This window comes from Bufo gargarizans, chromosome 5 (assembly GCF_014858855.1).
Source record: "Bufo gargarizans isolate SCDJY-AF-19 chromosome 5, ASM1485885v1, whole genome shotgun sequence".
Classification (NCBI taxonomy): Eukaryota; Metazoa; Chordata; class Amphibia; order Anura; family Bufonidae; genus Bufo; species Bufo gargarizans.
The window spans coordinates 388,245,414-388,389,592 of NC_058084.1; the positions used below are offsets into that span (position 1 = coordinate 388,245,414).

The following is a 144,179-nucleotide window of genomic DNA, read 5'->3' on the forward strand; positions in this document are numbered from 1 at the left end:
GATGCGGTCCCTGCGCATCCCACACTTTTTACAAGCCCCATTTAAAAAAAAAAAAAAGCCTATTCTTGTCTGCAAAATGCACGTGTATAATTTTTTGCAGCCCCATAGCAATGAATGGGTCTGTGCCTGATCTACATTTTTTTGACCAAAAATACGTTCATGTGAATGTAACCTAAGGAGACCAATGCACCACAAAAACTGCACAATCAGTTGTGTCTAAGTAGAACTACTAGTGCACATGAAAATACTAAGTTAGGTTAAGACGCATGAAAAAAGAACTGGCATGCATATATACTTCACGACTGGGCATGTTGTGTGTAATTAATGATAACTCAATAACATTAAAAAGCACATGACAGGGAGGGCGGCCAGCCCATCATATGACTGAACCCACAGACATAGTTTACTTTTAAGATGAAACAGCCTACTTGATAAACTGTATCTTAGAGAACTGTTGTGCTATCTGTATTATGCTAGGTCTACACGACGACATTTGTCGCACGACATTTTGTTGTACCAATGCCGCGCGCCAATTTTTATGGCAGTCTATGGTGTCGCACTGCAACATGCTGCGACAGTCACAGAAAATCCATTAGAGATGGATTTTTCTGCGACTGTCGCGTCGCAGTATGTCGCATGTTGCAGTGCGACACCATAGACTGCCATTATAAAAATTGGCCACAGTTTGAGGATGCCTGATCTAAGAGCTCATACTACTGTGCTGTTCTCCCTAGAGGAGGGGGTCAGCAACCTCTGGCACTCTAGCTGTTGTAAAACTACAACTTCCAGCATGCTCCATTCACATCTATTGTAGTTCTGAGAACAGCCAAACAACTGTGCATGCCAATGATAACTGGCCCGTATAATCGCGCTGCTGATATACAAGCAAACGCTCGCTTTTTCGGCTGATTAGCCTATTTTCATCAGGATGAATGACACATTATCGGGCAGCACATATCCTCGTGTAATCAGGGACGTGCTGCTGATCATTACAACTACAGCAGTAATCATTCCTCGCATGTTTCACTTTACCATCAGTGAAAAATGCATTGCATCCGGGGGCCTTCGGTTTTTCACGCAAGCCCCATTCACGTCTATGGAGCCAGGACTGTGTGAAAAACGCACAATATAGAAGAAGCTGCGATTTTTCCTGAATGCAAAGATTATCTGTGTAAAATAAATGGGTCAGGATTCAGTCCGGATGCAATGCGTTCACTACACACTGTGTCTGGACGGAAAACTCGCTCGTATGAAAAAGAGACCTTACATGCTGCCTTCAGCTCGGACATCATGTTCAACTAAGGCTACTTTCACACTAGCGTTTTAGTTTTATGGTATTAAGATCCGTCATGGAGGCTCAATACAGGAAAAAAAAAAAAAAAAAAAAACGCTTCAGTGTTGTCTCCATTCATTGTCAATGGGGACAAATCTGAACAGAATGGAATGCTCCAAAATGCATTCCGTTCCGTTTAGTTGCTTTCCCATACCGGAGAGCAAACTGCAACATGTATTTTGCTTTCAGGCCTGGGATGCGGAATCAAGAAGGATCCGGCGTGACCCCCAAAATAAGTCAACTGGGACGGATCCGTTTTCTCTGCCACAATGACTGATCCGTCTTGGCTATGTTAAAGATAATACAACCGGATCCGTTTATGACGGATGCAGATGGTTGTACCATCAGTAACAAAGCGTTTTTGCTGAACCCTGCCAGATCCAGTAAAAACGCTAGTGTGAAAGTAGCCTTAACAGGTTCCCTTTAGTGACTGTGACTAAGGTGAATGGAAACTTCACTTCATCTGTAGTTCTGTTATAAGCAAGAAACCATTACTGATTTTTGTCAGGATACTGATAAGGACAGCCTCAAAGGCATCTCGGGGCTGGAACCTGCACCCATCTCAAGCGTGCTCGGCTATTTTCATGCTATAGCACATACAGCCTCCTCTCCATGTCCAGTGATGCACAACCTGTTCTTGAAATAGAAGCAGGTCCCAAAAGGTGTTTGAGGACTTAGGCTACTTTCACACTCGCGTTTGGTGCGGATCCGTCATGGATCTGTTCAGATAATACAACCATCTGCATCCGTTCAGAACGAATCAGTTTGTATTATCTGTAACATAGCCAAAACTAATCCGTCTTGAACACCATTGAAAGTCAATGGGGGACGGATCAGTTTTCTTTTTTGCCAGATTGTGTCATAGAAAACGGATCCGTCCCCATTGACTTACATTGTGTGTCGGAACAGATCCGTTTGGCTCAGTTTTGTCAGACACCAAAACGCTGCAAGCAGCGTTTTGGTGTCCGCCTCCAAAGCGGAATGGAGACGGAACGGACTCAAACTGATGCATTCCGAGCGGATCCTTTTCCATTCAGAAAGCATTAGGGCAAAACTGATCCGTTTTGGACCGCTTGTGAGAGCCCTGAACGGATCCCACAAACGGAAAGCCAAAACGCCAGTGTGGAAGTAGCCTGACACTGGGTTCACACCTGAGCGTTCCGAAAGGAGCGCTCTGTATGCGCGATTGTACCGGCGTTTACAATCGCGCATACAGAGACAAGCGAACGCCCATTGTCGCGCGTTCCCGAATGTCTATGTACGGGAACGCGCGACAAAATGCCCCAAAGAAGCTCATGTACTTTTTTGAGCGTAGGGCGTTTTACAGCGCGATCGTACGCGCTGTAAAACGCCCAGGTGTGAACCATTCCCATAGGGAATCATTGGTCTCTCCTTGTTGAGCGTTTTACAGCGCGTAGGAACGCGCTGTAAAACGCTCAGGTGTGAACCCAGCCTTAATGGTTACCCGTCCTGAGGATAGGTCAACATTTATCAGATCAATGGGGGTCCAACTTATCCGATAACCATGGTTAATCCTGGTTTATCCTTCTCAATATACCATTTATTTATTAGTAACGGTATTACTCAACATACAGATTAGTTGCATCTTTGTAAAAAGGGAAGAATTTTATAAAAATACCTTTAATAGAAAATTCCATAAATGACAGTAGGATCCCTATACATCTATTTATAGTTATATACAATTTATGACAAGGAAATTGTCAGTAGTGTTATATAAGATTTATTTTAAAGTTAGGAGATCTACTGGTGGGGGCACCAAAGGGACTTTTCCTAGAGTAAAAATCTTAGCTTCAAACTGCAGGAGGTCTTCTTGTGAGAGTTCATTTCGAGGAGTAAACAAGGCACTGGACAACATGACATCAGCTGCAGAGGAACCACCAGCATTTGATGCACTGCTTACTGGGACTCCTTGGCCAAATGTCGATGTCCTTGGTGTAGAAAGACTGCTGGTTCCTGTAGTCCCTGCCCCAAAGCCAGATGTCCCTGTAGAACTTGCAAGTCCTCCAAAGCCGGAAGCACTAGAGATCCCTCCACCAAACGTTGATACTGCACTTCCACTTCCAAAGCTGCTAGTCACTGCTGTTCCTCCAAAACTAGAGGGCACTGCTGACCCAAAACCAGATGAACCCATGCCAGGAGCAGCTGAAGCAAAACCTGAGAAGGTTGAGGCTGTTCCAACTGCAGTAGTTGTTGGTGCAAAAGAAAATGAGGATGCGGATGCAGTTCCTACATTGCCAAATCCAGATGAAGGCTTACTACCGAATCCAGGAGCACTGGAAAAAGTGGAGCTGGCCCCAGCAGTGGGAGCAGCAGTATGGGAGTCTAGCTTAAAACTGAAGGTTGCCGCTGTAGCCGTTTTCGTAGCTGGAGTGCCTGGAAAAAGGGAAATCTCAATGTTAGAATACGATAGAAAAACACGATAGAAACCAAATATTGTGAAATGTACAGTAATTAGCAAGGTGGGGGTTAGAAACCAGCACTTCTTACATGTTTTTATTTTATTACTTTCAAACCCCCCTATGAGAAATCGGTTTGACACCATTATAGGGGATTGGCAGGGTCCAACGTCTGGGCCCCACACAGATCACTAGAATAGGAGTCTGTCCACAGCTCCATTCAACTCAGCCCTATATAGAGAAGTACACGCGCTCAGCTATCTTCTACAGTCCCATAAAGTTGAATGGACTAGTAGACAAGTGTGTCTGCTGCACCATTACAAAAGGGAACATGGGCCTCTGTTCTAGCGACAAGTGGAGGCCTCAGCTGTTGGACCATCAGTTACTTATCCCATATATTTGTAGGTGGGTGTGTGTAGGTGTAGGTGGGTGTGTGTGTAGGGGTGTAGGTAGGTGTGTGAGTGTAGGGGTGTGTGTGTAGGTGTATTTGGCAGGCCACTGCTACAGCCAGTGTCTTCAGCTGTAAACCACGAGGAGTGTAAATGGCAGTATCCAGGCGTGCTAAAGCTGTAAACAGTAGAGTATATCATGCTTTTTCTTTATTTTAAGACATTGCTGGCGTTGTTTATGATTTTCTCAGACAACCACTTTAACCCCTTCAGGACCCTGTCATTTTTCACCTTAAGGACCAGGCCATTTTTTCAAATCTGACATGTGTCACTTTATGTGGTGATAACTTTAAAACACCTACTCATCCAGGCCATTCTGAGATGGTTTTCTCATCACATATTTTACTTCATGACAGTGGTAAATTTGAGTCAAAATAATTAATTTTTGTTTATAAAAAGTGGACAAATTAGCAATTTTCAAAATATCAATTTCTCTGCTTTTAAAAACAGACTTCTACTTCATGCCTGGATAATTTTGTAAAAGGACTCTTTTTTTGGGGGACGTTAGAAAGCTTAGAAAATTTCCAAACCCCACTTTTTAAGCACCAGTTCAAGTCTGAAGTCACTTTGTGATGCTTACATAATAGAAACCACCCATAAATGGCCCCATTTTTGAAACTACACCCCTCAAGGTATTAAAAACCTATTTTACAAACCCTTTAGGTGTTCCATAAGAATTAAAGGAAAATGTAGATGAAATTTCAGAATTTCACTTTTTTGGCAGATTTTCCTTTTTAATCCATTTTTTCCAGTAACAAAGCAAGGGTTAACAGCCAAACAAAACTCAATATTTATTGCCCCGATTCTGTAGTGTGCAGAAACAACCCACATGTGGTCATAAACTGCTGTATGGGCACACAGCAGGGCACAGAAGGAAAGGAACGCCATATGGTTTTTGGAAGGCAGATTTCACTGGGATAATTTTAAGTTGCCATGTCACATTTGAAGACCCACTGATGCACCCCTAGAGTCAAATCTCCAAAAAAGACTCCATTTTGGAAACTACAGGATAGGGTGGCAGTTTTGTTGGTACTATTATAGGGTACATATGATTTTTGGTTGCTCTATATTACACTTTTTGTGAGGCAAGGTAACAAAAAAATAGCTGTTTTGGCACACAGTTTTTATTTTTTGTTATTTAAGGTTCATCTGACAGGTTAGATCAGGTGGTATTTTTATAGAGCAGGTCGTTACGGATGCGACGATACCAAATATACTTTTTTTTTGTTGTTGTTTGTTTCAGTTTTACATAATAAAGCATTTTTGAAATTATTTTTTTTATGTCTCCAGATTCTGAAAGCCATAGTTTATTTTATTTTTTGGGCGACTGTCGTATGTAGGGGCTCTTTTTTTTCAGTATGAGATGACGGTTTGGCACTATTTTAGGTTGCATATGACTTTTTGATCGCTTGGTATTACACATTTTGTGATGTTAGGCGACAAAAAAAAAAAATCAGACTTTTTATTTTATTTTTTGTTCATCTGAGGGGTTAGGTCATGTGATATTTTTATACAGCAGGTTCTTACTGACACAGTGATACCTAATATGTATACTTTTTAAAAAAAATTTTACTTTACACAATAACAGGATTTTTTAAACAAAAAAAATATAATGTTTCAGTTTCTCCATATTCTGAGAGCCATAGTTTATTTTTATTTTTTGTCCGATTGTCTTAGGTAGGGTATCATTTTTGCGGGATGAGATGACGGTTTGATTGACACTATTTTGGGGGGGGGGGGGTCATATGATTTTTTTGTGATGCAAGAACGACTTTAGGGGGAAAAAAAGACGACTGAGGGGAGATCTAATTACTATGTATAAATATATGAGGGGTCAAGTACAGAGATCTAGCCCCAGGACTGTGACTGACGAGGAGAAGGTTTGTACACAAACATAGAAGAGGATTCTTTACAGTAAGAGCAGTGAGACTATGGAACTCTCTGCCTGAGGAGGTGGTGATGGCGAGTACAATAAAGGAATTCAAAAGGGGCCTGGATGTATTCCTGGAGTGTAATATTACAGGCTATAGCTACTAGAGAGGGGTCGTTGATCCAGGGAGTTATTCCGATTGCCAGATTAGGGGAATAAAAAATTGAACTGTACTATGTTACTAAGGTGACCAAAAAAAAACAACAAAAACAAAAAAAGGCTTGACTTTTTTTTTTTTTTTTTTACGGTGTTCACCTGAAGGGTTAGGTGATGTGATTTTTTTTTTTTAGAGCCGGTCATTACAGACGCGGCGATACCAAATATGTCTGTTTTTCTACAAGGGGCTTTTTATTATGGAAAACTATTTTTTTAACTTTACTTTATTTTTGTCCCACTCTGGGACTCTGATCCTCTTAACAATGCATTACAATACTTCTGTATTGTGATGCATTGGCTGTAAGTGTATTATACACTGTAATAAACTTCAACCTGCTTGCCTTTGAGATCCAGGGGGCTGGATCTCACAGGCTGTCATGGAAGGCAGCCCCGATGCCTAAAGAAAGCATCAGGCTGCCTTCCCTGCCATTGGGTCCCCGTCACAGCAGCGCAGGGACCCAATGGCCACCCTGGACGCGGCAATGCAAGGGTTAATGCGCCAGCATCTGTGTTTTCACCTATGCCGGTGCATACAGCAGGGGTCCGGCTATCAGTGACTGCCGGACCCCTGCCGCTGATCGGGCGGGAGCAGCACCTGCCCGATCAGCCCGCTGTACATGTACGGCGCTGGTCCTTAAGGGGTTAAAGATAATACTGGCATAAAGCTACGATATGCCAACAATAACCAACAGGTGTATGGACTGATAGCAGTGACCCTGATCGACTGCACAGCGTTGTGTTCCTGCAAATAAATCAATGGGGGACATTTACTAAGCATGTTGCACCAGAATTATTGCGTAAAATGAGTAAAAACGAATGGAGTTTTGATTTGCGTCAAATATATCAACTGTCTTCTCCAGAATTTTCACCATAAAGACTGCATCACGCCAGAAGGGAGTTATAAATGTCAAAGTAAGCAGAGCTATCAAATTGGCGCATATTACACCTCATTTATCATCCTCTCATTGGCAGAAATGGCTCCAATTGTTGCAGACAATTAAGCAGAAAGGTGCGACTTTGTCAAAAAGTCGTATTTATGAAAAGGAAACCAACTCGTTGTGGATTAAGTTAAATTATGGGTCGTTCGCTGAATACCCTCAAGGGTACGGTCATACATCACATACGTAAAGCAGATTTTCGACAGCAGTGCTGCAAATCCAGTGTTTTCAACAGTAGCAAAGAGAATGATATTTTTAAACATTTCATTTACAAGCTGCAGAAAGTTTCCACAATGAAATCCATGCGCAACCTGAGAAAGTCCCAGCCAAATTATGCTTAAGATGTCCTGCTGGTTTAAAGGGGTTCTCCAAGAGTACAAAATGCCCCCTCATGTGCCGGGCACCCCACATGGAATATACTTACCCCGCAACGCTCCTGGTGCTCGCATCGCTGCTTGTTCCTGCACACGGAGGAAAACATACGGTGTCGGGGAGGGGACCGGGATGAGCCTCTGTAGTATCAATGGCGTCTGCCATTGGCTGCTCATCACCCCCCGGATGTTTTCATCTGTGTGCAGGGAGAAGCAGCAGCGGTGGTGCGGGGACCTGGAGCGGCGCCGGGAGCTAAATGACAAACTTAGCCCTGCTTCCCTGAGTGTAATAGATTAAGGAAACAATGCTGTGCACCTCCAAGTAAGAGACATTACTGGCTTGTTTGCCTGCCTACTACAAATACATACTTGATGTCCCAAAACCAGACTGTTGTGGACCTCCAAATGATCCAGACTGCTGTGGACCTCCAAACGATCCAGACTGCTGCGGACCCCCAAATGATGATGGTGCCGCAGCACTAGGGGGTTTTGTGAGTTGATTAAGCTGAAAAATACAAGAACAAGGATATATGAAATTTCAAGCATAAAAAAAAAACAAAAAAAACAGTATGCATTATTAATAGTACTACTACAACTCAGGCAGCCCCCTTATATGAGCATCGAAGCATGAAATGGTCCGATGCTCTCCCTTGCCCTGCGCTGGATCCTGCAGGGCTAGGGCTTGTTCGTTTACTCTGGCTCACTGCTAGGCAGAGGCTCTGATGGGCGGGCTTTAGTGCTGCCCTGGCCATTTTACAGGCTAGGGCAACGCAAAAGTCTGCCCATTAGTGGCGGTGACATCAAGGGGCTCGCTACTGGATGGAAGCCTCTGACTAGCAGTCCCTATGGAGGGCCCGCTACGTCACCAGAACTCCATAAGATGCCTTTGCCCTGCACGATTCAGCGAAGGACAAAGGAGAGCATCGGAGCATGAGATGCTCATATTAGGGGAGAGTGAGTGAAAATGTGGGTATGTCCGGGTTTAGCTCTGAACGTGGACAACCCCTTTAGGGTGTATTACCCCCGATATCACTGGTCTCTGCACCATACAGTACTTTCCTCCTGACCTACATTGCACTTTTGACGACTTCCACTTTTTACCAACGTATCTATAAAAGTTATACTTTCCATCTTTAAACCAGCAAACGGATCAGTGACAGCGCAGTATAACTATGAGATATTTAACCTTTACCGCACCATTCTATATTCTTTACAGTAATTCTGTAATAAAAGAAGGTAATGTCATTTTACCAGTGCCGAGTGAGAGGAGTTCCAGTTCTTAATTTCATGTACCCTATGTTTCCACTGGTTGATTAGCTGTTGTGCCGAATTCACCTGACAAGCAAAAACAAAATCAGTCAGTAGAAGGGCATTTATCTGATCAGAGGCTGTGCCATGAAGAATACGCCACATTTTTCCAAATCAGCAACTGGATCTGAATACTTTTGTATTTGCATGCAATCAGCCTCTGAGCTAATCAATAAAACGTGTCTGTATAGCGCCACCTGCTGTTTGTCGTTTTCGTTATTTCTCTTACTGCGGTGGATACACATGCTCCGAACCATCCTTCAACTGCCACCAGCCCCGCCATATGTAATGTTAGACGCTGTGACGGTTACGGGGATAGAACCGTAACAACCACCCCCCCCCCCAACCCCTGAGAGAGAACGCCCCCCTGAGCTAGCAGTTTGAAATAAATCTAGCAGAGCAACACATGGGAAGATCTCTGGATCCATGTAAGTTACAGGGCTGTTTGACTTGTACTATAAGATGTCAGATTTTCATTTTTTTGTATATTAATCAGGGGATAACCCCTTTAAGTTTAAAGAAGGTGCCCCATGAAAAATATCCTACTTTTTTTTAAAATAGCACCTGGTTCTGAACAGTGGTGTAATTGCATATTATTAAAGATTTTCCAAAGCCACTGAGATATTCAATGAAACCTATCTAAGGAAAAAAATAGAACATGTAAAAACGAGATTTTTGTATAACTTACCAGTAAAATCTCTTTCTCGCTCTTTCCTTGGGGGACACAGAAGACCTTGGGTATAGCTCATCTCCCTAGGAGGCGTGACACTAAGTAAGAACTGTTAAGCCCCTCCTCCACAGCTATACCCTCAGCCTGGAGAGAGAGACTGCCAGTTGCGTGTCCAAGTAGTGAGAAAAGGCAAAGTCCAAAAGTGGAGCCAACAAGCCAACTACCCAACGGGTAAAACAAACTCGGAAACAAAGAATGGGTGGGTGCTGTGTCCCCCAAGGAAAGAGCGAGAAAGAGATTTTACTGGTAAGTTATACAAAAATCTCGTTTTCTCGCCCAATTTCCTTGGGGGACACAGAAGACCTTGGGACGTTCAATAGCAGTCCAAGAGGGGAGGGACCACAGCACCAGGGCAAAGCACCCGAAGGCATCAAGAAACCGCCGCCTGCAGACCAGGCGGCCCAAGGCAGCAGACGCCGAAGCCCCAGTGCGCACCCTGTAGAACCCAGTAAGGTGTGCAAGGAAGACCAGCGACCGCCTTGCACAAAAGCATGGCCGAAGCCTTATGCCTCCGGCCCAGGAGGCACCGACCGCTCCGGCTGAAATGAACGGTGACACCAAAAGCAGAACCCTGCCCTTGGTGCGGTAACCACAGCAATAGACACAGAGAGCGAAGGAAAGCCACCCTGGAGGCCGTCAACTCTTTGCGCGGACATCCTGGAAACACAAGAGACCGAACGCAGACAAGAGCCGGAGATCTCCAAGTAACAACTGCAAAACCAAACAATCTCCAAGCGGTGAAGCGCCCGTTCCCGGAGACGGGAAGGGGATGACCAAAGCCTCGTAGATAAGAAGGCAGATACCACCCTCAGAAGGAAGGGACGGGATGGAGAAACAGCCCCGTCCTGGAAAAGGACAGAGGGCTCGGGACACGAAGGGCCACCCATCAGACATGATGGCAACAGAAAACACAACTGTACAGGACAGCAGGAGTAGGGAGAACTTCTACAACGGCACCAAGGGAAAGAGTGGAGCGCCAAGAGCTCAGTGTGTAGTTCCCAGGGCGGTACCAGGGAACGGTACAGAGGAACCAAGAGCCACTCTGTGGAAGAAGGTCATGACAGGCCCAGGAGGGCCAGAAAACGCTGCAAGGGAAAGGACAGCGCCGACACTTGACACTTCAGTAACAGAGTCCCAGTCCCAGGGTCAGGCTGGACTAGAGAAAGACAGAACCAAGGGAGAGAAAGCAGAGTGGGGGAATGCCCCACTTACCACAAAACCTAGTCAAGAACCCTAAGTCCGACAACCGAACCCGGACGAAGCACAGTCGGGAGCGAACACCAGCGCGCTCGCAGGAATCGCCTGGCAAGCGGGAAAAAAACCCAATGTGATCAGGCGCAGACCAGTAACACGGCCCAAGGGTCGGAAGAAAACTCCCGTCGGCCCCCGAACAACATAGTCCCGTATCCAACCGGAGTGGGTGAGCAGAAGGACAGACGGAAGAAACCGGAAGGGTCCGCCCAGCAGCCGACAGATGCCAGGACAAGACAGGCCAAAGTCCAAGTCGACGTAGCCACCACAGGAAGGAGTTCTACAGTCCTGGTGAGGGAAAGTCAAGGACAACCGTGACCGAAGGGTAGTCCTCCCAAGTTACCGAAAAGGTAAGTCCAGCAGGACCATATGCCCAGAATGGAAAGGCAATCTGCACCCAGCGGGAGGACAGAACGCAATAGGCCTGGCAAACAGGCACACAGCTAGTACTGCCAGCGAAAACGAGGGAGACGGTACGAGACCACAAGTAACCCCCGGAACCATCCAAATGAACAACCATGCTCACCCCCGAAGGGGAGGGGGCAATGACGAAAACAGCCTCTGAGGCCTGGCCGGTGCAGAAGCCACCTCGGAGTGACAAACTCAGAGAGGAAGCCAAAACAACCGAGCCAGCGAGGAAAAGCAGTCGAGACAGAGGCCGGCATAACACCCTCCAAACCGAAAGGAGGAATGGCAAACAGGGAAGCCACAGGACAGTTCAAAAGCCGAATACCTGCTACTCTGTGAGACGACCTGCAGATCGCCTCGCAGAAGGCGAAAACCCTGAAGAACCCAAAAGTGGAGGTCCCTCAGACCTGGATAGACGAGCACCCAAGAGAAGTTGGGTGACCCTACCCGAGAGGAGCGGTCTGTTCCTGGTAGCAGATCAGACTGAAGTGCAGAAGGCGCCAAGACAACGCTCTTGACCCGACGGCTTGCGCGGGGAAGCAATGTCACGGGAGGACGAACGGGTACGCATCAAGGTACCCCGAACACCCCCCAGGTGGAAGGGCCAATGAACATGGCTGGTGCAGTCACAACGGGACCACACCAGAGAATGAGTGCCACCCAGCTCGGTGCAGTAGCGAGCCAGCAGAGCCCGTCTACATATATACAAGTTATACAGCGGTGAATACATTGGGCATTCATTTGTTGTGTGTTGGACAACACCTTAGGCTCATACAGGTGGACAGAATGACCTCTTCAGAAAAGAGTGCAAAGCTAGCGACAAGCAGCCTCACCCCAAGAGAAAAAAGTATGTCGCAGGAGGAAGGGAGGCATACGTACTAGCAAACCGCAGGCAGCGAGAAGGCCAACCCACCCACGGGAGGAGAAGGCAAACACGGCCCAAACAACGCACAGAGCGCACAGCCAAGCATCCCACAGTATCCATGGAAGTACAAGTGCAACCCGAAAGGGAGTTATGCACAAGGCTAGTACAGGGGGCATGCTATGGAACGCAAGCAGTCCGCCCAGAAAAGGGGGGAGAAAAGCACCTGGCAAACTCTGCAGACGGCAAGAGTGCAAAGGCCCGCACCAAAGGACCTAGTGAAGGGGGAAGGGCATGCACAGGATTATCCGGGCATTAAATTACTGTGCAATAATCCACCCAACACCGAATTTTGTGAGAGTGCAACGAGTAGTTCGCCAATGAAAGGGGAACGTCCAGTACAGCATATAGAAGGACAGCCGTGAATCTCATGAGCGCGCAAATTACCGCCCACGGAACGAGAAGTGGTCATGCACAAGGCCAGCACCGTTTCTAAAGGGAGTGCAAGCAGCGCACCCATGTTTAGAGGGCCATGCTCCTGGCCAGCAACGTATTCGGTGAGGGTGCAATGAACCGCACACGGCAGCATCGCATCCCAGGAGAGCGCGAGCACCCCGCCACGGACGGGGCCATGCACATGGCCAGCAACGTACTGGCGCAAGAACAAACACCGTCAGTGAAGGTGCATGTATGTCGCCTGAGGAGAGGAGGCATGCCCATGCCGGCAGCAAAGCCAGCGAGAGTGCGGTACACCGCCCAAGGAAGGGGGGGGGGGGGGCCATGCCTATGACTGGCAGCGGATCCGGTGAGAGTGCAAGCACCCCGCCATGGAAGGGGGTCAAGCACGTGGCCAGCAACCTACCGCGAGAGAACAACCCCAGCCAGGAAGAGTATGTATGCCGCCCGAGAGAAGGAGGCATGCTCAAGGCTGGCAGCGAAACCAATGAGAGTGCAGCCTACCGCTTATGGAAGGGAGTCATGCACAAGGCCGGCAGCGAATCCATTGAGAGTGCAGCGTTCCGCTTATGGAAGGGGGACGTGCACATGGCCGGCAGTGAACCCAATGAGTGCAGTGTTCCGCATATGGAAGGGGGACGTGCACATGTTTTATACCCATGGCCGACAGCGAACCCAGTGAGAATGCAGCGTACCGCCATAGAAGGGGGATACACACATGGCCGGCAGGAATCCAGTGAGAGTGCCGTGCTCCTTGAGGGGTCATGTACATGGCCAGCACCGTATCTGGTGAGAGTGCAATTCTTCTGCCCCAGAAGGGGGTCATGCACCTGTCCGGCATTAAATCCAGTGAGAGTGATGCACATGGCCAACCTGTAACTGGAGAGGCGACGTTCTGCCTATAGACGGGGCGCCTGCCTTTGGTCAGCGCCGCATCCCGGGAGATGGCAAGGGTCCGCCTAGAAGGGGAACATGTAGCTGGCCAGAACCGCAGCAGAGGAGCGCAACATGCCGCCTACGGAAGGGGGGCATAGCGTGCGGCCAGCACTACTGCATCAGGCTGCAGCGTCCTGCGCAACCATTCCGTTATTTATTAACTTTTTTTTTTTTTTTTTTTTTTTTAAAAACACAGCCACTCTGAGGCAAAAAAGGGGCCACCATACAGGGGCACAATCTCACACAGGCCCACCAGGAAGCCCAGAACATAGAGGGTGTCCTCTAGATGGGAGCCGGCCCCTGGTGGCCGGTACCCAACAGGTTAACAAAACATCCGGCCTAGGGGGCGGCGCTGCGATCCCCTGGGGGCGGGGGACCTCCAGGCGGGAAGAATTCGCGCCGCGAGAAGTTCCCGCCCCCTCCAACTGAGGCTGGAAGTTTGTGGCCTAGTAGGCCGAGAAGCCGGGGCCTAGATTTTCGCGGCGCCCGGCCGACCGGGAGTACCGGCGGTCGGCCGGGACCGGGAGGGAGCCGGCTGACGCATGCACTAACGGCCCGCGGGTGCCCACCCCGCGGGCCGGCAGAGACAAAGGGCCGGATTGCGGCCGTGCAGGCCGAAGCCTGGGTCAAAGGTTTGCGGCACCCGGCCGGGAGCCGGCAGACGCATGCACTAACGGCCGCGGGTGCCCACCCCGCGGGCCGGCCGAGACAAAGGGCCGGATTGCGGCCGAGCAGGCCGAAGCCTGGGTCAAAAGTTTGCGGCTCCTGGCCGACCAAAAGCCTCAACAGTCAGCCGGGGCCTGCTGGAGCATCGCGCTCAGTACATGCAGGCAGTGAGGGCCTTGCGTCCGGCAGCTTCTGGAGCCGGCAGCTTCTGGAGCGGGCCCTTGGCCCTAGACACCGGTAAGGAGGGCGGGGGGGGGGACCCTGAAGTCCAGCACTGCACCCCCTGCCCTAACGGCGCCCGTGGAGGAGGGACAGGGCAGTCAGCGAGGGCCCCCTGTACTGAATCTGCGACCGGTAAGGGGGAGGGCCGGCATAACCCCTGTGTCAGAGGCAGCTAGGAGCGGGTCTCCGGTCCTAAAGCAGAATTCCTCCACAGCCATCCATTGCTCACCCCTGTGCAATGCCCTATGAAGGGGCAGTGTATAGTCGCCCCGCGGTCACCAGTATGGTGGTGGTGTGGGGCTATATGATTATTGGGCAACAGCTGGATATGAGAGACAGCCCTGGAGCCAGAAAATGGCTGTTCCCAACGACACCTCAGGGTCCAGCAGGGACCAGTATGGGGGTCCAGCACGCAGGAGACCGGGGAGGGAATGAGGGGAACGTAGGGCTGGAGAAGCCTCTCTCTTACCACAGCCGTCTTCACCCTCGGTCCGTTCCAGCAGGGTCGCCCCTTCAGCTACTGGCACCGTAGTGGCAGGACGCTGGAAGAGGGACTTGGCGTGCGGGCGACCCTTGCGCTGGCGGGATGCAGGGGAGCTGGGCTGCCCTGGTCCACCTTGCCTTCTGTGGGGGAGGCAGCAGTGCGGATGACCGGCACTGGCGCAGCTCGACCCCGGGAGAAACAGAGAGGTCTAGTGCGACTCTGTTGTCCCTGATGATCTGAAGAAAAAGACAAAAGCAAAAAGCAAAAATCAAAACTAAAAACCAAACAGGAGAAAAACAGCCCTGCAGTAGCAGGGAGTGTCTTGCCTCCTTGGACACTAAGCAAAAACTGGCAGTCTCTCTCTCCAGGCTGAGGGTATAGCTGTGGAGGAGGGGCTTAACAGTTCTTACTTAGTGTCACGCCTCCTAGGGAGATGAGCTATACCCAAGGTCTTCTGTGTCCCCCAAGGAAATTGGGCGAGAAAAACAAATAAAAGCGGCCAAACTAGAGACTGAGAGATTAATGAGGGGGAAGTCGCAGAGAGCGACGAGGAGAAAGCAAAGCTGTTAAATATTTTTTTCTCCAATGTATTCACTGAGGAAAATAAACTGTCAGATGACATGCCGAATGTTGAAATAAATTCCCCATTAAAAGTGTCCTGTCTGACCCAGGAAAGAAGTGCAACAGCGACTTAAAAAGATTAAAATAGACAAATCGCCAGGACCGGATGGCATACACCCCCGTATCCTAAGGGAATTAAAGGGGTTGTCCAGGTTCAGAGCTGAACCTGGACAGCCCTCCATTTTCACCCCGGCAGCCCCCCTGACATGAGCATCGGAGCAGTTCATGCTCCGATGCTCTCCTTTGCCCTGCGCTAAATCGCGCAGGGCAAAGGCATTTTTCAGAGTTCCGGTGACGTACCGGGGCTCTCTATGGGGCTGACAGGAACCCCGGTGACATCACCGGCACTGATGGGCGGGATTTAGCACTGCCCTAGCCAGTAAAACGGCTAGGGCAGAGCTAAAGCCCGCCCCTCAGAGCCGGTGACGTCACCGAACACACTGCTGGGCGGAAGTTACCGCCCGGCAGTGTGTTATTGAAAACACAAGAGCCCGTGCCCTGCGCGATCTAGCGCAGGGCACTGGAGCGCATCGGAGCATGAGATGCTCCGATGCTAGGCTCAGGGGGGCTGCCGGGGTGAAAATAACGGTATGTCCGGGTTCAGCTCTGAACCCGGACAACCCCTTTAAGTAATGTCATAGCCAGACCCTTATTTCTGATATTTGCAGATTCTATATTGACAGGGAATGTCCCACAGGATTGGCGCATAGCAAATGTGGTGCCAATATTCAAAAAGGGTCCAAAAACAGAGCCTGGAAACTATAGGACGGTAAGTTTAACATCTGTTGTGGGTAAACTGTTTGAAGGTTTTCTGAGAGATGCTATGTTAGAGCATCTTAACGGAAAAAAGCAAATAACGCCATATCAGCATGGCTTCGTGAGGGATCGATCATGTCAAACAAATTTAATCAGTTTCTATGAGGAGGTAAGTTCTAGACTTGACAGCGGCGAATCAATGGATGTCGTGTATCTGGACTTCTCCAAAGCATTTGACACTGTACCACATAAAAGGTTAGTATATAAAATGACAATGCTCGGACTGGGAGAAAACGTCTGTAAGTGGGTAAGTAACTGGCTCAATGATAGAAAACAGAGGGTGGTTATTAACGGTACACACTCAGATTGGGTCACTGTCACTAGTGGAGTACCTTAGGGTTCAGTATTGGGCCCTATTCTCTTCAATATATTTATTAATGATCTTGTAGAAGGCTTGCATAGTAAAATATCAATTTTTGCAGATGACACTAAACTGTGTAAAGTAATTAACACTGATGAGGACAGTATACTATTACAGAGGGATCTGGATAGATTGGAGGCTTGGGCAGATAAGTGGCAGATGAGGTTTAACACTGACAAATGTAAAGTTATGCACATGGGAAGGAATAATGCAAGTCACCCGTACTTATTAAATGGTAAAACACTCGGTAACACTGACATGGAAAAGGATCTAGAAATTTTAATAAACAGCAAACTAAGCTGCAAAAACCAGTGTCAGGCAGCTGCTGCCAAGGCAAATAAGATAATGGGTTGCATCAAAAGGGGCATAGATGCCCGTGATGAGAACATAGTCCTACCACTTTACAAATCATTAGTCAGACCACACATGGAGTACTGTGTTAAGTTCTGGGCTCCAGTGAACAAAGCAGAGCTGGAGAGGGTCCAGAGGAGGGCAACTAAAGTAATAACTGGAATGGGGCAACTACAGTAGGGCTGCAACGATTAATCGATGTAATCGATTATATTCGATAACTGGATTCGTTGTCGACGAATCCAGTTATCGAATAATCGCCGATTCGTTGCTATGCGGGCGGGCGGTCGCTGCATCTTTATTTTACCTTTTTACAATGACGCTCCTGTAACAGCCAGGCAGAGCGGACGGCGGCGTAACGTCACTCACTCACGTGACGCGCCTGCTCCGCCTCCTTCATTCATGAGGTGGGCGGAGCAGGTGCGTCACGTGAGTGAGTGACGTTGCGCCGCCGTCCGCTCTGCCTGGCTGTTACAGGAGCGTCATTGTAAAAAGGTAAAATAAAGATGCAGTGATTAGTCCGACTTATAAGCATCGGGGCCGGGGCTGTTATGGGGAGGGGGGAGGATCTGTCTATGGCACTGCTATGGGGAGGGGGGTCTGTGTATATCACTGCTATGGGGAGGGGGGAGGATCTGTCTATGGCACTGCTATGGGGAGGGGGGTCTGTGTATAGCACTGCTATGGGGAGGGGGATCTGTGCACTGTTATGGGGAAAGGGATCTGTGCACTGTTATGCCCATAACAGTGCACATATCCCCCTCTCCATAACAGCGCCACCCACAGATCCCCCTCTCCATAACTGCGCCGTCCACAGATCCCCCATAAGTGTCGCCCACAGATCCCCCATAATAGTGTCGCCCACAGATCCCCCATAATAGTGTCGCCCACAGATCCCCCATAATAGTGTCGCCCACAGGTCCCCCATAATAGTGTCGCCCACAGATCCCCCATAATAGTGTCGCCCACAGATCCCCCATAATAGTGTCGCCCACAGATCCCCCATAATAGTGTCGCCCACAGATCCCCCATAAGTGTCGCCCACAGATCCCCCATAAGTGTCGCCCACAGATCCCCCATAAGTGTCGCCCACAGATCCCCATAAGTGTCGCCCACAGATCCCCCATAATAGTGTCGCCCACAGATCCCCCATAATAGTGTCGCCCACAGATCCCCCATAATAGTGTCGCCAATCCCACATAGGATCCCCCATAATAGTGTCGCCCACAGATCCCCCATAATAGTGTCGCCCACAGATCCCCCATAATAGTGTCGCCCACAGATCCCCCATAATAGTGTCGCCCACAGATCCCCCATAATAGTGTCGCCCACAGATCCCCCATAATAGTGTCGCCCACAGATCCCCCATAATAGTGTCGCCCACAATTTGTTTTAATATGGCCTTTGAACATAATTTTTCAAGTAAGATCATATAAACCTCTGTTTTGTAATTTTGTCGTTTTTCCCGATTAATCGAAGAAATTAATCGGCAACTAATCGATTATTCAAATAATCGTTAGCTGCAGCCCTAAACTACAGTACCCTGAAAGATTATCAAAATTAGGGTTATTCACTTTAGAAAAAAGACGACTGAGGGGAGATCTAATTAATATGTATAAATATATCAGGGGTCAGTACAGAGATCTATCCCGTCATCTATTCATTCCCAGGACGGTGACTGTGACGAGGGGACATCCTCTGCAGTCTGGAGGAAAGAAGGTTTGTACACAAACATAGAAGAGGATTCTTTACGGTAAGAGCAGTGAGACTATGGAACTCTCTGCCTGAGGAGGTGGTGATGGTGAGTACAATAAAGGAACTCAAGAGGGGCCTGGATGTATTTCTGGAGCATAATAATATTACAGGCTATAGCTACTAGAGAGATATCGTTGATCCATGGATTTATTCTGATTGCCTGATTGGAGTCGGGAAGGAATTTTTATTCCCCTAAAGTGAGGAAAATTGGCTTCTACCTCACAGGGTTTTTTTTGCCTTCCTCTGGATCAACTTGCAGGATAACAGGCCGAACTGGATGGACAAATGTATTTTTTCGGCCTTATGTACTATGTATATAGTGCCATCTGCGGTTTGTTCTTTTTCCAATTTCTCTGCCACCTCAGTGAGGTGGACGCACATGCTCAGTTCCATCCCTCAAATGCAGCAAAAGGACAACCCCCTCCCGAGCTGTCAGCTTGAAGTAAATCTAGTAGAGCAATAAATGATGAGATCTCTGGATCCATGTGAGGCACAGGGCTGGTTCTAGGTTTGTTATGTACTATATGATGATGTCGGATTTTCATTTTTTACGTTAATCATGGAATAAACCCCCTTTGAAGGGGTTGTCTCAGCAAATAGCATTTATCATGTAGAGAAAGTTAATACAAGTCACTTACTAATGTATTGTTACTATCCATATTGCTTCCTCTGCTGGCTGGATTAATTTTTCCATCACATTATACACTGCTCGTTTCCATGGTTACAACCACCTTGCAATCCATCAGTGGTGGTCATGCTTGCAGACTATAGGAAAACGCACTAGCCAATCAGCAGCCCCACGGTCCCAGCCCCCAGAGACATTGGTGCTTTTTCCTGTATTGTGCAAGCACCACCGAGATTGCAGGGTGGTCGTAACCATGGAAACGAGCAGTGTATAATGTGATGGAAAAATGTATCCAGCCAGCAAAGGAAGCAATATGGGTAATAACAATACATTAGTAAGTGCTTGTACTAACATTCTCTACATAATAAATGCTATTTGCAGAAGTAAGACAACCCCTTTAAGATATACAAGTAGGAACATTTTATTAATAATGTGCCTATAAAAGTGAATTAGAAGATGACATTTTTCTTCAGTAATTCTCCACAGTTTGTTATTATGGGAATTGTTTTAAGCATTTTACACCACAAAACTGGCATTAAATTAGGTGCATCTCACTCCAGAGCAAAGGAGATCAAGACTGACATAAGAAATGCCCTGATGAATCTCCCCCTATGTCTCTTTCTTTAGGGTACAAGACTTTGGGAGATTGATTGCAACAAAATTTCCGACTTCTAAACTTTTACCAACACCCTTCTCACTTTCTCAAAAAGCAGGTGGGTGGAGGCCGGCCATGGACAAGACCCCTGCAGCCCGACTCATTTAACAGATGCGCCACAAAAACTTTTGCTCATTACATCAGAAATTCACTCCAGCTTCTGGCTGAAATATATTTCAGAACGGCCATTATCCAGAAGGCACCACAATTACTAAGAAACATGCTTTTAATAATTGTGATGCACCTCATGCCAGCGCAGGACAAATTAAGATCAGTGTATCAGGGGGCAATTATTATATTTTTTTTTTTTATATTGCACTGTACTCATTTTGAGCTAAAAATTTTTTTAATTGTTCTTAAAAATATGGCGTCCTTTCTTCTATAAAATAGCTGAGATGCTCTAGTAGCAGCCTTTGGATATTCTGTCTTTTCTGTCAGACGAGGAGCATTCGGACTCCTTATCTCTGCTCTCTGACCTTATAAACGCTCAGTATAGCGCAGTTCTTATCTCACTGATAAGAATGTGGCTTAAATAAGTGTTTATGACCTCTCTGTAGTTCAGAGATAAGGTCTATTACATGACTGACACAAAGTACCAGTCATACAGCTAGAAAAACTGTTAGCCCTTTGTGACAGAATGGCTCAATATTTTTTAATAAAGGCCAATCGAAAAAATAATTTTTAGCCAAAAATGATTGCATGTTAATCATAAAAAAATAAAAATAATAATAATTACATAGTTTTGTAAATGGCCTTCTTTGTGAGATGTATAAAATTCCAGGCGCAGCTCTTCGGGTGAGATGTCAGTAAAACCTGTGTGGAAAATAAGCATAATGCGGTCATTTGTCCCCAAGGACAATCAGGAAATTGCTATACATACAGACACTTCTTGTGGACAACAAAACAATGCAACACTGCATAACGGTCCATTTACACTGGAAAATAAGTTAAAGAGTAACTGCCCTTTTTTTTTATATATCAAATGGACATATTAGAAGTGTCGATGGGCGGGGGTCCCAGCTCTGAGACCACAACCGATCGATAAAACAAGGGTTTAGAAGTGCTCAGCTGAGCGCCGCTTCCCCGTTACTGCTGACGAGCTCATAGACTTTCTATTGAAACCATCTACAGTCTTGCACTCAGCAGTGAGAAGCAGCGCTCGGCTGAGCGCTTCCGAGCCCAAGTTCTATCGATCGGTGGTGGTGGTCTCAGAGCTGGGACCCCCGCCGAGCAACACTTCTAATATGTCCCAATGACATATCAAAAATTGAAGAAAAAAAAAAAAAAAAAAAAAAAGTGTAGTTATTTACTCTTTAACCGTAATGAGCATTGATTGCAGATACAGCAAGTCAATTGGCACTCATTTAGTTGTATTTCTATATAACTACGATCATTCATCCCCCTTCATGTTTCCATTTGCAAGCAACAGGCCATTTACACAAAAGCACGTGCTGCTAAGCACAACGATTTCTTGGTCAGCATAAAAGATGTGATCGACAAACGAGCGAATTATCATTAACTGTTTGACTGCTTGACAAGCGTTCATATAAATGATTATCGGCCATTACTATAGCACAATGATTACCTGATAAGTGGCTCTGCTCCTTTAAGACACAATAAACGGAGTAAGCCCATTGCCCCGAAGACTCCCACGCCTCCAAATCATGTATGATATCAGCTCTAGACAAAAGATACAAAAACACACCAGTGATTATACATAGAAAGGTTAGCGTGCATTCCTCATCCATTAATTAATATGGTGCCGCTGCCTACCAAGGACAATGATTCGGATCGCTGCCAAACCATAAACAGCTACTCGTTTTTCTGCTCTTATGTCATCATAGGTTCCCATTTACCCGAATGAAGCCAAAAGTGTGCCCTACTGGCCTCAGACGAGTCAGTGTACTATTTTTTTATTTTTATTTTTTTACTACTTTTCTATGCATGGGCAATCAGTAAGAAAAGGAGATTTTTGTATAACTTACCAGTTAAATCTCTTTCTCGCTCTTCCTTGGGGGACACAGACCTTGGGTATAGCTCAGCTCCCTAGGAGGCGTGACACTAAGTAAAACTGTTAAGCCCCTCCTCCATCAGCTATACCCTCAGCCTGGAGATAGAGGCTACCAGTTGCGTGTCCAAGTAGTGAAAGGAAACAACCAACAATGCAAACAACAGCCAACAACCCAACGGGGCGCCAGCCAAAACCCTAGAACCAAACACAGAAGGGTGGGTGCTGTGTCCCCCAAGGAAGAGCGAGAAAGAGATTTAACTGGTAAGTTATACAAAAATCTCCTTTTCTCGCCCATTTTCCTTGAAGGACACAGACCTTGGGACGTTCAAGAGCAGTCCAAGAAGGGAGGGACCATAACCCAAGGCGGACCACCGGAGCATAAGGAAACCGCAGCCTGCAAGACCAGGCGGCCCAAAGCAGCATCCGCCGACGCGTGCGTATGCACCCTATAGAACCTGGTGAAAGTGTGCAAAGAGGACCAAGTGGCCGCTTTGCACAACTGCTCAGCCGAGGCTCGATGCCTCTGCGCCCAGGAAGCCCCGACTGCTCTGGTGGAATGAGCAGTGACGCCGAAAGGCGGAGCCCTACCCTTGGCTCGAGAAGCCTCAGACACCGCCAGTTTAATGAACCGGGCAATGGCCACCTTGGAGACCGCCAAACCCTTGCGCGAACCCTCCGGGACCACAAACAGGGAATCCGTGCGCCGGAAGGATCCGGTGACCTCCAAGTAAATCCTCAATGCCCTGACCACATCCAGACGGTGCAGTTCCCGTTCTCTGGAGTGGGAAGGAGAGGGACAGAGCGACGGAAGGACGATGTCCTCATTGATGTGAAAGGCGGAGACCACCTTTGGTAGGAAAGCCGGGACTGGTCGGAGCACAACCTTATCCTGGTGGAAGATCAGGAAAGGTTCGGAACAAGAAAGAGCCGCCAACTCAGACACCCGCCGGAGAGACGTGATGGCCACAAGAAAGATGACCTTGCAGGACAGAAGGCGAAGGGAGACCTCCCGCAAGGGCTCGAAGGGGGCTGATTGAAGCGCCGAGAGCACCACATTCAGGTCCCAGGAAGGAACCGGAGGGCGATACGGTGGAACAGAGTGAGCCACCCCTTGCAAAAAGGTCTTAATCGGCCCCAGAGGGGCCAGGGGACGCTGGAGAAGAATAGACAGCGCCGAAATCTGTCCCTTCAGAGAACTGAGGCCCAGCCCCAGGTCCAGGCCCGACTGGAGGAAGGACAGGATCGTGGGAAGAGAAAACCGGAGAGGTGGGACGCTCCGGGACTCACAGAACCCCAGATAGGACCTCCAAACCCGATAGTAGATCCTCGAAGATACGGGTTTACGAGCACGGATCATGGTGCGGACAACGTCCGCGGAGAAACCCCGTCGCGTTAAGACGGCGGTCTCAACAGCCACGCCGTCAAACGTAGCGAGCCTAAATGCTCGTGGAAGATCGGACCTTGAGAGAGAAGGTCCTCCCTGGAGGGCAGTGGCCACGGAACGTCTGCCAACAGCAACATTAGGTCGGCGTACCAGGACCGACGGGGCCAATCCGGGGCGATCAGAATCGCGGGAACGCCCTCTGCCGCGATCCTCCGAAGAACCCGTGGCAGGAGGGGAAGAGGAGGAAAGATGTACAGAAGGGAGAATTGGCACCACGGAAGGACAAGCGCGTCGGCGCCGTAAGCCTCCGGGTCCCGTGCCCTGGATACGTACAGGGGAACCTTGCGGTTGAATTTGGAGGCCATGAGGTCCACGTCGGGGCGACCCCAGCGAAGACAAAGGGCCTCGAACACCTCTGGGTGCAGGGACCATTCTCCCGGATCGATGGTGGACCGGCTGAGGAAATCTGCCGCCCAGTTGTCTACCCCCGGGATGTAAATCGCAGACAAGGCTGGCACGTGCGTCTCCGCCCAGAGGAGAATGAGGGACACCTCTTGCATCGCCGCGGGTGCCTCCCTGATGGTTTATGTACGCCACCGCCGTGGCATTGTCCGATTGGATCCGAACAGGGCGGCCCCTCAGTAGATGGGTCCAGTGTCTGAGGGACAAAAGAACTGCCCTCAGCTCCAGAATGTTGATCGGAAGTCTGGACTCCGATAGAGACCAAACGCCCTGGACGGATCGGGGAGGGAAAACCCCCCCCCACCCCCGTAAGCTGGCGTCGGTGGTAATCACCAGCCAGTTCAGTGGAAGGAAGGACCTCCCCCTCAGAGGGAGATGCAACCACCAGTTGAGGGAAGCCCGAGCCAGGGGAGGCAGAAGGAAGGTCCTGTCCAGACTCCTCGGTGATTTGTCCCAGGCCGACAGAATCGCCCTCTGAAAGGTGCGGGAATGGAATTGTGCGAACGGCACTGCCTCGAAACAGGCAACCATCTTCCCCAGCAACCGCATGCCGGATCTGAGGGAAGGCCGGTGATGACGGAGAAGGCTGCGAACCGACCCGCGAAGGGCCAGACGCTTGTCCGACGGAAGACGGACCTCTGCCAGTTCCGTATCCAGGAGCATCCTCAGGAAGATCAGCCGTCTGGAGGGGGTAAGGGAAGACTTGGGGTGGTTGATAATCCAACCAAACCGCGTCAGGGTCTCCAGAGTGAGATCCACACTGCCGGATGCCTGTGAAAGGGAGGGTGCCTTGACCAAGATGTCGTCCAAGTACGGAAGAAGAAAAACACTTCTTGAACGTAGAAGGGCCAAGACAGGGGCCAGGACCTTGGTGAACACCCGAGGAGCCGTTGCTAGACCAAAGGGAAGGGCAACGAACTGGAAGTGATCGTCCCCCACCGCGAAGCGTAGGAAGCGGTGATGACATGGAGCAACCGGAACGTGGAGGTATGCATCCTGAACGTCGATGGAGGCCATGAAATCCCCCTTTTCCAGGGAGGCCACTGCGGACCGGAGAGACTCCATCCGGAATCTCTGCAGGCGGAGGAAGCGGTTCAGGCGCTTCAGGTCCAAGATCGGTCTCACCGAGCCTTCCTTTTTGGGGATCACGAAGAGGTTCGAGTAGAACCCCCTGAACCTTTCCGTCGGAGGCACCGGGGCGATGACACCCTTGTCCATGAGTGAGCGAACGGCCGCGAAGAAAGATGCCGCTCGTACGGGGTCCCGCGGAGGACGGGACCGGAAGAAACGGTCTGGCGGAATGGCCGCAAATTCGATCTTGTACCCGCAAGATACAATCTCGAGCGCCCATGCATCTGAGATGTGGTTCCGCCAAACGTTCCTGAAAAGGAGAAGGCGGCCCCCCACCCGGGTGGGTGGGGGCGCACCTTCAGGCAGAGGGCTGCTGGCCTGTGGTAGCCCGTGCAGGCTGGGTCTTGCGCCAGGTAGGTTGCGCCCGAAAAAACGGCTTCTTGCGTCTATCCTGGGTTGGGCCAGAGGAAGAAGAACCGGCCCCGGGTCTAGATCCGGAGGGCTTACGAAAGGACCGAAAACGGGACGAACCCGCGCGACCCCGTGGGGCGCCCTTTGGCCTGGACTGGGGAAGGAGAGTACTTTTCCCACCCGTGGCCTCTGATATAAGCTCGTCCAGGCGGGTCCCGAACAAGCGGGAACCCGTGAACGGTAGACCGGCCAAGGAGCGTTTGGAAGCGGCGTCCGCCGCCCAAACCTTCAGCCAGAGTTCTCTCCTGACAGAAACCGCCAGGGCAGAGGAACGGGCAATGAGGGCCCCCGCATCCAGGGAGGCCTCACAAATAAATTTTACAGCCTGGATAATTAGCTGGGCTAAGGAACGGAGGTCCTGAACAGGAACGTCCGACCCCAACTCCTGCTCCAGCTGCAAACCCCATTCAGAGACCGCTTTGCCAACCCAGGCGGAGGCAAAAACCGGTCTAAGGGCTGAACCAGAGGCAGAAAATATTGCCTTGGAAAGGGATTCCGTCCGACGGTCCTCAGCGGACTGGAGGGAAGATCCGTCCTGTACAGGAATAGCAGTGCTTTTGGACAGGCGAGCCACAGGAGGATCCACCTTGGGCGGAGATGTCCAGGTGGTCACAGACTCCGCCGGAAAGGGATAACAAATGTCCAGCTTTTTTGGTGTAACAAAGCGGACGTTTGGTCGAGTCCAAGCCTTGGATACCACAGAAGAAAAATCTGCATGTATGGGAAAGACCTTGGAGGCCTGTCTGGGTCGGAGAAAGGACACGCCGGCCTGTTCAGAGCTGGGGGGGTCATCGTGTATCTGAAAGGTATCGCGGATACTAGTGATAAGATGCCCCACCGCGGATGACAATTTTGACGGAAGCTCTGAGTCCATGTCCACATCCGAATCCGCCAGTTCTCCCTCAGAAGGCGTATCCCTTTGAGAGGATAGGCTTGACTGAGCTCGCACGCATGGCGGAGAGAGCGAAACATCAGGAGAAGATGTGCGCTCAACCCTTGAACGTTTCTGAGTACGCCGGGCCCTGGAAGATTCACTGGGAGGCAGGGAATCAGTGGGGGCGGCAGAAACGGCATTCCCAGCAGGTGCGACAGGGATTTCGGCAGTCTGCGGGAGAGGCGGTCTATCCACGAGACGGCCCACCACGTGTGTAAGGCTCTCCACCGCCAGAGACAGAGACCTAGCCCAGTCAGGGGGTTCAGAAACAACAGGGGGCACAGCAGAAAGCGGGCCCTGCACCGGGGCCTGACATGCAAGGCAATGCGGCTCAGATTGCCCACTTGGAAAAAGTGCCTTGCAGGCGGTACAGGCGTGGTACCAGGGTTTGGGGGCACCCGTGGGATCAGACATGCTGACAAGTGGTCGTACCTTGATACAGGGACAAGGGATTGCAGCGGCTATGACCAGTGGGGTTAGGAGAGGGTTAACAGCCCTACCAGTGCCTCAGAAGAACGTCAGGTCAGATCCCTAGGAGCGAAGGTCCAGATCAGCAGCCGCGAGGCAGCCAGAAAATCAGCGTGCGTCCCCAGCGATGCACCGGTGTCTCCCACGTGTCTCCACTTCAGTCCGGAGTGAGGAAGCGCGGCAAGCTTGAGCAGAGACGCGGGAACAAGCTCCGCCCCCTCCACGCTTGAATGTTTCATAACGAAACTCCGCCCCCATGACGCGCGCGCGCGAAAAAAACACCCGCACCCCGTGCTGCCCGAGATTCCCAGGCATATGTTGTCAAAGAAGGGCCCGCAGGCCCCAAAAGCGCGGCGGTATAACCGGACGTCGGAAGGTAAGGTGGTCACCTGACCCCCGTCCCGCCGAACCGAACCGCCGATGCCGGGCCTAAGCCCCGCCCCCTCGATCACGGTACAGAGCGGGCGGCGGCGGGGAGGTAGTAAGAAGCAGGGGCTATCTTTTAAGCAGCGGGCGGCGGCGGGATGTGTAAGATCGGGAGGTACATGAAAAGCAGGCAGATGGGGAGATCCCACAGAGCGCTCTGAGAAGCGCAGGAAACGGCCGACCACGGGTGCCCCCCCCCCGAACCCAGTGCAACAGGGACAGGGAATGGGCTGGAAAAGCCATCTTACCTGTCTTCACCCTCATTTCCTTCCAGCAGGGTCGCCCCTTCAGCCCCTGGCACCGCAGTGGCAGGAAGCTGGAAGAGGGGCTTGGCGTGCGGGCGACCCCCTAGCTGGCGGGATGTAGGGGAGCCGGTACTGCCCAGATCCTCCTATTGCTTCAGTGGGGGAGGCAGCAGCGCAAATACGTTGGCACTGGTGCAGCTCAACCCCGGGAGAACAGAGAGGTCCAATGCGTCTCTGGTATCCCTAGGAAAAAACAAAAATAAAATAACAAAATTAGAGAAAAAATTAAAACAAGGAGAAAACAGCCCTGCAGTAGCAGGGGGTGTCTTGCCTCCTTGGACACTAAGCTAAAACTGGTAGCCTCTATCTCCAGGCTGAGGGTATAGCTGATGGAGGAGGGGCTTAACAGTTTTACTTAGTGTCACGCCTCCTAGGGAGCTGAGCTATACCCAAGGTCTGTGTCCCCCAAGGAAAATGGGCGAGAAATTTTTATTTTTGCGGTGCCTATGGGAACGTATGCCACTGTTTGGCTATACGGCGGCATAAATCAAAGCCTACCATCAGAGGCGTACGTTCAGAACTCCTTCTGATATCCACCTCTAACAGAATGCTCAAACATAGTCTAACCACAGCCTTAGAAGCCCTGTAGACCACGAATCAGCAACCTCCGACACTCCAGCTGTTCTGAAACTACAACTCCCAGAATCCTCCTGTCACTTTTATGGCAGTTATGTGCATGCTGGGAGTTGCAGTTTCGAAGCAGCTGGAGTGCCAAAGATTGCTGATCCCTGCTGTAGGCAAAAGCCAATAAGAAAAGTCAGATTCGCCTCCTACATGAAGGGCTTAGATACTTACAGGAGGCTTCCTTCCTTGTCCTGGCCGGTGTCTCTGGCATGATCCTGGTTAGCCAATGCATTAAATCTGTTCTGGGATGAGAAGAATCCTGAAGGTGCATTTGATTTCGAGCTTCTGTCTCTATTATCACCAGATCCAGACCAAGAAGAACTTCTGTCGTTGTCCCTATTGGTCCATGTGAGGTTTTTGGAGAAGTTAGAAGGCTGCACGTATCGCGGACCTGATGAATTCCAACTTGATGATGCAGCTTAGAGGCAAATTGATAGTCATACCGTTACATCTCCAGGTCAGAAACCAGCAATACAAGAAATTGAATTTTGATTTTAAAGGGGTTTTCCGCATCTTAGATATTGGGGTAATATCGCTAGGTTATGCCCCTATTGTCTGATAGGTGCAGGTTCAGACCTTTGGGACCCGCACCTGCATCGAGAACAGAGTGAGGAAGGTGGTGGCCGAAGGACCCCAAGTTTTCTGGGGTTGGACAACCGCCAAGCGCTCTCCCTAAAGGATTTAATGGCCGTGCACTGCGCTTGTGCAGCCACCGCTTCTATTCATTTCTATGGACTAGGGATCGACCGATATAGATTTTTTAGGGCAGATACCGATAATTTGTGAACTTTCAGGCCGATAGCCGATAATTTATACCGATATTCTGGGAATTTTCATTTTTGAAAAAAAAAAAATAATTCCCACAAATCTGCTGAAAATTAATGTTTATTGTCAATGTGTATTTTTTTTTGTAAATCTTTCTTTTTCATTTATATTTAATATTTTGGTGTTTTTATTATTTTTTTTGTAACTTTTTTTTTTTACACTAACTTTTAGCCCCCTTAGGGACTAGAACCCTTGTCCTATTCACCCTGATAGAGATCTATCAGGGTGAATAGGAGCTCACACTGTCCCTGCTGTGTGCTTTGTGCACACAGCAGCATGGAGCTTACCATGGCAGCCAGAGCTTCAATAGCGTCCTGGCTGCCATGGTAACCGATCGGAGCCCCAGCATTACACTGCTGGGGCTCCGATCGGAGGAGCAAGGGAGAGGGGATCCTGTGGAGGGGCGCAATGCGACTGGGGTGGGGGGGCCCCTATGCGCCACCACTGGGGGGGGGGGGGGGCGCACTGCGCCACCAATGTCTGATACTGGGGGGCTTGGGGGGGGCGCACTGCGCCACCAATATCTGATACTGGGGGGCTTGGGGGGGCGCACTGCGCCACCAATGAAGCTTAATCCCACATTTATTCATATACAGGAGGCGGGAGCTGGCTGCAGGATCACATAGCCGGCTCCCGACCTCTATGAGCAGTAGCTGCGATCCGCGGCACCTGAGGAGTTAACTACCGCAGATCGCAGCTACAGCTCATAGAGGCCGGGAGCCGGCTATGTGATCCTGCAGCTCCCGCCTCCTGTATATGAATGAATGATAGATTAATCTTCATTGGTGGAGCAGTGGCCATAGCTCCTCCCCTCCTCCTGTCCCCTGTCCTTACATTGGCGGCAGCAGCACAGGGGGAGGAGACACTGCTCCTTCTCCCCTGTGCTGCTAAGGGGAACACGGAGAGCGCTGTCAGCAGCGCGATCTGTGTTCCCCATACACTATCGGAATATCGGCAAAATAGATGCCGATACCGATAGTGTTCAAAATCCTGAATATCGGCCGATAATATCGGTAAATCCGATAATCGGTCGATCCCTACTATGGACCGATAGAAATAGCCGAGCCATCGTTCGGCTACCCCATAGAAATAAATAAATAGAGGGCGGCTCTGCATGCGCAGTGCTCCCTCTGCAATCTTTAGGGCTCCGTTCTCGATGTAGGTGGGGGTCCCAGATCCGGCACCAGGTACTTTCACACTTGCGGCAGGACGGATCCGACAGGCTGTTCACCATGTCGGATCCGTCCTGCGGCTATTTCCGCCGCCGGACTAAAAAGCCTGACATGCAGTAATTTTAGTCCGGTGGCCTTTCGCCGTGCACCGCCGGAGCTCCGCCCCTGTCCCCATTATAGTCAATGGGGATGGAGCGGCAGCACGGCGAAATAGCCGCAGGGCGGATCCGACATGGTGAACAGCCTGTCTAATCCGTCCTGCCGCAAGTGTGAAAGTACCTTACATTGATCCGGTTTGCAGACCGGACACAACTCCAGCATGCAGCAATTTTGTGTCCTGTCCAAAAAAAAAAAAAAAGCTACAAAACAGAAGGGAATTCATTCTGATCAGTTTTGGCCCTACTGACAATGAATGGGGACAAAACGGATCCGTTTTTTTCCTGGTTTTCAGATGTGCCACAACGCAAGTGTGAAACAGTGTAAATACTGAGCAGACGACCTGTCCTCCGCAAGTCTGCATACAGCATGACCAAAAAAGCCTGGAGAACCCCTATTTTACCCTATACCAAGGAAACCCTGTTACAGGGGCACGTCCATACCATGGACAGGTACATACACACACTGCTTGCTGTAGTACAGAACACAGATGGCATGAGGTGGTGGTAGGCAGCACATCTACGTGTGTATGTACTGGTTAGTATAGAAGAACTCCTCCCCCGGCTCTGCGGGCACAGAACCCATACCTGAGGCCTGCCCTTGGTGCCGGTTCTGTCCATGGTGCCTTCCGTCTCTCGGATGTTCGTTCCAACATTTGTCTCCAAACTTACAGCGACCCTGCAGGAAGAAGCTGCAGATAGCCATGATGACCGGTGTTGCACGGAAGAAACGTCTCCGATCACGTGGTAAAACAACGCACGGCGTCACGTCGGCCAACGCCGCCAACCACGCGCCACTTGTGGTTGGCAATTAACCGCCATGATGATCGTGTCCTGAAGGGGGCGTGCAACAGCCACGAGAATGGAAGTGGACGGAGCGTCAGAGCAGCAGTGACAACAACTTTCCCGCTTTTAGATTCTGGGTGTTTTTATTTTTTCATTAAAGATTTTTTAAAAGGTGCCACATGCCTCCACACCATTTTGTTCTTAAAATTGTTCCCCGATGGTGTGTTTTTAAACCTCCCTTTATAGAGCAAAGTCCCTCTTTTTGATCTTGGTTCCTCTCTGTATATTAGAGCCCACCTTGTATATTATTTCATTATTTGATGCACCACGGCTTCTGTCCAGAGACTGCGGCAAGAAAGGGCATATTCTTTCTTGGTGCGGCCATGGCTTTAAACCACCAGCCACGCAAACAGCAGCCCGACTTCCCATTGAAAACAACAAAAGGTGGACTGGACACCACGCGGCTGCCGCTGGGGTTTTGGTGCAGACAAAATCTGTTGTGTGAATATACCCTGGATGTGTCACCGGGACGCCATGTCGTTAGCTGCAGTCCCAGCACACCAATATGCATAGAGGGGGGGGGGGGGGGGGGTGTGAAGATTGTTAAAAGAGCAATGGGAAAAAAAATTCAGATGCTGCGCTTGGTGCACTATAACCCCCTCTCTCCTGGGAGGCCACGATAAAGAACTCGTAAACTCAAGCTTGGCTCAATTTTCTGCATTATTTTGAGAGCACCCCACATTTCTTCCAACGTTGCATTGAAAAGATGGCCATTGATGCAGAATACGTGTAACTCTGTCCAGTCTACAACGTACTGGTATTTGTTGGTCCTCAAGTTCTGGTCAAACTCATACCCCACACACAACAGATTCATAGTGCCAGTCAGAAGGTGACCCTATAGACAGTGCCCCCTGTCACCTGGTTTGAGCATATTAAGCTGACACCATTGCCATGTACAATAAACCACCTTCGTTCCTGCAGTGGTCTTCTTTCTTCTCTTCATGGTTTCATTTTGATAAAATGAGTGATATGCAAATGAACCTCAAAGGTGCCCAGAGGGGCGTTATTCTTCTTCTCTGGAGCCCCTGCAGTGCCCAGCCCGCCTTAATTTCGAGCCCAAGCACGCCTACTCAGTATGAAATATCGTCTCACAGCCGAGGTGAACGGCGCCGCCCCCTCCGCTATGTCAACTAATACATTCAAGCTACACCCCTGGCTTCTTTCGGCCGCCAGAAATCTCACGCAGGCGCAGTACCACCGACTGCCTGCGCGATCAAATAGCTCCTGAGGGCAACAGCTTCAAAAGTGTCACTGGGCTCGGCGCATGCTCAGTGACACTTTTGAAGCTGTTGCCCTCAGGAGCTATTTGATCACACAGGTGCAGGTAGTCTGCGGTACTGCGCCTGCGCGAGATCTCCGGCGGCCGAAAGAAAGAAATCGGGTGTAGTTTGAATGTATTAGTTGACGTAGCGTCGGGGGCGGTGCAGTTCACCTTGGCTGTGGGATGATATTTCATAATGAGTAGGCATGCTTGGGCCCGAAATTAAGGCGGGCTGGGCACTGCAGGGGCTCCAGAGAAGAAGAATAATGCCCCTCTGGGCACCTTCAAGATTCATTTGCAGATCACAAAATGAAACCATGAAGAGAAGAAGACCACTGCAGGAAAGAAGGTCGTTTATTCTAAATGGCAATGGTTAATATGCTCAAACCAGGTGACAGATTCCCTTTAAAGGGATTGTCTGAGCTAATTACAAAATGTATAAGTGCCCCAGAATGCTCTTTCTCCACCGCTGGTCTCTGTGCCGCCGGTCCGTTCTTTCTCCCTCAGTTTACAGACTGCAGCAGTGACATACAGGTATATGGCACGTGACTGCTGCAGCCAATCACTGTCCTCAGAGAAACATAGAAAAGAAAGAATATTTAAAAGAAGAAAAACTGCTACAAGAGGACATAGTTTTAAAAGGTGCCACATGGTACTGAAGAAAGAAGTGAGTATGTAATCATTTTTATTTAATTTTTTACAACTTTCAGGGGCATTGTTAAACTTTCTGTTTATCTCTGCCAACCCCTTCAAAATGCCAGATACCCCCTTATCAATATCAGGCAGAGCGGATCCTCAAAGAATGCCAGCCTACAGGTCCTTCTAAAAAAATTAGCATATTGTGATAAAGTTCATTATTTTCTGTAATGTACTGATAAACATTAGACTTTCATATATTTTAGATTCATTACACACAACTGAAGTAGTTCAAGCCTTTTATTGTTTTAATATTGATGATTTTGGCATACAGCTCATGAAAACCCAAATTTCCTATCTCAAAAAATTAGCATATTTCATCCGACCAATAAAAGAAAAGTGTTTTAATACAAAAAAAGTCAACCTTCAAATAATTATGTTCAGTTATGCACTCAATACTTGGTCGGGAATCCTTTTGCAGAAATGACTGCTTCTATGCGGCGTGGCATGGAGGCAATCAGCCTGTGGCACTGCTGAGGTGTTATGGAGGCCCAGGATGCTTCGATAGCGGCCTTAAGCTCATCCAGAGTGTTGGTTCTTGCGTCTCTCAACTTTCTCTTCCCAATATCCCACAGATTCTCTATGGGGTTCAGGTCAGGAGAGTTGGCAGGCCAATTGAGCCCAGTAATACCATGGTCAGTAAACCATTTACCAGTGGTTTTGGCACTGTGAGCAGGTGCCAGGTCGTGCTGAAAAATGAAATCTTCATCTCCATAAAGCTTTTCAGCAGATGGAAGCATGAAGTGCTCCAAAATCTCCTGATAGCTAGCTGCATTGACCCTGCCCTTGATAAAACACAGTGGACCAACACCAGCAGCTGACATGGCAGCCCAGACCATCACTGACTGTGGGTACTTGACACTGGACTTCAGGCATTTTGGCATTTCCCTCTCCCCAGTCTTCCTCCAGACTCTGGCACCTTGATTTCCGAATGACATGCAAAATTTGCTTTCATCCAAAAAAAGTACTTTGGACCACTGAGCAACAGTCCAGTGCTGCTTCTCTGTAGCCCAGGTCAGGCGCTTCTGCCACTGTTTCTGGGGAATGCGGCACCTGTAGCCCATTTCCTGCACACGCCTGTACACGGTGGCTCTGGATGTTTCTACTCCAGACTCGGTCCACTGCTTCCGCAGGTCCACCAAGGTCTGGAATCGGTCCTTCTCCACAATCTTCCTCAGGGTCCGGTCACCTCTTCTCGTTGTGCAGCGTTTTCTGCCACACTTTTTCCTTCCCACAGACGTCCCACTGAGGTGCCTTGATACAGCACTCTGGGAACAGCCTATTCGTTCAGAAATTTCTTTCTGTGTCTTACCCTCTTGCTTGAGGGTGTCAATGATGGCCTTCTGGACAGCAGTCAGGTCGGCAGTCTTACCCATGATTGCGGTTTTGAGTAATGAACCAGGCTGGGAGTTTTTAAAAGCCTCAGGAATCTTTTGCAGGTGTTTAGAGTTAATTAGTTGATTCAGATGATTAGGTTAATAGCTCGTTTAGAGAACCTTTTCATGATATGCTAATTTCTTGAGATAGGAATTTGGGGTTTTCATGAGCTGTATGCCAAAATCATCAATATTAAAACAATAAAAGGCTTGAACTACTTCAGTTGGTGTGTAATGAATCTAAAATATATAAAAGTCTAATGTTTATCAGTACATTACAGAAAATAATGAACTTTATCACAATATGCTAATTTTTTTTAGAAGGACCTGTATATATATATATCCTTCATTTTTGTGCAGCGTAATACGGTATAGGCAAAGTTAATGAGATTAGACAAATGTCATATCCACTTTGCCTTTTTTGTTCAGTTTTGAAATCTGCATCATGTCAATTACATTTGTGATTTTTGGTGTGGATTTCACCCTTTTTAATGTTAGACCTCATGCACACGACCGTGTCGGCCATGCCCATGCTGCAGGACCGCAAATTATGGTCCGCAATGCACAGGCAACGACTGTGTGCCCACTGCCTGTGGACCGCATCCAACAGTCCGCACCACAAAACAGTAGTGCATCCACTACTGGCAGGGACAGAAAACCCATGGAAGCACTCCCTAGTACTTCCGATCCACGCCTCCGTTTTGCACCACACCATATCGTCCAGATTGTGGATCCATTCAAGTGAATGGGTCCGCATCCGTGATATGGTGTGTATATGGCCAGTGCGCGTATATTGCGGACGTACTGTCTTCAGGCAGGAATACGGGCATAAACCTGCTAAGGTCGTGTGCATAAGGCCTAAGGGTGAGATCTGTGGTAAAACTGCATCAATTCTGCACCAAAAACCACAATTTTGGCACAGAAATGGTAGCCTAATCACCAAATAACCAAATCTCTGACCAGTGCCGCTACGGCCTAATTTGTCTGAATGGGGATTGTGGATATCTGTGTGCGTGCTGCAGAAATAACCACATTCACCTGATTGAGTTACCGTCAAGTTTTACATATCATGTGATATTTTGACTTCCCAGAAAAAAATGGCCGGTTGGAAGGGATCACTGCTGAGAGCCCTAATGAAGAGATCATTGGAGTGGGAGTAGCAATCTAAAGTAAGGTTGTGACCACTGGAGTATCAGGGGGGTCCAATATGGAACCTGTCTGCTCTTCAGGGGTCTGCAGATATTTCTGCAACTGAGCATCAGCTCCATTCATTTAAATGGGGCAGCAAGCATATGGATTTCTGCAAGCCCCAGTCAGGTCAATGGAACAGATTTTTCTTGTCCTCTGGATATGGATACAGAAAGAACAGAAAGGTGAGGCACGGAGCCATCAACCGTTCCCCCTGCAACCGACGGTTTGGCACGTACATGCATGACTCCATAACGTGATCATGCCTGCCGTGCCGAGCCACCATTTCATTTTTGGGGCACAATACTGCATGGAGGGCACAGAATAGGGCATTCTACTGTGTTGGTGGCACATAATTAGGGTGTTATAATGTGCATAGGGGAGCACACAAGGGGGGCATTACACTGCATTAGGGACACATGTTCAGACAACCCCTTTAAGAGTCTGCTAATAGCTTGGTGGCAGATATCACAGGAAACATTCAAAGATCTTGAGGAGTTCATGCCTAGACATTGTTTTGGCAGCACAAGGGGGGATACAATATTAGTTTTAATGTTATGGCAGGTGTGTGTGTATACATTATATGTTAAAGAGGTTATCCAGCCCATAATATTGATGACCTATCCTCAGGATAGGTCATCAATATCAGATTGGCGGGGGTCCGACGCCCGGCACCCCCGCTGATCAGCTTTTAGAAGAGGAGACGGCGCTTCCTTTTTATTACACCGCATTTTGTCTCGGAAGTGCAGCGGTAATACAAGCACCCACTCTATTGAAGTGAATAGGGCGGGTGCCTGAAATTACACTATGCCACAGCTACACTGAGACAAGACGGAAGTGGCGCTCACATGGAGCGCCGCCTTATCGTCTCACAGCTGATCACCCAGGACGTCTGCCTATGAGATAGTGATGACCTATCCTGAGGATAGGTCTTCAATATTATGGGCTGAATAACCCCTTTAAGGTGCTTGGATTCCATGCTATCCTTTTAAACTGGCAATAAACTACAGTCCCTGACAAAAGTCGTTGCGTCTCTATTTTGTAGAAACTCCTTCTATTAACCTGACTTAATTAATCAATTGGTGTTAGAAATAGCTCATATGAAAAGTTAAAGCCCTCCCAAATGATGTTTAATGCACTGAAATAAATTAATGTCACTGAAAAAAGATTTATAATTTAATCAAGACAGAAAGGTCAAATTTTGGCAAGACAAAAGTTTTTTGGCCTATACAGAAATTGAACAACTTTACTGCAAATCCAAAAATATGTCAGCAAATTAAGTAGTGGTGCTGTGAGATCCAAATTTAATATCTTATATGACTTCCATGAGCTTGAAGGACAGCATCCATGCGGTTTGGCAAGGACTCATACAATTTATTGATGAAGTCACCAGGAATAGCAAAGAAAACAGTCTTTCATGCCTCCCAGAGTTCATCAATATTCTTTGGTTTCGTCTTCCATGCTTCCTCTTTCATCCTACACCACATATGCTCAATGATGTTCATGTCTGGTGACTGGGCTGGCCAATCCTGGAGCATCTTGATCTTCTTCGCCTTAAGAAACTTTGATGTGGAGATGGAAGTATGCGATGGAGCACCATCCTGCTGCAGAATTTGGCCTTTTTCATGGTTGGGAATATAAGAGGTAGCTAAGATTTCTTGGTATTTTAGACTATTGATGTTGCCTTCCACCCTGCAGATCCCTCGCACACACCCATACTGGATGTAACCCCAGGCCATGATTTTGCCTCCACCAAAACTTCACTGTTTTCTGGGTAAACCTCGTCTCCATGCGGGTTCCAGTAGGTCTCCTGCAATATTTGCGGCGACTGTGGTGTAATTCAACAGAAGATTCATCTGAAAAATCCACCTTCTGCCACTTTTCCAGCGTCCATCCTTTTAGCAGGCTGTGGCCCTTGGCAAATGCCACACGTTTTTTTCAATGGTCTTTTGTTTAGTGCTGGCTTATGGGCACTGATTCGATCATGGAGGCCATTTCGAGACAGAATCCACCAAACTGTTCTGATTGACACAGGGACTTCAGGTGACTAGGTCTCGTGGAGCTCTGCTGCAGTGGAAAATCAGCTGGCCTTGGATTTTTGAGCCAACGAACGGTCCTCTCGATTAGTTGTTTTGCGGGGTCGGCCTGACCTGGCTTTGTCCAAAATGTCTCCAGTCTCTTTAAATCTTTTTTTTATCCTCTGAGCTTGACGCCGAGACACATTGAAGGTGTCTGCCACATCAGCAGTGGATCTGGTCTTCAACCTCTTGATAATCAACACTTTAGTCTCCGGGTGAATCTTAGGCATGTTTGCAGAGGTCTAAATGCAGTTGATGTGAAGATCTAGTGTAATAGGGTTCTTTTTATACACACCTGAGACCTAATTGATCCATTATTAGTCACAGGTGAAGCTCATATGACAAGGCGACAACACTTATGTCTTGGCAAAAATTTACTCAATGGGCTTTACCAAGCTGTGAATATTAGAATACTTTTTGTCAGTTTCGTTTTGCACTAAAACATTATTACAAAAGCTGTTGGGATTAAAATTACCCATTTCTTGTAACAAAATCTTGATTAGAAATATATTTTAGCGGCACTTCAGGTCAATTTGTACAAAAGCGACAAGACTTTTGTCAGGGACTGTATATTGTCCCACAGCAGGCCTGGCTCAGTTGAGGCACAGTGTTGCTGGCATGTTCAGAGTGTTCCTCCCTAGCCCAGGCACTTCTCTCATCACATGACCTTCCCCTCTGCTCCATTCAAGTCTATAGGCATCATCATCCTGGATGATCCCCTAAAGAAGATTTCAAGGGGGTAGTGAGCACTTTGTTTCCTAGAAAAAAAAGAAACACTTGGCTGTGAAAATGAAAAATTACATATTTTACAAGAAAATGTGACTTTAGGCGCAAATTTTCATATTACAGGCGCAAATGCTCCACACTATTTGTTATCCATTTTCTCCTGAATACGGCAGCACCCCACATGTGGCCATTAACTGCCGTATGGGCACACTGCAGGGCTCAGAAGGGAAAAACAGTCATATGGCTTTTGGTGGCCAGATTTTGCTGGTATGGTTTTTGGATGCAATGTCACATATAAAGAGACTCTGAGGTCCCCTTAGAAAGGAAACCACAAAAATGACCCCACATTGGAAACTACCCCCCTCAAGGCATTCATTGAGGGGTGTGGTGAGTGTACTGACTCAACAAGTGTTTCATAGGATATAGAAACACTTGGCTGTGAAAATGAAAAACTGGATGTTTGTACTCACCGTAAAATCCTTTTCTCATAGGATGCATTGGGGGACACAGCACCATGGGTATATGCTCAGCTGACACTAGAAGTAAAAAGTGTTGGCTCCTCCTATCTAGGCTATACCCACTGCAGATGCGGGAGCAAACCAGTAGGTAGAAAAGCAGTAGGAGCACAAGATAAAAACTGTAAACCAACAAGTCCTAAACCAGAGAGGACCAACAGAAAAACTTAGCCACAAAGGGTGGGATCTGTGTCCCCCAATGCATCCTACGAGAAAAGGATTTTACGGTGAGTACAAAATATCCAGTTTTCTCTTGAATGCATTGGGGGACACAGCACCATGGGACGTCCTAGAGCAGTCAACAAGGGAGGGCAGAAAGACAGCCATGCAACGCAACTAACGGCTGCTTGCAGAACCCTGCGACCCAAACTGGCATCAGCAGAAGCCAAGGAGTGGATGTGATAAAATTTGGAAAACGTATGGACAGAGGCCCAGGTGGCGGCCTTGCAGACCTGGGAAGCTGAGGCCTGATGTCTAACCGCCCAAGAAGCCCCGACCGCCCTAGTGGAATGAGCGGTCAACTGAAAGGGAGGAAAACAACCCTTCGCAACATAGACCTCCTTAACTGCTGACCTAATCCAAGGGGGTATGGTGGCCTTGGACTCTTGCAGGCCCTTGCGAGGACCCTAAGGGACCACAAAGAGGGAGTCCAACCGGCGGAAGGACTCAGTCAACTGAAGATAGAGGAAGAGCCCTAACATCCAAATGGTGAAGAGAACGCTCCCTAGGATGAGAGGGGTTAGGACAGAAGGACGGAAGAACAATCTCCTCATTAATATGGAATGAGGACACCACCTTATCCTGATGAAACCCCAAGAAAGGGGATCTGCAAGAGAGCATAGCAAGTTCAGAAACTCTGCGAATAGAAGTAATTGCCACAAGAAAGGCGACCTTAAATGAGACAAAGGAAAGAGAAATATCCTGTAAAGGCTCAAAGGGAGAGGCCTGAAGAGCGTCCAGGACAAGGTTCAAGTCCCACGGGTCCACAGGAGGACCAAAAGGCGGAACGCGGTGAGCGACCCCCTGCAGAAAGGTTCTCACTTTGTGGCGAGAAGCCAGGGGTTTCTGGAAAAGAACAGATCAGGCCGAAATCTGACCCTTGAGAGAGGCCAGCCGAAGGCCCTTGTCAAAGCCTGCCTGGAGGAAAGACAAGACTCTGGGAACAGAAAGGTAGAGAGGGTGAAACTGAGCAGCCTCACACCAGGAAAAATAAGTCTTCCAGGTACAATGATAAATTCTGGAAGACAGGGGCTTGCGTGCATGGAGCATAGTCTGGATAACAGACTCCGAGAGACTGTGGAACCTCAGTACCGCGGCCTCAACAACCACACGCAGCTGATGTAAACTCGGGTGGAGTAGCGGACCTTGGAAAAGGAGGTCGGGACGTATAGGGAGACGCCACGGCGCGTCGTCGAGTAGGAACAGAAGCTCCGCGTACCATGCTCGGTGAGGCCAGTCCGGGGCCACCAGAATCGCCGAAACCCGGGGCGACTTCAGGCGCTTGAGAACCCTGGGAGGGAGCGGGATGGGAGGAAAGAGGTACAAGAGACTGAACTGGGACCAAAGGAAGGACCAGAGCATCTGAGGCCAGCGCCTGAGGGTCCCGGGACCTTGCGACGTAACGCGGTACCTTGTGGTTGAGACGGGAGGTGAAAAGGTCTATGTCGGGCGTGCCCCAACGTTGAGACAGATGAAGAAACACCTCTGGGTGAAGAGACCACTCGCCCGGGTCGGGGCTTTGGCGACTGAGTGAGTCTGCTGCCCAATGGTCGACCCCGGGAATGTGGTCTGCGGAGAGGACCGGAACAAAGGAATCCACCCACCGAAGTACAGTACAGACCAAAAGTTTGGACACACCTTCTCATTCAAAGAGTTTTCTTTATTTTCATGACTATGAAATTGTAGATTCACACTGAAGGCATCAAAACTATGAATTAACACATGTGGAATTATATACATAACAAAAAAGTGTGAAACAACAGAAAATATGTCATATTCTAGGTTCTTCAAAGTAGCCACCTTTTGCTTTGATTACTGCTTTGCACACTCTTGGCATTCTCTTGATGAGCTTCAAGAGGTAGTCACCTGAAATGGTTTTCACTTCACAGGTGTGCCCCGTCAGGTTTAATAAGTGGGATTTCTTGCCTTATAAATGGGGTTGGGACCATCAGTTGCGTTGTGGAGAAGTCAGGTGGATACACAGCTGATAGTCCTACTGAATAGACTGTTAGAATTTGTATTATGGCAAGAAAAAAGCAGCTAAGTAAAGAAAAACGAGTGGCCATCATTACTTTAAGAAATGAAGGTCAGTCAGTCCAAAAAATTGGGAAAACTTTGAAAGTGTCCTCAAGTGCAGTCACAAAAACCATCAAGCGCTACAAAGAAACTGGCTCACATGTGGACCGCCCCAGGAAAGGAAGACCAAGAGTCACCTCTGCTGCGGAGGATAAGTTCATCCAAGTCACCAGCCTCAGAAATCACAGGTTAACGGCAGCTCAGATTAGAGACCAGGTCAATGCCACACAGAGTTCTAGCAGCAGACACATCTCTAGAACAACTGTTAAGAGGAGACTGTTTGAATCAGACCTTCATGGTAGATTATCTGCTAGGAAACCACTGCTAAGGACAGGCAACAAGCAGAAGAGACTTGTTTGGGCTAAAGAACACAAGGAATGGACATTAGACCAGTGGAAATTTGTGCTTTGGTCTGATGAGTCCAAATTTGAGATCTTTGGTTCCAACCACCGTGTCTTTGTGCGACGCAGAAAAGGTGAAAGGATGGACACTACATGCCTGGTTCCCACTGTGAAGCATGGAGGTGTGATGGTGTGGGGGTGCTTTGCTGGTGACACTGTTGGGGATTTATTCAAAATTGAAGGCATACTGAACCAGCATGGCTACCACAGCATCTTGCAGCGGCATGCTATTCCATCCGGTTTGCGTTTAGTTGGACCATCATTTATTTTTCAACAGGACAATGACCCCAAACACACATCCAGGCTGTGTAAGGGCTATTTGACCATGAAGGAGAGAGATGGGGTGCTGCGCCAGATGACCTGGCCTCCACAGTCACCGGACCTGAACCCAATCGAGATGCTTTGGGGTGAGCTGGACCGCAGAGTGAAGGCAAAAGGGCCAACAAGTGCTAAACATCTCTGGGAACTCCTTCAAGACTGTTGGAAGACCATTTCAGGTGACTACCTCTTGAAGCTCATCAAGAGAATGCCAAGAGTGTGCAAAGCAGTAATCAAAGCAAAAGGTGGCTACTTTGAAGAACCTAGAATATGACATATTTTCAGTTGTTTCACACTTTTTTGTTATGTATATAATGTGTTAATTCATAGTTTTGATGCCTTAAGTGTGAATCTACAATTTTCATAGTCATGAAAATAAAGAAAACTCTTTGAATGAGTAGGTGTGTCCAAACTTTTGGTCTGTACTGTGTGTGTGATGCCTCTTCCATGACCCTCACACTTCTGGTGCCCCCCTGATGATTCAGGTACGCCACCGCAGTGGAGTTGTCCGCCTGGATTCAGACCAGAAGTCCGGAGAGAAGGTGTGTCCAATGAGAGAGAGCCAGAAAGATCGCCCTGAGCTCCAGAATATTTATGTGCAGGGAGGATTTCGCTGCTGACTACAGGCACTGAGAAAGGACTTGCCCAGAGATAGGGTGCGAGGTAGAAGCCACCAGCACAACTCCTTGCGGATGAGATGGGGGAAGACAAACCAGACGGTCGAGGCCCAGCTGGGACTTGTCTCAGCTGGACAGGATCGCCAGCTGAAGAGGCCCGGAATGGAATTGCGCAAATGGGATTACCTCGAAGGAGGCAAACATCCGGCCCAAAAACCTGCATGCACATCCGAAGAAGTAGAGGGGACGGCTTGCAAAGGCAAACCACTGCATCTTGGAGAGCCACCACTTTGTTCTAGGGAAGGAACACTCAACAAAAGGCGAGTGTCTAAGGTCATGCCCAGGAAATCCATTCAATGGTGGGGAACCTGGGAGGACTTGGGATAGTTGACCAACCACCCGAACTGAGACAGGACAGACAGGGTGATACGGAGGCTAGCCGGGTTGTTCTACAGAGACGGAGCTTTCACCAACAGGTCGTCCAGGCAGGGAATCACTGCCACCCTCCGAGTGCAGGGGAGAGCGATAAGAGGGGCCAGGACCTTTGTGAAGACCTTCGGGGCAGACCCTAAGCCGAAGGACAGAGCCACAAACTGGAAATGCAGAGAACCCACCGTGAAGCGAAGGCACCGCTGATGGGCCACGGCAATGGGAATGGAGGTATGCGTTGTGTATGTCGACGGACGACAAAAATTCGCCCTCCTCCAGGGAGGCAATTACTGACCTGAGCGACTCCATGCGGAAGTGCCGGGTCCGAACAAGGCGGTTGAGCGCCTTCAGATCCAGAATAGGGCGGAGGGAGCTGTCCTTCTTGGGTACCGTGAAAAGATTTGAATAAAATTCCTGCAGACCTAGCCTTGAAGGAAGGCTCCCCGACTTCTTGTCCGAGCGGGAGGAAGTGTCCTGAAAGGAGCAAACATTTTTGGACCTTGAAGTCGCCAAGGGAAACGACGGCGGTTCTGGGGGAGGAGGGAGCTTTTTCCTACTGTGGCCTCTGAAATAAGCTCCACCAGGCGTTTCCCAAACAGCTTTTCACCCTGAAAAGGGAGAGAGATCAGCGCCTTTTTGGAAGCCACATCTGCCGCCCATGAACGGAGCCAGACCGTACGGTGGATGGCCACGGAGTTAGCAGCCACCCTGCTAGACTGGCGAGCCGATTCCAGGGAGACATCACATAGGTACCGGGAAGCCTGGAGAAGCCGAGAGGCAAGAATGGAAATCTCACCTGGAGCAGAATCCAGCAGTAAATGGATGAGCTGCTTGGCCCAGACCACGCAAGCTTTGGCGACCCAGGAGGCGGGAAAAGCAGGCTGAACAGCGGAGCCTGCCACTATAAAAACGGCCTTAGCCAAGGAATCAATCTTCTTGTCAGCGGGATCCGACAAGGAAGCCACATCAGCCAAGGGAAGGGTGATGGCCTTGGCCAATCGAGGATCAACCAGAGGTGGGACTGACGAGGTTCCTGGATTCTTCACTGAAAGGAAACAGAGCGTCCGAACCCTTAGAGATCTGCAGGCGCCTATCAGGCTGACGCCACTCCTTGGCCAGGAGTGAGTCGAGGTCCGGGTGGTTAGGAAAAACAAGCACAGAACGCTTGGAACGGCGGAAGGACACAGGATCCTGAGAAGAGGAGGGAGTACCCTCCTGCACATGGAGAGTGTCTCTAACCGCCTTAATGAGGTCCTGCATGGCCGCAGATAAAGTAGAACTCTGCCACAGAATCGGCAGAAAACGAGACTTCGCCTGCCTCAGACTTGTCCAGGGAGTGACCGGAAGACGTTGAGGATGAGCGGGACGCGGCTGAGATCACTCGAGGCCTTTTACGGGACATGGTGTCAGAGCGGGGGCGAGCCCCTTCAGCAACATGGTCCCAATGAAGGGCAGAGACTGCCGCAATTCGAGCAGGCAAGAGGTCCAGCGACTGCACCATGGACCGGGACAGGCTGGCAAGGTCTCCTATGGCCTTGGACAGTGAGGCGGCCCAATCAGGAGGGACTGCCACCACAGGGGGGGCCAGGCCGTCAGTAGGGGGCATGGGAGCAACGCACGAGTTAGGTTGCGGGGAAGGAAAAGCCTTACTGCACAGCAAGCATAAAAAAAAGCCACCCGGGCTTTAGGGTCAGTACTAGCAGAGGACATGGTGGCAAAAAGAGACCAACTACAGAAAAGAAGAGTATATAGCCAGAGAGGCCATCCTACCTGGCCCCAGGTGTTGTGCCCCACGATGAGCATAAACAGCGAAGGGAGGACAGGAACACTCTGAATGGCGATCAGGCCCTAAGCTGCAAGATGGAGCCTCTTCTCCTTTTCAGCAGCAGAAGAAACCGCCCCTTCAGAGGAAAAGACCGCGCCTAGCCGTGATAGAAGCTAGGCCAGAGATCCGTCCCAGTGAGAGGAGGAGTCGGGCCAAAGCCCGGGAAGAAAAAGGAGGCGGATCTAGGTTACGGCCTAGCTGTCCGAAAAGCCGGGGAGGGGACCCCGGCGGCCGCACACATAAGCAGGGGGGATGAAAGATGAGGACCCCAGCGAGGAAACGGCACCCAGGAGACCACCAAGAAAAAGTGTTGTCTGCTGATGGGGTGGCCCTGCTGTGCCTGAAGACAGCTTCCCCTCTCCCCCCTCTGGACCACTGATCCCTTCTCCTTGGTCAGGGCGTCTGGTTCATATACCCATGGTGCTGTGTCCCCCAATGCATTCAAGAGAATAAAAATGTACTCACCGTGAAATCCTTTTCTCGTAGTAGGCATTGGTGGACACAGCACCATGGGTATACGTCCAACTACCACTAGGAGGCACTAGACACAAAAAGTGTTGGCTCCTCTTAGGTGGGCTATACCCTCTCCACAGGCACGAGGCTATTCAGTTTGTACCAAAAGCAGTAGGAGAGAGAAGAAAAGCAAGGAACCAACAACTCCCGTACCGGGAAAGATCAAGAGACCAGCCCGGAGAAGCGGAAGTAAAAACATAGGGTGGGATCTGTGTCCCCCAATGCCTACTACGAGAAAAAGGATTTTACGGCGAGTACAAAAAAAATCTAATTTTCTCGTGCATGGCATTGGGGGACACAGCACCATGGGAAGTCCCAAATGAGTCCCCGAGGGTGGGAAAAGAACAGCCATGCCACCGGTTGGGCATATTGGTGCAGGACAACCATGTGACCCAACAGGAAAAAACACGGACTGGGCAAGAGGTTCCATAACAAGGAAGAAACCTCAAGGAAGAAGCAGTGAAGACTGCCAGCACCCCAGGACAAATGCCTGGAAGAAAATCCCAAATGCAAGAAGGCGGCAAAAGGGAACACCGAGCTCAGCCAAGGGCTGGAGAAAAAAAAATTAGGACATCACCGCGTGTTGGAACTACCTAACACTCTAAATTGACCTGTGGCCAACCCCTGACAGGTCAGGGGAGAAAGGAAACGGGGAAGCACTGGAAGCCAAACGAGTGAGGGAAGCCATAGCAAGGCTCACATGTGAAGGGAGCAGGTCTCCCCTCACCGCAAGGCCAGGTGATGAAGTTAAGCGCCCTATTTAACCTCCTCAGGACCGCCGTACGCAGGATTGCGTCCTGCCGGCGGTCCTGCTCTTCTGGGTGGACGCATATACGCGTCCTCCCGCGAGAGCCGAGATTTCCTGTGAACGCGCGCACACAGGCGCGAGCGCTCACAGGAACGGAAGGTAAGCGATTGGATCTCCAGCCTGCCAGCGGCGATCGCTCTCTGGCAGGCTGGAGATCCGAATTTTTTAACCCCTAACAGGTATATTAGACGCTGTTTTCATAACAGCGTCTAATATACCTCCTACCTGGTCCTCTGGTGGTCCCTTTTGTTAGGATCGACCACCAGAGGACTCAGGTAGGTCAGTACAGTCGCACCAAACACCCCCCCCCCCCCCCCGGTCACTTATTAACCCCTTATAAACCCCTGATCACCCCATATAAACTCCCTTATCACCCCCCTGTCATTGATCACCGCCCTGTCATTGATCAGCCCCCTGTCAGGCTCCGTTCAGACGTCAGTATGATTTTTACGGATCCACGGATACATGGATCGGATCCGCAAAAAGCATACGGACGTCTGAATGGAGCCTTACAGGGGGGTGATCAATGACAGGCGGGTGATCACCCATATACACTCCCTGATCACCCCCTGTCATTGATCACCCCCCTGTAAGGCTCCATTCAGACGTCCGCATGATTTTTACGGATCCATGGATACATGGATCGGATCCGCAAAACACATGCGGACGTCTGAATGGAGCCTTACAGGGGGTGATCAATGACAGGCGGGTGATCACCCATATACACTCCCTGATCACCCCCCTGTCATTGATAACCCCCCTGTAAGGCTCCATTCAGACGTCCGCATGTGTTTTGTGGATCCGATCCATGTATCCATGGATCCGTAAAAATCATGCGGACGTCTGAATGGAGCCTTACAGGGGGGTGATCAATGACAGGCGGGTGATCACCCATATACACTCCCTGATCACCCCCTGTCATTGATCACCCCCCTGTAAGGCTCCATTCAGACATCCGCATGATTTTTTACGGATCCATGGATACATGGATCGGATCCGCAAAACACATGCGGACGTCTGAATGGAGCCTTACAGGGGGGGTGATCATTGACAGGGGGGTGATCACCCTGATCACTCCCTGTCATTGATAACCCCCCTGTAAGGCTCCATTCAGACGTCCGCATGTGTTTTGTGGATCCGATCCATGTATCCATGGATCCGTAAAAAATCATGCGGATGTCTGAATGGAGCCTTACAGGGGGGGGTGATCACCCTGATCACCCCCTGTCATTGATAACCCCCCTGTAAGGCTCCATTCAGACGTCCGCATGTGTTTTGTGGATCCGATCCATGTATCCATGGATCCGTAAAAAATCATGCGGATGTCTGAATGGAGCCTTACAGGGGGGGGTGATCAGTGACGGGGGGGTGATCACCCTGATCACCCCCTGTCATTGATAACCCCCCTGTAAGGCTCCATTCAGACGTCCGCATGTGTTTTGCGGATCCGATCCATGGATCCGTAAAAATTATACGGACGTCTGAATGGAGACTTACAGGGGGGTGATCAATGACAGGGGGGTGATCAGGGAGTCTATATGGGTGATCACCCCCCTGTCATTGATCACCCCCCCCTGGTAAGGCTCCATTCAGACATTTTTTTTGGGCACAAGTTAGCGGAAATTTTTTGTTTGTTTTTGTTTTTTCTTACAAAGTCTCATATTCTACTAACTTGTGTCAAAAAATAAAATCTCACATGGACGCACCATACCCCTCACGGAATCCAAATGCGTAAACATTTTTAGACATTTATATTCCAGACTTCTTCTCACGCTTTAGGGCCCCTAAAAAGCCAGGGCAGTATAAATACCCCACATGTGACCCCATTTCGGAAAGAAGACACCCCAAGGTATTCCGTGAGGGGCATATTGAGTCCATGAAAGATTGAAATTTTTGTCCTAAGTTAGCGGAAAGTGAGACTTTGTGAGAAAAAAACAAAAAAAAAAAAATCAATATCCGCTAACTTATGCAAAAAAAATAAAAATTCTAGGAACTCGCCATGCCCCTCATTGAATACCTTGGGGTGTCTTCTTTCCAAAGTGGGGTCACATGTGGGGTATTTATACTGCCCTGGCTTTTTAGGGGCCCGAAAGTGTGAGAAGAAGGGCCCGAAAGTGTGAGAAGTCTTGGGATCCAAATGTCTAAAAATGCCCTCCTAAAAGGAATTTGGGCCCCTTTGCGCATCTAGGCTGCAAAAAAGTGTCACACATGTGGTATCACCGTACTCAGGAGAAGTTGGGGAATGTGTTTTGGGGTGTCATTTTACATATACCCATGCTGGGTGAGAAAAATATCTTGGTCAAATGCCAACTTTGTATAAAAAAATGGGAAAAGTTGTCTTTTGCCAAGATATTTCTCTCACCCAGCATGGGTATATGTAAAATGACCCCCCAAAACACAATGCCCAACTTCTCCTGAGTACGGCGATACCACATGTGTGACACTTTTTTGCAGCCAAGGTGGGCAAAGGGGCACATATTCCAAAGTGCACCTTTCGGATTTCGCAGGCCATTTTTTACACATTTTGATTGCAAGGTACTTCTTACACATTTGGGCCCCTAAATTGCCAGGGCAGTATAACTACGCCACAAGTGACCCCATTTTGGAAAGAAGACACCCCAAGGTATTCCGTGAGGGGCACGGCGAGTTCCTAGAATTTTTTATTTTTTGTCACAAGTTAGCGGAAAATGATGATTTTTCTTTTTTTTTCTTTTTTCCTTACAAAGTCTCATATTCCACTAACTTGCGACAAAAAATAAAAAATTCTAGGAACTCGCCATGCCCCTCACGGAATACCTTAGGGTGTCTTCTTTCCAAAATGGGGTCACTTGTGGCGTAGTTATACTGTCCTGGCAATTTAGGGGCCCAAATGTGTGAGAAGAACTTTGCAATCAAAATGTGTAAAAAATGCCCTGCAAAATCCGAAAGGTGCACTTTGGAATATGTGCCCCTTTGCCCACCTTGGCAGCAAAAAAGTGTGACACATCTGGTATCGCCGTACTCAGGAGAAGTTGGGCAATGTGTTTTGGGGTGTCATTTTACATATACCCATGCTGGGTGAGAAAAATATCTTGGTCAAATGCCAACTTTGTATAAAAAAATGGGAAAAGTTGTCTTTTGCAAAGATATTTCTCTCACCCAGCATGGGTATATGTAAAATGACACCCCAAAACACATTCCCCAACTTCTCCTGAGTACGGCGATACCAGATGTGTGACACTTTTTTGATGCCAAGGTGGGCAAAGGGGCACATATTCCAAAGTGCACCTTTCGGATTTCACCGGTCATTTTTTACAGATTTTGATTGCAAAGTACTTCTTACACATATGGGCCCCTAAATTGCCAGGGCAGTATAACTACGCCACAAGTGACCCCATTTTGGAAAGAAGACACCCCAAGGTATTCCGTGAGGGGCATGGCGAATTCCTAGAATTTTTTATTTTTTGTCGCAAGTTAGTGGAATATGAGACTTTGTAAGGAAAAAAGAGAAAAAAAAAATCATCATTTTCCGCTAACTTGTGACAAAAAATAAAAAATTCTAGGAACTCGCCATGCCCCTCACGGAATACCTTGGGGTGTCTTCTTTCCAAAATGGGGTCACTTGTGGCGTAGTTATACTGCCCTGGCAATTTAGGGGCCCAAATGTGTAAGAAGTACCTTGCAATCAAAATGTGTAAAAAATGGCCTGCGAAATCCGAAAGGTGCACTTTGGAATATGTGCCCCTTTGCCCACCTTGGCTGCAAAAAAGTGTCACACATGTGGTATCGCCGTACTCAGGAGAAGTTGGGCATTGTGTTTTGGGGGGTCATTTTACATATACCCATGCTGGGTGAGAGAAATATCTTGGCAAAAGACAACTTTTCCCATTTTTTTATACAAAGTTGGCATTTGACCAAGATATTTTTCTCACCCAGCATGGGTATATGTAAAATGACACCCCAAAACACATTCCCTTGCTGCCAAGGTGGGCAAAGGGGCACATATTCCAAAGTGCACCTTTTGGATTTCACCGGTCATTTTTTACACATTTTGATTGCAAAGTTCTTCTCACACATTTGGGCCCCTAAATTGCCAGGGCAGTATAACTACCCCACAAGTGACCCCATTTTGGAAAGAAGACACCCCAAGGTATTCTGTGAAGGGCATGGTGAGTTCCTAGAATTTTTTATTTTTTGTCGCAAGTTAGTGGAATATGAGACTTTGTAAGAAAAAATAAAAAAAATAAAATCATCATCATTTTCCGCTAACTTGTGACAAAAAATAAAAAGTTCTATGAACTCACTATGCCCATCAGCGAATACCTTAGGGTGTCTACTTTCCGAAATGGGGTCATTTGTGGGGGTTTTCTACTGTTTGGGCATTGTAGAACCTCAGGAATCATGACAGGTGCTCAGAAAGTCAGAGCTGTTTCAAAAAGCGGAAATTCACATTTTTGTACCATAGTTTGTAAATGCTATAACTTTTACCCAAACCATTTTTTTTTTTGCCCAAACATTTTTTTTTTTATCAAAGACATGTAGAACAATAAATTTGGCGAAAAATTTATATATGGATGTCGTTTTTTTTGCAAAATTTTACAGCTGAAAGTGAAAAATGTCATTTTTTTGCAAAAAAATCGTTACATTTTGATTAATAACAAAAAAAGTAAAAATGTCAGCAGCAATAAAATACCACCAAATGAAAGCTCCATTAGTGAGAAGAAAAGGAGGTAAAATTCATTTGGGTGGTAAGTTGCATGACCGAGCGATAAACGGTGAAAGTAGTGTAGTGCCGAAGTGTAAAAAGTGCTCTGGTCATGAAGGGGGTTTCACCTAGCGGGGCTGAAGTGGTTAAAAGATGAAAACCCAAGGCTGCTAGAGGAAACCGCCAACCCTTGGAGAAGGAGGGGGCTGTAGGTAAAGGCCAGGAAAAGAGAATGATAAGTACTGCGTCCCAAAAACAGGAGACGAGGCTCGAGCCTCTGAAAATAAGATATCACTGTGAAGCGTAAGACCAGAGGAACCAGATACAGGCCCAGGAAATCTCAGCAGGGACACACTGGACTGAGAGACATGGGAGTAGAAGGAGAGTACTCCAAACAGCCTAAGGAGGAAAGGTTCTACAACAGGAGGAGGCCCCTCCCGAAGGAGACCATACGGCGGAATTGCAAACCGTAGCACTAAACCACTCAATACCAGGTACTTGACGTGGGAGGATGGGAAAAGAGACACGAATCCCAAGAGGACCACAAGGCTATTGGAACCCATAAAGGGAAGAATCAACCCAGCCCCCCCAAAAAATAAAATAAACTATTGTCATGCAGAACCTGAGTGGTCAACAGGGACTCTAGAAAGGAGTACCCGGTATGGGCTCACAAGGAACCAGGAGCTGAACCACCAGAAGACAACGCAAGCCAGAATATCCAGGAAAGGTGAAATGAAACTACCATAGGGGAAGGGACATTGGCCATTCCAAGTATAGTGACTAGCAAACTGTATACACTGTTCCAGAGAGGGCAAGTACAGCAGCTCAGGATGTACCACTAAAATCGACAGACATCCAATGCAGAAGTCACCATGAAAAAGCCAGGTGAGACTACACAGAAATGTAGAAACCAGCTGCGACCGGCATACTGAAAACTCCCAGGGGGGAGAAAGTACCTGACAGGTGCAGACGACGGCAAGGTCCAAGGGGACTGCCCCTCTGTCATGTAGTACAACTAAGCAGAGAATATAAAGGGAATATCGAGAACCCCTGGACCCAGAAGGAACTACGGGACCCTGTCCGATGCCAGAGCAATCAGCTGAAAATTCACCTACCAGACAGGTGTGAGGCACTCAGTGGTCCGGTCCCTGACCAGTCAGGGAGGACGTCCAGCGACGATAAATGTCGTTGACCCCAGAGGGATTTCGTGTGGCGGAGTACATCCAGCGATGACCGAAAACTGCTGCAGCGGCCGATGCTCACCAAGCTACGTGCCCCAACAAGGTAAAAGATCCAGTGGAGATCCCTGTACTCAGCCAGGAATAGGCCGCTCTGTAATAGGAACCAACGCGAGTACTCCTCTATAACATGGGGTAACGCGGAGCACAGCATACCGTAGTACCTTATAGCGATGGCAAGAGCAACCCTAGCACAAAGGCCAACAACCACCTGGCCATGGTGTAGGGAGCGTGGTTGTATGTGGACCACCCGCCGGATCAGAACAGATCAACCATATACTGGAGCTACCAGAAGTAGCACTAGACCGACAAGGTGGGGGTTGGGCTGGCCCACCCCTGCCAGATATGGTAACCATGCACATGCTGAACCAGGATGGCCTGTTGTAGACAGTGCCCTGAGAAGTACAAGGAGACCATTGAGCACGACAGTAACGGAGTGGCAGATGTATGGAAGGACCAAAAGGATGGAACAAACATCCGCAGCACAGATTAGAACCCGGGGGCAGAAAGCACCCAGTAATACAGAAACTGTATGGGCCACAGATTGCACCATAGGGCCCAGCACTTGGGGAACTACAAACACACGCCTAAAATATAGGTAAAGTGGCTGCATGTTGCCTTCTAAGGAGAGTGGAAACATAGCCACAGCATCTGGGAATGCAACAGCATTTGGAGGGTACAGGTACTCAACCTGTAAAGTAGAAATACGGCTGTGTAGAGCAGAGATTACAGCATCTGGAGATGGTAGAGGTACTACATTTAAGATCGGAGCAATGTGGCCGCATGGTGCACCCTAGAACCAGAGAGGTGCAACAGCTACCGCGTTAGCAATGGTACCTATATTCCGCCCGGGAAGGTTAAAATAGGGCCGCACGGTACCACAAAGAACAAGACCGGTGCAGGAACTCTATTTCACCTGAAAAAAAGGGAAACCGGGCCGCATAGTACACCATAGAGCCAGACAGGTGTAACGGCTGCAGCATCAGAGACAGTGCAGGAACTCTACCTATGAAGGGAGTAAGATGGCTGTTTGGTGCACACTATGATGAGGTAGGTGCAATGGCCACGGCAATTGGAGGAGGCCTCAATATCTCGTCCGGTAAACGGAGATAAAATGCCACATGGTACACCATAAAGTCAGACAGGAGTAACGGCTATAGCATCCGGAGATGGTACAGGTACTCTACCCATGAAGGGATCAAGGTGGCAGCTTGATGCCCACTAGTACCAGACAGAGGCAATTCTACTGCAATTAAAAGTGGCCTCTATATCTCGCCCGTAGGGAGAAATGTTGCCACATGGAACACAATAGAGCCCGCCAGGGGTATTGGCTACAGCATCTGGAGATGGTGTAGGTACTCTACCTATGAAGGGAGCAAAATGGCTGGGAACAGACAGGTGCAATTGCTACGGCAATTGAAGGCGGCCTGTATATCTCGCCCGGAAGGGAGAAATATTGCCGCATGGAACACCATAGCGCCAGCCAGGGGTATTGGCTACAGCATCTGGAGATGGTGTAGGTACTCTACCTATGATGGGAGCAAAGTAGCTGGGAAAAGACAGGTGTAATTGCTACGGCAATTGAAGGCGGCCTGTATATCTCGCCAGGAAGGGAGAAATAGCGCCGCATGGAACACCATAGAGCCAGCCAGGACTAATGGCTTGAGCATCTGGATATAATTGCTTTTTACTCAACAACCTACAGGAGGCGTTTGCCTGAGCTAACAGCTTGCTTAGAACAGGAACCCCCTGTAATGAGGTAGAGTGGTGAACACCAGCACCAGGATGGGGACCTGGTGGAAACACACTCAAATGTGTAGAGTATAGCCCCTGGTATAGGGGAACCAGGAAGACTTGTCAGGTACAGCCTATGGCAGTGGTGCAGGTACCCCCCTGTTAAGGAGAAGGCGTACGTACCAGAGACACCACATAGGTGACTCAGTATGCTAAACACAGGGGATGGCTGCCTTACCTGTGCGGTTGAATACCTGTGCAGTCAGGGGAGCGCCATCCGAAAATCCATTAGAGGGGATACCAACCCTGGGTAGGAGAGGTTCCTCCATGCACGTTAGTCTTGACCTCCCAGAGGGCTTCTGTATGGAGAAAGACCGCCTGATGCTCTGTTCTGAGGGAAATCGGTGCAGAGGTGTCCCCAGAGGCAACGGATGGGGTGACAGAAAAGGATTCGTCACCAGCCAAAGGCCTGTCCTGGGGAGGACCCGAGGAGGGGGGGGGGGGGGGGGGGGGGACCCTGTTGAGACCACCCGAGGTTGTACTGTGAGCTACCCCTTGCCGGACCCGGTATCTGAGCGTGCCCCATCTGCAGGGAGGACCCTGGGAGAGCAGAGGTGGCCGCAATTTGGGTAGGTAGCGGTCCAGCGACTCCGCCAGGGATTGGGAGAGTCGGACAAGGTTCCCATGGCTTTGACAGGGAGGGAGACCATTCAGGGGGGACCTACACAAAAGGATTGGTCAGGGGACATGATGAGGTCTGGGAAGAGGTACTACTGCACACAAGCAGGGACAGGCTGACTGCATGGCAACCTTCGTAGACAGCGGACGCACGTGAAAACACGTGGCGATCCGAGGAGACCCTCATAGAGCAGCCAGCAGAGGCTGTCTTATCTGGACCCGGATGCCATGTTCCCCAAAGAGGTGCTGCAGCAGCTATAGAGATGGTCAGGGCGGCTGCAGGAGAAATTAAGCAATTGAGAGGGGGGGGGTTAGCCACCCCTCCAACAGAAAACCTACGAGAGACCAGGAAAGGGTGGAGGAGATAGCCCCTCCCGAGGTGTCAGGAAGAAGCGCCCACCCAACCTGCGGAACATTTATTACTAAATTGCATGGCCATGAGATAGGAGAATTTTCAGCTACGACCACCGCTTCAATATACCGCTCCAATATACAAGAACGGACTGCGTATCCAGCCCCGCGATAACGTGACGTCATCCGCCTGAGACGTGCAAGGCCGGACGCCGAAGCGACGAACACTGTTCGCACGTTGTGGAAGGGCTGTGAGATCTGACAGCGGGATGCAGTGCCAGGACTCAGGTAGGAACCTGAACTGTTAAATTTGAACAGCAGTGAACTTACCGTTCAGGGCGGTTAAATCGATGGTAAGAAGTGGATTACACTTGAAGTGATTTATTACGCTATAACGCTGGAACTGTTCATTATCTGAACCAGCACTTGGGAGTAATTCTTGATATATGCCACTGGGACATTTTCGAATAAGTTGCGGTTTGCGGCACAACGAATATCATTAGTGCCTACATTGTTTGCGATCTTCTATTTTCAGGAATTAGATAACAATATGGACTGCAGATTGTGGTACAATTAACATAACTGTTGCCATTGCATGCGATTCTTGTATAGGATGTACTAATAAGGTTTGCACCTCAGTTTACTGGTACTATTTTATATTTTAGTGTATGTGATTTGTGATTGTTTCATTTTATATTATTACAATATTTTATTGGACTTGGCAGGTCCTATCTGAATAAATATTAATATTGCACCCTATGGTCCAGGTGTTGCGAGTGCTCACTCCCCTCTTTTCTCTAAGAATATAACCCCCCCCCCCCCCCCACCACCAAGAAAAAAAAAGGGGGGGTTGGCTTGGAGGAAGATGGAGGCTTCCCAGGACCCCAGCTAAGGTGGATCTCACCCCCCCGGCCACAGGAGGGAACCTAACCCTGGGGCAGGGACAGGGGAATACTCACCATCCGATGTCTTCGGGCACCGCAGGGTCACCCCTTCGGCAGACTCAACACGGGAACCGTGGGAATGCCGGCAAGCCACTGCGGATGCAGTCTGTGGGGACTGGGTGACCGGCGATGGTACAGAAGTACGTGCCCGCAGGGGGAGAGGCAACTAAAGTGGAACACGATGGAGCCCCAGCCTGCAGCAGGTATAACCGTGGAGATCACCGAGACCTGCAGAAAAGAGAAAAAAAAGAATAAAAAAAATAAAAAATAAACAGCAGGACCTGCAAAAAAAAAAGAAGGACAGGTCTGCCTCCTACGGACACTAGACTAAAACTGAATAGCATCGTGCCTGTGGAGAGGGTAAAGCTCACCTGGGAGGAGCCTAGTGGTAGTTGGACATATACCCATGGTGCTGTGTCCCCCAATGCCATGCACAAGAAATTACATTTTTTCCAATAAAATTTTGCTTTAGCCCCAAATTTTTCATTTTTACAAGGGGTAACAGGAGAAAATGCACCCAAAACGTGTTATGCATTTTTTCCTTAATACAGAGACATCCCATTTGTGATCGTAAACTGCTGTTTGGGGGCACGGCCGTAAAGTTCAGAGGCGAAGGAGCAACATATAGATTTTCTAACATGGAATTTGCCCAAATTGTTTTAGGGGCCATAACTTTATTTTTTTGTTTACTGAGCTGTGTGAGGGCTTTGCAGAACAAGCTGTAGTTTTTTTTGTACCATTTTGGAGTACTTTTTTTGATTACTTTATACCATTTTTGGGGGAGTTGAAGTGGACAAAAATTGAAATTCAGTGTTTTTAATTTTTATGGGGTTCAACCTTATTCTGTGGGTCGATACGGTTATGGCGATACCACATTTATATCATTTTTTTCATTATTTACTAATTTTTCAGAGTAAAATCATTTTTTATTAATAAATATATATTACGGTAAGTTATATTTAGCATCGCCACATACTGACATCCATAACATCTTTATTTTTCTCCCACTTGGCTGTCTAAGGACTTGTTTTTTGCGGGATAGGCTGCAGTTTTTATTGGTACCGTTTTAGGGTACATATTACTTTTTTTTAATCACTTTTTATACAATTTTTGGGGCAGTGAGGTGGGCAAAATTTCAATTCAGTGATATTTTTTTTTTATGGCATTCACCATGCGGGAAAAGTAACGTGATCTTTTTATAGATCATGACATTACAAACGCAGCGATACTTAACATGTGTAGTGCATTTTTTATTTTATTTTTTTCATTTGTAATCAATTATGCAGATAAAGGAAAAAGTTCAATTTTTTTGTTACTTGAAAATTTTTTTTTTTTTACCTTTTTTTTTAAAAACACTTTTTGTACCTAGATACACTTGGTTCTTGAAAGATCCAGCAATTCTAATGGCTGCAAAATACACTGCAATAGTGTATTGCAGTGTATTGTCACTTACACTAAGCCTGATCAGGCTCCTGCCTCTGGCAGGACCCGTCAGGCTTAGATACCATGGCAAGCCTGGATACCTGTGTAAGTCGTCCAATTTCCATGGTAACCATCGAGATGCTGCCACGGCAGCACAGCAGCCAGATGGGAGAGGGAGCTCCCTCCCTCTGTTAACCCCTCAACCATCGGGGCGCTGCCACAGCTCCACAGCGGCCTGATGGGAGAGGGAGCTCCCTCTGTCAACAACTTCCATACAGAAGTCTCTACGGACCACGGCATGAAAGAGGTTAAACGGCCGACATCGATCACGGGAAGGTTAGCAGAGATCGCTGGCTGTATGTAACAGCCGTGATCTCGTGCTGTCACCATACATAGTGACAGTTGAATGCCATGATGAACCTGTACGTCATGGTGGCTTAATGCACTGCAGTCCATGATGTACAGGTACATCATGGTAGCTTCAGGGGTTACATGAAATTTTACATCCAGAGAGGATCATTTTTGACTCACCTTGATTACATAAAAAAAATAATAATAATAATAATAATAATAATAAAAAAATAATAATAAATAAAATTATATATATATATATATATATATTTTTTTTTTATATATAAAAAGAAAATGGCCACAAACTCAAAGCATACAAAATAATGACCTGTAACAAGCTGTAGAACTAGCAGTGCGACAACACAGCTTCCCAGATGCTAAAAGTCCATCTCAGAGCACTAGGACTGTTAAACATACTGAAGCAAGTGCGCCACGTTTATTATCTTTAGACAGTTCACATGAAGCAACATAAAAACGAGTCTTCCACTAAAAAAAACAGTATAATGCTCACTGCAATGCTCCTATAAATGACGAGAGCAAAATAAAACAAAACGCAATCAAGCACAATCCACAGGTTTCTGCCGATGTCTTCTCTGATGAGCTTTTGTCATAAGTCCCTCAGATTTCAGTTTCATAAATAGAATTAGTCATTTACAAGGTGCGGACATCACATACTGGATCTTCATGTTTCCAGAGTCTCTTCATTGGCCCCACAAGTGTCCACGACACAGATCAGACAACTGGTCACGGGGAAGGCTCGGACTTTAGAGTTGGCAACCCATTTATCTGTCTCGGTATTGTATTCAAGAATATTTCCTAAACGTCCCACTCCCTGAAATCCCGCCAAGACATAAATGACAGAGCCCACTGCAGCGCACTTCACAGTGACCCCTTTCCAAGGCATCGGGGACACCATCTTCCATTCATTTAGCTTGATATCATGGTACTCAACACTGTCTAAGCCACCTAGAAAACCGCAGAAAATACATGTTAGAACAGTAAAATGAGTATTAACTTATGACAAAAATGATTTAAAAAGGATTGTTTTCATTTTTAAAAGGCAGTACAGGATTTTGAAAAATCAACTTCAAATTCAAAACGTATTTTATGGAAGGGAACAAGTTAGGTACCCAGGTTATAATCCTACAGCATCCTAGCATAATCTACAAAGACTGTGGAAACACCAATGTCACTCACACACGGGTGTCCCGGATTTGCTCCGGATGCGTCCCGGGTGCATAGCAGGAATGCGTTTTGCATGCGCGTGATAAAAAACTGAATGTGGTACCCAGACCCAAACCTTTTCACTGAAGTGCGAGTTTGGGTTAGGTTTTCTGTAAATTTTATTATTTTCCCTTATAACATGGTTATAAGGGAAAATAATAGCATTCCTAATACAGATTGCTTAGTAAAATGTCGATTGAGGCGTTAAAATAAATAAATAAATTAACTCCCCTCTTGTTCGCGCAGCCGGCATAGTCTTCTTTAGTCTTCCTTCAGGACCTGCAAAAGGAGCTTTGATGACAGCGCAGGTCCTGCTGAATGAAGATAGAATCTCGCCCGTGTGAAAGGGGCCTAAGGGTACTTTCACACTTATGTTGTGAGGATCCGGCAGGCAGTTCCGTCGCGGGAACTGCCTACCAGATCCAGAAATCCGTATGCAAACGAATATCATTTGTAGATGATCCGGATCAGTCTGACAAATGCATGCAATTCCAGATCCGTCTCTCCGGTGTCATCCGGAAAAACAAATCCAGTATTTATTTTTTTCACCTTTTTAAAAGGTCTGCGTGGGAAAGCGGATCCGGCATTAATACTTTTTAATAGAAAGTGTTCCGGAATTTTTGGTATTTTCTTCGGCCAAATACCGTAAAAGGACTGAACTGAATACATCCTGATGCGGACAGAACTCAATACCGAAAAAGCCGTTTGCTGTCACCTAGTGACATGGCATGGTAATGCAGACACACTTAAAGGGATTCTGTACCTTTATATTACGGATGACCTATTCTCTGGATAAGGGATGCCCACCCTGTGGACCTCCAGCTGTTGCAAAACTAAAACTCCCAGCAAGCCCTAATAGCTCCAGGCTGTCAGGAATGCTGGGAGTTGTAGTTTTGCAACAGCTGGAGGGCTGCAGGTTCAGCATCCCTGCTCCAGATAGATCATCAGCATCTGAGTGGCGGGTGTCCGCCGATCAGCTGTTTGAGAAGTTTTGAGAAGGCAGTGGCACTCGCAGTAGCGCCGTGGCCTTCTCACCGTTTCTCGCAGGCCAGTGACATCAGGACTTTTATTACTAGCATAGTTTACTTCAATGGGGCTGATCTGCACCCAGACCATGTGACATAATCGTGATGTCTCTGGCCTATAGGAAACCGTGAGAAGGCCGCTACTGTGAGTGCCGCTGACTTTACAAACGGCTGATCCGCCACCCGCCACTCCGATGCTGATGATCTATCCAAAGGATAGATCATCAGTAATAAAAAGGTACAGAACCCCTTTAAAGAGAACCTGTTTCCACAAAATGCAATCTGTGAACAGCATGTTATAGAGCAGGAGGAGCTGAACAAATTGAGATAGTGTTTTGAGAGAAAAGTAAAAACTTGTAAATTAGTAAAACTTGTAAATTATACAACCTCTTCTCATTCTATACTTAAGACCGCCCCCTGACAGCTATCTGTATACACACTTACACAAAGAAAGCTATCAATCACTGATAACACCTTCCCGTGTACAACTGAAGTCAGAAACAGCCGAGATTTAATTTAATTCTGTTTCCTGAACAGGATAATGGGGGCGGCCATCTTACCTGAGCTGTTGATCTGCTTTACATCAGCCACCATGGGCCTTAGACACAATCATCTGGAGGGGACTCATTGACTTCTATGGGAGAGTTTTCTATGCACACTCTGTAATCTACGCAGGTCATTTTACACGCAATGAGTAGAAAAGCTTTAAGCATTGCTTATTATGAACATATACAGTGAGGAACATAAGTATTTGAACACCCTGCGATTTTGCAAGTTCCCCCACTTAGAAATCATGGAGGGGTCTGAAATTCACATTGTAGGTGCATTCCCACTCAGAGAGACAGAATTTTATTTTATTTTTATTCAGGAAATCACATAGTATGATTTTTAAAGAATTTATTTGTCTTGCACTGCTGAACATAAGTATTTGAACGCCTGAGAAACAGCAAGAATTCTGCCTCTCAAAGACCTATTACTGTGCCTTTAACCCCTTAGTGACCACCCATACGTGTTTTTACGGCGGTCACTAAGGGGCCTTAGGCTGGGCTGCCGCGTTTTTACGGCGGCCCGGTCTAAGCGCTGCACGGCTCCCCCGTGCAGCGGGGAGCACGGATCCGGCTCTCACATGAGAGCCGGGACCCTGCTCTAACAGCCCGGACCGGCAGGAGTGCCGATCCGGGCTGTTTAACCCTTTACATGCCGGGCGCAATGGCACCCGCTGCATGTAAAGTGGTGACAGAGGGAGCGGACTCCCTCTGTCTCCCATCAGCTTCCGTTCAGGGCCCCGAGCCTGTCTTCAGTTATTTCCAGCAGGCCGTGCCTCTCTGGCGCCACCTGCTGGTAAAGGTTTGAATAGCATCGCTATTGAAATGCTATTGAAATGTAATGCCTTATAGAGATAATGCATTACATTTTAAAAGCAATCAAAATACTGTATATTATAGTCCCCTTGTGGGACTTTTAAGTAGTAAATAAATAAATAAATACACATTTATTAAATAAAAAAAATTCCATAAAATAAAAAAATATGCTTTTTTTTTCATTGAAAATACGCTTTTCAATGAAAAAAATTGCAAAAAGAAAATATTCCCCATATGTTTGGTATTGCCGCGTCCGTAACGACCCGGACTACATATATATTACATAAATTATCCCCTATGGTGAACGCCGTAAAAAATAAAAATAAAAAAAAAGACAGAATTTCTAATTTATTCTTAGTTTCCACCGAAAAAAACGTAATAACAAGCGATCAAAAAGCGACATTTACTCCAAAATGATACCAATGAAAAATACAAGTTGTCCCTCAAAAATCAAGCCCTCACACAACTCCATAGAAAAAGAAAAAAAAAAAAGTTATGGGTCTTGTGAAGTGGCAATGCAAAATAATTTTTTTTGGTTAATAAAAGGGGTTTTATTGGAAAAAAAAGTAGTAAAACGTAAATAAAAATTATAAGTATTTAGTATCACTGTAATCGTACTGACCCAGAGAATAAAGATATTATGTTATTTGTACCGAAAAATGAACGCCGTAAAATTTATAATTTAAAAACGCAGTGGCAGTATTGCTATTTTCCCCATCTCCCTCCCAGAAACAGTTAATAAAAGTTAATCAGAAAGTTATGTGTACCCAAAAATGGTTCCATTAAAAACTACAACTTGTCCCGTAAAAAACAAGCCCTCATAAAGCTATATAGACGAAAAAATAAAAAAGTTATAGCTCTTGGAACGCGACGATGAAAAAAGGAAGAAAAACGCTTGGTCATAAAGGCCCAAACAGGCCTGGTCACTAAGGGGTTAAAAATTCCACCTCTGCTTCACTCATTAATCTAACTTAGTAGCACCTGTCTGAGCTCTTTAAAGGGGTTCTGCAGTTTGTTTAAACTGTTCCTCTGTATAGATCATCAGCATATGATTGTCGGGGGTCCGACATCCGGGACCCCAGCCGATCAGCTGTTTGAGAAGGCAGCAATGCTGGCAGTGGCTCCATGATTTCTAAGTGGGAGAACATGCAAAATCGCAGGGTGTTCAAATACTTCTGTTCCTCACTGTAGGCGTTATCCGTCATTGTAATTCTGCATGTGATAACGACTCTGTACATACTAACTAGTTTCTATTATTAGCTGCTTGTGCGAAAATGACAGGATTTTAGGATTCTTTTAAAATATAGATAGTTACATTGAAAAAAAAAAAAAGGGTCATGTTCTGATGACATTGCCTTTAAGACACTGGTTGCAGATCTTTCAGGTTTAAACAGGTGTAAAAGGAGGAAATAAGAAGGTTGATGCTAGAATAAACTCAAAGATAGCAACTAGGGATGAGCGAATCGACTTTGTTCCAATACTATATGGAGCAGGAGCTCCAAGGTACCAATTGGAACCAAACCCGAGTTCGGGAAATGTTTTTTTACAGTACAAATGAATTTATGAAGTTATTACCCGAAGTCTTTGGAGACTTCGCGAAGCAATAACTTCGGCTCATCGGAGCCAATACATTCTAATACTGTACAGAACTCCTGCTCCGTACAGTATTGGAACAAAGTTTTATGCAAATCGACTTCGGATGTTTCATCTAAAGTCGATTTGCTCATCCCTAATAGTAATCCCCCCCAAAAAAATATATATAAGAATAACCTTCTAATGGTGATAAACACTTTTTGTTATGGATCCCAAGAAAATAGAACTTGGGGGGAGGGGCACACTAAGGTAATCGCTAACTCTAAAGCCTCATTCACTCATACGTGTCCATCCTTAAATTTGTGAAAAGGTGGTCAGTGATGACTCGGTGAAGATGTCCGTGTTGGGTCAGTGTCCATTTTTTACGGTCCGTGTGACACTGAACAGCTAAAAAAAAAAAATTATTTGCAAAGCATCTCTTCCTAATGATCCGTGTTTTTCACAGACCCATAGACTATAATGGATGTGATGGGTCCGTAAACAGGGAAAAAAAATAGAGCATGCATCCGTGCTAAAATAAAAACGGACCCATGGACCATGCTAAAACACGGATGTGTGACCACCACATTAAAATGAATGGGGACATGTTCTGTCCGTGGAGAACACATACAGCACACGTCCACGTCACTGACGTGTGAATGAGGCTTAAGTAATCCTTTGAAGAGTGCCACCTTCTCTGCAGTGAAGGAAAATGCAATCCCATCAGCTCTACTATTAGAACTGGACGTCAGCATACCCAGGCCATTCTGTCCACCAATTGCAAAGATTTTGTCTTTCACAAACACCAGTCCATGGTTTTTCCGAGCTTCAATCATTGGGCACAGTTCAGTCCACCTATTGGTATAAAATTAGAAAAGAAATAAAAATAAATAGTATTAACATGAATGGAAACCGCTTAATTATTAATAAATAAAAAAAGACTCTAGAAAATTATGCTGACCACACAATGAAAATAAAACGTACACTATTCGCTACAACAGATTTTGGCTATGTTCACATCAGTTTGTCAGCTTTACGTCTCAAGGACTCCCAATATACAGTCTCGACCAAAAGCTACAGATATTCCACCGTTTAAAGGGAACCTGTCACCGGGATTTTGTGTATAGAGCTGAGGCCATGGGTTGCTAGATGGCCGCTAGCACATCTGCAATACCCAGTCCCCATAGCTCTGTGTGCTTTTATTGTGTAAAAAAAAAAAAAAAAAACTATTTGATCCATATGCAAATTAACCTGAGATGAGTCCTGTCCCTAAGATGAGTCCATCGTGAAGGAGCCCAGCACCGCCCCATATCCTCAGAATCTCCCCCTTGCTCCCCGACGCCAGAAAGCTAGAGCGCTGTAATCTCGCAATGCGTGAGCTAGCGCATGCTCAGTTCCTTCCCTGAGGCTGATGCCAGCACAGGGAAGGAACACTATGAGGACACTGCGCATGCGCTAGCTCGCGCATCACGAGATTACAGCGCTCTAGCTTTCTGACGTCGGGGAGCAAGGAGGAGAATCTGAGGATGCGGGGCGGTGCTGGGCTCCTTCACGATGGACTCATCTCGGGTTCATTTGCATATGTATCAAATCAATTTTTTTTACACAATAAAAGCACACAGAGCTATGGGGACTGGGTATTGCGGATGAGCTAGCGGCCATCTAGCAACCCATGTCCTCAGCTCTATACACAAAATCGTGATGACAGGTTCCCTTTAAGCATACGTTCTCTACACAGCTAGCCCCTCTCCTGTCCATCCAATATGAGGTATTGGAGTATCTCACCAGTTCCTAGGGAGCAGCATACTGGACAGCTCTCTTCTACCCCTGTGCTGTGCCTTGTCCCCACACAATATGGAGACAGTACAAGCTTCACAATAGGTCATTGAGCTGCCAGGAGAAGGTGAGGGAGATGTCAGCCAGGCTGTCTGTCACAAGGGAGCTCCAGTGATAACTATCCACATACAGATATCAGTGGAGCTTCCTAACATACAGGATATGATTACCAGAGGCTAGTGATGGATGTCATACAGTTGCATCTTTCTCCAATAGGCTATTGTGACATTCATGAAATGGACACTTTTTCTTTGCCAGATTCCACTGTACGGAAAAGCGGAGACTACTACGCTCTGACGTATACCCGTCTAGTTAAGGCCAGTAAGACACTATTTAGGTCACCACCTGTCAATGTAAGCCTATGGACACATTTAGCACACCTGTCAGTAAATAAAAAAGGTGGACATTCAAGAGCGAGAACTGGATGTTCTACGGGCTGCTGCACAAGTTTTTATACATCCCCTTTTCTGATTACAAGCAAGCACGCTTTCTAGGCATACATACGTTTCTGTAGTTGGGTCATATACTTCACAGCAGTTCAGCACCCTCCCGGACACATTGTTTCCCAAGCTGCCCCCACAGACATAGATCAGCCCATTAGCCTCCACCATTCCATGACTGCAACGTTGGGTAAGCATGCTGGGCTTTATGTGCCAGCTCTCTGTCCTGGTGTCATAGCATTCAAAAAGGTACAAGGCAGAGTTTCCTTAAATCAAAGAATGACAGCTTCAGGATACAATTATATTGGAAATATATCATGCTGATGATGAAAAGAAGATGAATACGACGAGGACTGCCTAATATCAGCCCCTATAAAGTGCACACATCTCATTATGGAAACTATTTCTGCTAGAAAACACATTTCTCATCTTAGTAAGTAGTTACAACTCATTGGGTAAAGTACATGGAAAAGCTTTCACAGCTTGGACTTGTGATCCACTAGACCCGAAGTTTTCAACCTGTGGCACGTGTACCCCAGTGGGCAAATGTCATCTCTTTAGAGCAGGGATCAGCAACCTTCGGCACTCCACACCTTCGGTGCTGTGAAACTATAACTCCCAGCATGCAAACATGCTTGGCTGTTCTCGCAACTCCCATAGAAGTCAATGGAGTATTCTGGGAGTTGTCGTTTCGGAACACCTGGAGTGCCGAACGTTGGTGATCCCTGCTCTAGCGTGTACTTGCACTGTGCACATGCTGTACTTAGGCATGGCTATAGGCTTGCAAATGTTGGTGTAATTTGTTCCAGTAAGGAGTACTCGCTTTAAAACGTTGAGAAACACTGCACTACACAACCCTTATGTCACTGAGCAGTGGATACCTAATAAGTGTATGTTTTCTAAATAATGCGGTGTGAAATGCTCATGTTTTTGTAATTTGTTTGTATATAAAAGGTCCAGATTTACTAATCCTATAGATGGTATAAGCTTAGGCTACTTTCACACCTACTTTCAGTGCCTGCCGAATCTGGCAAAACGTATGCCAACTGATGGCATTTGTAAGACTGATCAGGATCCTGATCAGTCTTACAAATGCCTGATCAGTCCCAAAAATACATTGAAATGCCAGATCAGTCTTTCCGGTGTCATCCGGCATTTATTTTTTTTTCACCTTTTTTTCGGTCTGCGCAGAAGGACGTATCAGTCATTCCAGTATTTTGAATGCCGGATCCGGCACTTATACATTTCTATGGAAAAAAACGAGATTTTTGTGAAACTCACCTGTAAAATCTCTTTCTCGCGTGGTTCATTGGGGGACACAGGACCGTGGACCGTGGGTATAGCTTGCTGCTGCCACTAGGAGGCGACACTAGGCTGAAAAGTGATAACTCCTCCCCTGCAGGCTATACCCCCTCCAGCCTGGAGAGAGCATATCAGTTTGTGCCCAAGCAATAGGAGTAGGAGAAAAGAACCATACGGTAAACAACCAACAACTGACCAACGCCAGTCGGATCAAACCAGAACTGGGGCCATAGTGGCTCCACAACCGCCAACAACCACGGCAAACAGAAATCACTGGGTGGGAGCTGTGTCCCCCAATGAACCACGCGAGAAAGAGATTTTACAGGTGAGTTTCACAAAAATCTCGTTTTCTCGCTGGTATCATTGGGGGACACAGGACCGTGGGACGTCCTAAAGCAGTCCACGGGGAGGGAAAAAATCACATGCCCCTGGAGAAAAAAACGTCCTTGAGGATGCGTAACTCACTGTCGCCTGCAAGAATTTGCTGCCTGGAACAGTATCCGCCGGTGCCTAGGAAGGCACCCGGTAAGACTTGACGAACGTGTGCCCGGAAGACCAAGATACTGCCTTCCACACTGGAAGCTACTGCACGAGGAGATTGACCCGAGAATCGCCGACCGCTGGTCGGGTGGGCCAAGACTCAGCTGGGCGTTGCCCACCCGAGGGCGGAATGCCCGAGCAACTGTTGAACGGATCTATCCGGAAAACATCCTTTGGAGGCCGTCAGCCTTGACAAGGACCCCAGGATAAGAATTGGTAGAAGTCCTTAGGGCTGTAGGCGCCAGACAAGGACAAGCAAGCCCAGAGGCCAAATCACATGGCTGATTGAGAGCTCGGTCCGTGTACTACGAGGGAGAAAGAAGAGAAACCCATGTCTGTGAGGCGTGGAAAGGCGACCACCTTCTGCGAAAAAAGAGGACCTTGGACGGAACACTGCCCTATGTTCATACTCAAAGAAAAAAAGTACGTACAAGAAGGCGTAACAATTCAGAGAAAAAAATAAATAAAAAACAATGCCACCAAACAGCTGGCTCCTGGCCGCAGCTGTGGAAGCAGAACTAAAAAGCCAAGTCCTTAGGATTCACCTCTGGTCCAGAGAACAGCCCCTAGGGAGCGGAATATTGGTAGACCAACGCCCTCATAGCCAGAGAGGCTGGTGGTGAGATCTCTAGTAAGAGAAGCTGCCTGAGAATCACTAGGAAACAAAACGCCTGAGCCAGGCGAGCCCCACTGCCGGCCAAAGTATCAATACCACATGGGAAAAGTAAGTAAAATAAAAGCCAATGTGAGCACCGCCAGTGATGGGAAGCCCCGTCACTGACCATATTTCAACAAAACAGTAACGCTGCCTGGAAGGGCAGATGAGTGGAACAAAGGTGAGAGAAATACTCTTGCCGGGTGAAGTTCGACCACAACGTCTTCACCATACCCGAGGAACCCTGGGCCCGAAAAAAATAAATAAATAAATAGGGATGGGCTCCCAGAGTCGTACAACCCATGGCTACTGGTCAGCTAGACAGGAGGATAAGGAGATCAGTTATCCACCACGAGGGGAGACCGGAAAGGAAACGTGTGATCCGTACCAGGAACGAAACTCCTACTAACAGGGGACGTCGTAACAGACACCCGCTCTACCCGTCTTGGGAAGACTCTCAGTCCACCCCCGGAATGAGCAGTGAAAGAACAACCACCATTGGCTTGAGGTGATATCACTGATATCTGAAGAGAGGTAGCACCACAGTATGACTACTAGATCCAGGTCCCGCTTAGAACGGCAATCTAGAGCAGACGAGTGCCGTAGGGACTGATCTACCCAGTAGAACGCACTCAAAAGGTAGGTGCCGATCAGCCATTGTAATTACACCATCGCCACACCCGAGCCTACGACAGAAGGACAATAGCCAACAATAATGAAGAAAGACCGGCACTCACTATAGCCTTCAACAAAAGATGATGTCTTTTTTGGTCACATACAATACTCTGACGCGTTACGGCTCACATCAAGAGCCTTTCTCAAACATATGGATATGGATTGGATGTGGCAGAAGGACAACAGTTGTCAGAGCCACGTACCCTTATTGGTAGAAAACCAGAAAGAGGCCAGAACTAAAGCCCATTCCCATGTGAGACGGGGGCTCCACAGCATCTAGTGGAGATGCGACACACCGCCAGAAGGGGAGGCCCTACCAGGGAAGCCCCAAGAGTAATGCACACGCCATACTCCAGCCGAGGAGTAGACCACACCGTAGAGGTCACTGATTCTCGTGGTAGAGGAATCCGCTGCCTGACGAAAGAACTGTGCAGAAGGAGCCTTCGCATGTAGTGGAGACTCAAACACCCCTCGTGCGGTAGGGGCTACCGTATGCTCTGCCAGCGTGGACATGAGGGGACGGCCTGAGAACATCCAGGAGAAGTTCTGGTATCAAGCTGGCCCAGTCAGTAGAGCCAACCCTAACCCCTCCACCTGACAAGGGCGCTGAACAGGAGCAACTGCCGAATTAGTACCAGGGTAGAACCCCTACCTGAGGGGGGCTGTCTCGCTACAGCGATTAGGAGCATCTGGCCCTAGCGTGAAGACTACCCTGCGAAGGAGAAGCCGTTGTAGTAGCCACTGCAGATTGCCAGCATAACGCCCTCATCTAGATAAGGATGAGTGGTGGACTCAGCATCCGGAGTCGGTGGAATACTCTGCTTGCTGGATCTTGATCACAGTACTCTGTGCAGTGTGACTGACCTGAACGGTGGAGGCTCATGGGGATGGGGAGTCTCTAGGACACATAAGGGTGGGTGACTCCCCTGAGAGCACAAAGGCCACATTCTTGTGTCTCCAATAAGTGCATGAAGAAAAGAGGGATACAAAATGGGGGTATCCATAGTCTCCAGTGGCAGTATCCATATGCCACTAGATGGAGAATATCAGGCACCAGCGGTACCGACTGTTGCCACGGACCACCTGTGAAGGGAACCAAGGCATCTAGAGTCGTGGCGTAGCTGAAATACAGCATGCAAAGATGCATAGCGATTCCCCCGTTACTGGATCGTTTGTAGAGGGAACTGCCATAGGAAGTATGTGATGGCAAATGGGAGATGGAATAGCAACCAACGGAAGCGCAAACCCCCGGTAGGGAAGGGGGTAGCGATAGTCAGAACCGCAATCTACGGAAGTGTAAGTACCCACTCAATGGAGGGGGAAAAACCGACGGCAAACACTGCACCCTGTGGCAGTGCAAACGCTTTACCTACGATCGGGAGTAACATATCCAGTAAGTACTGTACCCCGAGGTAGTGCAATACATCACCCATCGAAGGGGGTAACGCACCTAGCAGGAACTTGCATATTAACGAGTTCTGTACTCTGTGGGAGGTGTCATCATCCCCCCCAGAAGGGTGTAATGCGTACGTAAACACTGCGACAGCAGTGAGAATGCCATCATGCCACCTAACAAAAGGTTAATGTATGCTGACAATACTGAGCCCAGTGGAACTTCAATTCCGCCACTCACAGAAAGAGGGACACCTTGCCGGCATTGAGGCCAATGCTAGTGAGGTCAGTCCACCTCAGGAAGGAGGTAAAACCCAAATTAAGCACTGTATCTAGTAGAAGTGTAAATAGTGCCTAAGGAAGGGGTTAATGCATACACCAGAACCGGTTAACACGGACGTAATCTAGGGACCGAATAACTGTCCTGCCTCGGCCCGCTCGTGCGCAGTTCCACCTCTCAGCCTCTAGCCATGGCTGTTGCAGGTTGCGGCGGTGTTGAAATAAGAACCAAACTACCCGGAGGTGGAATGGAACTAAAGGTCTGCTTACCGATTGCACAGACGGTGCTGTAGTAACCAAACGACCCAGGAGGGTGGATTGGGAACTTCCAGAGGTCCCCCGCTGAGTTGCGCAGGGTAGAAACTCAAACAGACGCCCCCGGAGGGTGGATGGGAGGTTTCAGTTGTCCACAACTGGATTTGCGCAGTCGGATATTTGCGCAGTAGTAGCACCATTAACCAACCGGTCTCAGAGGGCGGATCGGGATCCTCCAGATGTACCCCACTGGATTTATGCAGTTGGAGCATCATCAACCAAACGGCCCGGAGGGCGGATTGGGGACCCTTCGGATGTACCCACTGGATTTACGTAGTTGGAGCATTATCAACCAAACGGCCCCAGAGAGCGGATTGGGATCCTCCAGATGTACCCCACTGGATCTATGCAGTTGGAGCATAATCAACCAAACGGCCTCAGAGGGCGGATTGGGATCCTCCAGATGTACCCCACTGGATCTATGCAGTTGGAGCATTATCAACCAAACGGCCCGGAGGGCGGAATGGGAATCTCTCAGATGTACTCCACTGGATATGCGCAGTTGGAGCATAATCAACCAAACGGCCTCAGAGGGCGGATTGGGATCCTCCAGATGTACTCCACTGGATTTTTGCAGTTGGAGTATTATCAACCAAACGGCCCTGAGGGCGGAATGGGAATCTCTCAGATGTACTCCACTGGATATGCGCAGTTGGAGCATAATCAACCAAACGGCCTCAGGTGGCGGATTGGGATCCCTCATACGCACTCCATTGGAACTTGTGGGCTGAGGAGAGCAGGATCTGCATGCGCATAATTTTTAAAAAAAAATTTTTTTACTAATTTTTTATGAGGACCTAGCCCGATATGGAGAAGGGCTGTATACTGCAATATAAAGGCACATTGTGCCTGCAGACAGAATCTATAGAAAGCAGGGGCCTGAAATGAGGGAGGAAGTTCCGGCCTAGAAGGCCGCAAAGCCGGGGACTAAATTATCACGCCGGCCGACCGGGACTTACCGCTAGTCAGTACATAGCGAACCTGGATCGATGTCCGGAATGCGGTCACCTGAGTCCGCTGACCGCGTAAGCCCATCGGAGGAGTAAATATGCGTGGCCGAAGAAAAAAGAAAGAAATAAAACGGTAGGCCCAAATAAAGCCGGGGCCTAAATTTTGCGGCGTCCGGCCGAGTAGGGAATCCGTTCTGCCTGCTCTCCCGGGACGGCTTAGTGGACTCCTGAAAAGGGAGCCGCCGAGAAGGTGCGTCGCTTGGCCGACCGGGAAGCCCACCCGGTCGGTCGGAGAGCGGGGTCACCGGAATAGGGCGCAGAAGGCGCCTGTTTGTAGTCGGGAAGGGGTGAAAATAACATGCCGCGGCCGTGGAAAGGGATTAACCCTTTCTACTGAGGTGAGCTGGGTGATGGGTGGAGGATTCCTCACCCCCTCAAGAAGGGGCCATGTGAGGGGGACAGGGAGGGACAGTAAAACTCACCAGACTTCATCTGTGTTCTTCACCCATAGTCTTGTACCAGCAGGGCCACCCCACGACCGCTGGCACCAGGCATCAGGGGTCCATGTAGAGAAGGGCTGGGGAGGAGGTGGCCCTCTTGCTGGCGGGAAGCAGGGGAGCTAGGCTGCCCTGGTCCACTTTGTCTTCTTGGGGGAGGCAGGGCGGTGGAAAGGCAACACCGGCCAGCCTCCCAGGGAGACAGAGACGCATGCGAATCTGTGCCCCTTAACCTAAAAATAAAATAAAATAAAAACAAAAATCGTAAAAGAGCCACCCTGCTAAGCAGGGAGGTCTGCCTCCTACGACACTAAGCTAAAAACTGATATGCTCTCTCCAGGCTGGAGGGGGTATAGCCTGCAGGGGAGGAGTTATCACTTTTCAGCCTAGTGTCGCCTCCTAGTGGCAGCAGCAAGCTATACCCACGGTCCACGGTCCTGTGTCCCCCAATGATACCAGCGAGAAAAATGTCGTATCCGGCATTCAGGCAAGTCTTCAGTTCTTTTTGCCGGAGATAAAACAGTAGCATACTACGGTTTTCTCTTTTGCCTGATCAGACAAAATGACTGAACGGAAGACATCCTGAACGGATTACTCTCCATTTAGAATGCATGGGGATAAAACGGATCAGTTCTTTTTTGGCATGGAGTCTTTCTGACGGAACTCTGTGCTGGAAAAGAAAACCGCTAGTGTGAACGTACCCTTAGACAAGTCGTCTAGACCTGCACCAGATTTATCACAGGAGCTCAGGCTAGATGATACATTTGGTGAAGGGACAGAATCAGTTGGCTTACGTTAAGAAGATTTTTATGCCAGAACTGTGGCACATGTATGACACAAAATGGTGCATCTTAGACCCCCTCTTTCCCGTAAAGTTTCACCTCCTTTATGCAAAACCCGCCCCTTGCCGAACATGTTGGGAAAAAGCGTAGAAACCCTATATGCGCCAAATCGCATCACTTTTTAGACAGTTTTTTTGGTGCAGACACATTGGAAAATCTTGGACATAATATTATATGTTAGTATGTTGCTGTATGCAAATACATTATCCTCTGTGTCACTATGACACAGGTTGTTGTTACAACAGAGGTTACATGGTTAATGCGGTTGAAAAAAAGAAATCAAGTTCAACCAAGGGGCAGGTGGGGATGCGAATCCCAGAAGTTAATGTGTCCTATCAGGAGGCTTACGTGCCCTTTACACATGCCGAGAATTGAAAAGATCATCGCTAAGGAGCATTCGTATGCTGGCGGTGTAAATGTACTGCCGATTACCTGATAAACGAGAGAAAAGCTGGGTAATTGGGTAGTTCGTGCAGCACAAAAGATCCTTGTTTCCCAGTGGCAGATTGTGCTGTGTAAACACTATCTTCTGTCGGGAAAGGAGAGAGTATGGGGAAGAGCAATGGCATTGGTGATCCCCGCTCCGCATATTCTGAAGGAGATCAGTGCCTGTAAATGCAGCGGTCTCCTCCTCTGCTAGCGACCAGCAGATTGTCAGGAAGGAACGCTTCCTTCACGGCAATCTGCTTTTACATCATCCAGTGTAAAGGGACCATTAGTGTACAGACTGCACAGGGTCCCAGCTGTCCCTGATTGTATTACCAGGAATTTCAGTGGTCCAACTGAGGGGGGAGGGTTATTCACTTTAGATCATGCCGCTCATAGGCTAGGATCATTAGACAGATTAACATATGCTCAAAGATGGCACAGGACACCTGTGAAGGGCTTATTCCTGAGCCCAAAGTGCTGTCATATATAGGTTTTTTGGTGCGTTTTGCCACCCTATTAGGCAAAAAAAAATGCAAGTGCCAGATGTTTCAATGAAGTCTATGAGGAATATTAAACACAGGACAAACAAGCATTTTTTTGTAGCAGTGTTTTTTTTTTTTTTTAACCGTTGAGGTGTGCTTTTTGGGGACATTTTTCAAATCTTCGCAACAAATTATTCTGCCATTTTTTTCCTCTCTTATTGCCTGGCATTTTTCCTCTCACAAGTTTTTTTTGTTTTTCTGTGTGTTAGCAGTTTTTATGGCATCTAAGCAAGGTTTTTTTTATTTTTATTGTTTTTTCCCTGTACCGCTGTCCAGAGAAAGTGACATCACAGAGGGGCACACACTGTACTGTCCTCTAAAAAAGGAAAATAAAATAAAAAAAAAAAAAAAAAAAAAAAAAAAAAAAAACATACTAAGCATTAAAAGAAAGACTTTCAATATGCCAGGTGCTAAAAACACACTTTATGGGCAAGTGTTTTTATGGGCCAAAAAAAAAAAAAAAAAAACCAGGGTCAAAAACTGTGAGAGAAGGGATTTTTGTAATTTTCAAAACAGTGATCCTCACCCACTTCGGAGCCTCCTGATGTGTAGATCTTTCCTTCGGCGGCACATGCAGCAAGGCTGTCTCTTGGAGTTGGAGGGCCCAGTTTAGAATACCATGAATCTTTCACAACATTGTAGCAGTCCATCCTCTTTATAGGAAACAGCTGAGAACCACCCAAGATATAGACAACATTGTCCCAAAAGACACACGCTGCATCCCGGCGTTTCTCAAAGGGACATCTGATATCAGACCAATTATAATCCTAAGGAGACAAAACATATTTTATAAAACATATGATTACTATGTAACTCGTGATGATCAATTTGTATGAGGGAACTTTTATATATATGGTAAAGCAAAGAAAGTAAAAAATTCCTACCAGCAGTGGTCCCTGAGACCAGCCCAATGGGGTTGAGCTTTAGAACACAATAGGATATATCACCCCTCGTGTCAGAAAAGTGGCATCAAAGCACAAGCACAATTAAAAAATAAAATAAAAAAAATTACGAAAAAGGCCGAAACTGGTCTAAAATTTAGCTCCTAGGTGGCGTACACAAAGGCCAGATATGTGGATGCACCTCCTAATAAATTAGGTGCGATTCATAAAGTTTATAAAACTGCCTGAAAGAAATACTGTCACTTGATGACCATGACAGCCAATCACAATGTAGGTTTAATTTCTTATGGTGCTCTTGAAAAATGAAAGCTGTGCTGTGATTGGGTACTATGGAAATAAAGACCGTTTTATAAATCTGCCGCTTCCCTTCAAGAATTGCAATGACAGACTATGGTTTCTTAAAAAAATCTGCACATATCTTACAGCTCAGCACCTGTCAAAGCACATCGGTGATTCCATTTCAAAGAGGGGTACACAAGGATAACTCAAAATAAAAAATGTAGCTAATTTTTTAGGAAGAATTACATTAAACGCATACTTTTGGATTAAAGTATCGACAGGACTGAGGCTGTGAGCCCCCAAATAATGCAATCCGATAATCATGTTTCTTTCTTCGAGGTCTTGTTCCATCTGCTAGTTCTTCTCGATCTTCGGGAGACAACAGGTGATAACGCATTCCACCTATAAAAGACACGACACCGGCATTATTTTATGGAGTCAAGTAACCATGGTACAACTTTAAATGAAAACCTGTCATCATATATCTTCCAACAAAACCTTCTCCCCGCATAGATGTGTGCTTCTAGATCCATGACTCCTATTCAGAGAAATAATCTTTTTTACTTTGGTGCATTGGTGCAACGAGGGCATTGCCATTGCACCGAGAGGTTCTGCTAAGTTTCCCTGATGGCCATGCCCCCACCACTTTGACTGACAGGGCCAGGCAATGTCGATGTAGTCGCGCCTGGCCCTGAAATCTCGTGGCAGTGTGTTCAACTCAAACGCTGAATGGAGCTATGGTCTGCAGTCCTGTACTGTGCAGAACAAACTGCCATGAGATTTCAGGGCCAGATGCGATTACATAAACACTGCCTGGCCCTGTCAATCAGGGAAAAACTGTGGAACCTTTGAGCGCAACCACAAGGCCATTGTTCCACCGAGGGGCTTATTAGCATAAAGGAAAAATGGTTATTTCTCTAAATAGGGGCCACAGATCAAAGTTTACTGGAATCAGCAAAAGAAGCACACATCTATACAGGGGGAAGGTTTCATGGGAAAGTATGTGGTGACAAATTCCCTGTAAAATACCAAAATATAATATACAAGTAATAAGATTTCTGGGGTTTGACATTGATGTCCTATCAAATCAGATTTGGTCACTCGAATGGTTTGAACTGCAGTACTAAACTCAGCCCCACTTGTATGGATGTCACTGTATTGGGTTTTGCAGTGTTGAGCCGAGAGTAGCTGACCCTTTGATCAGTGATTAAGACCTCACTAATCAACAGAGCAACTGCTTGAAGAGGTAGTGGCACTCATATGCACTGCTAGCTTTTCGAAATCACCTGCGTGTTGCCTCCTCTGCCGCGGCAGTGCAGTGTAATTAAAACTGCTTGTCCTATGGGACAAGCAATTGTAATTATACTGCACTACCTCGAAAAAGCAGACAATGTGCAAGTAAACTACCTCTTCAACCAGCTGATTGGTGGGGAGGCGGAAGTCAGACCCCCGCCGATCTCATAATGAGGACCTATCCTTCGGTCATCAATATTGTAGGGCTGCACATCCCCTTTGTTACAGAGTCTATCAGATCCAGTCTAATAAGACCTGCACACCCTTGTTATTCAACAGTAGTTATCCTTCTTAGTAGTTATTCTTCTTGCCTTATTCCAGATAGCTACAGGATTGTGCTCATGTATGTGGTGCTGTTAAAAAGGATGATTACACTTACTGGTAATCGGATTTTCCGGACCCCATGACAGCACCACAGGGAGAGGATCCGCCCCCGGGGAGAGGAAACCATCAGAATAAAAACGTGGAGCCTCTCTCCCACCTCAGTGGTTTACAGAGCACGAGAGTGACGCCGACCAAAAGTTAATCACGTTTAAACAATTATATAAAAATATATATTTTTAAATTATGCTACACCCAAGTGCAACTGGAAAGGACCCAAGAAGAAAGATACTAGGGAGGGTGCTGTCCGGAAAGTGTAATCATCATTTTTCCCTTCCCCCACAACAGCACCACAAAGAGAATTACTCCTTAGGGAGGGACCACCGATTGCAAAACCTTTCTCCCCCCCAAAAAAAATCCCAAAAGTTTAAATCCGGGTGACGGTGACAGAAGAAGGTAGAAGGTGAAGACCACGTGGCAGCTTTACAGATTTGTTCTATAGAGGCATTAGCCCTATCTCCACCAAAGATGTAGAGACACAGCGGGTGAAAGAGCCTTCGCCGACAAAAGGGGGAGGACTACCTGCCTCAAGATTAGCTAGAGTAGCCATTCTGCCTTAAATGGGACCTTATAAAAGGATAAACAAAGCCGTAGACTTCCGCCAATTCTCTATAGCCGAAAGATATTGTAGCAAACACCATCTCAGATCCAGTGAGCAAAACCTCCTCTCCTTCGATGTCTTAGGGTTATTACAAAATTAAGGAAGAACCATTTCCTAAGACCTATGAAACTTAGAGGACACTTTAGGCAAGAAAGCTGGATCTGCATGAATAACAACCCTATCTTCCAGAATGGTCATAAAAGGGGGATTTATAGAAATAGCCTACCCACTAATAACACTAATGCTATGATCTGATGTTAAGGCCACCCAACAAGACCAGATCTTCAGGGTTAGATGTTTATTAGAGCTGGATTCAATGGGCTCAAAGGGTGCTTGCATCAGGGCACTCAGGGCTAAGTTAAAATCCCAAGGAGGAACTACTAGATCTATCTACCGCTTTAAAAACTCTGATGCCCATGGATCCAAAGCAGAATTTTGGTATAAAAAAAAAATTAATAATTGAAAACATACGACATCAAGTAAAACATCACGGAACTTTGGTATACATATGTGAGAGATTAAGGATAAAAAGTAGCAATAAAAGTACATGCACCGGCACTGAGTTTGTAAGTGTCGTGATTCTGATTATTGCAGTCCTGGTATTATATACATTGGAGGATTAGAGGTGTGTTAAATAGTTCATTAGTAGTCACACATATGTTAGTATGCTTGTTCAAAACCTATTCCACAACAATAGCGTAAACATCTGTCCACGTGTGTTATGAGACTGCTGGCACACATGTTTGTTAATATAGTTATTTAAGACTTGTCCCCAAGAAATTGCACATATATCCATCCAGATGTGTGGTAGTTTTGCTGACAGTATTGTCAGTCAGTCCACTGTTCTAATGATGTCTCTATGTTCTTAAGTATTGGACAAATACAATGTTAACCGATGAAGCACTTAAACCAAAGTAACTGTCCAAATTTTGGGATCGGTGCTAAATGCAGAGACTAATGTCTCTTATGGATTGTTGATATCACTTGGATTAGTATACTATTGTTAGTTGGTAGTATATTCAGTTGTCTCTACTCACAAGAGACCGAGTTTCGCTTACTGCAGGGGCGTCCTGCCTGTAGTACAGCTACCCACCCGAGCCGGGAGGTTCTCCTCCGTTGTGTGATGTATTCCGCGCTCGGAGTCGGCGTCCCACGTGGTATGATGTATGGTAACGTGACTCGGCTTCAATTCATAGACGGAGGCAGGAAACTTTTAGGTTTTCTTTACTGTCTCCACTTTCATGGTGCACTTTTTAGTCCTGCAGGTCAAAATTGGTAGTTTGAATTCTTGTTCACGCCAGACGCGTTTCAAGGTGACCTCACCTCTTCATCAGTGGCTTTGAACGAATTCCAAACTGCCTCCTTTTTATATATTGTTAGTGGTTCCACCAAAAACCCAGTTTCAGGGGAATTGTAAAACTCTGGTTAGGATTTTGGGTGTCATGGTTATTCTTACTATAAACACAAATATTTAGATTACAACATATAAACTGTATCTTCTGTGAATAGTTTAACTCCTTAAGGACCGGGCTCATTTTCACCTTAAGGACCAGGCCATTTTTTGCAAATCTGACCAGTATCACTTTATGTGGTAGTAACTTTAAAACACTGACTTATCCAGGCTATTCTGAGATTGTTTTTTCGTCACATATTGTACTTCATGACACTGGTAAAATGGAGTAAAAAAAATAATGTCATTTTTATTTATAAAAAATAAATAAAAAAATTTACCAAAAAATGTGCACATTTTTAAGTTTCAATTTCTCTACTTCTATAATACATAGTAATACCTCCAAAATTATTTTACATTCACCATATGTCTACTTCATGTTTGGATCATTTTGGGAATGACATTTTATTTTTTGGGGATGTTTCAAGGCTTAGAAGTTTAGAAGCAAATCTTGAAATTTTTCATACATTTTCAAAAACCCACTTTTTAAAGGACCAGTTCAGGTCTGAAGTCTCTTTGTGAGGCTTACATAATAGAAACCACCCAAAAATGACCCCATTGTAGAAACTACACCCCTCAAAGTATTCAAAACAGATTTAACAAACGTCATTAACCTTTTAGGTGTTCCACAAGAGTTATTGGCAAATGGAGATGAAATTTAAGAATTTAAATTTTTTGGCAAATTTTCCATTTTAATCAATTTTTTCCAGTAACTAAGCATAGGTTAACAGCCAAACAAAACGCTGTATTTACTGCCCCGATTCTGTAGTTTGCAGAAACACCCCATATGTGGCCGTAAACTACTGTACGGGCACATGGAAGGGGCGTAGAGGGAAAGGTGCACCGTGTGGTTTTCGGAAGGCAGATTTTGCTGGACTGGTTTATTTACACCATGTCCCATTTGAAGCCCCCCTGATGCACCCCTAGAGTAGAAACTCCATTTTGGAAACTACAGGATAAGGTGGCAGTTTTGTTGGGAGTATTTTTAGGGTACATATGATTTTTGGTTGCTCTAGATTACATTTTTGTGAGGCAAGGTTACCAAAAATAGAAATTTTGAAATTTCATCTCCATTTGCCATAAACTGTTGAGGAACACCTAAAGGGTTAATAAAGTTTGTAAAATCAGTTTTAAATACACTGAAGGGTGTAGTTTATTAGATGGGGTCACTATTATGGAGTTTCTACTCTAGGGGTGCATCAGGGGTTATTCAAATGGGACACAGTGGCAAAAAAAAAGAAAAAGGAGGTCATCAAAATCTGCATTCCAGAAACCATACGGCATTCCTTTCCTTGTGCGCCCTGCCGTTTGGTCATATAGCAGTTTACGACCACATATGGGGTGTTTCTGTAAACTGCAGAATCAGGGTAATAAATATGACGTTTTGTTTGGCTGTAACCCTTGCTTTGTTACTGGAAAAAACTGTTTAAAATGGAAAATTTGCCAAAAAATAGCTGTTTTGGCACCGTTTTTATATTATTTTTTTGACCGTGTTCATCTGAGGGGTTAGGTCATGGGGATTCTTATAGAGCAGATTCTTACAGACGGAGCGATACCTAATATGTCTACTTTTTTATTTTAGTTTTACAAAATAATATTACCATTCCCCCCCCCCCCCCCCCGATTGTCAGTGGCTAAATTGGGGAAGGGGAATATAAATTTAGTACTCCATGGAAGTGTGGTACTCCCTGAAGCAACCAATAATGCAGAGGCCTGGATGATCGGGGCACGTGTCATACTGAGGGGTGTCCTCCTGTGACACACTGCACTTTCCAGTATGGGAGACCACACCTGGAAAGTGTTGGCCAGGGACGATCCGGGCGCCTCAAGTTCCCAAGGTACTCCGCCCTGCTCTTTCCCGATCAGATAAGATTAGGTCCTTGAGGACTGCCTCATAGAACTGAAGGAATTTCCCTGTGTTGCCAGCGCTCCGGGACAGCACAAAATAGTTGTACAAGGCAACCTGCACTAAGTAGACCGCAACTTTTTTGTACCATGCCTGGGTTTTGCGCATGGCATTATATGGCTTTGAGTACTTGATCAGAGAGATCAACTCCTCCCAAATACCAATTGTAGTCGACGATACAATTGGGCTTGAGGACTGTTGCCGCGGTACCTTGCACAGGGACAGGGGTGATGCCGTTACCGTGCATTGACTGACAATACTGTCAGCTAAACTACAACATATCTGGATGGATATATGTGCAATTGCTTGGGAACAAGTCTTGAATAACTAGATTAACAAACATGTGTGCCAGCAGTCTCATAACACACGTGGACAGATGTTTACGCTATTTTTGTGGAATAGGTTTTGAACAAGCATACTAACATATGTGTGACTACTAATGAACTATTTAACACACCTCTAATTCACTAATGTATATAAGACCAGGACTGCAATAATCAGAACCACGACACTTACAAACTCAGTGCCGGTGCATGTACTTTTATTGCTACTTTTTATCCTTAATCTCTCACATATGTATACCAAAGTTCCGTGATTGATGTTTTACTTGATGTCGTATGTTTTCAATTATTATTATTTTTTTATACCAAAATTTTGCTTTGGACCCATGGGCATCAGAGTTTTTAAAGCAGTAGATAGATCTAGTAGTTCCTCCTTGGGATTTTAACATAATCCTGAGTGCCCTGATGCAAGCACCCTTTGAGCCCATTGAATCCAGCTCTAATAAACATCTAACCCTGAAGATCTGGTCTTGTTGGGTGGCCTTAACATCAGATCATAGCATTAGTGTTATTAGTGGGTAGGCTATTTCTATAAATCCCCCTTTTATGACCATTCTGGAAGATAGGGTTGTTATTCATGCAGATCCAGCTTTCTTGCCTAAAGTGTCCTCTAAGTTTCATAGGTCTTAGGAAATGGTTCTTCCTTAATTTTGTAATAACCCTAAGACATCGAAGGAGAGGAAGTTTCGCTCACTGGATCTGAGATGGTGTTTGCTACAATATCTTTCGGCTATAGAGAATTGGCGGAAGTCTACAGCTTTGTTTATCCTTTTATAAGGTCCCATTTAAGGCAGAATGGCTACTCTAGCTAATCTTGAGGCAGGTAGTCCTCCCCCTTTTTTCGGCGAAGGCTCTTTCACCCGCTGTGTCGCTACATCTTTGGTGGAGAGAGGGCTAATGCCTCTATAGAACAAATCTGTAAGGCTGCCACGTGGTCTTCACCTTCTACCTTCTTCTGTCACTGTCACCCAGATCTAAACTTTTGGGATTTTTTGGGGAGGAGAAAGGTTTTGCAATCGGTGGTCCCTCCCTAAGGAGTAATTCTCTTTGTGGTGCTGTCGTGGGGGAAAGGGGAAAATGATGATTACACTTTCTGGACAGCACCTTCCCTGGTATCTCTCTTCTTGGGCCCTTTTGAGTTGCACTTGGGTGTAGCATAATTAAAAATATATTTTTTATATAATTGTTTAAACGTGATTAACTTTGGTCTGCGTCACTCTCGTGCTCTGTAAACCACTGAGGTGGGAGAGAGGCTCCACGTTTTTATTCTGATGGTTTCCTCTCCCTGGTGGCGGATTCTCTCCCTGTGGTGCTGTCATGGGGTCTGTAAAATCCAATTACCGTTAAGTGTAATCATCATTTTTAACAGCACCACATACATGAGCACAATCCTGTAGCTATCTGGAATACGGCAAGAAGAATAACTACAAAGAAGGATAACTACTGTTGAATAACAAGGGTGTGCAGGTCTTATTAGACTGGATCTGATAGACTCTGTAACAAAAGGGATGTGCAGCCCTACAATATTGATGACCGAAGGATAGGTCCTCATTATGAGATCGGTGGGAGTCTGACTTCCGCCTCCCCACCAATCAGCTGGTTGAAGAGGTAGTTTACTTGCACATTATATTGCACTATCTCGAAAAAACAGACAATTACAATTGCTTGTCCCATAGGACAAGCAGTTTTAATTACACTGTGCTGCCGCGGCAGAGGAGGCTAACATATGTGTGACTACTAATGAACTTTTTAACACACCTCTAATACTACCAATGTATATAATACCAGGACTGGAATAATCCGAATCAAGACACAAACTCAGTGTCGGTGCATGTACTTTTATTGATATTTTTTAGCCTTAATCTCTCACATATGTATACCAAAATTCCCTAATTGATGTTTTACTTGATGTCGTATGTTTTCAATTATTTTTTTATGATATTTTTTCAAAAATTTGATGAGTATCTATTATAAATAAACCCGATATATGTATGAAATACAGATGGTGAGTGCCTGCTAATCAATTATATAAGCGATTAGGTGAACCACTTTTTAGCAGAGCACCGTTACCATAGTGATAGGTGGGGTGAGCCACTATAAACACAAGTTCCTTTTTTTTTATGAAGAACAGATCAGCCCTTCCTGAAAGAATTCCAGAACTTGAGAGGTTGACACCAAATTTGGTAAATCATTGGGGTCTAACCTATAACAATCCATAAATTTCTTCCAAACTCTAGCATAGATAGTAGCAGCTTTTTTACTTTTAAGCAATGTAGATACTAAACTCTGAGAAAACCCCTTCTTGATTAGAAGTGCCCTTTCAAATTCCAGGCCATTAACCTCCCTGGCGATATTCCCGAGCGTGACTCAGGGTTAATTTTCACTGCCAGGAGCGGTAACCCCGAGTCACGCTCAGGGTAACATTGCAGAGCTGTCAGCGGAGTCCCCTTACCTTCTCCTGGCGATCCAGCGATGTCATCCGCTGTGATCACTGGCAGCATCTGACTTCCTGGTTCCATTCCCTGCGAGCAGCAGCGGTGCATGGGATTGGAACCGAGCGGGAAATTCAAAAGTGTAAACATAAAAGTGACACACACACACACATAAAAGAGGTGGTCACCTCAGATCTAACACTTGATCACTGTACAGTGCCCTTTTCCTGCCATTTTACTGTCATTTGTGCCCATAAAATATTTATAACATGACATTAAAAAAAACCCACTTTTGGTACAATATTCCTGACATAATCATAACCTCCCTGGCGATAAGTGAAGACGCTGAACCTCCGGATGCAAAACCGGTCCGTGCATCAGAAGGTCGGGATCTCTGAAAGGACCCAAGGGTTCAAAACCGACGTGGTCCTGAGGGGAGTGAATCATGCCCTCCTGGGCCAAAAGGGCGCAATCAAAATAATCCGTGCTCCCTCTTCTCTGATCTTCCTCAACACTAAGGGTATCAACTGAACCGAAGGGAAGGCATATGCCAGAGGGAAGTGCCATTTCAGAATTAATAAATCCACCCCCCATAAGGGGATTCTCTGGGGTTTAAAGAACAGAACTGCTTTACATTCCTGTTTTGGCGAGTAGCAAAAAGATCACTGGCATACCCCATAATTCTATAATTCTGGAAAAAATTCTCAGTTTTAAAAGGACCATTCCCTATGCTTTAATTGGTACCTGCTCAAAAAATCCGCCTGAGAGAGTTTTCCTTCCCCTTTATATGAAGGGCAGAGATATGACTGACCTGACACTATCCTTCTGAACAATCTGTCTACCTCTAGCATTAGGGAATCCAATCTGGTACCCCCGGTGATCGATATAGGTTACTGCTACTTGGATGTCCGACATGATCCTGGCACGTCCTCAGCCGAACAAAGACAGAAAGGTCTCTACTATCAGCCTTATTGCCAGGTGTTCATTCCTGCTGGAAGACAAAGACTTGACTTTGAGACCATTGACCCCTAAATACCTGACCCAGGACACAAGCCCCCCACCCAGAGGGACTGGTGTCCATGGTTAAAACTACCAGGTCGTGACGATTCTCCCTGTTCTCCAACCAGGTTAGGTTTCTCAAGGTCCTGTCAGAGATCTATAATCTGGCCTCTAAGTGACCCCCATTTTTGTTGAAGGCTGCTAGAATCTCTGCCTGAAGCTGTCGGGAGTGGACCTGAGCCCACTCCTTTGGAATACAGGAAACTAGGGAACCCAGAACTGACATTGCTTTTCGTATCATCAGCTTTGGAGTTCCTAAAGTCCTTAACTGCGACTGGACACCTTTTCTTCTGGTAAAATAAACCCTCTGAGTCCAGAAGAAGGGCCAAAAATATCTGAAGCCTCTTTGGAGTCAACCTGGATTTTGTGGTATTTACAATCCATCCTAAGATCTGTAGAATCCTTATCGCTTCCTGAACTGCAACCATACAGTCTTGGAAAGAGTTTGCCAGGATTAAAAAGTCATCCAAATAAGGAATGAACATGATGTATTTTTCTCTTATGTATGAGGCCATTTCTAGTATCACTTTGATAAAAACCCTTGGGGCCATTCATAGCCTGAAGGGAAGGACTTGAAGCTGCAGGCGACGCAGCTGGCTGCCTGTCTGAATTGTTATCCTTAGAAACCTTTGATAACCGGATGAATGGGGATATGATAATTAGCGTCTTTTGGGTCTATAACCGCCATGTTGCAATATGGAAAAAGAATCTGAATCGTTGATCTTATAGTCTCCGTCTTCAATTTCCATAAAACCAGGAATATGTTTAAATCCTTCAAGTTGATTATTGGTCTGAAGGACCCATCCTGCTTTGCAACCAGGAAAAGTGTGGAATAATAACCCTCTAATTGCTCTTGAGTCAGAACTGGAACTAAAACATTTTTTCCTATTAGATCCTGCACTTCTTTTTCCATTTAGGATATCCCCACCCCCTTGTTAATTAAGATTTTGTTAATCAAATATTTTTTTTTGAGGGGGAGGGGGGAATTCCCAGGCCCCCTTTAAAAAGGATTCTTCTTTTTTATCTAGGGGTCCCCGAGAAATCCTATTTCTTCAAAAGGTAAGGGAAGCTTTCCTAGAAACTTTGAAAATAGCCATATAAATCTTGGGAGCTCTGTCGAGGCTTCCTCCTCGAAAGTATATTTTCTTTTAAATCTTTTTCCCCGTTCCTTTCTAATTAATGCTACAACTTTTTATGGACTGGAAAACATCTACGCCTCTTTTCCTGTAACCCCTCAAATAGGGGTTGGCGATATAAACGATATTATCGACATAAATTCGGGCAACGATATAGATTTTAGCTATATCGCAATAGATGACCACTGAGCGGTAGTGAATTGAAGAAGAGTCTCACTCACAGCTCCGTGGCCTCCCAACTCTGCACTGGCCAGGGCCTTGCGTGCAAACATCCGTCAGCGCGCTGGCTGACGCTGTGTGTAATGTCAGGTCCTTCCCAGTGCATGCTGGGAAGACGCTGTCCGTCTCCTGCGGACTCCATCAGCCAGCCGCGCACCCTGCAGCAAAGGTAAAAATATTGGCAGAGGCCCAAATCTACCAGGGTATGGGGGGGAAGTGGGGGGGGGGGGGGCTATGGCATGTGGCTGATGGCACTGGCTGTGGGACATGATGACGGTGGCAATGGTATGGGACTGATGGCGCTGGCTGTGGGACATGATGATGGTGGCAATGGCATGGGGCTGATGGCGCTGGCTGGGTGACCTGGATGATGGCAAATGGCATGGGGCTGATGGCGCTGGCTGGGTGACCTGGATGATGGCAAATGGCATGGGGCTGATGGCGCTGGCTGGGTGACCTGGATGATGGCAAATGGCATGGGGCTGATGGCGCTGGCTGGGTGACCTGGATGATGGCAAATGGCATGGGGCTGATGGCGCTGGCTGGGTGACCTGGATGATGGCAAATGGCATGGGGCTGATGGCGCTGGCTGGGGGACCTGGATGATGGCAAATGGCATGGGGCTGATGGCGCTGGCTGGGGGAACATGATTGATGATGGCCATGTAATTTGTATACATAAAGAAGAAAATAATTATAGAGATGTGTGAATATCTTACTTTCATGTAACTAGGTTGATTTTCTTAGGTAGTTGCCTTAAGCTGCTTGTTCCTTGCTCCCCTCCCTCTTTGCTTCAAGCTGTCCATTTGTCCAACACTGAAGCGAGAACAGAGGGGGATTGAAGCTGCAATAGGCCCCTCACTTCTCCCTCAGAATTATTTGGCTAGATACACACACATTATTCACTGCCTATAGAAAAGCACCTCGTTGAAGTGTCACATATGATGTATGTAGTATTGATGTTAATAAGACCACCATTATAACATGGCGCTCACCCACAGGTGTTTACATTAGTTCACATACCAAAGTTTGTAAGATTTGTAAAGTTTGCGCAGGACTCCAAGTGTTATCACCTTTCTTCTCATCTCTTATTAACCCATTGAGGTTACCTTGATTTGGAGCACCAGAGTGCATCTTAAATGCTTTAAAGCAACTTCAACAATAACATATCACGAAATATAGTTATATCGCACATGTTAAAATTATATCTATATATAGGCCATATCGCCCAGCCCTACCCTCAAACATAGCATCTACCACCGATTTATCCTCTATAACTTCTTCCAGATTCATAGTGGATAGTAATTTCTCTGTATTTTCCAGTGGAAAGCACAACCTCCCCTTTACCTCTTTATCTGACAACGAACGTTCTAAGGGAAAGTTCTCTAATAAAGAGCCGCTTTCCTCCGAGGAATCATCCTGGGACAAATTGCCATCTTCCATAGACACAGCTCTCCTTTTCTACCAGATTTTAAAGTACTCCTAACCTCTGACCTAAATCGGTGTCCTTATATTTTTCATAAAAGAGGGAGATCCTTCTGCCACAGTCTTATCCATACACTGCTGACACAGCTTCTTGTCATAGGAGGATGAGAGAGCACAGGGCACACTCCCTATTTTTCTGCTTAATTAAAACCTTTTTAGGCTTGCCCTGAAAAAATAAATCACACATAAATATTGTGAGTTAAATTGCCATATCGATGACCATCCTGGCTAATACAGATACAGGAGCCGTGTTCTCCCTCTACGCTGAATCACTTCTCTTGTCCTCCTCCACAATAATGGGCTTCCACACAGAGATCCTGCTTAAGGAACATGAAAGAAGCTCAGCACCCTGAGTATTACCAGACTTCAATCCTCAGCCCTGTTGCAGTAAAGGATGGAAGGTCTGAGGGGGAGTATTAATGACCAGGAGGATTCAAAAAGCAATCTGGAACCTTGATTGCTTGCTCCCGCCACTCGGACCACTGCCAACCACAAACAGAGCTCTGCTCAGGACACTTCATTGGCATCTCCCTGTTCAAAGGGACGCTCTGATAAGCCGCAAAACCGCACGCATGTCACCGTGCCCTGCTGAATCTGTCACTCCACTGGAGTAGCCCACACGTCTGCCGCAAGACCCCAGATCGCTCTGTGATCCTAGGGTCCTCCCAAGCTGGAAAATACCACACGATGGACCCTGGCAGGCTAACATTAACCCTCTAGGGCCTCCCTAGGAATTCCAGACCAGCAGTAGGTGACCTGTGGAAAAAAGGTAGGTCTCCTACTCCAAGGACAGGAAACCACTGAGGTGGGAGAGGGGCACAACCTTTCCCTGGGGGCGGATCCTCTATGTGTGGTGCTGTCGTGGGGAAGGGAAAAACTAGGTGAAAATGCACTGACCCCTTAGGCCTCTTTCACACAGCCGTTGCGGAAACATGTGCGGGTGCGTTGCGGGAACACCCATGATTTTTCCGAGCGAGTGCAAAACATTGTCATGTGTTTTGCACTCGAGTGAGAAAAATCGCGCATGTTTGGTACCCAAACCCGAACTTCTTCACAGAAGTTCGAGTCTGGGATCGGTGTTCTGTAGATTGCTATTATTTTCCCTTATAACCATGTTATAAGGGAAAATAATGCATTCTGAATACAGAATGCATAGTAAAATAGCACTGGAGGGGTTAAAATATATATATTTTTTTAACTCCCCTTAGTCCACTTGCGTAGCCCGTGATCTTAGCTCTGTGTAGCAACAAGGACCTTTGATGACGTCACAGTCATCACATGATCCATCACCATGGTAAAAGATCATGTGATGGATCATGTGATGACTGTGACGTCACCAAAGGTCCTTGTTGCTACACAAAGCGAAGATCAAGACAGAAGGAGATGCCGGGCTGCACGAGCAAGTGGACTAAGGCGAGTTCAATTTTATTTTTATTTTTTTAACCCCTCCAGCACTATTTTACTATGCATTCTGTATTCAGAATGCTATTATTTCCCCTTATAACTATGTTATAAGGGAAAATAATACAGATCGGGTCTCCATCCCGATCGTCTCCTAGCAACTGTGCGTGAAAATCGCACCGCATCCGTACTTGCTTGTGGATGCTTGCGATTTTCACGCAGCCCCATTCACTTCTATGGGGCCTGCGTTACGTGAAAAACACAGAATATAGAGCATGCTGCGATTTTCACACAACGCACAAGTGATGCGTGAAAATCACCGCTCATGTGAACAACCCCATAGAAATGAATGGGTCGGTATTCAGTGCGAGTGCAATGCGTTCACCTCACGCATTGCACCCGTGCGGAAAATTCGCCCGTGTGAAAGGGGCCTTAAGGATGCAGCCTCTTTTGGCCTGCGGGAGACAATGTTGTTCATTCTTAGAGATGAGCGAGTTTGGTTCATCTTACTGTGGAAGAACACTATTTGTTCATCTGCATCACTCGTATTCATTATAATCCTTATCTCAGTCTATGCATTAAAATGTATTGAATTTGATGAAAGAAAGGCTCTTTCAAAATGGCTGACGTTAACGCGAGACTTCATTAGACTCATGCATGAGCCATTACTGCAAGTAGTGGCACATGCATAAATAGGTGATAGTCAAAGCTTATCTAGATTTTGCTTGTAAAATGACCCCGCACAGGTCACAGAACATGCCTAGAAAACTCTCCCATAGAAGTCAACGAGATCCCCCCTGACCACTGTGTCTATGGACCATGGGCTGCCGTAAAGCAGTATTCTTAATGCTTTCTAAATGCTGTAAAGAACAGCTAAGGCAAAATGTCCACCTCCATAATCATGTTCAGAAAAATAAATCTGCAATCAGAAAATAAAAACAGATTAGAAAAAAGGATGTGTGTTACTATCTGGTTTTAACTGGCAGTTTAATAATTTGATGATGTATTCCCTTCCAAGGCACCATTTTGTGGTACAGATTATGTAGACAAAAACCTAGAGTTAGAAAGAAAAATTGTTTGGGTTTTCTTGTTCTCGTTTTTCAATGTTTACCTGGTGATCTAAAAGACAAGTTAGCCACATTCTGCAGATCAGTAGGATTACAACTATACACAATTTATCTAAAACACGTCTGTGTAATAGGACCTGGAAGTGATCGCGTGGACACAGGTCCTGAGCCCACTCCACCCCCAAGATAAACTATTACATAATTTCAGGGTTACAAGCCAATCCTCATTATGTAAGTGTGTCATTAAATGAAAATATGTTAAAAAAAAATAGATCTAAATGGCTCACCAAAAATACATCTACAACTAATAGACATATATGTTGTTATCTCATAACAGGCTTCACTCACTGATGACCATCTTGAGGCATTCTGGGTTGTCCTGGATGAGAGGCTCTGATTGCACCGTTTTACTTAGAAAATTTTTCGAAATCAGAGGGAATCTGACTTTTGCAAGAATATCCACCATAAATGGCTGTCTGTTTGGCTCATCGTATTTTAACCATCTCACTGCTGCATCGTAAACCTGAAAAATAAAACACACCAAGATTAACAGGAGCTGACCAAAACCGCCTCTATACTAGACCGTAAAGTTACGGACCTTCACCCCTCCACTTCATTAAAGGGGTCATTCAAAACCTATAATGCTCCACAAAATGACCAGGCACTTCATACAGGTTATACTTACCTCGTTCCCCGGCACTCATTTTTTGTTGTCTAAACCTGGGGTGCCCCTTATAGTCTTATAATCCAGAAAATCGGTACTGTAAATGTTTGTATTACAAGACAATGGACATGGACTGTCTGTGACTGTATAGACAGTTGGAAACCCTGGTTTAGACTACATGCATCAGATGGGAGAATCCTGCCTACCTAGACCTTACAATCTAGGTCCTATACCTGGTCCTCAGCACGAACAGTCAATGTGTCCTGGTTTAAAAGGTGGGTAACGCGTTTCACATCCAACTGCAAAAATTCATCTGTTTTGTAAACTTCTGTGAAATGTTGGTGAATAAAATCATCTGCCGTGGCCTTCAGCTCTGGACAATCGAGGCATTCTGCTAGGACACTAATACCTAAAACACATCAACAAAATGATGGATGCATTTAGATCAATACACAACAGATCATGAAAAAAAATAAGTTCACCGATTGGCAGCCACAGTCCTGCACCTGCAGAGTGGACTGGAGAAAACACATCAATCGCATTATATGACGCTCCTTTTTTATGGATCGCTGACTGGGCTGTCCTGTACCTTAGGTAAGCCCAAAGAAACGCCTGTGCATAGTTTATGTATTGCTATGTATGGTAATAAAGATCATAGTGCAATACAAATAATAATTCCAGTTTAATAAAGCTAAAGGGGTTGTCTCAAGGACAGTTCTTGTCAACAAATCCTATTAGCGCATATGGTCGTCATAGATGAGGAATACCTTGATCAGGCCCCCCCCCTTTTCTAGGCCACAGAGATGAAAAAAATGATCCATCTCATTCATATATTACCTGGCCAGCATGTAATACTACAGTCTATATGCTAGAAGCCATCTTTAGAGAAAGGGTGGTCTTCATAATATGATGTAAATAACCCCCCCCCAAAAAAAACATGCAAACACATTTACTGTATACAACAATAACTGTAACAACCTGTACAATAGAAGAGAATAAAAATGATGATTAAAGGGGCTGTCAGAGTTAAAATCAGGTAAAATAACAAAAGATGTAATACTTAACTGTTTTCCACCGCTCAGCTCTGGTCCTCCCTGCGGCCGATGTCCTTTTCCTGGCTGCAACAGTAATGTTCCGTGCACACAGGTCACTGCTGCAGCCAATCACTGGTCTCAACAGTATACAGAACATCACTGCAGTGACCAGTAACTGGCTGCAGAGGTGATCTATGTGCATAGAATGTAACATCTGCAGCCAGTTAAAAGAAAAAGCAGGGAGGACTGAAAGAAGCAGCGAGGAAAGGTTGTATCTCTCTTATTATTTTACCACATATAGAGGGGCTGCCTGTTTTTGCTTAACTTGGAAATCCCCTTTAAGGATCCAAATCAATGGCCCAAAATGGTGCAAAATAACAGTACAAAACATTATAGCCATCATAGTGTGAGGAGGCACATATACATTATTTTTAATTTATACAAAAAAAAGTGATCTTACAGTGCAAAATTAGTAAGATAATTAAAAAATATTATATAAATTGATTCTAAAGTTATTACCACATAAATTGACATCAGATTTGAAAAATGGTGCTGTGACCTAAAGACCAAAATAGGCGGTGTCCTCGGTTAAGACCAAAACTTGTTTTTGGCATTCTGCAGTTAAGTAATGTTTAACTACAGTTAAAACGTGTTCTAGAATAAATAAAAGAACAAAGCTTTGGTGTTAAAATTGAACAAAGGCTTAAAAAACTGAAGACACAAGTAAAGGCCCCTTCACACTGCTCAGCTGAGCAGACGGAGGTCTTCCCGGCAAGCGCCTGCTCGTCATTGGAGACCACTGCTGTATTTACATGCAGAGATCTCCTCCACAGTATGGGGAGGAGTGATCACTAATGCCATCGCTCACCCCCACAGTGAATCATCGTTTGTCAGCAGCAAAGCGTGATTAGACTGGACGATCTGCTGCTGGCAAATGACGATTTCTCAAAGTGAGCCAACTAATAGTTGGTATAGAGTCAGAGAAAAGGGTCTATCCCTGCACCACATTTATCCTCCAGGCTGAGCCCCTGTGATACATCTGGTGCAGGTCTAGTCGGCTCTTCTAAGCGTACTCCATCTACAGGATTGGTAAATCTCGGCCATTTTGAATACAAACTTTGCCGGTATCACTTTGCTTTATAATCAGATTTCCTATTTGGTTTTGATTGGCCACTCGTCTGCTTTTTGTCTTGAGAAATCCCACTGTATATTGCAGCTCTGTGGTGAGTTATCAAATGCCAGAGCACAATCATTTAACCATTTATAAACCAATAATTGTATGCATGTTTACTGGCTTACCCAAACAGTTAGAAGCATCCACTTGTTCCTTTAAGAAATCCACACACATTCTCTTGACTGGTTCTATCTGGTATTGATTCGCTGCGTCTAACAACGACTGGACATTGTTGCTATTTACAGAAATTCTATAATGTAAAAAAAAAAAAATCTGCTGATTATAATTAAATGTGGCATTAAAAAGTGTTGTACAATGTCATTTAAAATCTTAGATAAGCACCCCCCCTCCATGTTGGCTAAAATAAAAAGTGATGTTATACACACACCTCTTTCATCAGCGCCATGCTACAGGTTTGCTATATGTTTTAGGCTACTTTCACACTTGCGGCAGGACTGATCCGGCAGGCTGGTCTCCCTGTCGGATCCGTCCTTACGCTGTTTCGCCGGACCTCCGCTCCGTCCCCATTGACTATAATGGGGGCGGGGGCGGCGCTCCAGCGCAGTACGGCAGTTCGCGGTCAGAGACCGCCGGACTAAAAAGTCGGACATGCAGGACTTTTAGTCCGGCGGCTTTTCGCCGTGCACTGCCGTACTGCGCCGGAGCGCCGCCCCCATTATAGTCAATGGGGACAGAGCGGCGGTCCGGCAAAACAGCGGAAGGACGGATCCGACAGGGAGACCAGCCTGCCGGATCCGTCCTGCCGCAAGTGTGAAAAGTAGCTTTAGACACTTTTGCCGTTTTGAAGTTTCTAACAAGGAGGCAAATAATTGCCCTATTTAAGCCAAGAAAAATGGTCTAAAAATTATCTAGCAGATCTATCAACAGCGTGCACCACTGAAAAATTTGGCACATCTTCTGCCTATCTCGTTTAGGTTCATGGTCTCTTATTGTTAGGGTTCATCCAGACGAACGTAAGGGTTCAGCTCCTGTGCTGCAGACCGCAAATAGCAGTCCACACTGCACGGGTACTGGTCGTGTGAAATCCGTGCTGTGGATGCGGACACATTGACTTGAATGGATCTGTGCTATGAAGTGCTTCTGTGGGCTTTCAGATCCGTGCCTCTGCACCGCAGAAGACAGGACCTATCTTTTGCAGTGCAGAAGCACGGATCTGAGAGCCCACAGAAGCGCTTCATTGCGTTCCCTGGGCTTCTGATCCGTGCCTCCATTACGCAAAAGATAGGACATGTCCTATCTTTTACTGTATTTTGCGGAACGCAGAGCTGTTCAAGTCAATGGGTCCACATCTGCAGCTCATTTTGCACACAGCCTGTGCGAGTATATTGCAGACCCGCTGTTTGCGGTCCGCAATACGGGCACAGAGCCCCTACTGTCGTGTAAATGGGCCCTTAGCCTGTATTAATAAATCTACCCAACTTTATCTGAGTATTATTGCAAAGAGGTGTATTACCACATGCCCACTTAGTGGCATATTGTAATTGGATTGAAGCTGCATGAAAAATGGGGGTCATTTATCAAATTGGTGTAAAGTAGAACTGGCTTATTTGCCCATAGCAACCAATCAGATTCCTCCTATTATTTTCCAAAGAAGCTGTCCAAAATGAAAGGTGAAATCTGATTGGTTGCTACGGGCACCTAAGCCAGTTCTACTTTACACCAGTTTTGATAAATGACCCCCAATGTTTATATCCATTGTGTTACAGACAATTATTTCTATATAGGAGTGTTGCACAGTTACAGGAGTGTTAGTATATGTAGCAAACAAATGCAAAAGCAACATGTCCATAGGAAACACTACTTTAAATTAAGAAACCAGTAATATGCCCTAATAAAACTAAAGGAGCAATTGCATCCACTAAACCAGGCATCCTCAAACTGCGGCCCTCCAGCTGTTGTAAAACTACAACTCCCACAATGTCCTGCTGTAGGCTGATACCTGTAGGCTGTTCGGGCATGCTGGGAGTTGTAGTTTTGCAACAGCTGGAGGGCCGGAGTTTGAGGATGCCTGCACTAAACAGTTCCCTGATGTGCAGTTAGGAGGACCGAAATCCATTTTTGTGCAGTGTATACTTTATCCTTTAGATGTCAGAACTTCTGCTCCAGTGACAAAATGTTGATGATATGCGACAGGGAACAGGGTAGTCATTCCTGGAAGCTCCCTATTTACACCCCTCTGCCCTGGTTGTTTCATTTTATAGTCTTCCCTGTGTTGTCACAAAAATGGCCACCAGCTTCTAAGACTACCTATTGGAAGTTTGAGACACTCCCCCCTCTGCTCCTGGACAGCGTCCAATCAGCATTGCCTCCAGGGCTTTGTCAGAACAAAAAGCGTCGAAAGACGCTGCAGAGGAGCGATTGACACAGCACTGAGGGCAGCAACAGGAGTTCCGCCGGGAACGCAAGGGAGATGGCCATTTCTAAAAGGTATTTTTTAGTCATTGGCTACAGGCACAATTATGATCTCGTTTTAAAGCTAAAATCTATGCTTTTAAACAAGACCATGGCATTCACCCTGCTACATTGCAAGATACAGCTCACTCTCAGAAAAAGGTTCCAGTGAGAGCTGCAATACTTGCAGCCTTCACTCCTGGTCTGATTTCTAATAATAATAAATCCTACCTATTACTGTGATCTTTGCCTTGTTTAAAACTTAGATTCCATTGACACAAAAAAATAATAATAATACATACATGTATAATTATTTAACGGAGCTTCTCAGAGTTTCTGCAGGTTTTTACATTTGAAGCCAAGCCTACTGTACGTCTTGAAAAAAGCATACTTGCCTTCTCCACGCTGCTCCGTTTCAGCTCCCTGATGCTCAGTAGTGACAAGTTCCCCAGTGGCAAGTGTTCCAGCAGCGACAAAACCACTTGTAGACACATCACTGCTGAGGCCATTCAATGGCTACAGCACCACACAAGACCCCGTCCAACCAGAAGTTTTCCGATGAGTATTGGAAGACTACTGAAGACAGCCAGGGAGCTGAATCGGAGCAGTGAGGAGTTTTTTTTTTCCCCCAACAGCTACAGCAGACATGACTTCAAATTTAAAATTGGACAAAAACTTGGAAAATTACATTTTATTTTATATCTGTAAAGAATAAATCAAGGCAACTGGACTTACTGTAGATTTCTTGAAAACGTTTCACTTTGCCTTGATTTATTCTTTACAGATATATCATGACCTGGATAAATGAGAACCTTCACAGTCATTTTATTTTATAATCATATATCTCATATCTAAAAATGAGTTTCTGTCTGTCTATCTGTTCTTTATGAGGGACCAAACGACTGGAGCAATCTTCATCAAATTTGGCACACAGGTACATCAGGTGTCCGGGAAGGTTTTATACCAGATCTCAGTTCTCTAAGAGGTAACGTCCCTGAGATATTCCCCCCAAAAAAATTACCTGCATTAGCAAATACAAGCCTGCAAGTCTCTCTCTTCATATCCCAACTGCCATACACACGGTCACATGTCTCTTATGAGCCAATAGAAGCTCACAGGCCCTTAGGCCCCCTTCACACGAGCATGACGGATTAGGTCCGGATGCGTTCAGGGTGCGTTCAGTGAAACTCGCACCATTTTGCAAGCAAATTCAGTCAGTCAGTTTTGTCTGCGATTGTGTTATGTTGTTCATTTTTTTCTGCGCGGGTGCAATGTGTTTTGATGCGTTTTTCACGTGCGTGATAAAAAACGGAAGGTTTACAAACAACATCTCTTAGCAACCATCAGTGAAAAACACATCGCACCCGCACTTGCTTGCGGATGCATGAGTTTTTCATGCATTGCCATTCACTTCTATGGGGCCAGGGCTGCGTGAAAAAAGCAGAATATAGAACATGCTGCGATTTTCATGCAACGCAGAAGTGATGCGTGAAAAACAACTCTCATGTACACTGCCCCATTGAAATGAATGGGTCTGGATTCAGTGCGGGTGCTATGCGTTCACGTCACACATTGCACCCGCGTGGAAAACTCACTCGTGTGAAAGGGGCCTTAGGCCCCTTTCACACGGGCGATTTTTCCGTGCGGGTGCGATCCGTGCGGCGAACGTATGGCACCCGCACTAAATCCTGACCCATTAATTTCTATGGGGCTGTGCACATGAGCGATGTTTTTAACGCATCACTTGTGCGTTCAGTTGAAATCGCAGCATGCTCTATATTGTCCGATTTCAACGTGACGCAGGCCCCATAGAAATGAATGGGGTGTGTGAAAATCGGATGGCATCCGCAAGCAAGTACGGATGCCGTGCGATTTGCACGCACGGTTGCTAGGAGACGATCGGGATGGAGACCCGATCATTATTATTTTCCCTTATAACATAGTTATAAGGGAAAATAATAGCATTCTGAATACAGAATGCATAGTAAACCAGCGCTAGAGGGGTTAAAAAAAAATAAAAAAAAATTTAACTCACCTTAGTCCACTTGATCGCGAAGTCGGCATCTCCTTGTGTCTCCTCTGCGCTGAGCAGCTGAACAGGACCTGGGGTGAGCTGCTCCATTAAATATCGCTTAAGGACCTTCGATGACGTCACTCTGGTCATCACATGGTCTTTTACCATGGTGAATCACCATGGTAAATGATCATGTGACGTACCATGTGATGACTGGAGTGACGTCATCGAAGGTCCTTAACCTGTATTTAATGGAGCAGCTCACCCCAGGTCCTGTTCAACTTCAGCGCAGAGGAGACACAAGGAGATGCCGGGCTTCGCGAGCAAGTGGACTAAGGTGAGTTAAATTATTTTTTATTTTTTTTAACCCCTCTAGCGCTGGTTTACTATGCATTCTGTATTCAGAATGCTATTATTTTCCCTTATAACCATGTTATAAGGGAAAATAATACAATCTTCAGAACACCAATCCCAAGCCCGAACTTCTATGAAGAAGTTCGGGTTTGGGTACCAAACATGCGCGATTTTTCTCACGCGAGTGCAACGCATGACATTGTTTTGCCCTCGCGCAGAAAAAATCACGCATTTTCCCGCAACGCACCCGGCTCTTATCCGGGCAAAAAAACTGACGCCCGTGTGAAAGAGGCCTTAGTCTCCACATACACACAGTTTTACTGCAGGTTTCCATAACAATCCAGCCATTTTTCTTCACTGCTGTAGGTCAGCTTTAGGCTAGGGCTGCACGACACACAGGGCACAACTGCACTGCTACATGTGTCGCACGACATTGATGTCGGACGAAAATTTTTATAATGACAGTCTATGGTGTTGCACTGTAACATGTGACAGGACATGCTGCGACTGCGATGCAACAGTCACAGAAAAATCCATCTTGGGTGGATTTTTTGCGAATTTCGTGTCGCAGCATGTCGCAGTGTGACACCATAGCCTATCATTATAAAAAATTTTGAGCCCAAATGTCACGCGACACAGGTCGTTGTGTAGCTCTAGCATTAAAGGGCAGCTGCTGTGGAGGTCACTATTAAAGGGGCGGGCACTGTAGAGGTCACTGTTAAAGGGGCGGGGTGCTGTAGAGGTCACTGTTACGGGGAATACTGTTGATATCTTTTAACGACACACAGAAACATTAAATGAAACATACCCGTACAAAGCCTGGTCCTTCTGCTAGTGTGTAATATATAGATATATATATATTTATTTATTATTATTTTTTTTTTCTCATATTCAACTACCGTATTTATATATCTAGAGACAGAGAGAGCACAGTCAGTACCTGGCAGTGTATGCAAATTCCACAAGCTGTTCGATAATGTCAGGTTCTGCATCTTTCAGCTCCACCTCATAGGACTTTGATTCAATCATGTTTGCTAATAAAAAAGACAAATATGTAAATCTATTTCAATATATTCATGTGTGAGATTAAGAGAAACAATAGACAGTGTAATGTCTTTCCGTCTGCAGCTGCTGTTCTCCTATTACAGGCCCATATGGTGTCTTTTCCCAAGCTACTCACTGCAGGGCATGCTTATTATGTAAATGGATACAATGCCATGGCTGACTTCACAATAGTGGGCAGGAATAAAGGAAAAGCAAGGGTGATATAGGATGTGACGGGTGTATGGGGGACAATGAGGTTACTGGAAATGGTCACGTAGTGGTGTAAACTTACTGGTAAACATAAGGTTAAAAAAATGACTTGCAGCTGCCAAGACTACACGGTGAGCTGGGATTTTTCGATCTTGCACCATAAGGACAACATCACACAAGGTTTTCTGGAAGAAAAGTACCAAGAATAATAAGCACAATAATAGATAATCCTTATAGAGGCAATTTTCTGTAAAACACACAATGAAGGATTAAGTGATTGTCCCAAATAATGACAAACCTGCATTTACAAAACGGAATATGTAGATGACAAATTCTGAGTGGACCTTAGGGTACTTTCACACTTGCGGCAGAGGATTCCGGCAATCCGGATGCAAACTGATGGCATTTGTCAGACGGAGCCGGATCCGTCTGACAAATGCATTGAAATTCCGGATCAGTCTCTCCGGAAAAACGGATCTGGGATTAATTTTTTTTGTAATATTAAAAAGGTCTGCGCATGCGCAGACTGGAAAGCCGGATGCGTTTTGCCAGAACACTTAATGCTGGATCTGGCACTAATACACTTAAATGTAAATGCCGGATCCGGCATTCCGGCAAGTGATCAGTATTTTTAGCCAGAGAGAAAACTGCAGCATGCTGCGGTATTTTCTCCATCCAAAAAAACATAAGAGGGACTGAACTGGTGCACCCTGAACGGAATGCTCTCCATTCAGAATGCACTAGGATAAAACTGATCAGTTTTTTTCCGGTATTGAGCCCCGAGGACGGAACTCATTACTGAAAAACAAAAACGCTAGTGTGAAAGTACCCTTAAAGGGGTTGTCCCATGAATAATGTGCTACAGTTTTCAAACCAGCACCTGGAACTGAATATTTTATAAACTGCAAATAATTAAAAATGTATTATAGCGATTCAATAAAATGTATCTGTATAGCGCCACCTGCTGTTTGCTCTTTTTTTTCTGTCCTGCTCAATGAGATAGAAGCACATGCTCAGTTCTATCTTCAAGTGCTACAAGCTAAAGCAGACAGGAGCTGAGACAGGACACTCCCCCTAAAATGCCAGCTTGAAATAAATCTAGCAGAATAATTGGATTGATGAATGAGGAGATCTCAGGTCCCATGTGAGGTACAGGGCAGATTCTAGCTTTGTTAGACAGAGGTTGTCATGTACTATATGATGTCAGATTTTCATATCTTTTTTTTATGTTAACCCCTTTAAGGCACGCTTGTGAAGCTGAAATACACTGGAAACGTATTGGATGAGCACACAACAATGCGGCACTGTTCACACTAACCTTACGACTTTTATAATGGAAGCTATGATACTGTGAATGATTCATTGTATGATGGTGACTGAAAGACCACACCAACTGATAACGTGGTCAAGGTTTCATGGTCCTGAAAACCGAGCTGAACGCTGTGCTAGCCTTCCCGTCAACAGTAAAGAGAACCAACGGACATTGCCTGTTCACAGTAGTGTGCAAACGGCATCAGGCCTAGGAGCTAGTTCAGATACAGCTCTTGCTAAAAAGAAGCCTTAACATTTCTTGACGAGGGGATTTTAAGTTTTTTACGTCTTGCTAGAGCCATAACTTTTTTTTTTTTTCTCACATTTTTTTTTTATTTTTATTTTTTTGCAGGACAAGTTGTACTTTCTAAGGCCACCATTTAATATTGCAATGGATATAGTGGGGGAAAAAATCCAAATGGGGTGGAATAAAAATAAAAATAAATGCCACAGTTTTACAAGATTTTTTATTTACGGAGTTCGCTATGCAGTAAAACTGACTTGTGCTCTTCATTCTACAGGTCAGTACGAATCCAGCGATACCACAAATGTATAATTTTTATTGGGTTTTGACTTGAAAAATCTTTTTTTTTTTTCTCTTGTCATTTTCTGAGCACAACCTTTTTGTAGTTAAGTGTGCGGAGCTGTGTGAGGGCTCATTTTCTGTGGGGTGATCAGCCAATTTGATCCTTTTTTTCCCGTTTTGCCTTTTTCCACATGGGATAAATATTTTATATATATTTATAGTTTGATAATACGGGCGTTTTTGCAAGCAGCGATACCCATGATGTGTATTTATTTATTTTCATTTTGGGGAAGGGGTGATTTGAATTTTTTTTATTTTTCTTTATTTTCAAAACTTTTTTTTTACACTTTTCTATAGTTCCCATAGGGAACTATAACAAGCAATCATTGAATTAGGGGAGTCGGAGCTAGGGATCGACCGATATAGATTTTTTTTTAGAGCCGATACCGATAATCTGTGAACTTTCAGGCCGATAATTTATACCGATATTTTATATCTTATATATTATATTAGTTGGTAGTCACTGAGGTGGTGGAAATTTGCATTTGGCACTAGTATATTATAAATGTAAATTATAAATTAATAAAGCCCAATTTATAAATTTACATTTATAATATACTAGTGCCAAATGCCAACTTCCACGCCATCCCCCTCAACACTGACTTTATTAACCCCTATCAGACCTTTATTAAACCCATCAGACCTCAGATGAATAAAATAAAAATCTCCTCACCTCTCCTGCGCCGCAGCTCCTCTTAATCTCCGAGTCTCACTCCCCTGTGTTCTTTGGCCCGCGCTTCAGGCCATAGTGGGCGCACTACTTCCTGACGCCTTCTGCGCTTCTTCCCCGCTCCCGGCACCCGATGCATACTAGTGCGCGCTTTCATAATGGAAGCGCTCACTAGTATTCGCTTTACACGCATTATCGGTATAATCGGCAAGGTTAGATGCCGATAATATACAAAATCCTGAATATCGGTACTTCCGATAATCGGTCGATTCCTTGTCAGAGCATACCCGGAAGTGTGCGCTTCTGGTATTTCAGATCCTGTGGTCAGGTTTCACCACTGCATCAGAGAGCTTAAAATGTCCGATCGGCAATAGCGCCAGTCGCGACATTAGCTGCAGATGCCTGCTGTATGAAACAGCAGGCACCCGGTTGCTATTGCTCCCACTCTGTTCAGGAGTGGGAGCCATCTTTAGACCTGACATGTGAAGTACTAATGATTCACAGGTTTGGAAAGGGTTAAATTGCATCTGTCATACCAGGTGACTTTTCAGAATAAGCTGTAATGTTAGTGCAAATGAAGAGCAACACTACAACATATGACCACTATATGCCTTGTATTCTGCATTCTTCCCTGAGCTAGTGAGTAGTGACCAGCTGCTACGATGTCTCCCATACACAGCACATAGCTAAAAGAGGAGATAAGACACTCAGAATGTTCCTTCTCTCCAAGTCTATAATTTTACACTGGGTAACATACTCCCAAATATAAGGCCAATCGTAACTATTCCCAGGAGGGAATAAAGGGAGCTAAAACTTAATGTTTAATGAATATGAATTTAAAAAAAAGCTACGTTACAAACAAGGAATTATACATGCAAAGACTGATAGACAGCAACCCGACTGGGGCCAAAACAACAATAGGATGGTACCCGATTTGCAACACATGAAAAGGAATGTTTTCACCAAACAGTAGATGCAGGTGGACTAGGTGCTCCAGGAGATTTTCACAGGCACCCCGGATTGGTCACAGGTTGTCTAGATCCACTGGATATGATGGACAGGAGTACCACTCAATGAAAAGATGCCAAAATATATTGGCTGTAGTGTAGATGGAGGTCAGGAGCGTCTCACCCTAAATAACCTTGTCCAGGGATGGGGTCTAGCAAAGCACTGCCTACCTACACAGAGCACTTTCCCAGATAGGGGCGACCCCGTCCAGATACCTGTCCTTGTACCCGGGCGGAATCCCTAATAAGCCCTTTACGCAAGTAAGCTCCCGATTTCACGTTTCGCTCAACATGAACTCATCAGGGGAGTAATACGGAATAGGGTAAAGCAAAATTTAGGTTAAGACGTTAAGTATATAATGGTCCTAAGGCAAATGCGCCATTAAGTAAGCAGGTGGGCACGAGGACCTACAGTGGCATCAAAACAAAAGGGGGGGGGGATACTATATATCCCTAAGGCTCAGTCTAGACTAGTGCCCTGGACTGGCCTGACCTGGGGGCCAAAACCTAGGCGCACCAGTGGGTGAACATGCTAGGGTTAAAATCTGGCCCTGGACAAATTGGTGCCCTCAGGTGGGAGATACAAATCTGGCTGTCAGCAGAGGTAAATGCCCAGTAGCGAGCTTTAAAAAACTGCGGTCCATGCGCCGTATTCCCTGACCCGCCCACCTGATCATGTGACGTGCGTTGCATGGAATACAGCGCAAAGCAATGCCGCGCTCCACCGCGCGTGCGGCACACCCAGGGGGCGGCATAAGTAAACAAAGGAAGGCGTCCTAGATGCCTAGCAACCAGGACTCTCCGGGCGAAGCCGGAGCTCCTTAGCTGCTGCTGAGGCACACACATACAGTCATGTGAAAAAATTAGGACACCCTTTGAAAGCATGTGGTTTTTTGTAACATTTTTAATAAAAGGTTATTTCATCTCCGTTTCAACAATACAGAGAGATTAAAGTAATCCAACTAAACAAAGAAAACTGAAGAAAAGTCTTTTCAAGATCTTCTGTAAATGTCATTCTACAAAAATGCCTATTCTAACTGAGGAAAAAGATAGGACACCCTTGCCCCTAATAGCGAGTGTTACCTCCTTTGGCTGAAATAACTGCAGTGAGACGGTTCTTGTAGCCATCTACCAGTCTTCGACATCGGTCTGAGGAAATTTTACCCCACTCCTCAATGCAGAACTTTTTCAGCTGTGAGATGTTTGAGGGGTTTCTTGCACGTACAGCCCTTTTCAAGTCACCCCACAGCATCTCAATGGGATTCAAATCTGGACTTTGACTTAGGCCATTCCAGGACTCTCCATTTCTTCTTTTTCAGCCAATCTTTGGTTGATTTACTAGTATGTTTTGGGTCATTGTCATGTTGCATGGTCCAGTTCCGCTTCAGCTTTAATTTTCTAACTGATGGTCTCACATGTTCTTCAAGCACCTTCTGATACACAGTAGAATTCATCGTGGATTCTATGATGGTGAGCTGACCAGGTCCTGCTGCAGCAAAGCAGCCCCAAACCATGACACTTCCACCTCCATGCTTCACAGTTGGTATGAGGTTCTTTTCTTGGAATGCTGTGTTTGGTTTACGCCAAACATGTCCTCTGCTGTTGTGTCCAAATAATTCAATTTTGGACTCATCTGTCCAAAGAACATTATTCCAGAAGTCCTGGTCTTTGTCAACTTTATCTCTGGCAAATGTCAGTCTGGCCTCGATGTTTCTCTTGGAAAGCAAAGGTTTCCTCCTTGCACACCTCCCATGCAAGTTAAACTTGTACAGTCTCTTTCTGATTGTAGAGGCATGTACTTCTACATCAACAGTAGCCAGAGCCTGCTGTAGTTCTCGAGATGACACTTTAGGGTTTTTGGAGACCTCTTTTAGCATCTTGCGGTCTGCTCTTGGGGTGAACTTGCTGGGGCGACCAGTCCTGGGCATGTTGGCAGTTGTTTTGAAAGCCCTCCACTTGTAGACTATCTTCCGGACAGTGGAATGGCTGATTTCAAAATCTTTTGAGATCTTTTTAAATCCCTTCCCAGACTCATAGGCTGCTACAATCTTTTTTCTGAAGTCCTCTGACAGCTCTTTTGCTCTCACCATGGTGCTCACTCTCACTTCAACAGTCAGGAGCACACCAAACTAAATGTCTGAGGTTTAAATAGGGCAAGCCTCATTCAACATGCAGAGTAACGATCTACTAATTATGTGCACCTGGTGTGATATACCTGTGTGAGATCTGAGCCAATTTAAGAGGGAATACATGTGAGGGTGTCCTATCTTTTTCCTCAGTTAGAATAGGCATTTTTTTAGAATGACATTTACAGAGGATCTTGAAAAGACTTTTCTTCAGTTTTCTTTGTTTAGTTGGATTACTTTAATCTCTCTGTATTGTTGAAACGGAGATGAAATAACCTTTTATTAAAAATGTTACAAAAAACCACATGCTTTCAAAGGGTGTCCTAATTTTTTCACATGACTAAGTGTGCCCTATGGTATCAATATAGGTATCAACCGAGTTTGTTTGGCAATAGCTTATTCACAAGGTCAGTGCATGTTATAGGGTCAATGTATTCTACAAGATGTATGAATGCAAGCTCTGCTCCTATAAAAAAAAAACAAAAAAAAAAAACAAACATACACTTGTATAAGGATTGGTATTGGCAGTTATGGAATGACACAGATAGTATGGTTCAAGGGTCAAATGAAGCAGCTAAAATTGAGCTGCTCATTTAGACCGAGTGGAGCCATAGTTTTGAGATAATAGATCCAGCGAGTCTCACGCAGGAGAATGTCGCGGTCCCAGTTACCTCCCCGCCAGGGGGAAGTACTCTATCAATTCCCATAAAGCACACCCGAGCTTTACCATTGTGGTGAGTAAAGATATGATTGGCGACTGGTGTATCTTTAGCTTTAGATATATCATTAAGAATATTAGGGGTGCACCGAAATGAAAATTCTGGTCCGAAACCGAAAATTCAGGATACCCCTTGACCGAAACCGAAACTGCCTTTTTGCCCAAATACTTTTAAAAGACCCCCCACCCCATAACAGTGCCATCCACAGACCCCCCCACCTCATAACAGTGCCATCCACAGACCCCCCCACCCACCCCATAACAGTGCCATCCACAGACCCCCACCCACCCCATAACAGTGCCATCCACAGACCCCCCCACCTCATAACAGTGCCATCCACAGACCCCCCACCCACCCCATAACAGTGCCATCCACAGACCCCCCACCTCATAACAGTGCCATCCACAGACCCCCACCCACCCCATAACAGTGCCATCCACAGACCCCCACCCCATAACAGTGCCATCCACAGCCCCCCCCCCATTGTACAATTAATAGAAAATAGCGGGGAGGGACTGGGAGGAGGAGCTGGGGGCCGGTGCGTTCACTGTGCTCCGGCCCCCAGCTCCAGTAGTTATAAAATGTTGTACAATTAATAAGCATTCTATTCATGAGGCCCCCTCTGCAGTATTACATTCAATACAGCCACATCATACTCACAGGGCTGTCATCTTAATGCTGGCCGGCCGGGCAGAGGAGCGGCAGCGTCACAACTGACGTCATGTGCCCGGCCTACTTTCTGAATGAAGGAGGCGGCGCAGGCATGTGACGTCAGTCGTGACGCTGCCGCTCGTCTGCCCGGCCGGCCAGCACAGCCCTGTGAGTAGGATGTGGCTGTATTGAATGTAATACTGCAGAGGGGGGCCTCATGAATAGAATGCTTATTAATTGTACAACATTTTATAACTACTGGAGCTGGGGGCCGGAGCACAGTGAACGCACCGGCCCCCAGCTCCTCCTCCCAGTCCCTCCCCGCTATTTCCGGCCGATATGTAAAAATATCGGCAGAAACAGATTAGGTGCATTTTCGGCCGATATTTTCGGCCGCCGAAATTTCGGTGCACCCCTAATTAAGATGTTCGTAAATTCTCCTGTGGAACTTGCGGATGATCTTAAAGTACTCCTTGCCACACTCGCAAGTTAAGCGGTAGATGACCCAGCGAGTTCTGCAATTGATGTAATGGTGAATGGTGTAATCCTTCCCTGTGATATTACTCCGGAAGGTTTTACCAGTCTGCAAGTGGCTCAGGCAATGCAGCCACTACATCTGTAGCAGCCTTTAATGTTTATCTGTAGCCACATGCGCCCGGCAGAGGATGGGGGTATATATATTCACTGGACACCAGCTTGTCACGGAGACTACGCCCTCGGCGATAAGTGAGGTGCGGGTAATCCCCTACAACCTCCCGCAAGTCTGGATCCATTGTGAGAATACCCCAATTTCTGTGCACAACTTCACAAATCTCACTAGTCTCTCTATCATAAGTGGTGATTAGGCGGATTAACTTAGGGGTCTATACGTTAGCAGGTCTAGGGGCCAGAAGATTACTCCTATCCTCCTGCAGTGCTGATCTGAACGCCCCTCTTAAGACCTTGTCCAGGTACCCCCGCTGGTGAAACCTAGTACGCAAGTCATCTGCTTGTTTGATAAATTCCCGTTTTGTGGAACAGTTAGTCTTGAGTCGTAGTTTTCAGGGGAAAGGGATAGCTACTCTCCCACCTGAGCAGTGTATTGGTGGAAGTTGGTTTCCTATATACCGATGTATCTAATTCGCCTTCCTTGGTTTTAGTAATCAGTACATCAAGGAAAGGCAAGTCACCTCATTAGTCTCAGATGTGAAGTGTAACCCGATGCGATTATCATTGAGCCCTTCCACTAGGGATTTGAAAGAGACAGCGTCACTGTTCCAGATGATAAAAATATCATCAATGCAGCGCGCCCACAGTCCCACTGGCTCTATAGTGTTGGAGCGTTCCTCTGTAAAGACGGAGGGTTTCTCTTCCCACCAGCCCAGGAACAAATCAGAATACGATGGGGCACGAGGACTCCCAATCGCGGTGCCCCTGAGCTGGTAAATACATTTCTGGTCAGTGTGAATTCCAATAGGCGGAGGACAAAAAGATTGTGGGCGAAGTACTGACATCCCCGAGTCTGCAAGAAATGATCAACTGCTTTAATCCCCAAGGAATGTGAAATGCTGGAATATAAAGCTTCAACATCAATACTTGCAAGTAGACTATCCTTTTCTACAAAAATCCCTTCCAGACGCTTCAATAAGTCTGTGGTGTCGCGGGTATAGGATGGGTGTGCCGTCACAAAGGGGGATAAAATCTGATCAATATAGACCCCCATGTTTTGACAGGGAAATTCCACCCCAGACATTATTGGGGCAACCCTTAAGGGGATTAGTCCCTTTGTGTAATTTCGGGAGGCAGTAGAAGGTAGACATACGGGGATAGGATGGGAATAAAAAGTTGTAATTCTCCTCAGTAATAAGCTGTGAGAGTTTGGCCTCATCCAAAATGCTTTTAAGCTCGCGCCTAAAATCATCTGTAGGGTCCCGGGGCAATATTTCATAAGTTAATGGATCATGAAGTAGAGATTCGCACATAACTCTGTATTGATCGTGATCAATGACCACCGTATTATCCCCCATATTTGAGGGTTTAATTATTATAGACCGGACGCTTTCAAGGTTTAAAATGGTGGTGGTCTGGGCACGATCAAGATTAGAGAAGAGAGAGGGCCGTAATTCCTCAATGTGAAACCATATCAAGAAAGACATCAACACAGGATAGCTCAGCTGTGGTGGGTGGCATTTTATTGATCTTTGATTTTAAATCTGTGAAAGGACCCATGCCTTCCTGATGTTCTGATTCCCTTTCAAGATCATAAAGTAAGCGTACATCAGATAAAATGTCCATAGGGATACCAAGGTTGTGACACTGTCTCCTCTACTGGTGTTTAAAGTATTTGTGCCAGCAAAGCTTGCGAGCAAAGAGGTTAAAGTCCTTGATAATATCGAATGTATTAAAATAAGGGGTGGGCACAAATGAGAGGCCTAGTTCGAGCACACAGGTTTCAATAGCACTAAGGGGGCGGGAAGACAAATTGACTACCTGGGGTCCTAGGGGTTTTGAGAAGGAAGGGGGCCTGAGTACGGTTGCGCAGCAGATAAACTGGAGATGGGTTGAGTTGGATCTGGTTCTGGACTGTTCCCCCTAAAAAAAGTCTGTCCCTCCCTCTTAGTCCTCCTCTTCCATGTTAAAAGCACCTCCAGGGATATCAAATTTATTACACACTTTGTGTCATCTGCAAACAGGCAAACCTTACGTATCAAACAAATTGGAGTCAAGCATATTCCCTTTCCCAACCTCATTTTCTGATTGTAGCTTATTTATTTCATTTACCTGGTTATGAGGACAGCTGCTTTTAAAAGGGGAACCCATCACCTTCCAAATGCAGTGCAATTTGCAGGCAGTATGCCATAAAGCAGAATGAGCTAAACAGACTGATATACAGATTGTTTGAAAAGATTTAGTAAAACTAACATTTTATTCATTTAAAGGTCCGTTCATACAACAGTTTGCGTTTTGCGGATCCATGGTTTGTGGTCTGCAAAAAAAGAGACACCAGCAGACATCGCAGTGTGGACTTCAACGAGTCTACAATCCGCAAGATGCGTCAGAGAATGTCCGCATGGGCCAGGAAGCACACCGAAGGGCATTCGTGCATTATCCAGGCCCACTCATTTATGTGGACAGCAAAACACTGTACAACACTGAGCATTCCCCAGACTTGAACCCAATTGAGCACCTGTGGGACCACCTTGATCGTCAGGTTCGCTCTATGGATCCTTTCCTACACACTCTCCAGAAGTTGTGGGATGCTCTGCAGTCAGCATGGCTCTAGATACCTATGACAACTACCAGGACTATACTGTGTCACTCCCAGTCTACTGTCCATGCTGCACATGGTGGTCACACTAGATATTAGCTGGTGGCCATTAGCAGAGGTCGCACTACATTAGTGCGAAGGTTGCAGTAATACAAATACATGATGTGTAGGACTACAATTGCTCACAACTGTGTCTATGACGCTTGTACAGACGTTATTGCGACCTCTGGTCATTAACCTCTTAAGCACACAGATGTCAGCCGTTTAACCCCTTCCATGCCGCGGTCTGTTGTGGCAGCGAGTGATGGTTACCATGGCAACCGGACACCTTCACAGGCTTCCGGGTGTCCATGGTGCTGATCAGACTTCTGCTAAAGGCAGAAGTCTGATCAGACTAGGTAAAGTGAAAATGAAGTATTCTACAGACATCAGACCCACTGGATCTTCAAGAACCAAGTGGGTCTGGGTAGAAAAAAAAAAAAAACACACATTTATCACTGATTAAAAAAAAGAAATTCCCTACACATGTTTTATATCACCGCGTCCATAACTACCTGATCTACAAAACGGTCATGTTACTTTCCCCGCACAGTAAACGCCATAAAAAATAAAAACTATGATGGCATTTTGCCCACCTTACTTCCCAAAAAAGGTGATAAAAGTGATCAAAAATGTTGTATATATGCCTAAATAGTACCAGTCACCTCATCCCGCAAAAAATGAAAAAATTAGCCCCTACATGAGACAATGGCCCAAAAAATAAAAATAACTCTCAAACTAAAACATTTTTTTGTTTTAAAAATGCCTTTTTATGTTAAACGTAAAAATAAAAAAATAAAATAGAAAGTTGACATATTAGGTATTGCCACGTCCGTAAGAACATCTGGATAGATCATCAGCATCTGATCAGCTGTTTGAGAACGCTGCGGCCTTCTCGCTGTTTACTGCCGGCCCAGTGAAGTCACGACTCATATCAACTTGCCTGGGCGGGGCTAAGCTCCATTCAAGTGAACAGAGCCTAGTCGCGCCTAGGCAAGTTGATACTAGTCGTGATGTCACTGGGCAGGCGGTAAACAGTGAGAAAGCCACGGTGCTGCTGGAGAGCCGCTGCCTTCTCAAACAGCTGATCGGCGGGGGTCCCAGGTGTCGGACCCCCGCTGATCAGATGCTGATCTATCCAGAGGATAGAGCATCAGTTTAAACAAAGTGCAGAACCCCTTTAAAGTGCCTCTGATTAACCCCAAATAAAGTTCAGCTGCTCTAGTTGGTCTTTCCTGAAATTTTCTTAGTCGCATCCCACAGCAAAATCCATGGTCCACAGAGAGCTTCCAAAGCATCAGAGGGATCTCATTGTTAGAAGGTATCAGTCAGGTGAAGGGTACAAAAGAATTTCCAAGGCATTAGATATACCATGGAACACAATGAAGACAGTCATCATCAAGTGAAGAAAATATGGCACAACAGTGACATTACCAAGAACTGGACGTCCCTCCAAAATTGATGAAAAGACGAGAAGAAAACTGGTCTGGGAGGCTATCAAGAAACCTACAGCAACATTAAAGGAGCTGCAGGAATATCTGGCAAGTACTGGCTGTGTGGTACATGTGACAACAATCTCTTGTATTCTTCATAGGTCTGGGCTATGGGGTAGAGTGGCAAGACGAAGGCCTTTTCTTAAGAAGAAAAACATCCAAGCCAGGCTACATTTTGCAAAAATACATCTGAAGTCTCCCAAAAGCATGTGGGAAAAGGTGTTATGGTCTGATGAAACCAAGGTTGAACTTTTTGGCCATAATTCCAAAAGATATGTTTGGCGCAAAAACAACACTGCACATCACCAAAAGAACACCATACCCACAGTGAAGCATGGTGGTGGAAGATTTGGGGCTGTTTTTCATTAGCTGGAACTGGGGCCTTAGTTAAAGTATAACTGTCTTTTTTTTTTTTGGCGTATTAGATTGTGGTGATTAATATCTCCTCGGTGGCCCTATTTCAACTTTTCACTGTGTATTCAATAACCCCTTAATTCCACAGTTTTGTTACCTCTACTGCCTATTTTTACCTCTGCTTAAAATCAGGTTGCTATGCAGGTCGATGGACGGAGGACGCAGTGCAAGGTCACATTACTGACAGCCAGGGACTGTAAGTAAATGATTAAAGCCAGGTCCTCCCCAGCAGCTGATAACAGTGCCTGGGCTGTGTGCACTTCTCCCTGTCCCTGCGCTTGGCAGATGCTCCCTCACTCAGCAGAGCTGGAGAAGGCAGAGTTGAAGCAGCGCAGACCAGGAAAGGGAGATGCAAATTAACCCGAGATGAGTCCTGTCCCTGACTCATCTCACATACAGGACTCATCTCAAGTTAATTTGCATATGTATCAAATAGTTTTTTTTACACAATAAAAGCACACAGAGCTATGGGGACTGGGTATTGCGGATGTGCTAGCGGCCATCTAGCAGCCCATGTCCTCAGCTCTATACACAAAATCCAGGTGACAGGTTCCCTTTAAGACTACTTTCACACATGCGGCAGTGTGATCCGGCGGACAGTTCCATCGTCATAACTGGTCGCCGATTCCGCCGATCTGCCGCTGACTGAAAGCGTTTGTGAGACGGCTCCGGATCCATCTCACAAATGCATTGCAAGGACGGATCCGCCTCTCTGCTTGTAATGGCACTAATACATTCCTATGGGAAAAAATGCCGGATCCGGCATTCAGGCATGTCTTCCGTTTTTTTTTCGCCGGAGATAAAACCGTAGCATGCTACAGTTTTATCTTTTGCCTGATCAGTCAAAACGACTGAACTGAAGACATCCTGGTGCATCCTGAACGGATTACTCTCCATTCAGAATGCATTAGGATAAAACTGATCAGTTCTTTTCCGGTATAGAGCCCCTGTGACGGAACTCTATGCCGGAAAAGAAAAACGCTAGTGTGAAAGTACTCTAAAGGTACTTTCACACTTGCGGCAGGATGGATCCGACAGGCCGTTTACCCTGTCGGATCCATCCTTCCGCTATTTTGCCGTGCCGCCGCTCCGTCCCCATTGACTATCATGGGGACGGGGCGGAGCTCCGGCGCAGTACGGCAGTTCGCGGTCAGAGGCCGCCGGACTAAAAAGTCGGAAATGCAGGACTTTTAGTCTGGCGGCCTTTCGCCGCGCACTGCGCCGGAGCGCCCCCCCCCCCCCCCCCCATTATAGTCAAAGGGGACGGAGTGGCGGTCCGGCGAAATAGCGGAAGGACGGATCTGACAGGGTGAACAGCCTGTCGGATCGGTCCTGCCGCAAGTGTGAAAGTACCCTAAGCTAGAAGGAATTATGAACAGTTCCAAATACCAGTCAATATTGGCACAAAACCTTCAGGCTTCTGCTAGAAAGATGAACATGAAGAGAAACTTCATCTTTCAGCATGACAACGACCCAAAGCATACATCCAAATCAACAAAGGAATGGCTTCACCAGAAGAAGATGAAAGTTTTGGAATGGCCCAGCCAGAGCCCAGACCTTAATCCGATTGAAAATCTGTGGGGTGATCTGAAGAGGGCTGTGCACAGGAGATGCCCTCGCAATCTGACAGATTTGGAGTGTTTTTGCAAAGAAGAAGTGGGCAAATCTTGCGAAGTCAAAAATGTGCCATGCTGATAGACTCATACCCAAAAAGACTGAGTGCTGTAATAAAATCAAAAGGTGCTTCAACAAAGTATTAGTTTAAGGGTGTGCACACTTATGCAACCATATTATTTTATTTTTATATTTTTTCTTCCCTCTACCTAAAAGATTTAAGTTTGTTTTTCAATTGAGTTGTACAGTTTATAGGTCACATTAAAAAGGTGGAAAAAGTTCTGAAATGATTTACCTTTGTCTCATTTTTTTACATCACGGAATCCTGACATTTTAACAGGGGTGTGTAGACTTTTTATATCCACTGTGAGTATTAAAGGACTGAGGGCACTGGAGGTCTGATGACATTTTATAAAGGAAAACATTCTTTTTTTTTATTAGTTTTTTTCTTATTAGAGTACTTAATTAATCGATAGATTACTTAATTACTAAAATAAACACAATACAATTTTTGTGCTAGAGCTCACCGGAATAAAGCCCAGCCTGCTACACCACCTAGCCGCTGTAATATTATACTCAATAAATGGCCGGCTTCTCATAAAAAGCATATATTAATTTATTATTCAATATATCCTGCCTAAACATATATACTTTTATATTGTAAGCTTACAATTTTTGACCACTGAAGAAGAAACCACGCTGATTTCAAAACGCGTTTGGTGAATAGAAGATTATAGCGATATACATAGAGCTGAAAAACTTGAACCAAGAATGAATACTAGGACTGCAACAATTAATCAACATTATCGATTATAATCGATAACGGGATTCGTTGTCAACGAATCCCGTTATCGAATAATCGGCCGATTCGTTGATATGCAGGCTGTCAGGCTCTATGCCTGCGGGTCCTTGAACTTTAAATCACTGCATCTTCGTTTACCTTACAATGAAGCTCCAGTAACAGGCAGAGCGGGCAGCGGCGTAACGTCACTTACTCACGTGACGCGCATGCTCCGCCTGCTTCATTCATAAAGTAGGCGGAGCATGCGCGTCACGTGAGTAAGTGACGTTACGCTGCCGCCTGCTCTGCCTGTTACTGGAGCTTCATTGTATGGTAAAAGAAGATGCGGTGATTTACGCTGGGTTCACACCTGAGCGTTCTGAAAGGAGCGCTCTGTATGCGCGATTGTACCGGCGCTTGCAATCACGCATACAGAGACAAGCGAACGCCCATTGTCGCACGTTCCCGAAAGTCTATGTACGGGAACACGTGACAAGACGCCCCAAAGAAGCTCATGTACTTCTTGGGGAGTCGGGCGTTTTACAGCGCGATCGTACGCGCTGTAAAACGCCCAGGTGAGAACCATTGGTTTCTCCTTGTTGAGTGTTTTACAGCGCGTAGGAACGCGCTGTAAAACACTCAGGTGTGAACCCAGCCTTAAAGTAAGTTACAGCCAGTTAAGGAATAGTCTACTGCTGTGAGCGGCGGGGCAAGGGCTGTTATGGGGGGGGGATCTGTGGATGACACTGTTATGGGGGGGATCTGTGGATGACACCTATGGGGGGGGGGGGGGGGGGGGGGTCTGTGGATGACACCTATGAGGGGGGGGGGGGGGAGATCTGTGGATGACACCTAGGGGGGGGGGGGGGGAATCTGTGGATGACACCTAGGGGGGGGGGGGGGGGGGAATCTGTGGATGACACCTATGGGGGGGGGGGGAATCTGTGGATGACACCTATGGGGGGGGGGGGGGGTGGGGGGGGGGGGGGGGGGTCTGATGCTGTGATGCACCTATGGGGGGGGGGGTGGGAAGGCTGTGCTGGACCCTGTTATGGGTGGGGTGACTGTGATGACCCGTTATGGGGGGGAGCTGTGGATGACCCGTTATGGGTGGGGGGAGCTGTGGATGACCCTTATGGGTGGGGGGAGCTGTGGATGACCCCGTTATGGGTGGGGAGCTGTGGATGACCCCGTTATGGGTGGGGAGCTGTGGATGACCCTGTTATGGGGTGGGGGGAGCTGTGGATGACCCTGTTATGGGTGGGGGGAGCTGTGGGATGACCCTGTTATGGGTGGGGGGAGCTGTGGATGACCCTGTTGGGTGGGGGGAGCTGTGGATGACCCCGTTATGGGTGGGGAGCTGTGGATGACCCCGTTATGGGTGGGGAGCTGTGGATGACCTGTTATGGGTGGGGGGAGCTGTGGATGACCCTGTTATGGGTGGGGGGAGCTGTGGATGACCCTGTTATGGGTGGGGGGAGCTGTGGATGACCCTGTTATGGGTGGGGGGAGCTGTGGATGACCCTGTTATGGGTGGGGGGAGCTGTGGATGACCCTGTTATGGGTGTGGGGGGAGCTGTGGATGACCCCGTTATGGGTGGGGAGCTGTGGATGACCCCGTTATGGGTGGGGAGCTGTGGATGACCCCGTTATGGGTGGGGAGCTGTGGATGACCCCGTTATGGGTGGGGAGCTGTGGATGACCCCGTTATGGGTGGGGAGCTGTGGATGACCCCGTTATGGGTGGGGAGCTGTGGATGACCCTGTTATGGTTGGGGGGAGCTGTGGATGACCCTGTTATGGGTGGGGGAGCTGTGGATGACCCTGTTATGGGTGGGGGTAGCTGTGGATGACCCTGTTATGGGTGGGGGGAGCTGTGGATGACCCTGTTACTGGGTGGGGGAGCTGTGGATGACCCTGTTATGGGTGGGGGAGCGAACTGTGGATGACACCTGTTCTGGGTGGGGGGAGCTGTGGATGACCCTGTTATGGGTGGGGGGAGCTGTGGATGACCCTGTTATGGGTGGGGGGGAAGCTGTGGATGACCCTGTTAGGGTCGGGGGAGCTGTGGATGACCCTGTTATGGTGGGGTGGAGCTGTGGATGACCCTGTTTATGGGTCGGGGGAGCTGTGGATGACCCTGTTTTGGGTGGGGGGAGCTGTGATGAACCCTTGTTATGGGGTGGGGGGAGCTGTGGATGACCCTGTTATGGGTGGGGAGCTGTGGATGACCCCGTTATGGGTGGGGAGCTGTGGATGACACTGTTATGGGTGGGGAGCTGTGGATGACCACTGTTATGGGTGGGGAGCTGGATGACACGTTATGGGTGGGGAGCTGTGGATGACATGTATGGGTGGGGAGCTGTGGATGACACTGTTATGGGTGGGGAGCTGTGGATGACACTGTTATGGGTGGGGAGCTGTGGATGACACTGTTATGGGTGGGGAGCTGTGGATGACACTGTTATGGGTGGGGAGCTGTGGATGACACTGTTATGGGTGGGGAGCTGTGGATGACACTGTTATGGGTGGGGAGCTGTGGATGACACATATAGCATAAGATGCTATATAGTGCCATCTGCAGATCCCCTCCATAACCGTGCCATCCGCAGATCCCCCCCATAACCGTGCCATCCGCAGATCCCCCCCCCATAACCGTGCCATCCGCAGATCCCCCCCCCATAACCGTGCCATCCGCAGATCCCCCCCCCATAACCGTGCCATCCGCAGATCTCCCCCCATAACCGTGCCATCCGCAGATCCCCCCCCATAACCGTGCCATCCGCAGATCCCCCCCATAACCGTGCCATCCGCAGATCCCCCCCCATAACCGTGCCATCCGCAGATCCCCCCCCCATAACCGTGCCATCCGCAGATCCCCCCCCATAACCCGTGCCATCCGCAGATCCCCCCCCATAACAGTGCCATCCACTGAACCCCCATTCACAATTTGTTTTAATATGGCCTTTGAACACAATTTTTCAAGTAAAATCATATAAACCCCCTTTTTTTTGTCATTTTGGTGTTTTTTCCTGATTAATCGATGAAATTATCGACAACTAATCGATTATTCAAATAATCGTTAGCTGCAGCCCTAACGAATACACGTGGCCACGGAACACAGTTGGAGTCTCAACACCCCCAATTTGCATGCGTTAAGAAGTGAGTGCCGACCCTGGCGCAGGGACACATCGTGTCATCCATCGGTCTGGAAGCAAAATAACTACGCATGGATGAACTGCTAACATTAACACCAAATCAGCATATCGGGAGTCTGGTAAGCAGAACGACAATGCATTATACCTGGTTTTGGTGCACAGCTAGTACGTGATATATACAACAAGACTATATTATAACAGCTTAGACCGTAACCTTGGGCAAGATTCACACCTGAATATCAAATGTTCTGAAACAGTGCGTGAGCTCCGCACTAGGAACATATAGAGGGACCGTGGCTGTATACTATTTTTAGTATTAGTAGTTATATATGCAATGATTTTGTGTGATGATAATGTTATTATTGTTTTATTAAGTATATAGGGATATTGGTATGTTTAGGTAGGATATGTTGAATAATAAATTGATATATGCTTTTTATGTGAAGCCGGCCATTTATTGAATATCTAATTACTAAAATAATAGATAGCTTCAGCCCTCACTGTTCCTATTAATGTGAGGCACATGGAAGTACTAAGACCAAGTGCCTCACATTAATACAGGTATACAGCATGAAGGACATACCTGTAGGCCCCTTTCACATGAGCGAGGTTTCCGCGCGGGTGCAATACGTGATGCACTGCACCCGCACCGAATACTGACCCATCAATTTCAATGGGTCTGTGTACATGAGCGTTGTTTTTTCACGCATCACTTCTGCGTTGCGTGAAAATCGCAGCCTGTTCTATATTCTGCGTTTTTCACTCAGCCCTGGCCCCATAGAAGTTAATGGGGGTACGTGAAAAACGCATTGCATCCGCAAGCAAGTGCGGATGCGATGCGTTTTTCACTGATGGTTGCTAAGAGATGTTGTTTGTAAACCTTCAGTTTTTTTATCACGCGCGTGAAAAACGAATCAAAACGCATTGCACCCGCGCAGAAAAAAAAACTGAACAGCTGAACGCAAATCGCAGACAAAACTGACTGACTTTGCTTGCAAAATGGTGCGAGTTTCACTGAACGCACCCTGAACGCATCCGGACCTAATCCGTCACGCCCGTGTGAAAGGGGCCTAGAAACTGCAGAAAGCTTCTCCTGCAGATTCTTCGTTACTTGGAAGGATAAATGACCTGAGATGATGTCATTGCCCTGTGGATGTGACTGGTGACATGGCAATGACATCAAAGGTCCTTTAACCCAGAGCATAGAGCACTGCAGTGAGTTTCTTTCTCCCCAACATTGCCCCATCGGCCACTCAGCATTTTCATTGGTGGCAATGGACGGCTGCGTCACAGTGGGGAGGGACGCTCTCCCTCCTTCTCCGCTGTGCGGCTCAGCGCGCGCTATGTTCTCTAATAAGAAAATATACTATGCTGCGCAGTAGCACAGCCCAGTATCGAAAAAAATGCCAATCCCGGTATTATATCGAACCAGGTGAAATAGCATTGAATAAATATCCAAAGTTCTATACCCGATGCAAACCTAGCGGTCATAATAATGTGACAAGACTGTGTACATTATATTATTATTGGTCATTGCAATGCTATCTGTGATGATAATGAGATGACTGTTGAAAAGTGATCTCTAGAGAACAGGAAGTGCCAGCATATTATTTGGCCTAGTGGCCAATGGGAAAACTCCCAAAATGGACAATAAGAATTGCACAGTGATGACTGTACTAACTGCGCCAATGTCATCTACAGAAAAGCAGTACTACCTGTGCCTAGGTCATCTACGGTAAGTACTATCTGCACTTATTTGCCCTACAGAAAGGCAGTACTATCAATGCCTAAGGGTACTTTCACACTAGCATTTTTCTTTTCCGGCATAGAGTTCGGTCCTAGGGGCTCAATACCGGAAAGGAACTGATCAGTTTTATCACCATGCATTCTGAATGGAGAGTAATCCGTTCAGGATGCATCAGGATGTCTTTAGTTCAGAGTCACTGAACGGCATTTTGGACGGAGGAAATACTGCATTAATTTACATTGAAAGGTATTAGTGCTAAATCCGGCATTGCGGTAAAAAAGTGAAAAAAATATATATATGACATTCGGAGATGGATACGTTCTTGCAATGCATTTGTACAAATACTGTCCGTTTGCATGCAGATTGCAGGATCACTCTGCGACAAGTGTGAAAGTAGCCCAAGTCACCTACAGTAAGGTAGTACTACCTGTGCCTATGTCACCTACAGTAAGGTAGTACTACCTGTGCCTATGTCACCTACAGTAAGGTAGTACTACCTGTGCCTATGTCACCTACAGTAAGGTAGTACTACCTGTGCCTATGTCACCTACAGTAAGGTAGTACTACCTGTGCCTATGTCACCTACAGTAAGGTAGTACTACCTGTGCCTATGTCACCTACAGTAAGGTAGTACTACCTGTGCCTATGTCACCTACAGTAAGGTAGTACTACCTGTGCCTATGTCACCTACAGTAAGGTAGTACTACCTGTGCCTATGTCACCTACAGTAAGGTAGTACTACCTGTGCCTATGTCACCTACAGTAAGGTAGTACTACCTGTGCCTATGTCACCTACAGTAAGGTAGTACTACCTGTGCCGGTCACCTACAGTAAGGTAGTACTACCTGTGCCTGTCACCTACAGTAAGGTAGTACTACCTGTGCCGGTCACCTACAGTAAGGTAGTACTACCTGTGCCGGTCACCTACAGTAAGGTAGTACTACCTGTGCCGGTCACCTACAGTAAGGTAGTACTACCTGTGCCGGTCACCTACAGTAAGGTAGTACTACCTGTGCCGGTCACCTACAGTAAGGTAGTACTACCTGTGCCGGTCACCTACAGTAAGGTAGTACTACCTGTGCCGGTCACCTACAGTAAGGTAGTACTACCTGTGCCGGTCACCTACAGTAAGGTAGTACTACCTGTGCCTGTCACCTACAGTAAGGTAGTACTACCTGTGCCTGTCACCTACAGTAAGGTAGTACTACCTGTGCCTGTCACCTACAGTAAGGTAGTACTACCTGTGCCTGTCACCTACAGTAAGGTAGTACTACCTGTGCCTGTCACCTACAGTAAGGTAGTACTACCTGTGCCTGTCACCTACAGTAAGGTAGTACTACCTGTGCCTGTCACCTACAGTAAGGTAGTACTACCTGTGCCTGTCACCTACAGTAAGGTAGTACTACCTGTGCCTGTCACCTACAGTAAGGTAGTACTACCTGTGCCTGTCACCTACAGTAAGGTAGTACTACCTGTGCCTGTCACCTACAGTAAGGTAGTACTACCTGTGCCTGTCACCTACAGTAAGGTAGTACTACCTGTGCCTGTCATCTACAGTAAGGTAGTACTACCTGTGCCACCTACAGTAAGGTAGTACTACCTGCGCTTATGTCACCTACAGTAAGATACTACTACCTGCCCTCATGTCATATACAGTAAGGCAGTACTTCCTGTGCTTATGTCACCTACAGTAAGATACTACTACCTGCCCTCATGTCATATACAGTAAGGCAGTACTTCCTGTGCTTATGACACCTACAGAAAGACAGTCTGTCATCTACGATAAGGCAGTACTAACTCTGCCTATATCATTTACAGAAAGGTAGTACTTACTACCTGTGCCTATGCCACCTACAGAAATACAAATGCTGTCCGTTTGTGGTGCTCATTGTATATGAACCAAGAAGATTAGTAGGAACAAAGATCTATCCAGAGCAGCCATTATCCACTGCCATATACCCAAGATCTGAAAGGGTGGCGAGTTGGATCAGGTGGGTTCCCTTTTCCTTGATTTGAACGTCTTTGGATCTTCAGAGGTAGAAGCCAGTTCCGGCTCGTAAGATGTCTTCTCCCAAAAATGTCAGATTTCAAGCAACAGTGAGAGCCAACAAGGTGCCATCATCTGGTTTCTTGCTACTGAGCAAGTGAGGAGCAACTGACAGAAACCGATCTGGAATTGGGCAATCTCCAGAAGTGGGAATCACCACATGGGATTTCAGCCGGTTACTAGATCCTGACAGATCATCAATTTTGCCAGGATCCAGCAACAGCTTGCTGTTTACGGGACTCTTCCATGGCCTCTAAACTTTTATAATGAAAGAAAACCTAAATCTGTCCAATCTTTGTTGACCAGGCGGCTGATTATCTCCACCCCCTCCCGAAGTAAGGCTAGCACGCTGGGGCTGACAGCTGTCCGTCTGTCCATCCTGGTCAGTCTAGTAAAAGCTATAGGACTGGCAGCCAAGTCCTGTCTACATCTCATGGAGCTTCTCTCCTCCAGATGGCCCTGGCAGCACTGCCAAACTGCTGGAGAGCAAATCGTTCCCCAGACTGTCCAAATGGAGGAGTCAACAGCGCCACTGCTAGGCCTGCTGGGGGTCGTAGTCCGCCCAGTGCTCCTGCTGGCGATGACAGGTGGCGCACAGATGACAATGGAGCACACAATGCAGTGGTGCACCCGCACTACACGGGAGAAGGGGCTCCTTACCTGTTTGCGCATGACATTCATCACTCCCATAAAACTCGCCAGCAGTTTGGCTTCTTCCCGGGCGGCGAATTTCTTCTCGGTTTTCTTCTTGTTGGGGTTTTTCTCTGCGCCCTGCGCAGCCATTCTCTTCCGGTCCCTCAGCCCGCCAGCGCCGCTGCCCCGCCAGATGTCTCCTCACCGGAACCCAACCCGAGCCGCTACCGTCAATAACAGGAGGGCTGCGAGAGCGGCGAGGTGTACAGGCCCCGGAGGACGCCACGTGATTGGTTGCTGAGGACGAGGCCAGAACACACAACAACACAGAGGCTAAACAGCAGAGCAGCGGAGGCCCCGCCTTCCCCGCCTGACGTCACGGGCAGGGCCCCGTCTCTCTCCAGGGACAGGGTCCGCTCACATGCATCGAGGAGGGGCTGTGATGGCTAATGTTTACATGTGCATAATACAGGAGGGCGGGGCCTGGCGGGTCAGGGGCGGGGCAGTGGTTATGGGATATGGCTGGATAATGTACGATAGGACGTATTATATCAGTAACTGACAGGTGGTAGTTATCATTACTGGCTGAGATCGCGGCCTTTTACCGTCTGATGGGGATGATGTTACACAGACATCATTAGGTCCCACAGCAAAAAGAGCTCAGGCAAATGTGACACTTTCTCATCAGCTTAAAGGGAACCTGTCACCAGGATTTTGGGTACAGAGCTGAGGACATGGGCTGCTAGATGGCCGCTAGCACATCCCCAATACCCAGTCCCCATACCTCTGTGTGCTTTTATTGTGTATAAAAACCGATTTGATACATATGCAAATAAACCTGAGATGTGTGCTGTCCCTGACTCATCTCACGTACAGGACTCATCTCAGGCTAATTTGCATATGTATCAAATCAGGTTTTTTTACACAATAAAAGCACACATAGCTATGGGCACTGGGTATTGCGGATGTGGTAGCGGCCATCTAGCTACAGACATGTGAATGGACCCTAATAGGACATGTTCTATCTTTGAACGGAAATACGGAAACGAAAGGCATACGGAGTACCTTCCTCTTTTTTTTGCGGATCCATTGAAATTAATGATTCCGTATATACTGAAGTGAGACATCTCCTTTAGGCTCTATTCACATGTCCGCAATTTCGTTCTGCATTTTGTGGAACTGAATTGCGGACCCATTCATTCCTATGGGGCAGCATGATGTGCTGCCCGGCCACGGAATTGCGGATCCGCACTTCCGGGTCCGCATTTCCATTCCGCAAAAAAATAGAACATGTCCTATTCTTGTCCGCAATTGCGGACAAGAACTGGCATATTCTATTAGTGCCGGCAATGTGCGGTCCGCAAAATGTGGAACGCACATTGCCACTTTAAGTGTTTTGCGGATTCGCGGCTCCGTGTATCCGCAAAACACGTTGCGGACGTGTGAATGGAGCCTTAATGTCCACCAAAACTTTATAACAGAACTAAGGTTTGGAGATCCAATTTTCCGACATAAAGGGAGCTCTGGATATCCCGTGGCTGTGTGAGTCTATCTATAGGGAGCGCCCCCTACTGGAACCTGGTGTAAGCTGAAAATGGCACAAAGTTGGGCCTGCCATTTTCAGACGGTTTTTAAGTCGATCCTCTGGCTCCTGCAGCCACCACAGCGGTGAGCTCCGTGCATGTGGGATACCATGAGATAAGTCAGCAGGAATGGACAATTCCTTTAAACTATCTCCTTTATTAATACACTTTAAAAATTAATCTGCAGGAATAATAAAAATAAAAAGTATAGCATTATATCCTAGCAGTAAGGCCTCGTTCACATTTCCATGTCAGTTTGACGTGTGCCCGTTATTTGCCCTCCGGGTGTCATCCGTATTCCATGGGCACTGCTAGGATGAATATTATTTTCCAGAATATTTTCTTCCACTGGTCCGTGACACGCTGACAGAACATGGATGCCGTTTGTCAGTGTTTTTCATGGACCCATAGACTTCGATGGGCGTGTTTGGACCTCATCACGGACCAAAGAAGTGCATGTCTCTGTGATTTTAACATTGACCTACCGTACGTATAGCGCACATCTGTGAGAAACGGAAATGTGAACGAGGCCTTATCTGTGTCCCAGGGATGTATATTCAATTCCACCTCCCCCTGACAGCTGGGATATAATGCTGTATTTAAAAATATTTATGAAGATTCATGTTAAAAGTATATTAATAAAAGATATTTTAAGTGAACCACGACCATTATTGTCCCTTTCCCCAAATGTGTTACATGATGATTGATTATCACATTCTGGCCAATCATGCACACAGTCACATTCTTTATCATTGCGTTTTGCTGATAGCATACTGCCCCACCCCTGGTCCCCCTCTCACACAGTATCTGACCCCCCTCACACAGTACCTGACCCCCTCCCCTCACACAGTATCCGGCCCCACCTCTCCCACAGTACCTGACCCCCTCCCCTCACACAGTATTTGCCCCCACCTCTCCCACAGTACCTGACCCCCTCACCTCACACAGTATCCGCCCCCACCTCTCCCACAGTACCTGACCCCCTCCCCTCACACAGTATTTGCCCCCACCTCTCCCACAGTACCTGACCCCCTCACCTCACACAGTATCCGCCCCCACCTCTCCACAGTACCTGACCCCCTCCCCTCACACAGTATCTGCCCCCACCTCTCCCACAGTACCTGACCCCCCTCCCCTCACACAGTATCCGGCCCCACCTCTCCCACAGTACCTGATCCCCCCACACACAGTATCCGGCCCCCCCCTCACACAGTACCTGACCCCCTCACCTCACACAGTATCCGCCCCCACCTCTCCCACAGGACCTGACCCCCCCCACACACAGTATCCGGCCCCCCCTCACACAGTACCTGACCTCCTCCCCTCACAAAGTATCCGTCCCCCCCCCTCACACCGTACCTGACCCCCTCCCCTCACACAGTATCCGCCCCCCACCTCTCGCACAGTACCTGACCCCCCACACACAGTATCCAGCCCCCCCTCACACAGTACCTGACCCCCCCTCCCCTCACACAGTATCCGCCCCACCTCTCCCACAGTACCTGACCCCCCTCCCCTCACACAGTATCCGCCCCCACCTCTCCCACAGTACCTGATCCCCCCACACACAGTATCCGGCCCCCCCTCACACAGTACCTGACCCCCTCACCTCACACAGTATCCGCCCCCACCTCTCCCACAGGACCTGACCCCCCCACACACAGTATCCGGCCCCCCCTCACACAGTACCTGACCTCCTCCCCTCACAAAGTATCCGTCCCCCCCCCTCACACCGTACCTGACCCCCTCCCCTCACACAGTATCCGCCCCCACCTCTCGCACAGTACCTGACCCCCCACACACAGTATCCAGCCCCCCCTCACACAGTACCTGACCCCCCCTCCCCTCACACAGTATCCGCCCCACCTCTCCCACAGTACCTGACCCCCTCCCCTCACACAATATCCGCCCCCCCCCCCCTCACACAGTACCTGACCCCTCTTCTCACCCACACACAGTACCTGGTCCCCCTTACACAGTACCTGGTTCCTCTCTCCCACAGTATCTGGCCCCCTCCTCTTACACAGTACTTGGCCCACCATCTCACAATAAAATTCCTCTTACTGGGGCCAGATAAATATCTTCCTTCAGGCACAGTGACAGATTGGCTGGATTACTGGACCAATCAAACCCTGCTTGCCACCCTGGTCAATTCTGCCTAGCGATGGCTACACAATTTCTAACCAATCCAGGAGTCGTTACCACCCTGGGCAAATCTGCCCAACTATGGCAACCACTTTTAGGGTCCATTCACACGTCCGTGGTGTGTTGTGGACCTGCAAATTGCGGCTCTGCAACACGCCCAGCCGGCACCCGCTATAGAAATGCCTATTCTTGTCCGCAGCTGTGGACAAGAATAGGACATGTTCTATCATTTGCGGAGCTGCGGACCGGAAATTCGGGGCCGAACACTATGTGCTCTCTGCTTCACGTCCGGGCCCATAGAGAATTAATGGGTCCGCACCCGTTCCGCAAAAATTGCGGAACGGGTGCAGACCCTTTTGCAGACGTGTGAATGGACCCTTAGGCCCCATGCACACGGCCGTGAACCGCGGCCTGGATCCCTCCTGAGAGCAGGAGCGCACGGCGTCACTGGTTGCTATGACGCCGTGCGCTCCCTGCTGCCGGCACAGTACAGTAATACACTGGTATAGATCATACCAGTGTATTACTGTATTGCGGCGGCAGCAGGGAGCGCACGGCGTCATAGCAACCAGTGACGCCGTGCGCTCCTGCTCTGAGGAGGGATCCAGGCCGCGGTTCCACGGCCTGCACACGGCCGTGTGCATGGGGCCTTATGCAGGAAAAACATTCATCAAAATGCTGTGGGATCCACTGTAGATTGCTTTAACCCCATGTGAATCCTACTTAACCCCTTTACTACCAAGCCACTTTTCACCTTAAATCCCACCTTCACTTTAAACATGTCAATTTATGTGATAATAACTTTAAAACGCTTTTACTTATCCAGGCCATTCTGAGATTGTTTTCTCATCACATATTGTACTTCATGACACTGGTAAAACTGAGTCAAAATATTTCCTTTTTATTTATAAAAAAAATTAAAAAAATTAAAATTAGCAAATTTCCAAAATTCAATCTCTCTACTTTTATAATAGATAGTAACAACTCCAAAAATAGTTATTACTTTACATTCCCCATATATCTACTTCATGTTTTGATCATTTTGTGAATGCCATTTAATTTTTTGGGGACGTTAGAAGGCTTAGAAGTTTAGAAGCAAATCTTGAAATTTTTCAGAAAATTTCCAAAACACCCATTTTTTAAGGATCAGTTCAGGTCTGAAGTCACTCTGTGAGGCTTCCATGATAGAAACCACCCAAAAGTAACCCCATTTTAGAAACTACACCCCTCAAGGTATTCAAAACTCATTTTACAACTCTTTAGGTGTTCCACAAGAATTAATTGAAAATGGAGATGAAATTTCTGAATTTAACTTTTCTGGCAGATTTTCCATTTTAATACATTTTTTCCAGTAACAAAGCAAGGGTTAACAGCCAAACAAAACTCAATATTTATTGCCCTGATTCTGTAGTTTACAGAAACACCCCATATGTGGTCGTAAACTGCTGCATGGTCACACGGCAGGGTGCAGAAGGAATGGAACGCCATGTCGTTTTTGGAAGGCAGATTTTGCTGGACTGTTTTTTTGACACCATGTCCCATTTGAAACGCCCCTGATGCACCCTACAGTAGAAACAAAAAAAAAAGACCCCATTTTGGAAACTACGGGATAAGGTGGCATTTTTTATTGCTACTATTTTAGGGTACATATGATTTTTGGTTGCTCTATATTACACTTTTTGTGAGGCAAGGTAACAAAAAATAGCTGTTTTGGCACAGTTTTTATTTTTTGTTATTTACAATGTTTATCTGACAGATTAGATCATGTGGTATTTTTATAGAGCAGGTTGTTATGGACGCGACTATACCAAATATGACAAGCATTTTTGAAAATAATAATTTTTTAGTGTCCCCATATTCTGAAAGCCATAGTTTTTTTTATTTTTTGGGCGACTGTCTTATGTTGGGGCTAATTTGTTTCTGTATGAGATGACGGTTTGATTGGTACTATTTTACGGTGCATATGACTTTTTGATCGCTTGGTATTACACTTTTTGTGATGTAAGGTGACACCGTATAATTTTTTTTTTTAAGGTGTTCACATGAGGTGTTAGATCATGTGATATTTTTATAGAGCAGGTTGTTATGGACGTGACAATACCTAATATGTATACTTTTATATTTTATTTAAGTTTTACACAATAATATCATTTTTGAAACAAAAAAAATCTTATTTTAGTGTCTCCATAGTCTTTTTTTGGGGGGTAGATTGTCTTAGGTAGGATATAATTTTTGCGGGATGAGATTACGGTTTGATTGGCACTATTTTGGGGTGCATATGACCTTTTAATCGCTTACTATTACACTTTTTGTGATGTAAGGTGCCAAAAATTGTGTTTTTTACACCGTTTTTATTAAAAAAAATTGACGGTGTTCACCTGAGGGGTTAGGTCATGTGATATTTTTATAGAGCAGGTCGTTACGGACATGGCAATACCTAATATGTATACTTTTTTTAAAATTTATTTAAGGTTTACACAATAATATCATTTTTGAAACAAAAAAAATCATGTTTTAGTGTCTCCATAGTCTGAGAGCCGTAGTTTTTTTAATTTTTTGGCATCGGGCTGCCTTCCCTGCCATCTGGTCCCCATCACAGCAGCGCGGGGACCCAATGGCAACTCCGATCCAAGGGCAAAAAATATATAGTGGGACACTTTCCCTCAGGATCTAGCAAATCCCTGCCTAAAAGCAAAGTATTCGCCCCGAAAGGGGCGGCCCCACTTGTCGGTTGCTCACCCTTACAATAAATATCCCTTCCTGCTCAGTGTAATTCCCATGTAGCGTTTTAGCCATACAAGTCATAAATCAATAGTCCCAAAGCGTTTCCCCTATGTACATCACAGTAGGTTCATCAGGGGACCATATTCTTATATATATATATATATATATATATATATATATATATACACATAAATATATATATATATATACATATATATATATATATATATATATATATATACGGGGCGGATTCGGAACTTTAAGTGGCCCTGGAAAAAAAAAATGAAAAGTCGCCCAATGTTGTAGGAGTGTCTAAATTGACCGGAGGTGGGGCAAAATAAGTAGAAGGGGTCAGTAATACCATAGTGCGAAATACCATATACCACAGAGGAGCACAATATACTGCCCCAGAAGCTTTCCCTCTGAGTTGGCCATCAATAGCGGTCATTTTCTCTCCTCCTCTTCCAGTTGTCTCTGATTAAGATATGGAGCAGGGGCTTAGGAGATGAGTTGCAGGACATAGTTGTATTCAGGAGGGCATGTGTGCCGTCATTGGCTGGGGACATGAGTACTTAATTCTCACAACATTTATTACTGCTGAGATCTCATTATGTACCCGGCCAATGGCAGAGAGGGGTGCTTGGGTCGCCCCTGTATATAGGGGTTGTTGATCCAGGGAGTTATTCTGATTGCCTTATTGGAGTCGGGAAGGAATTCCCCCCCCCCCCCTTAAGTGGGGAAAATTGGCTTGTACCTTACAGGTTTTTTTTGCCTCTCTCTGGATCAACTTGCAGGATAACAGGCCGAACTGGATGGACAAATGTCTTTTTTCGGCCTTATATACTATGTTACTATATAAATATATATATATATATATATATATATATATGTAGTGTGGGGATTCGCTCTGGTAGTTAGGACTAGCGGATGCAGTAGAGAGGAAAAGTACACAGTTCTTGACTCAAACAGCGGTGTTTATTCACACATTGGTGTATAACAAAATGCAGATAAGGTGTATCACAAAACGCAGGTGGCTTGGTGTTTGTTCAAACACAAGGAAAGTCCATAAACAATAAAAGTCATCTTTTGTCCTGGTTGTTTATTCACACCCTGTTAGTGTCACGGCTGAGGATGGGGGAAACCCTCAGCCGTGCGATGCCAGAAGATGTTTGGTCGCTGCTCGGCCAGGACGACAGAATTAGGGAGCAGATCACCTCCTATCGCGTCCCTAATACTGACCCTGACTCCTAACCGTATGAGCCAACCCTGATGGTAGGAGGGCTCATACACAAGAACCTATAGTCCCTACTAGCCCTCAGGGTAGCCCTGGACTAGGAGCAGGGTAAGACGACCTGTTCCTCCTAGGCACGGAGGAACAGGAGTCTCACTGGCCAAGCTGCAAGGAGAAGGGGAACATAAACAGACATATGGATATGGCAGGTGAACTACTCAAGTTCCACACTAACCTGCCACAGCCTTGCTGACTGGAACGCTGTCCACACCAACACTAAGGAGACAGCACACACACTAGGAAAGGGGTTAACCCTTCCATCACCAAACAGGGTAAGTGTCACTTAACCACCTCAGCTCCCCTAGCTTAAACCCCCTTAATGACCAGACCACTTTTTACAATTCTGCACTACACTATTTTCATGGTTTATTGCTCGGTCATACAACTTACCACCCAAATGAATTTTACCCTCTTTTCTTCTCACTAATAGAGCAATGTGGTATTTCATTGCTGCTGACATTTTTACTTTTTTTGTTATTAATCGAAATTTACCGAATTTGTTGCAAAAAAAAAGACATTTTTCACTTTCAGTTGTAAAATTTTTCAAATAAAACTACATTTCTATATACAGTACAGACCAAAAGTTTGGACACTGTAGATTCACATTGAAGGCATCAAAACTATGAATTAACACATGTGGAATTATATACATAACAAAAAAGTGTGAAACAACTGAAAATATGTCATGTTCTAGGTTCTTCAAAGTAGCCACCTTTTGCTTTGATTACTGCTTTGCACACTCTTGGCATTCTCTTGATGAGCTTCAAGAGGTAGTCACCTGAAATGGTTTTCACTTCACAGGTGTGCCCTGTCAGGTTTAATAAGTGGGATTTTTTGCCTTATAAATGGGGTTGGGACCATCACTTGCATTGTGGAGAAGTCAGGTGGATACACAACTGATAGTCCTACTGACTAGACTGTTAGAATTTGTATTATGGCAAAAAAAAATGCAGCTAAGTAAAGAAAAACGAGTGGCCATCATTACTTTAAGAAATGAAGGTCAGTCAGTCCTAAAATTGGGAAAACTTTAAAAGTGTCTCCAAGTGCAGTCACAAAAACCATCAAGCACTACAAAGAAACTGGCTCACATGCGGACCGCCCCAGGAAAGGAAGACCAAGAGTCACCTCTGCTGCGGAGGATAAGTTCATCCGAGTCACCAGCCTCAGAAATCGCAGGTTAACAGCAGCTCAGATTAGAGACCAGGTCAATGCCACACAGAGTTCTAGCAGCAGACACATCTCTAGAACAACTGTTAAGAGGAGACTGTGTGAATCAGGCCTTCATGGTAGAATATCTGCTAGGAAACCACTGCTAAGGACAGGCAACAAGCAGAAGAGACTTGTCTGGGCTAAAGAACACAAGGAATGGACATTAGACCAGTGAAAACCTGTGCTTTGGTCTGATGAGTCAAAATTTGAGATCTTTGGTTCCAACCACCGTGTATTTGTGCGACGCAGAAAAGGTGAACGGATGGACTCTACATGCCTGGTTCCCACCGTGAAGCATGGATGAGGAGGTGTGATGGTGTGGGGGTGCTTTGCTGGTGACACTGTTGAGGATTTATTCAAAATTGAAGGCATACTGAACCAGCATGGCTACCACAGCATCTTGCAGCGGCATGCTATTCCATCCGGTTTGCGTTTAGTTGGACCATCATTTATTTTTCAACAGGATAATGACCCCAAACACACCTCCAGGCTGTGTAAGGGCTATTTGACCATGAAGGAGAGTGATGGGGTGCTGCGCCAGATGACCTGGCCTCCACAGTCACCGGACCTGAACCCAATCGAGATGGTTTGGGGTGAGCTGGACCGCAGAGTGAAGGCAAAAGGGCCAACAAGTGCTAAGCATCTCTGGGAACTCCTTCAAGACTGTTGGAAGACCATTTCAGGTGACTACCTCTTGAAGCTCATCAAGAGAATGCCAAGAGTGTGCAAAGCAGTAATCAAAGCAAAAGGTGGCTACTTTGAAAAACCTAGAACATGACATATTTTCAGTTGTTTCACACTTTTTTGTTATGTATATAATCCCACATGTGTTAATTCATAGTTTTGATGCCTTAAGTGTGAATCTACAATTTTCATAGTAAATGAAAATAAAGAAAACTCTTTGAATGAGAAGGTGTGTCCAAACTTTTGGTCTGTACTGTACATTTTTCTCTAAATTTATTGTTCTACATGTCTTTGATAAAAAAAATGCAATAAGTGTATATTTATTGGTTTGCGCAAAAGTTATAGCGTTTACAAACTATGGTACAAAAATGTGAATTTCCGCATTTTTAAGCAGCTCTGACTTTCTGAGCACCTGTCATGTTTCCTGAGGTTCTACAATGCCCAGACAGTAGAAACACCCCACAAATTACACAATTTTGGAAAGTAGACACCCTAAGGTATTCGCTGATGGGCATCGTGAGTTCATAGAAGTTTTTATTTTTTGTCACAAGTTAGCGGAAAATGATGATTTATTTGTTCTTTTTTTTCTTTCAAAGTCTCATATTCCACTAACTTGTGACAAAAAATAAAAACTTCCATGAACTGACTATGCCCATCACGTAATACCTTGGGGTGTCTTCTTTCCAAAATGGGGTCACTTGTGGGGTATTTATACTGCCCTGGCATTTTAGTGGCCCTAATGCGTGAGAAGTAGTTTGAAATCCAAATGTGTAAAAAATGCCCTGTGAAATCCTAAAGGTGTTCTTTAGAATTTGGGCCCCTTTGCCTACCTAGGCTGCAAAAAAGTGTCACACATGTGGTATCGCCGCACTCAGGAGAAGTAGGGCAATGTGTTATGGGGTGTCTTTTTACATATACACATGCTGGGTGAGAGAAATATCTCTCTAAACGACAAAGTTGTCATTTGACAGAGATATTTCTCTCACCCAGCATGGGTATACGTAAAAAGACACCCCAAAACACATTGCCCTACTTTACCTGAGTACGGCAATACCACATGTGTGACACTTTTTTGCCTGGGAAGTCTCATATTCCACTAACTTGTGACAAAAAATAAAAACTTCCATGAACTGACTATGCCCATCACGTAATACCTTGGGGTGTCTTCTTTCCAAAATGGGGTCACTTGTGGGGTATTTATACTGCCCTGGCATTTTAGTGGCCCTAATGCGTGAGAAGTAGTTTGAAATCCAAATGTGTAAAAAATGCCCTGTGAAATCCTAAAGGTGCTCTTTAGAATTTGGGCCCCTTTGCCTACCTAGGCTGCAAAAAAGTGTCACACATGTGGTATCGCCGCACTCAGGAGAAGTAGGGCAATGTGTTATGGGGTGTCTTTTTACATATACACATGCTGGGTGAGAGAAATATCTCTCTAAACGACAAAGTTGTCATTTGACAGAGATATTTCTCTCACCCAGCATGGGTATACGTAAAAAGACACCCCAAAACACATTGCCCTACTTTACCTGAGTACGGCAATACCACATGTGTGACACTTTTTTGCCTGGGAAGTCTCATATTCCACTAACTTGTGACAAAAAATAAAAACTTCCATGAACTGACTATGCCCATCACGTAATACCTTGGGGTGTCTTCTTTCCAAAATGGGGTCACTTGTGGGGTATTTATACTGCCCTGGCATTTTAGTGGCCCTAATGCGTAAGAAGTAGTTTGAAATCCAAATGTGTAAAAAATGCCCTGTGAAATCCTAAAGGTGCTCTTTAGAATTTGGGCCCCTTTGCCTACCTAGGCTGCAAAAAAGTGTCACACATGTGGTATCGCCGCACTCAGGAGAAGTAGGGCAATGTGTTATGGGGTGTCTTTTTACATATACACATGCTGGGTGAGAGAAATATCTCTCTAAACGACAAAGTTGTCATTTGACAGAGATATTTCTCTCACCCAGCATGGGTATACGTAAAAAGACACCCCAAAACACATTGCCCTACTTTACCTGAGTACGGCAATACCACATGTGTGACACTTTTTTGCCTGGGAAGTCTCATATTCCACTAACTTGTGACAAAAAATAAAAACTTCCATGAACTGACTATGCCCATCACGTAATACCTTGGGGTGTTTTCTTTCCAAAATGGGGTCACTTGTGGGGTATTTATACTGCCCTGGCATTTTAGTGGCCCTAATGCGTGAGAAGTAGTTTGAAATCCAAATGTGTAAAAAATGCCCTGTGAAATCCTAAAGGTGCTCTTTAGAATTTGGGCCCCTTTGCCTACCTAGGCTGCAAAAAAGTGTCACACATGTGGTATCGCCGCACTCAGGAGAAGTAGGGCAATGTGTTTTGGGGTGTCTTTTTACATATACACATGCTGGGTGAGAGAAATATCTCTCTAAACGACAAAGTTGTCATTTGACAGAGATATTTCTCTCACCCAGCATGGGTATACGTAAAAAGACACCCCAAAACACATTGCCCTACTTTACCTGAGTACGGCAATACCACATGTGTGACACTTTTTTGCAGCCTAGGTGGGCGAAGGGGCCCAAATTCTAAAGAGCACCTTTTAAAATTTCACAGGGCATTTTTTACACATTTGGATTTCAAACTACTTCTCACGCATTAGGGCCCCTAAAATGCCAGGGCAGTATAAATACCCCACATGTGACCCCATTTTGGAAAGAAGACACCCCAAGGTATTCCGTGAGGGGCATGGCAAGTTCCTAAAATTTTTATTTTTTTGGCACAAGTTAGCGGAAAATGATATATTATTTTTTTTCTTACAAAGTCTCATATTCCACTAACTTGTGACAAAAAATAAAATTTTACATGAACTCGCCATGCCCCTTACAAAATACCTTGGGGTGTCTTCTTTCCAAAATGGGGTCACTTGTGGGGTATTTATACTGCCCTGGCATTTTAGGGGCCCTAATGCGTGAGAAGTAGTTTGAAATCCAAATGTGTAAAAAATGCCCTGTGAAATCCTAAAGGTGCTCTTCAGAATTTGGGCCCCTTTGCCCACCTAGGCTGCAAAAAAGTGTCACACATGTGGTATCTCCGTACTTAGGAGAAGTAGGGCAATGTGTTTTGGGGTGTCTTTTTACATATACCCATGCTGGGTGAGAGAAATATCTCTCTAAAAGACAACTTTTCCCATTTTTTTATACAAAGTTGTCATTTGACAGAGATAGTTCTCTCACCCAGCATGGGTATATGTAAAAAGACACCCCAAAACACATTGCCCAACTTCTCCTAAGTACGGCGATACCACATGTGTGACACTTTTTTGCAGCCTAGGTGCGCAAAGGGGCCCAAATTCCTTTTAGGAGGGCATTTTTAGACATTTGGATTCTAGACTTCTTCTCATGCTTTAGGGCCCCTAAAATGCCAGGGCAGTATAAATACCCCACATGTGACCCCATTTTGGAAAGAAGACACCCCAAGGTATTCCATGAGGGGCATGGCGAGTTCATAGAAGACTTTTTTTTTTTTACACAAGTTAGCAGAAATTATATTTTTTTTTTTCTCACAAAGTCTCCCTTTCCGCTAACTTGGGACAAAAAGTTCAATCTTTCATGGACTCAATATGCCCCTCAGCGAATACCTTGGGGTGTCTTCTTTCCAAAATGGGGTCATTTGTGGGGTGTTTGTACTGCCCTGGCATTTGAGAGTCTCCACAATCATTACATGTATGGCCAGCATTAGGAGTTTCTGCTATTCTCCTTATATTAAGCATACAGGTAATGAGATTTTTTTTTTCCGTTCAGCCTCTGGGCTGAAAGAAAAAATGAACGGCACAGATTTCTTCATTCGCATCGATCAATGTGGATGAAAAAATCTTTGCCAAAAAAAAAAAAAGAAGGAGGGGAAAGGCGTCTGCCAGGATATAGGAGCTCCGCCCAACATCCATACCCACTTAGCTCGTATGCCCTGCAAACCCGATTTCTCCATTCACATCAATCGATGTGGATGAATAAATCATTGCTGGGATTATTTTATTTATTTTTTATATACAAAGTGTTTGCCAAAGCATATGAACACCGCCCCTCAGCTCATAAGCCTCGGCAAATGTATCTTTTTTACTGCAGAGGAGAAATCTCGTCTTGCAGCGCCACGTACACCGACTTTTGTGTAATCTGACAGCAGCGCAATGCTTCTGTCAGAATGCACATCGGTGCTGCAGCTGGTTCATTGGTTGGTCCACCTAGAAGGTAAAAAAAAAAACAACAACAAAAAACAGGCCGCAACGCAATACATTTATTAACATTAACTTTATATAACATTTGAACAGAACATTAACTTTTATAAACTTTATTGAACTTTTGGAACAGAACATTAACTTTTTTGCTTACCGGTGATTTATTTATTTATTTTTTTTTTTTTTGCCTTTATAGGACAAACCTCTCCTTCCCCATGGGACAATGTGCAAATCGCCCAGAGATGTGGCGAAGTACATTATGCACTTTGTCCCAGGTGAAAGGAGAGGTTTGCAGCAGCTGTGAGTGAAAGGGCCCTAAGAGCCCTGTGTGCCTGCCCTGTGTCACGCAATCCCTATGCTAATAGTGTACCTGTGTGTGGTACTTCCGGAAACACTCCCCTAAGCATAGGGCAGGGTGGTCAGGGCAGTCAGGACAGAAATAGCGGGTGTCAAGCCTTATTCCACTCCTGCTACAGACACAACATCTTTTTTCGGGGTGGCGCAGCAACGACATTGGGGAAATGTCGCTTGTGTAGACGGTTTACTACACTGGTGGATGGGGCCACGGAACCTCCTGGATACATGAGGTTTCTCGATGATCTCTTCCTGAAATTTGAGGAAGGATCCTGTTCTCCCAGCCTTACTGCAGAGAACAAAACTATTGTACATAACCAATTGAATTAAATATACAGACACCTTCTTATACCAGCGTCTGGTGCGGCGGGACACTAAATACGGAGCCAACATCTGGTCATTGAAGTCCACCCCTCCCATGAGCAAATTATAGTCGTGGACCGAGAGGGGCTTTTTAATGACACTGGTTGCTCGTTCTATTTGGATTGTCGTGTCTGCGTGAATGGAGGAGAGCATGTAAACATCACGCTTGTCTCTCCATTTCACCGCGAGCAGTTCTTCGTTACCCAAGGCAGCCCTCTCCCCCCTTGCAAGATGGGTGGTAACGAGCCGTTGGGGGAAGCCCCGGCAACTAGGTCGCGCGGTGCCACAGCAGCCAATCTGTTCTAGGAACAAATGCCTGAAGAGGAGCACACTTGTGTAGAAATTGTCCACATAAAGATGGTACCCCTTGCCAAATAAGGGTGACAACAAGTCCCAGACTGTCTTCCCACTGCTCCCCAGGTAGTCAGGGCAACCGACCGGCTCCAGGGTCTGATCTTTACCCTCATGGACTCCAAATTTGTGCGTATAGCCTGTGGCCCTTTCACAGAGCTTATACAATTTGACCCCATACCGGGCGCGCTTGCTTGGGATGTATTGTTTGAAGCCAAGGGGCCCGGTAAAATGTATAAGGGACTCGTCTATGCAGATGTTTTGCTCAGGGGTATACAAATCTGCAAATTTGGTGTTAAGGTGGTCTATGAGGGGCCAAATTTTGTGGAGCCGGTCAAAAGCTGGGTGGCTCTGGGACGAGAGGTGCTGTTGTCACTAAAGTGCAGGAAACGCAGGATGGTCTCAAATCGTGTCCTGGACATGGCAGCAGAGAACATGGGCATGTGATGAATTGGGTTTGTGGACCAATATGTCCGCAATTCATGCTTTTTTGTCAGGCCCATGTTGAGGAGAAGGCCCAGAAAAGTTTTAAATTCGGAAACTTGGACGGGTTTCCACTGGAAAGACTGGGCATAAAAGCTTCCCAGGTTGGCGGCTATAAATTAAGTGGCATACCGATTTGTTTCTGCCACGACTAAGTCCAAGAGCTCCACAGTCAAGAACAGCTCAAACAAAACCAGTGCCGATCCGATCTGAGCTGTCTCAACCCGAACTCCAGACTGGGAGGTGAAAGGGGGAACTACTGGTGCGGCTGAAGTTGGGGGCTGCCAATCAGGGTTTGCCAGCACCTCAGGGACTCTAGGGGCTCTACGGGCCTGTCTGTGCGACGGGGAAACTAATGCACGTGCCACCGTACCAGCTTCAACTGCCGTTCTGGTGCTCGCCACTTCACCATGTTCTACGGCAGTGCTGGTACTAGGTCCAGGATGGGCTGCGCTGCTGGTGTATGCCTCATCACGTAATCCGACAGCGCCAGCCCCACTCTGCTGCCCTTGAAGAGGATGCTGTGCAACCTGAAGTCTAGCAACACGGGGCCGGGTACGCCTGGTGCTATCAGGGACCTCAACCTCATCGTCTGAACTTTGGGTCAGACTGCCACTGCTTTCTACAGGTTCGTATTCTGACCCACTGGATTCGTCAGATGAGGGTTCCCATTGCTCATCCGACTTGGTCAGAAGCCTGTAGGCCTCTTCAGAAGAATACCCCTTACTTGCCGTTTGGTCAACTAAATTTAGGGGGTATTCCTTGAAACTACCCAAGAAAAAAAGCAAGCCTGTCTTACAAATTGGAAGCTAGCGACGTACCGGAACCCGCATCGCTTGTAAAGTGATTATGCAGTGATAAAAAAAAATTACAAATTTGTCACTGCGGCTGGGCGGGCGTGGGTGAATCCACGTGTGGGCGACCGATCAGGCCTGATCGGGCAAACACTGCGTTTTGGGTGGAGGGCGAGCTAAGGTGACACTAATACTATTATAGATCTGACTGTGATCAGTTCTGATCACTTACAGATACTATAAAAGTACCAATGCTGATTAGCGATACGCTAATCAGCGAATCAGTGACTGCGGTGCGGTGGGCTGGGCGCTAACTGGCGCTAACTACCTAACAAAGGGGCCCAAACTAACCTAAAACCTAACCGTCAATACTAGTGGAAAAAAAAAAGTGACAGTTTACACTGATCACTTTTTTCCCTTTCACTAGTGATTGACAGGGGTGATCAAGGGCTGATCAAGGGGTTAATTGGGGTGATGGGGGGTGATCTGGGGCTAAATGTAGTGTTTGGTGTACTCACAGTGATGTGTGCTCCTCTGCTGGGACCAACCGACGAAAAGGACCAGCAGAGGAGCACAGAAGCCATTTAACACATTATATTTATAAATATAATGTGTTAACTGGCTTGTGATTCGATTTTTTGAAAATCACCAGCCTGCCAGCGATAATAATTGTCTGGCATTCTGGTGACGAACTCCTCCTTTAACTTTTGCCGGCCTGCGATGCGCATGCGTCTCGCGAGATGACGCACCGAAGCGTCAAGGAGGAATGAATCGACCGCCTTCGAAACGCAATCCGGCGTTAGGCGGTCCGGAGGTGGTTAAAGGAGAAGTGTACACACCACAAACTCCCTCACACCAAACATAAAAAGTGAACACTAAAACCACACGTTGCCTGAGGCAACCGCATGCCGTGACAGCCGTGCCTAGCAAGCGCTCAGACCGCTCCACTGCCAACCACCTTATGTTTCCAGCGGTAACCACACCTGAGGCAAGATACAGAGCCCACACTTGTGGAAGACAACATAAAACAAACCGCTGACAACAGCATGCGAACCAAGGAGTCACGACCACAACCATGGTCGCGACAGTTAGCCGTTCAGCCTCATCAAGTCCATAGGCGGCCTGTTTGCCTTTAGAGGGGCCTGAGTCCTCAGCCCGGCTCAAACCTCAAATCCCAGCACAGCCCTCAGTTCATAGCACACAGACTCCTGAGCTCCACTCTCAGATGGAAGTAAATCCACACACCTGGCAGTGCTGGCTGGTTTTTATTCCTGGCAAATCCCGGCCTGGAACATGGGGAGTAGTCACCCACCCAGTACTTTGACTACTCCCAGTAAGAGCTGTCCCAGATCAGCTATAACAGCCATGCTAAATCTTTAGGTGTCAATTAGCAATAGCTTCTGCTGACACATAAAATACCGGCTCTTACTTCACCGAGGCTAGGAACCTTGGTGACACATACCTTCCATCCATGATGATTCCAGGTACCTTCTTACATACCCCTCCTTTCTTCAGCCCCGAGAGGGTGAAAACCTGCCCTACAGTATACCCGGGACAAGGCATCCGTGTTTCCCTGCAACCGGCCTGCTCTTAAATTTCTGTAAGGACAGGAACCACCTGGTGACTCAGGCATTTCTCTCTTTGACCTTGCTCATCCACTTGAGAGGAGAGTGGTCAGTCACCAGGTGGAACTTTCTCCCCAACAAATAGTAGGGGAGATACTCGAGTGCTCACTTGATAGAAGGGCACACTCTCTCCTGGTTTCGGATGGGGTGAGCTTGCGGCTTAAAAGGAAAACGGGATGCTCCTTCCCGTTGACTTCCTGAGAGAGTTCAGCACTGAGGCCTACTTCAGAGGCATCTGTCTGTACCACGAACTCCCTATTGAAGTTGGGCGTCACCAAAACCGGTGACCCGCACAGGGCCGACTTCAAAGTGGAAAAAGCCTCTTCCGCCTTCTCATCCCAGTGAACCATTACAATTTTTTTTCCCTTCAAGAGCTCTGTCAAGAGTGCGGCTGTAGTGGCAAAGTGGGGAACAAATTTCATGTAATAGCCAATCATTCCTAGGAACGACTTTACTTGTTTAGTGGTAACAGGTCGGGGCTAATTTCTTATCGCCTCTATTTTGTTTACTTGGTGTTTGATCACTCCACGCCCAATGGTATACCTGTCGCCAAGCCTCGGGTACCCGGTATGGTTTTAACCGGATTTTGGCCTGAGGCTCAGTGACAATGTCATGCTGGATTATGGAAGTGCGTCCAGGGAGGTCTGAGAACACATCTGTGTTCCTACTGATGAACTCCCTGGCCTTCTGAGTCTGTTAAGCTTCCCTTACATCAGACTTAGGGGCCGGAACCTCTCCCCCTAGAAAACTCTGCCGCGGGCTATGGTCAGTACTGGTCTCCCTATCCTTCCACGGTTTGAGTAAATTCACATAATACTCCTGCTCCGGCTTTCGCTGCCCTCGCTGGTGTACCTTGTAGTTTACTTCTCCAACCTTTTCGAGTACCTCGTAGGGTCCCTCCGGGGTACATGTGGCACACAGTTTTCTAGCATATAGCGATTGTCAGTAACCATGATTCATGTTCATGGGCTCAACCTGATGAGGGCACTCAGCCCTGGTGTGGCCAGGTTCCTGACACCGCCAGCAGATTAACTGGGTCCGGCCCATAGGGGAAACCTCCCGGGGGGGTTTTATTGGCTCATACTGGAGGGCCTGGGGTGGGGAGTTCTGGAGTTTGCTTGCCCTCCTTCCAAAAGAACCCCCTTTGAGATTCTTGGTGGACTCAGAGTTCCACCAGGTCCACCATTTCCAGGGCATTTCCAGGAGATACCTGGCCAATCCAGTGCTGGAGAGGGGATGGCAGCACCCTCCAGAATATGTCAGCCACTAGTCTATCCAGAATAGCCGTGGGACTCAGCACATCAGGCTGTAGCCACTTTTGCAAAAGGTGGAGTAAGTCATAATACTGGGGTCTCGGGGGCTCAGCTGGCTTAAACCCCAACTGATGAACCTGCTGGGCTCGGACCAACACATTCACCTTGCCAAAATCTCACCCTTTACCTTTGGGTAGTCAGCCACATGATCGTCTGGCAAGTCGAAATACACCCGCTGGGACTCTGATGCCAGAAAAAGAACGACGACCTCAATAAAAGTCACCTTTTCTCCTGGGTATTAATTCACACCCTGTTAGCCGTTCAGCCTCATCAAGTCCATAAGCGGCCTGTTCGCCTTTAGAGGGGCCTCAGTCCTCCAGCTGCCTGGCAAAACCCGGCCTGGAACATGTGGAGTAGTCACCCACCCAGCATTTTGACTACTCCTAGTAAGAGCCGTCCCGGATAAGCTATAACAGCCATGCAAAATCTTTAGGTGTCAGTCAAATAGCAATAGCTGCTGCTGACACATAAAATACCGGCTCTTACTTCACCGAGGCCAGGAACCTTGGTGACACATACCTTCCATCCACGATGATTCCAGGTACCTACTTACAATAGAGAGAGAGAGAGCACTACTACTCATATCCAGATACAGTATTTAGGATATTAATACAGAGTGTAAGAAGGTACAAGGAATCATTGTGGATGATAGGTAGATGTCCCGGGTATACTGTATAGCAGGTGTTCACCCCTCAGGGTTGAACAAAGGGGGGGGGGGGGGGTATGTAAGAAGGTACCTGGAATCATCATGGATAGAAGGTATGTGTCACCGAGGTTCCTGGCCTCAGTGAAGTAAGAGCCGGTATTTTATGTGTCAGCAGCAGCTATTGCTAATTGACACCTTAATTCTTAGTATGGCTGTATAGCTGATCCGGAGCAGCTCTTACTGGGAGTAGTTCCAAACCGGGTTTTTCCAGGCCTAAAAATGAGCCAGCACTGCCAGGTGAGGAGGATTACTTCAGCCTGACAGTGGAGCTCAGACGCCTCTTGGTAAAATCCCTCCATGTCCGAGCAGTTCCTTCTTACTCTCAAGAATTGACCCTTGGGTATGCCTTTCTTTAGAGCATATGGGTGATAACTGGACCAATGTAGGAGACTATTTGTGACCGTAGGTTTTCTATATACAATAGTTGACAGCTTGTCAAGACATTTCGTGACCTCTACATCTAGAAAGGTAAACTTGTCATAGTTGTATTCATGTGTGAAGGAGAGACCAATGCAGTTGTCATTAAGATTCCCAACAAATAATTTGAGTTCATTGAGGCTCCCCTTCCACACCATAAATACATCATTGATGTATCGAGTCCAAAAGACTATCTTTTCGGACCACCAGGTTGGGTTACCCGGGAACACTATGACATCCTCCCACCAGCCCAGGAGGAGGTTAGCATATGAGGAACTTCTCGGACATGGAGGGATTTTACCAAGAGGCGTCTGGTCTCCGGGAGAGATTTAGAGAAAGGGGATATCCAGACCATGTACTAAGGGAGGCCTTTAAACACGCTAGGGATCAGAATAGAAATGAATTACTTATCCCGAGGAATAAAAAAGGAAGAGAAAGGGGATGGTACTACACGTATCATATCCACCTTTGATACAGCGAGTAAAGAAATGAGAAATATCTTGAATGAATTTTGGCCAATATTAAGGATGGACCCGGATCTCTCGAACGTGATCCCTCCAAGTCTGAGCATTACATTCAGAAAGGGGAGGAGCATACATGACCGACTGGTGCATAGCCATTTTTCTGGCCCAAAAAGAGAGGAGTCATGGCTGGATCGTAAACCCCTGGGAATTTTTGAATGTGGCAAGTGCAAAGCATGTAGATACATCAATAACACTAAGAGCTAATACTTGCTCTGCCACTGGTAAGAAATATTACATCAGAGATTTTGTGAATTGTAGAACAAAAGGGGTAGTATATCTATGTCAATGCACGTGTCCGCTTGATTATGTAGGCATATAGAGAACTACGTCGTCCTTTGGTCCTCGAGTCTGAGAGACGGGTAGACTGGGACCAAAGGATTCTCCAAAAGGAGTCAGAATGGATCTACCGGTTTCGATCCCAGTCACCAAATGGTTTCAATGAGAGATTGACATTCTCTTGCTTTCTATGAGGTCCAGGTGTCCCTGGTGTCTGGACCATCACTATATAGTCCTTTTTTGTTTTTCCCTTTTGGGGGTTCTGTGGCTTCCTATGTTTGACAGTTTTCAGTATAAGGATTTAATCTGGTCATTTTCATCGACACGTGAAGTATCATTTGATATATACAGTTGCAAGAAAAAGTATGTGAACCCTTTGGAATGATATGGATTTCTGCACAAATTGGTAATAAAATGTAATCTGATCTTCATCTAAGTCACAACAATAGACAATCACAGTCTTCTTAAACTAATAACACACAAATAATAAAATATTACAATGTTTTTATTGAACACACCATGTAAACATTTACAGTGCAGGTATAAAAAGTATGTGAACCCTTGGATTTTAAACTGGTTGAACCTCCTTTGGCAGCAATAACTTCAACCAAACGTTTCCTGTAGTTGCAGATCAGACATGCACAACGGTCAGGAGTAATTCTTGACCATTCCTCTTTACAGAACTGTTTCAGTTCAGCAATGTTCTTGGGATGTCTGGTGTGAATCGCTTTCTTGAGGTCATGCCACAGCATCTCAATCGGGTTGAGGTCAGGACTCTGACTGGGCCACTCCAGAAGGCATATTTTATTCTGTTTAAGCCATTCTGTTGATTTACTTCTATGCTTTGGGTCGTTGTCATGTTGCAACACCCATCTTCTGTTGAGCTTCAGCTGGTGGACAGATGGCCTTAAGTTCTCCTGCAAAATGTCTTGATAAACTTGGGAATTCATTTTTCCTTCGATGATAGCAATCCGTCCAGGCCCTGACGCAGCAAAGCAGCCCCAAACCATGATGCCCCCACCACCATACTTCACAGTTGGGATGAGGTTTTGATGTTGGTGTGCTGTGCCTCTTTTTCTCCACATATAGTGTTGTGTGTTTCTTCCAAACAACTCAACTTTGGTTTCATCTGTCCACAGAATATTTTGCCAGTACTGCTGTGGAACATCCAGGTGCTCTTGTGCAAACTGTAAACGTGCAGCAATGTTTTTTTTGGAAAGCAGTGGCTCCCTCTGTGGTATCCTCCCATGAAATCCATTCCTGTTTAGTGTTTTAAGTATCGTAGATTCACTAACAGGTATGTTAGCATATGCCAGAGACTTTTGTAAGTCTTTAGCTGACACTCTAGGATTCTTCTTCACCTCATTGAGCAGTCTGCGCTGTGCTCTTGCAGTCATCTTTACAGAACGGCCACTCCTAGGGAGAGTAGCAGCAGTGCTGAACTTTCTTCATTTATAGAGAATTTGTCTTACCGTGGACTGATGAACAGCAAGGCTTTTGGAGATACTTTTATAACCCTTTCCAGCTTTATGCAAGTCAACAATTCTTAATCGTAGGTCTTCTGAGAGCTCTTTTGTGCGAGGCATCATTTACATCAGGCAATTCTTCTTAATATTGTAATAGGCAAACCCAGAACTGGTGTGTGTTTTTTTTATAGGGCAGGGCAGCTGTAATCAACACCTCCAATCTCATCTCATTGATTGGACACCTCACTCCAATTAGCTCTTGGAGATGTCATTGGTCTAGGGGTTTCACATACCTTTTCCACCTGCACTGTGGATGATTACATGGTGTGTTCAATAAAAACATGGTAATATTTATTTGTGTGTTATTAGTTTAAGCAGACTGTGATTGTCTATTGTTGTGACTTAGATGAAGATCAGATCTTATTTTATGACCAATTTGTGCAGAAATCCATATAATTCCAAAAGGATTCACATACTTTTTCTTGCAACTGTATATATATGTATACAGACGGTAGTAATGTTGGTACCAAGAGGCTACCAAGTATAGGTTAAATATGTTGTCCGTCCACTTCTAGTGGTCTTGGTTAAGGCTTATATGACATCAGTTCATTTATGCATGAGAATTGGTAAGGGGCTTTTGATTATAATTGGCCCCCTCTCTAGTGCATAATTAGTATAGCGATCTGTTTTTTATCATTGTATCAAGTATGTCATGCGCAATCTTCTTCTTGCCTTGTTCAATTGTCGGAGAACGGTGCGTTCCATAGGCAGGAAGTTAGTGGGTGTGAGCGGGAGTTGGAGCGCATATGCGTTCCATTAACAGGAAGTTAGGTCTAGCGCTCCACAGAGGGGAAGTACTGGGGGTGAGTGGACGCACATGGAACTAGCATGCGTTCCACGCACCGGAAGTGGCAAGAAATAGGTAATTGTACCTTAGCCCTATAAAAAGCAGGCTGTTGGGCATATACAAGGATGCCGC

General features: G+C 46.4%; 2 protein-coding genes across 2 annotated transcripts; both read right to left on the minus strand.

The window, feature by feature from the left end:
* Positions 1–2,942: 2,942 nt before the first annotated feature.
* Positions 2,943–31,139, minus strand: NUP42 (nucleoporin 42). Its single transcript, XM_044294165.1, has 7 exons — positions 30,998–31,139; positions 28,429–28,675; positions 21,687–21,781; positions 20,838–20,914; positions 8,846–8,929; positions 7,964–8,099; positions 2,943–3,727 (listed from the first exon to the last, which is right to left on the minus strand). Exons 1-7 carry the CDS (start codon positions 31,113–31,115, stop codon positions 3,075–3,077), a joined length of 1,410 nt encoding a protein of 469 aa, XP_044150100.1. The 5' UTR covers positions 31,116–31,139; the 3' UTR covers positions 2,943–3,074.
* Positions 31,140–58,044: 26,905 nt separating this feature from the next.
* KLHL7 (kelch like family member 7) lies at positions 58,045–121,051 on the minus strand. Its single transcript, XM_044293222.1, has 11 exons — positions 120,706–121,051; positions 98,519–98,621; positions 98,123–98,216; positions 92,528–92,652; positions 90,428–90,603; positions 89,879–90,053; positions 75,020–75,162; positions 74,106–74,346; positions 65,226–65,427; positions 63,643–63,740; positions 58,045–58,669 (listed from the first exon to the last, which is right to left on the minus strand). The coding sequence occupies exons 1-11, from the start codon at positions 120,826–120,828 to the stop codon at positions 58,386–58,388; spliced, it is 1,764 nt and encodes a 587-aa protein (XP_044149157.1). The 5' UTR covers positions 120,829–121,051; the 3' UTR covers positions 58,045–58,385.
* Positions 121,052–144,179: the final 23,128 nt, after the last annotated feature.

Coding starts and splice junctions, on each gene's coding strand:
- NUP42 (XM_044294165.1), bottom strand. CDS start 31,115: ATGGCTATCTGCAGCTTCTTCCTGCAGGGTCGCTGTAAGTTTGGAGAC. Junction 21,782..28,428: donor GACAAGGAAGGAAGCCTCCT/GTAAGTATCTAA, acceptor TCTTTTGTCTAG/AGCTGATATCATACATGATT. Junction 20,915..21,686: donor GGAGCAGAGCCACTTATCAG/GTAATCATTGTG, acceptor TTTTCCACACAG/GTTTTACTGACATCTCACCC.
- KLHL7 (XM_044293222.1), bottom strand. CDS start 120,828: ATGGCTGCGCAGGGCGCAGAGAAAAACCCCAACAAGAAGAAAACCGAG. Junction 92,653..98,122: donor GAATTTGCATACACTGCCAG/GTACTGACTGTG, acceptor TTTACATTATAG/AATTTCTGTAAATAGCAACA. Junction 65,428..74,105: donor ATCAGGAGGCTCCGAAGTGG/GTGAGGATCACT, acceptor CTTTGATTTAAG/GAAACTCTGCCTTGTACCTT.